Source organism: Punica granatum, chromosome 1 (assembly GCF_007655135.1).
Source record: "Punica granatum isolate Tunisia-2019 chromosome 1, ASM765513v2, whole genome shotgun sequence".
In the NCBI taxonomy this organism is placed as follows: Eukaryota; Viridiplantae; Streptophyta; class Magnoliopsida; order Myrtales; family Lythraceae; genus Punica; species Punica granatum.
Window position 1 is genome coordinate 495,780 of NC_045127.1, and position 107,644 is coordinate 603,423.

General features: G+C 38.1%; 18 protein-coding genes and 1 long non-coding RNA gene across 31 annotated transcripts; 11 read left to right on the forward strand and 8 right to left on the reverse strand.

Annotated features, from left to right (window-relative positions):
* Window positions 1-8,990: 8,990 nt before the first annotated feature.
* Window positions 8,991-14,276, forward strand: LOC116192043 (probable protein phosphatase 2C 60). 3 transcript variants are annotated; one of them, XM_031520443.1, is made up of 13 exons: window positions 9,018-9,120; window positions 9,242-9,270; window positions 9,659-9,818; window positions 9,940-10,063; window positions 10,412-10,475; window positions 10,919-11,027; window positions 11,426-11,579; window positions 11,768-11,893; window positions 12,845-12,968; window positions 13,037-13,113; window positions 13,268-13,320; window positions 13,612-13,666; window positions 13,774-14,276. In XM_031520443.1, the coding sequence occupies exons 4-13, from the start codon at window positions 9,947-9,949 to the stop codon at window positions 13,981-13,983; spliced, it is 1,089 nt and encodes a 362-aa protein (XP_031376303.1). In that variant the 5' UTR covers window positions 9,018-9,120; window positions 9,242-9,270; window positions 9,659-9,818; window positions 9,940-9,946; the 3' UTR covers window positions 13,984-14,276. The 3 variants fall into 3 exon arrangements, with proteins under 3 accessions (XP_031376304.1, XP_031376302.1, XP_031376303.1); XM_031520444.1 differs by lacking the exon at window positions 9,659-9,818 and having other exon boundaries at window positions 8,991-9,120; XM_031520442.1 differs by lacking the exons at window positions 9,242-9,270; window positions 9,659-9,818 and having other exon boundaries at window positions 8,993-9,120.
* Window positions 14,277-19,870: 5,594 nt separating this feature from the next.
* LOC116192695 (chaperone protein dnaJ 8, chloroplastic-like) lies at window positions 19,871-22,059 on the forward strand. Its single transcript, XM_031521305.1, has 3 exons — window positions 19,871-20,550; window positions 20,912-20,980; window positions 21,593-22,059. Exons 1-3 carry the CDS (start codon window positions 20,317-20,319, stop codon window positions 21,785-21,787), a joined length of 498 nt encoding a protein of 165 aa, XP_031377165.1. The 5' UTR covers window positions 19,871-20,316; the 3' UTR covers window positions 21,788-22,059.
* A 1,654-nt stretch (window positions 22,060-23,713) lies between these two features.
* On the forward strand, window positions 23,714-26,903 carry LOC116199787 (magnesium transporter MRS2-1-like). 2 transcript variants are annotated; one of them, XM_031530291.1, is made up of 6 exons: window positions 23,714-23,981; window positions 24,680-25,284; window positions 25,457-25,585; window positions 25,717-26,052; window positions 26,155-26,202; window positions 26,352-26,903. In XM_031530291.1, exons 2-6 carry the CDS (start codon window positions 24,703-24,705, stop codon window positions 26,580-26,582), a joined length of 1,326 nt encoding a protein of 441 aa, XP_031386151.1. In that variant the 5' UTR covers window positions 23,714-23,981; window positions 24,680-24,702; the 3' UTR covers window positions 26,583-26,903. The 2 variants fall into 2 exon arrangements, with proteins under 2 accessions (XP_031386151.1, XP_031386140.1); XM_031530280.1 differs by having other exon boundaries at window positions 23,718-23,971.
* Window positions 26,904-27,195: 292 nt separating this feature from the next.
* Window positions 27,196-28,972, reverse strand: LOC116199804. The gene is made up of 2 exons (XM_031530327.1): window positions 28,682-28,972; window positions 27,196-27,511 (listed from the first exon to the last, which is right to left on the reverse strand). Exons 1-2 carry the CDS (start codon window positions 28,833-28,835, stop codon window positions 27,435-27,437), a joined length of 231 nt encoding a protein of 76 aa, XP_031386187.1. The 5' UTR covers window positions 28,836-28,972; the 3' UTR covers window positions 27,196-27,434.
* Window positions 28,973-29,110: 138 nt separating this feature from the next.
* LOC116199768 (pentatricopeptide repeat-containing protein At1g80880, mitochondrial) lies at window positions 29,111-31,719 on the forward strand. Of its 4 annotated transcripts, none has more exons than XR_004155602.1 (4): window positions 29,111-29,921; window positions 30,063-31,165; window positions 31,381-31,488; window positions 31,588-31,719. XR_004155602.1 is itself a non-coding variant. In XM_031530265.1 (3 exons), the coding sequence occupies exons 1-2, from the start codon at window positions 29,356-29,358 to the stop codon at window positions 31,159-31,161; spliced, it is 1,665 nt and encodes a 554-aa protein (XP_031386125.1). In that variant the 5' UTR covers window positions 29,111-29,355; the 3' UTR covers window positions 31,162-31,165; window positions 31,381-31,719. The 4 variants fall into 4 exon arrangements, 2 of the variants coding, with proteins under 2 accessions (XP_031386125.1, XP_031386113.1); XR_004155601.1 differs by having other exon boundaries at window positions 31,398-31,488; XM_031530265.1 differs by having other exon boundaries at window positions 31,381-31,719.
* A 291-nt stretch (window positions 31,720-32,010) lies between these two features.
* On the reverse strand, window positions 32,011-33,551 carry LOC116199795. Of its 2 annotated transcripts, none has more exons than XM_031530303.1 (2): window positions 32,801-33,551; window positions 32,011-32,537 (listed from the first exon to the last, which is right to left on the reverse strand). In XM_031530303.1, exons 1-2 carry the CDS (start codon window positions 33,473-33,475, stop codon window positions 32,283-32,285), a joined length of 930 nt encoding a protein of 309 aa, XP_031386163.1. In that variant the 5' UTR covers window positions 33,476-33,551; the 3' UTR covers window positions 32,011-32,282. The 2 variants fall into 2 exon arrangements, with proteins under 2 accessions (XP_031386163.1, XP_031386172.1); XM_031530312.1 differs by having other exon boundaries at window positions 32,011-32,510; window positions 32,801-33,543.
* A 6,821-nt stretch (window positions 33,552-40,372) lies between these two features.
* LOC116214314 (CBL-interacting serine/threonine-protein kinase 25-like) lies at window positions 40,373-42,559 on the forward strand. Its single transcript, XM_031549731.1, has one exon. The coding sequence runs from the start codon at window positions 40,720-40,722 to the stop codon at window positions 42,067-42,069; it is 1,350 nt and encodes a 449-aa protein (XP_031405591.1). The 5' UTR covers window positions 40,373-40,719; the 3' UTR covers window positions 42,070-42,559.
* Window positions 42,560-50,958: 8,399 nt separating this feature from the next.
* Window positions 50,959-55,690, forward strand: LOC116196286 (metal transporter Nramp6-like). 2 transcript variants are annotated; one of them, XM_031525946.1, is made up of 14 exons: window positions 50,960-51,200; window positions 51,803-51,961; window positions 52,244-52,322; window positions 52,431-52,471; window positions 52,567-52,645; window positions 52,756-52,860; window positions 53,008-53,117; window positions 53,289-53,470; window positions 53,564-53,633; window positions 53,745-53,918; window positions 54,025-54,129; window positions 54,300-54,431; window positions 54,509-54,604; window positions 54,992-55,690. In XM_031525946.1, exons 2-14 carry the CDS (start codon window positions 51,854-51,856, stop codon window positions 55,337-55,339), a joined length of 1,629 nt encoding a protein of 542 aa, XP_031381806.1. In that variant the 5' UTR covers window positions 50,960-51,200; window positions 51,803-51,853; the 3' UTR covers window positions 55,340-55,690. The 2 variants fall into 2 exon arrangements, with proteins under 2 accessions (XP_031381798.1, XP_031381806.1); XM_031525938.1 differs by lacking the exon at window positions 51,803-51,961 and having other exon boundaries at window positions 50,959-51,200.
* Window positions 55,691-55,789: 99 nt separating this feature from the next.
* LOC116196298 (cinnamoyl-CoA reductase 1-like) lies at window positions 55,790-60,335 on the reverse strand. Its single transcript, XM_031525958.1, has 5 exons — window positions 59,948-60,335; window positions 59,319-59,473; window positions 58,540-58,725; window positions 58,077-58,429; window positions 55,790-56,233 (listed from the first exon to the last, which is right to left on the reverse strand). Exons 1-5 carry the CDS (start codon window positions 60,078-60,080, stop codon window positions 56,044-56,046), a joined length of 1,017 nt encoding a protein of 338 aa, XP_031381818.1. The 5' UTR covers window positions 60,081-60,335; the 3' UTR covers window positions 55,790-56,043.
* A 1,896-nt stretch (window positions 60,336-62,231) lies between these two features.
* Window positions 62,232-67,681, reverse strand: LOC116210200. 3 transcript variants are annotated; one of them, XM_031544050.1, is made up of 14 exons: window positions 66,999-67,636; window positions 66,463-66,633; window positions 66,139-66,342; window positions 65,566-65,747; window positions 65,166-65,292; window positions 64,818-65,015; window positions 63,713-64,255; window positions 63,498-63,602; window positions 63,347-63,420; window positions 63,208-63,259; window positions 62,967-63,053; window positions 62,840-62,877; window positions 62,679-62,750; window positions 62,232-62,590 (listed from the first exon to the last, which is right to left on the reverse strand). In XM_031544050.1, exons 3-14 carry the CDS (start codon window positions 66,271-66,273, stop codon window positions 62,491-62,493), a joined length of 1,713 nt encoding a protein of 570 aa, XP_031399910.1. In that variant the 5' UTR covers window positions 66,274-66,342; window positions 66,463-66,633; window positions 66,999-67,636; the 3' UTR covers window positions 62,232-62,490. The 3 variants fall into 3 exon arrangements, with proteins under 3 accessions (XP_031399910.1, XP_031399901.1, XP_031399893.1); XM_031544041.1 differs by lacking the exon at window positions 66,463-66,633 and having other exon boundaries at window positions 63,498-63,599; window positions 66,999-67,681; XM_031544033.1 differs by lacking the exon at window positions 66,463-66,633 and having other exon boundaries at window positions 66,999-67,652.
* A 1,563-nt stretch (window positions 67,682-69,244) lies between these two features.
* Window positions 69,245-70,478, reverse strand: LOC116210225. Its single transcript, XM_031544074.1, has one exon. The coding sequence runs from the start codon at window positions 70,288-70,290 to the stop codon at window positions 69,937-69,939; it is 354 nt and encodes a 117-aa protein (XP_031399934.1). The 5' UTR covers window positions 70,291-70,478; the 3' UTR covers window positions 69,245-69,936.
* A 161-nt stretch (window positions 70,479-70,639) lies between these two features.
* Window positions 70,640-72,535, reverse strand: LOC116210214 (60S ribosomal protein L7-2-like). Its single transcript, XM_031544062.1, has 5 exons — window positions 72,202-72,535; window positions 71,708-71,805; window positions 71,477-71,614; window positions 71,198-71,300; window positions 70,640-71,113 (listed from the first exon to the last, which is right to left on the reverse strand). The coding sequence occupies exons 1-5, from the start codon at window positions 72,385-72,387 to the stop codon at window positions 70,898-70,900; spliced, it is 741 nt and encodes a 246-aa protein (XP_031399922.1). The 5' UTR covers window positions 72,388-72,535; the 3' UTR covers window positions 70,640-70,897.
* A 3,976-nt stretch (window positions 72,536-76,511) lies between these two features.
* Window positions 76,512-80,036, forward strand: LOC116192801 (Golgi SNAP receptor complex member 1-1). 3 transcript variants are annotated; one of them, XM_031521449.1, is made up of 7 exons: window positions 76,512-76,767; window positions 76,917-77,014; window positions 77,382-77,621; window positions 77,959-78,123; window positions 78,578-78,691; window positions 78,945-79,054; window positions 79,654-80,036. In XM_031521449.1, the coding sequence occupies exons 3-7, from the start codon at window positions 77,415-77,417 to the stop codon at window positions 79,658-79,660; spliced, it is 603 nt and encodes a 200-aa protein (XP_031377309.1). In that variant the 5' UTR covers window positions 76,512-76,767; window positions 76,917-77,014; window positions 77,382-77,414; the 3' UTR covers window positions 79,661-80,036. The 3 variants fall into 3 exon arrangements, with proteins under 3 accessions (XP_031377309.1, XP_031377307.1, XP_031377308.1); XM_031521447.1 differs by lacking the exon at window positions 76,917-77,014 and having other exon boundaries at window positions 76,513-76,767; XM_031521448.1 differs by lacking the exons at window positions 76,917-77,014; window positions 79,654-80,036 and having other exon boundaries at window positions 76,514-76,767; window positions 78,945-79,324.
* A 4,712-nt stretch (window positions 80,037-84,748) lies between these two features.
* Window positions 84,749-86,612, forward strand: LOC116193198 (zinc finger protein 1-like). The gene has a single exon (XM_031521997.1). It carries the CDS (start codon window positions 85,711-85,713, stop codon window positions 86,419-86,421), a length of 711 nt encoding a protein of 236 aa, XP_031377857.1. The 5' UTR covers window positions 84,749-85,710; the 3' UTR covers window positions 86,422-86,612.
* A 1,698-nt stretch (window positions 86,613-88,310) lies between these two features.
* On the forward strand, window positions 88,311-92,932 carry LOC116202404 (protein RAE1). The gene is made up of 11 exons (XM_031533950.1): window positions 88,311-88,519; window positions 89,346-89,432; window positions 89,532-89,609; window positions 89,698-89,891; window positions 90,037-90,178; window positions 90,652-90,732; window positions 91,159-91,287; window positions 91,500-91,577; window positions 91,799-91,870; window positions 92,275-92,355; window positions 92,446-92,932. Exons 1-11 carry the CDS (start codon window positions 88,463-88,465, stop codon window positions 92,494-92,496), a joined length of 1,050 nt encoding a protein of 349 aa, XP_031389810.1. The 5' UTR covers window positions 88,311-88,462; the 3' UTR covers window positions 92,497-92,932.
* A 451-nt stretch (window positions 92,933-93,383) lies between these two features.
* Window positions 93,384-99,333, forward strand: LOC116202395 (ATPase 9, plasma membrane-type). The gene is made up of 15 exons (XM_031533942.1): window positions 93,384-93,706; window positions 94,462-94,581; window positions 94,716-94,814; window positions 94,931-95,068; window positions 95,182-95,496; window positions 95,644-95,970; window positions 96,092-96,211; window positions 96,578-96,700; window positions 96,806-96,910; window positions 96,999-97,308; window positions 97,391-97,905; window positions 98,030-98,203; window positions 98,328-98,510; window positions 98,651-98,832; window positions 98,956-99,333. Exons 1-15 carry the CDS (start codon window positions 93,674-93,676, stop codon window positions 99,050-99,052), a joined length of 2,841 nt encoding a protein of 946 aa, XP_031389802.1. The 5' UTR covers window positions 93,384-93,673; the 3' UTR covers window positions 99,053-99,333.
* On the reverse strand, window positions 94,565-95,304 carry LOC116202425. Its single transcript, XR_004156074.1, has 2 exons — window positions 95,168-95,304; window positions 94,565-94,865 (listed from the first exon to the last, which is right to left on the reverse strand). It is a non-coding gene; the product is annotated as an uncharacterized LOC116202425 (long non-coding RNA).
* Window positions 99,334-99,442: 109 nt separating the features above from the next.
* LOC116202413 (ribonuclease 3-like protein 1) lies at window positions 99,443-101,743 on the reverse strand. The gene is made up of 4 exons (XM_031533961.1): window positions 101,388-101,743; window positions 101,109-101,226; window positions 100,300-100,414; window positions 99,443-100,027 (listed from the first exon to the last, which is right to left on the reverse strand). The coding sequence occupies exons 1-4, from the start codon at window positions 101,538-101,540 to the stop codon at window positions 99,868-99,870; spliced, it is 546 nt and encodes a 181-aa protein (XP_031389821.1). The 5' UTR covers window positions 101,541-101,743; the 3' UTR covers window positions 99,443-99,867.
* Window positions 101,744-103,294: 1,551 nt separating this feature from the next.
* On the forward strand, window positions 103,295-104,263 carry LOC116193002 (pollen-specific leucine-rich repeat extensin-like protein 3). The gene has a single exon (XM_031521719.1). It carries the CDS (start codon window positions 103,295-103,297, stop codon window positions 104,261-104,263), a length of 969 nt encoding a protein of 322 aa, XP_031377579.1.
* The last annotated feature ends 3,381 nt before the right edge of the window (window positions 104,264-107,644 follow it).

Here is a 107,644-nt window from a genome sequence, read left to right on the forward strand (position 1 = left end):
AATTCATCATCATCATCATCATCATCATATATATATATATATATATATATATATGTTTTTATTTGCTTTTTGTTTCTCTTCTATTATTATTATTATTATTATTATTACTACTACTACTACTACTATATTAAAGAAGGAATCATTGATTTAAATTTAAGATTTTCAAAATACTCTCATCATTTATTTTATTTTATGTAAATTTTCTATCTATCTATCTATCTATCTATTTATCTATCTATCTATCTATATAACTAAAATTTACTTAGATGCATAATAAATGAGATTTGGTGTACAATAAATGCTTAGAAAAAAAGATAATAATTAAATATTAGAAAATGCAATTAATGTATCTAAATCTCTGGCTTACTATATAATAATTACAAGAAAATTAAATGAATATGGAAAAAATTAAAAAAAACAAAGATAACAATTAAAATTATTAATAAATGCAATTAAATGTATATAAATCCCTTACAAAATACAATTAAGAGAAAATTTTTGTTGTGATATTTTAATTATATATAAGTGATAAATGTATATAAACAATTAACTTACCGCGATATTATAAAAATTGAGCCTAACTTTAGAAATTGATATAAAAATTTTGATATTCTTTTGAAAATTAATGAAGCATATATATAATTTATCATAAAAACTAAACATGTATATATACAAGCTTATTGAAATGTAAAATTTTTAAAATATTGAAAAAGAAAATTATTGAACAAAGATAATAATTAAATATTTTTAGTAAATGCAATTAATATATCTATATCTCCAGTTCACAATATAATCATCAAAAGAAAATTAAAAGAATATTGAAAAAAATTTAAAACAAATATAATAATTAAAAGTATTTAATAAGTGCAATTAAATGTATATAAATCTCTTACTAAATACAATTGAGAGAAAAATTTTGTTATAATATTTTAATTATATATAAGTGATAAATGTATATAAATAGTTAACTTAACGCAATATTATAAAAATTGAACCTAGCTTATAGAAATTGATATGAAAATATTGATATTATTACGAAAATTAATGAAGCACATATATAATTTATTATAAAAACTAAACATATATACGTACAAGCATAATGAAAAGTAAAATTTAAAAAATATGGAAGAAGAAAATTAAAAAACAAAGATAATAATTAAATATTTTTAATAAATGCAATTAGTGTATCTAAATCTCTAGCTCACTATATAATAATTACAAGAAAATTAAAAGAATATGGAAAAAATTTAAAAACAAAGATAATAATTACAAGTATTTAATACATGCAATTAAATGTACATAAATCTCTTACTAAATACAATTGAGAGGAAATTTTTGTTGTAATCTTTTAGTTATATATAAGTGATAAATATATATAAACAGTTAATTTAATGTGGCATTATGAAAATTGAGTCTAGCTTAGAGAAATTGATTTAAAATTTTTGATATTCTTACGAAAAATATGGAAAAAGAAAATTTAAAAACAAAGATAATAATTAAATTTCTAATAAATGCAATTAGTGTATCTAAATTTCCGGCTCAATATATAATAACTATAAGATAATTAAAAGAATATGGAAAAGAATTTAAAAAATAAAGATAATAATTAAAAGTATTTAATACATGCAATTAAATGCACATAAATCTCTTACTAAATACAATTGAGAGAAAAAATTTGTTGTAATTTTTCATTATATATAAGTGATAAATGTATATAAACAGTTAATGTAACGCAACATTATAAAAATTGAGCGTAACTTATAAAAATTGATTTTAAAATTTTGATATTCTTTTGAAAATTAATGAAGCATATATATATAATTTACCATAAAAACTAAAGATGTATATGCACAAGCATATTGAAAAGTAAATTTTAACGTATTAAAAATAAGAATCGTGAATTATAGAAATTATCTTTTAATAAGTTCTAAAATAGTAAGAAATATATTAATAGTATATCTAAAAAATAGAGTTAATATACATATATATATAATATATATAATGTCTCATTATATATAGAACAATAACAATCCTTACCCACGAAAGAAGGTTATGTAAATTGAAAATATGATATTATATAGAAAAATTAAAATCTTTATCCGGAAAAAAGATTCCATAAATTTGAAAAGTAATATAAAGTAATAAATATATATATAAATTAAATAAATATATATATAACACAAACTAACATTGTGAAAGAAATTAAATAAATTCACAATACATAATAAGAACCTTGATTATAAAATTATAATTGTATCATTTAAAAGCATTCATGCAACTCTATTGAAAATTATTTTTGAAAATTGATTATTGAGAAATTTTATCTTCAATAATAATGATAATAATAATAAGTAAATTAATATCTCACACTGCAATAATTATTATTTGTAAAAAATATAAATATTTGAACACAAATCAGTGCAATGCACGGGATTGAGCACTAGTATATAAGTAAAAATTTACTTGAGCAATAAATGCTCTTGAATTAATGTTATTGAAAAATAGAAAAATAAAATTTTGATTTCTAAAATTTAAATAATACTTAAAGAGATATCACATATGTAAAATTGTCACATTTTAAAATTCAACAAATGTAACAATTATACTTAATTTGTTGAACAATAGATAATTTAATAAATAAATATTAAAATAGATATAGAATATTTATATGCAAAACTAATTAGTTAATCATATGTATAAATTATTATAAGGGCACTAATTATATAAATTTACTAGCACATTAAAAAATTTATCATGTGAAAATAAGGATTTTAATTGGGGTATTTCAAGAAAATGTGTCAACTAAAATTTATATATCTAAACACGATGTCTTCAATATATTTTGTATTATGTTAATAATATGCAACATTTGTTGAATAATATACTCAATTAGATTTAAGCACTAGATCCAAAAAATATTAATAGAGGACACTAATTCTACGACTGAGGGTCATATAAAAAGTAAAAATAAATTAATTAATGAAAGTAAGTAAGGATTTGACAATATATTATTTAAAAAAATTGTAAAATCAAGCTTGTATACTTGCACCTCATATTTATGGTGAATATGAATAATTAATGTTAACAATAGATAAATATGCAATGCAATCAGATAGGAGAATTAACAACAAACTTGCAATAAACTATTTAAAATTAGTCTAACATATTAGGTTTGTAATTCAAAGTGTTCCATTTTTCTTGAAAATAATAATTGCACCAATGGAATTTCCCATGACTTAGGAGTCATTTTTCTGCGTTTTCTTCCTTCCCTGAAGTTGAACAAATTCAAGGAAACTGATCAGAAGATTGAAATCAAGTTAGATTGTTTGAACGCGCGGAGATGAGAGCGTGATTGGACGATGATCAAATTGGAAATCGGAATTTCGAAATTATTTGAGTGCATTGCATACACCTGTCCTTTAGAAAAAGGCCCGTCAAAATGACTCTGTATGTTTTTGCTAACGAGAGCTAGAACTTATAGAACGTATATTTTACTCGTGTGTACAATGTACATAAACATTTATATTTTTATATATGAATGAAGCAGAGATATATATCGAATTCATGTATTATCCAGATCGATGAACCATGTGAGGGAAAGAAATTATACGTATACCAACCCGGCCGGTCGTTTCTGCATATCTTTAACTTTTCTCGTTTATAACTTGCATATCCGTGTCTCCATTTGTCGACAAACCAAAAGTTATTACATTAATAAAAATTATTAATGCTTCTCAACAAGAATTTTGGTTAGAAGATATGGTGCTGTCGGGTCCATGATCATTTATGCCTTAGCTATACGGTGCTTTTGGGCTGGAAGCACCATGCAATGAATATGGCTGGCATTTTATTAAGATTCGTCTATTTGATCAAAGTAGTTAATTAATTTCTTTGAATTATTAACAATGAATCATCACTCATCATCGCATTCACCTTACTGTACCGCTGGGCTTATTGTATATATTTGTCATGCAAATAAAGCGTTTGTTTCTTATTAAGCGCTTTGGACCCCAGACATGCTATGAATAATATATATATGTATATATATGGATATCAGGAATCACATTAGGGTTAGCATCGGTTTTTGCTATGATCGATATCGGCAGACAAGCTAGCTAGCTTCCATTGATGAGTTGCCAACTTTGCTGTCGCTGGACATCATAATGAGGCGGCTTTCTACTGTACATGTATAATGTATCCCCCCTCCCTACATCTTCCACCCACCCCCAGCTGCAAATTGCAAGGACGACACACATTTTTAGTGGAGGTGGGGGGGGGGGGGGGGGGAGCCATTATAATAAATAAAGAAATTAGCTAGACATACATCTGCTGTATAATATGAGTTTTTTTTATTAGAATAAGGGAAATAAGAAAATGAGATGGATCGCTACAAGCCATTGGTGCTAACGGAATGCTAACGGTTTCAAGATAATAAAGCTACAATTGTACGCGTTATTTTTTATTATTTTCTCCTATCTTCCTTTATAGTTTGTCTACGGATAAATTGTTTATTTCTGCTTTTGTAATTTCTGATTGGGCATTTTCCCTTTGTATTTGTTTTTGTTGTGGATTAATAAAGGATCCACTTAATTGCTTGAGCAAATAAAAAAAAGAAGGAAGAAGATATGGATCGATGTATCCAGTGGACCAATATTTATTAACCTCTCCAACAAGAAGAAGATGGATTAGTATATGCACGGGTAGAATCAATAATGAAAATAGACAAAAAACTTTTTTTTTTCTTTTTTTATTAATGGGAATACAAAACATATCCTTATAACTTATTTATTATCTGAAAATAACCTCAGCTCGAGAGAGTTGTATCCCCTATTTGGGTGGACATTTATTTAGTTTTAAGTACGATGATCGGGTGTAATGTCAGAGAAATATCAGAGTTTGTCCTTCCATTATGAACTGACTTTGGAATTGCACGAACTCGTTGGGAGACTAGTATATCATATATCATATGTATACATATACATACATATATATATATATATAAATATATATAACTTCGTTGTTTTCGGAGTACGATGGGGAGAACATGATTTCGATTTCCTATTCTCGCGACTGTGATTCATTTTCGTTTATTTTTATAATATTTTTAATAAATTAATTTTACTTACAATATATTATATTTGACTTTCGATAAATAAACGAACCAAAACAACAAATGCATTCACATTGCTATTTCATTTCATTAGCAAAATTAATTTATTAACAATTAAGTAAATAATGATATTATAAAATAATACAATAATAAATACGTTGTTTAACGATGATGTAAATAATAAAATTTTAAAATAAGATATTAATATATAAGTTTGCTTAACGACAATTCGAATTTCGTACTCTCGCAATCATTATTTATTATTTTATTATTTTATTGATAAATTGATTTTACTTATAATATATTATATTCGACTTTCAATGAATAAACGAACGAAAATAATAAGTATCTTTACATTGCTATTTCGTTTTATTAGGCAAATAAATTTCTTAACGATAAAGTAATTAATAATATTATAAAATAATACAATAACAAATACGTTGCTTAGCAATAAAGTAAATAGTAATATTATAAAATAATATATTAATATATACATTTATTTAATAATGAAGTAAATAATATATTAATATGTATGTTTATTTTTTATGAGTTTCACAACAAATTAATTTTCATGAATTTTGTCGTAAAACTGATTGCTAGCATATTCGATCAAGCGAGCGATTTTCTCACATACTACGGATCACATTCTACCCCTCCAGGGTAAGTGTTCGAATCTATTATGACATCCTATTTTAGGGTTTTAGGTAGTATGGTACTCAAGATTCTATACTACCTATACTTTCATTTTTTTTTATATATATTTCACAGGATAAAATAGTAAATTTTAATTGATTTTGTTACATTTACTTAGTTGAAAGTTAAGTAATGTAAATTTTTTACACAAATGTGTTTTGCTTTTCCTGTTTAGCAAACACATATTAACTCTAACACTATTCAAAGAGAGTGATTACCAGTTTCATTAATTGAGCTATTTTGTGCAATATCGGGGAAAGTACGAATTGAATTTCGTATTCGTATGATTGTGATTCATTTTAGTTTTTTTATTAATATATTTAATTATAATATATATTTTGTTCGATTTTCGATGAATAAACAAACGAAATAAATAAATGCATTCACATTATACTATAATTACATTTTCATTTATTTTTAGTATATTTTAATAAATTTATATTACTTATAATATCTTATATTCATCTTTATATGAATAAAGAAATGAAAAAATAAATGCAGTCACATTACTATTTCGTTTTATTATGCAAATTATAAGTTTTCATTTTACAATATATAATTAATAATTTTCGCCTAATTTTTTTATATAAATATATATATATTACTTAATAAGGAAATAAAAAAAAAATATAATAATATATGTGTTTACTTAATTGTGAAGTAAATGATATTAATATATACTTTCATTTTTCTCACAATCTTACCGTATAAAATAATACATTTTATTCGACTTTCCATGAATAAAGAAATGAAGAAATAAATGCACTCACATTGCTATTTCTTTTTATTATGAAAATATTTTTTATTTTAAAATATATAATTAATAATTTTTCCCTTAATTTTTTTATAACAAATATTTATATTACTTAACGAGAAAGTCAATGATAAAATATAAAATATTATATAATAATATATGTGTTTATTTAATTGTGACGTAAACAATATTAATACAAACGTTCATTTTTTTCTCAAAATGTTAAGTGTGAAATAATAAATTTGAATTAATTTCGTTGCATTTACTTAATTTATAGTTAAGTAATGCATAGAATTTAAATTACAAAGTGGAATAGAATATTTAATATTTAAAATAAATTTATCTACAAAGTGGACCGTCTTCTATGAATTGATACTTTAAATTATATCCGAGTTAGATATGTATTTTTCTTAACAAAATACACATGTCAATATGGATGAAGCTACTATCATACAACTAATTGTATATTGATATGTGGGTAGCCCGATTTTTTAATATGTATAATCTTTATCATTTTACACCTTTATATATAGGCCTCAGTACCACATATGCTTCATTCTTTCATGTTTTGTTATTGAGAAATTTTTTTCTTTACCCATTCTCATTATTTTTTTTTCATGACAACACAATTTTCTCTCACAGGCCATGAAGAACTGTGTTCCTTATGCAGAGAGATTTATGGAAAAAATCTATATGAGTTTGGAACAAACTACGATCGTATACAGAAAGGAAGTCGTGCAGCTCAAAAAATCATTACGACATGTCAACATCAAATGAGTAAAGTAAGTATTTATTTCTTTTTTTAAATATAAGATGTAATCACTATTTCAATGAATATATATCAATTATATGAATTTCTATATAAACGTTCAACACTCCACTGGCCCAATTCCAATATGAATGTTGAAGACTTAACACATAGGAATCATAAAAAGCTTTGTCCATGAAATGTACAAATTCCTTTCTTCCTTTGAGCAATCCAAAAATAAAAAAAAATAAATGATTTTTCTTCCTAAAAATTAGATAACCTAAGAAATGAATTATGCTCTTCCCCACCAACAAGCCTTTTATTATTCAAACTAAACCATATAAGCTGAAAATGCAACACAAACCCACATTCACATTTATTCAAACCCGAAAGAAAAATCCATCAGCATAGGCCAATCCATTAACAAGCTTGCTTTCGGTACGTGCTTTCACCACCCCGCTTATTTGTTCCTCGTGTGTGTCGGAATGTCAGGACTAAGATATGGTCCATTGATTGCAACGGATGTATATAGATGTTTCATGTTGAAATATTGTGTCGTATTCGTCAAAAGACACGCCTGAAAGATGTTCTAACATCAAACACTGTATGTATAATTGTGCAAGTTGAGAGGACCAACAAGCAAAGTCTCCTTTGGCTGGCAAAATAAAATTTTCGTTTAATTAAAAGTCATTTTAGTGATCAAAAGAGGGTGTAGTGCAGTGATACACACATTCTTCTATTGATTTAGAGGTCACATGTTCGATACTTAGTATTTATATAAAGTTGACTCCCCTTTTTCTCTTATTGTACTTTTCTATATTCCCATTGACTACTAAGTACTAATAATACAAGAACGAAACACTGAAGTCATGGGCCCGTGGGCCTTGTCAGTGTCCTCTCGGATTAATTTTAATCTTCCAAATTAGTCCATTGGATCGGGCTCGGCTAGCTATGCCACGGGCTATAGCTTGTCATGCCTTGACAAAAAAAGTCCATGCGGACCATATGGGCCATATAGTCCAGCGAGTATTTTTAAAGTTCACAAACCCCCCTTTTTTTTTGGATAAACATAATTCACAACTTTAATCGACGGCCACAAATTTTTTTTTTTTGGGCGGGGGAGGGGAGGAGGTTGACATCGGTAACAAATTAGGCATATAAGTTGAGTTCTAATAATGTTAAGAAAAATTACGAGAAAAAAGAAAAACGAAACAAGTTGAGTGCAAATGATAATTTAGGAAAATCTTTAGAGATAGGAAATACACATTTTCAATAATTGGTAATCAACCCAAAGAGCATTTCCCAAGAAACATGTCGATCCTTCCAAAGTTACTCGAATTAGTCGAAGTATTGGTTTATTATGCACCATAATAGCCCATTTATCCTCTTTTACTTATCAGAAGAAATAAAAAATTCCCAACAATGTAATAAAAATGATTAATTACAGGAAATATGTATTTTTATTATCTCATTAATCGTTGATATACAAATGTCCGAGGGCGTCCCGCATAATGTGAAAGTCTCACACGATGAATGATCAATAACATCGCTAGACATAATTATAAGATGCCAAAATGATCAATAACATAGACAGACATAATTATAAGATGCCAAAATGATTTTAAGAAAAGTAATTAAAGGCAGTTAATTAAATGAATTAAGGAAATTACGACAGGAAAAAACAACCAAAAAGAAAGAGTAAAGAAATCCAATCAACCCGATCGTAATAGTGAATTATTTAGAGCACTCCAGCTCTCTTCGTCTCTCTCTGTCTCTCTCGTTCTGCAACTGAACTGTCTCAACAAATCGAATCTGGTGAGTGAGTTCTTCCCTTCCTTTCCTTCTTTCCTCTCCTCTCCTCTCCTTCCTTGAAGAAGCCCTCACTTCACTCTCTGCTCTAATTTTGCATTCTATATATCTTCCTCTGCTTCAACAGATTCTTGCACCTGCGACACCTCATTCTGGGTATTGAATCGAATCGCTTTGCTCATTTCATTTCTTTTCATCACTTTGTTAGGTAACTGGATATATGTCGTTCTGCTCAGCTGATAGAAGTCGATCTTGCTCTATGAATTATTCAGTATTAGATTTGATTGGTTGCTCATTCCGTTAAAAGTGTTATGTTACCCAAATCTCTTAAAGTATGAGCACAATCTACTTCTTTCCTTTGTTTATTTATTTATTTATTATTATTTTTCTGGTACTTTTGCTGCAAAAAGGTTGTTATGTTTTGAATCTGTTTGATACCTGTCCTGGTATGGAAGCATCGAAGATGATGCAGACGTGTTTCTTTTATATAATGTTCAACTTTTTAGATTCTTATTATTCATTTCCAGCAAACTGTCTTCTGCAGCCTTCGAATTTATAGCTGATGGTTTTCCAGCATGTCCGTATTATGTTTGTTCGAAAGTAAGATTGCATTTCCCATGGCTACTTTCTCATGAGGTGTGAGGGCTATAACATCCGATTCACTCATTGGTCAAACGGGAGCTAATCAGTTGTCGTGTGTTGAGGTCCATCTTGGAAATCCTCTTCTACAGTGCTGACGTCTTTCATAGTAAATTGGTGTGCATGCCTTTTTCCCTGAAACATATGTTTAATCTCATGAAAGATTCTTTTTGGATGTTTTTGCAGCTGGAAAATGGGTATATACCTTAGTTCTCCAAAGACTGACAAGGTCTCGGAAGATGGCGAGAATGGTCGGCTTCGCTATGGGTTGTCTTCCATGCAGGGCTGGCGTGCAACCATGGAAGATGCGGTTGGTATCATCTCATTAATGTTTTTTCTATTTTGCTCTTTGTTAAAACATGAAACAAGACATCAAAGACGTTGCTGTAGCTGTGAGATTTCTGTTTCTCATTACTTTATTTTATAATATCAACTCGGCCAGGTTCTGGGTCTCCTCTAACGTATGAAACAACCGAATGTTCCAGTGGAGAGGAAAACTGTCCGCATCAATTTCTTCACTGCTTTAATTTTGTCATTAATCTGTTGGTACTTGTTTTATATACTAAAAATTGATGGAGAGAATTTTTTTGAACTCGTAACAACTTCTTAAGTAGTGTCCTTGACTATGTCAGTTTACTGAAAAAACAAAAATGTGCAGCATGCAGCTTATCCAGACTTGGATGATTCTACATCTTTCTTTGGCGTTTATGATGGCCATGGAGGTTATTCAGCCTCTCTCTCCCTCTACTTTGAATTTTTTTTAAATAGATATTTTTTTGGAGTTGATGAAATTAATCTTGTGTACTTTATTCTTTATGCTTAAATTTTTCTTGCTTAATATTTGCATTTTAGTTATAGCTAGTAACATAAATCTCCATATGATAAATGTCTTGGTTGCTCACTTCTATGAATGAGAATATTCTTAAGCCCTGAGCTCTCTTCCTAGCTTTGGTCATTTATGTGGCTGATGACTGAGATTAATTGTCAAAGGCCAAAATGTGAAAATAATGGATAACCTGGGTAGCATAGTGCCTATTGTGCATCATCTAATAGCTTGCCTCTTTTCAAAATTTAGGGTAAGAATCCTTAACCGGTGAAGAAAATATAACCAATACATCCAATTTATATTATGCTCTTATTGTCTGGTTTGTCCACCAATGTGCAGGTAAAGCAGTTGCCAAGTTCTGTGCAAAGTATCTTCATCAGCAGGTCCTGAAACATCAAGCTTATGCAGCTGGAGATTTGAGCACTTCTGTACAAAAAGCATTTCTTCGGTATCTATAATTTCTTATGATTATATCATCTGGACTATGGTAGGACTGATGTGATTGAATTCCTACAGGCCAGTAGAAAAGAGGCTTATTTGAGTCCTTGACCTTCTGCTTGTGATTTCCTGTCAGTTGGGGCATAATGTACTCCGTAATTTAGGGACTTTACAATATAGAAAGTGCTGCTTCAACTCGATTCATTTTCTAGAATAAGTAATTAGCAATGTATCTGATGTTTGGTTTGATCCTACATGTCCATTTCTGGATGCTAATTTTGGAAGGAATAAGTCTTAAGAAATGATTGAGGAATAATCCGCTATCCTGCCTGGCTACGATTGGTTTTTCTTTCCCCACTTTGCACCAGATTTCATGCTCAAGCTATGTCAATGTTCATTTCTTATCAGTATGGATGAAATGATGCGTGGACAAAGAGGATGGAGAGAATTAGCCATATTAGGAGATAAAATTGAGAAGTTCTCTGGGATGATTGAAGGACTTATATGGTCTCCTAGAAGTGGTGAGGCCCATGTTCAGACTAGTGATTGGCACTTGGAAGAGGTACTGATGTAGCGAGTCCTTTTTCTCCCCCTAAGTGAACCTCAGCCATATTCATACAAGCTGCTATGTGTTTTTAGGAACCAACCATTCTATAACTTGTTTCTATTTTATTCTGTTTTATTGTATTTTAGTTTTGTTTTTTGTACTTTCTTATCTTCCTGACATGAAGAATTTCAATGTTGAATTAGGGCCCTCACTCTGACTTTCAAGGACCAACTTGTGGCAGCACAGCTTGTGTTGCAATAATTCGCAACAGGCAACTGATTGTAGCTAATGCAGGTGATTCTCGGTGCGTGATATCTAGGAAGGGTCAGGTAATTCTCTTCTTATGATGCATGACTTGTTGAAGGCCTTCACCCAAGTTACAAGTAATTTGCCTGTCCCTTGTGGCAAGATGCATTCTGTTTCAGTGATAACCTAGCTGCCATGTTCCCCAGAGTTTTGGATTGAGATTATGTTATGTGCCAGTCATCTGAGTTTAAGTGATGGTGCATTTGGTACTTGTCAACACTAAAGCTGGAAGGGCCCGTAACCTCTAAATTATGGCATTTCAATAAGAAAAAATGATCTTTTTCCGTCTTCTTCATCTTTATAAAGAAGAAAACATCGGCAAAGAAAGACCTGACTTCCTTCAGTACTGCGGAGCCTTGTGCTTTAGTTTTTGCCAATTTTCTGATTACACCTCCCTTTCAATGTCATGAGATTGTGAAATGATATACTTCCATTGAATATATGACAGTGCTAGTGTTTGAAGCTAACTGAGACAGATTTTGATACCTCATATACAGCTTAAATTCGGGATCATTGTACTTTGGATATGTGGACTCTCTTGTAAATATTGATTTGAAGCGAATGAAGAACTCCACTTATCCCCCCCCCCCCCCAAAAAAAAAACACTTTGATCGGCCTGAAGTTGTAGGGGACAAACTGAAATTAATCCTGATTAATGTCCAAACTTATTCTGGGATATGCTATATGTACAATCCTGGCACCAACTGAAAAGAGTAAATGAGGGGAAGAAAAAGGAGAAGCATATATATGACATATCAAGGTGTAGATGCTCAACTGTCAAGGAGTCAATTTTCTACAGTAAAAGAGTTTCCATATCCGAAAAATTGCACTAACTTCGGGGGATAAAATTGAAGTAATTTAAAACTAGGGGGAGAATTTTAGAAATTGCATTTATGCTATAGGGGTAAGTTGAAATTGACCTATTAATTAAAGCATTTATTTGCTGCTTCACCCATGCTTCTATTTTTTGGTAGGCATTTGATTTATCTAAAGATCACAAGCCTGAACTTGAGGTGGAGCGGGATAGAATTCTGAAAGCTGGTGGTTTCATTCAAGTTGGGCGGGTTAATGGAAGCTTAAATCTGGCAAGAGCTATTGGTACTTTAAAAATCTCTCTCTCTCTCTTTTTCATTCCTTGTTCTGGTTTTGACATCTGCTTACTGCAGGAGATGCTGAGTTCAAGCAGAACGAGTCGTTACCTGCTGAAAAACAGATTGTAACTGCAAATCCCGATGTGAACATGGTATGCAATTTCTCCTTTGATTTGGATTTTAGAAAGATACAGTATTAGCATATACCAATTTATACATAAATTAACTTCGCTTATTGGTGTCACCTGAGGAATTGCCGCTGGTTTATTGTTTTTCTAATTGCTTGTCTTTCTTCCCCTTGAGTAGGTTGAGCTCTGCGATGATGATGAGTTCCTTGTTCTAGCATGTGATGGCATATGGTATTTTATCTATTCTTCATTTTATTTTTATTTCTTTAGGGGTATTGATTTTCTATTTTGTTGAGATTTTGGGGAACAATGTTTTATTTTCCAGTAAGGTCTGTAAGGAAATGGAGGTATTGTACTGTGAACTTTGCGCTTACTGAAAAGATGAGGTGGTTTTGAAAACTGAGAGTGACTACAATGCTTTAATCAAATAGAAAACCTATAATGGAATAATAATGGATGCTATTTGTGGTTCCATATTCTAAAACCGTGCATCTTGGACCTGCTGATATTCTTTGACACCAGGGACTGCATGTCAAGCCAACAACTGGTGGATTTCGTTGCGGGACACTTAAAGACTGTACGTTTCTCTTCAACTCCCTCCTGGAAATATGCAAAAAGAAAATCATATAATATATAGTCTGCGTGGCTCATCATAATGATGTCAAACGGCAACTACTTCTGCAGGAAACTAAACTTTCAGCAGTCTGTGAGAGAGTTTTTGAGAGATGCTTGGCACCGACTGCTGGTGGCGAAGGATGTGACAACATGACCATGATCATAGTTCAGTTGAATAAACCTTCCGGTCCCCGCGTTTCTGCCGGAGAGCAGCCTGCAGCTTCAGACCCACAATCTCAACCAGTGGAAAGCTCAGAGAAGACAGAAGTGACACTTTAGACATCTTTGCAATCGATTGGATCTTCACTCGGTCGAGTTTGAAACTCTTATGTTCAGGCCGGCAATCTAACTGTTATGCATTTGTAAATGAGAAATCATGCTCAACTCCGTTAGTTCAGATTTGGAGCTAGCTGCTCTGGTTATGTACAAGTTGGTGCGTGTCTGCTCGTGGGTTACTGTTCTGGGTCAGAGTCCTGACTGACTGCCCTCTATCATACATAGGATACACAATCATCAGTTGCAACTATAGAACGTAAGGAAAGCAGCCTCGGTATATGGCTGTTTTGTTTTGACCTTGTAGTATGCTGATACGATAATGTGTTCAAGGAGTCGTCTAGGATTGCTCTCGGATTAGGATACATCACCATGGCCTGGAACAGAAATATCTAACCTTTAAAATAGATAAGAGATATTATCATCTAACGGACTTATGAGTGTCGCACGGTATATATCCTAGCTATTTATAAGATTGAGACTGTAGTGATCAAATTTCAATGGTGGTAAAGAGGAATTCGGGTGTTGACAGGGATTGATTGATGGAAGGTAGTGCAAATATACTATTGATATGAGCGTCTCTGGGGCGTCTCTAACGCTGACATGGAGCCGAGGGAGACTCTGAGACCCCGCGCTAGGACCCCTGATTTTTATTTATTTATTTATTTATTTTCAGAAGAGCCGTTTGGCTCTTTGAAAAAGGTGCTGTAGGCTTTTTTTTTTTTTTTTTGGTATGCATGTGGACTCATGAAGAAATTTAAAAATTGAGACGATAATTGAGATACTGAGTATTTCTTTTTGTTGAGTGTATATCCAAATGATGTAGTAATTATGTGGCAATAATGATTCACTTTAAAGACTCGAATAAGAGATCGTGTATGGACGTAATCTTGGAATGGATCTTCTTTGAGAGTCCAATATTCCTTTGGTCGAGCCAAAAAAAAAAAAAACTTTGAACTTTCTCCTTCAAAGCAAAGGAAATCGGATAAGAACATCGACGTATCTTCCTTTCCTCTATCTCCGCCCTTATTTCTTCTTCATACATATAATAATATCTTCAGATTCAATATCTCGATATTCATAACCATACGATAATAAAGTCATCCACAGTGGTACATTAATGCTGAAAAAAAGGACAAAAAGAAGGGGAAAAAAAATATTGATGCAATATCTTAATAATTTATTGGAAAAGTTACAGGGAATGTCACGAAGACCAATGAAGAAATTAATTTAGAAATCTCATATATAAGTCCCACGTTGTAATCGCTTTTATTTTTTCTATAATGATTTGATATTCTCGTAAAACCCTACTCTTATCTGTTCTCCAATTTTACGGAACAAAAATAAAAAAGAAATAAAATTCTTAAAAATTCAATCACTTTCTTTCCATAAGAAAACTATTCACCTTATTTATTTAATTAGTTATAACTATTAGATAAAGACAAAAATAAATCATAATTTCTCTAAATCTAACAAAATTCTCATAAAAATCAAAATGAGATTGGATAAATTTAAGAAAACAATCGCGCCATAGACAAGATTGAAGAGGTATATAATGTCTTTTCCTTTTTTTCCCCTTAATTGTGAATATCATGAATTTGATGCGCTTTCCTTTTCTTTTCTTTATTCGTTTTTTTTTTTACTTTTTTTTTGTCTGGGTGAATTATTTTTTACTTTATATATATATGCATAATAATCTTCATTATAATGGTAAAGCTACAATATAATAATGCAGATTTATGGTTTACTCCTTTTTCTTCTCAAAGATTTATAGTTTATAGTGTAGTGTTGTACATCGGCATTGCATGCATTAATGGATTTTCTTTTCCTCTCCAAATTATGGGAAACTAGACCAAAAATTCCAAAATATAGACCCTGGCAAGTTGCCTTTATTGTCTTCATTGTTTTGCCAAGTAGATTGAGATAGTTCTTTATCTATTTATCTATTTATTTATTTATTTATTTTCCCGATAGTTTTTTATCAACCTTTTTATTTATTTTCCCTTTTTGGCTAGGGTGGATCGCAGTCGATAATTGATAGATATGATAGCCCATTCTAGATTAGCGAACTTCACAAGCCCATAAATTCGAGCTGAATCGGGGAGGATGGTGGGTCGGTTGGTAGTGTATGTGAAATTCCGTTACTGTGTTGACTGGCTCTTAAATATCGTGAAAAACGTTTTCTATGTATTCAATTGCGTGCCCATTATATTTTGAATATGGAAATTGTGCCTTATTTTGGCAACCACTCAATTAATTTCAAAATAGGGAAGGAAATATCGGGCGCTTCTCTGTGGAGGGAGGGAATGAAATTTTGATTTGCTGATTAATATTTACATGTATATTAGATAGAAGAGAAGAACTCAATTTCTAAGGCTAATTAGGGAGATAAAATTGAGTCTTTTTTTTTTTGTTGATTTGATGATTAGCTCTTTTTATTCACATTTGATTTGGCTAATGATTTTTTTTTTCTTCTTTTGCCCAAGATTTGCCTACTGATTATAGTCGCGCCAGAATTTTTTTTTTTTTCTAATTCCAAGAGACGCTTATATGGCGTAATATAATGAAATGAAAATTGTAATAACTTATATTAACTTGGGTTGGTTCAAGCGGTTCAACTGATGTTCCCCTTAAATAAGGTCTCGAGTTCGAATTCTTGTGAACGCATAAAATTCATGCCGAAAGAGTTTTACCCTTTAGTGAGTCGATCATGCTCGATTGTATTAATCGGGGTCCGATTGAGTTTTCGAATATCAAGATTCACACCGAAAAAATTATAATAGCTTATAAAGAAAAGCAAGTACTCCCTTTAACTTATGTCCAACTTGGAATTCCTTAATTCCCAAGCGAAATCTTACTCACTCGCCGCACAGCAAATTATTTTACGAGTGAAAGGAAACAACATATGAAAATACGTGTCAGCTCAATAGAGGGGGTTCTTGGTTCAGGTCGGCAACAAACGAAAAGGATACATCGAAGCCAAAGAGAGAAGAACAAAGAAAAGGTTAAAAAGTGGATCTATTGGTGGCGTGGCGAGACCGAGATGGGCTATTTCGGTCCTTTCAAACTAATCATGCATATCCTTCTCACGGTTTCGAACAGCCCGGGCAGGGTGTTTATTACGGCACGTGCCTTTATTTATAGCTCTCCATTTTATTTTATAGTCTTTAGTCCCGTTTATTTCACCAAAAAGGGAAAATTTTAATGACAAATGCTTTCGATTTCTCTCTTCCACTTTTCGGATTATGACACAAATTATTTTATTCATGTCAATAATGATTAGTTTTTCCTGTCGAGATTCTAAAAATTAATAGGTATAAATCAAATTCTCATTAGCTTGTAACATATATATATATATATATATCAATCAATCAATACTTAGATATAAGAGCGTCTCCTTTCAGGATCACGGGACTGGAGGAGCTCTTCCAAATTTTTACATATCTTGCAGCCATTGCATGGCCGCCACGTGGAAGGAGTCAAGGGTCCTCCTCGTCCTCCTCCTCCTCCTCCTCCTCCTCCTTATCCACTCCTCTGCACGCTCTCATCAAAACGCGACGTTTTCAGCTCGGAAAAATACTTTTTCCCCCTAATCGGAGGATGCCGAATCCCTCGTGAATATATATTGCCCCATTTTTGTTGGGAGATTTACAGACATGCCATTGTGTCTGAAGCACAATATTCCGGTAGATTTAGCATTGCGCGATATGCTATATACTAAAGATACATTGGTTGCTTGGGATTTACCTGATGTTGCTCCTGACTGTGAATTTTGCGGGCTTGAATTAGAGACTAGATAGCATATTTCTTTTTTTTTTTTTTTTTGTTAATACATACAAAGACTTTATGAAAGAGTTTGTTGAGTAGAATGGGAATCTGGAAGGATGTGCAGGACTGGCATTGGAAGCTTGCTTGGGTGAGCCTCTTTAGAGGAAAAAAGCTTGATTCTGTTGTGCTCCATTTGTTATGATCGTGTTAGGTTTGGAGAGAGAGGAATAGCCGAGTTTTTCAGAAGAGGAGGGCTGTAGCTATCTCAACACAAAAAGAAAACCACCCTCGATGTACATTCGAGAAAGAAGGATTGCTAATAAATTCATCTCCCGTCCTATAAATTATTCTTAGGTTGCAGTATAAATCGTCTTTTCCTACTCATTATTATTATTTGTTTTTCGATATGTTTTTTTTTTTTTTGTCTGTCGGTGTCAGTGGGTGAGCGTGTGATCGCAGTCGCCCGATAAGAATTATTGGCCACGTAAGAAGCACGTCATTTCATTTCAAGAAGTCCTCCTCCTGTATGCTGTCCCAGTTTTTGACTTTTCAATTGTCGTTCACTTCACAGACGGTTCCCCATTTGCAACTTCATTTCCATGACAGGAATTTCCAATATTTCGCGCACTACCTAATCTTCGTACATATCAAGCCATGCCTTGCATATAATTAATATATGACCAATAAAATCATTAGCATATCTATATCTATATATATATATATATATTATATTATATATGCTCGATACAGATACCATTTAGCTTTTTTTGTGATTGGACTACTTTTGGTGGTAATTGCATCGGTTGTATATGTATTCACAAACTTCTAAAGGCGAGTATATATTGAAGGTAGGTATCTTATTCTTGTCCAATATCATATCGTATTCTTGGGACTCCTTTTTTCTTGAATTAATTAATCACGATAAGAGGGACATGCATGTAAACGTTGATGTGCACTTAAGAACTTATAATTAAATTATTGACCGATCTATAGGCTGATTAGTGCGCGAGCATCTAATTAATGCTCATTAAATTAAATATATATAATATATATATATATATATAAAATATTAGGGCGATGAAAATATTTTATGTGGGAAGTCTGAAAGCGTTGAGCTTGACCAAACGGTGAGAAAGAACCTTGGCTCAGCTTGGCATGAAAGACAAATTCACGCGAATACAAGAACCATGTTATATGCATATATATTTGGGTTAAAAGATACAAAAACGGAATATTGATACAACGTTGGGTTTCAAATTATTTATAACTAGAAGGATCGGCCGTATTTTTATTAAATTTATTTATTTAATATATAAGTTTATACGAAAAGTGAAACCAGGGGGGGTTTTATTTTTTCAATCATATATTGACAAGGACATGAGAAGAGATTGGTTTAATAATTGTAGTGGGCCAATTCATTTGCCATGGGAAAAGGCTAAATTAGTGGTGGCAATGTCTTACAGGTTTTGAATGGATAGCCTAGCCACTATATATATATAGTCCTAGACAGAAAAAGCACACCCAAATTAGTCCGGTTAATTAGATTAGATTAGATTAAAATACGCGGTAAAAAAAAGATTAGCTTAGACTGGATTTACCTCGCTCGTTAGCTAGTATTGGCTTGCTATGACAATCTCATAGTCAGTTTTTTTTTTGCTGAATATCATAGTCAGTTGAACACAGTCGGTTGAGCATTTATATACGGATCGAAACTACAAACCTGTCAAGGATATTTCAGAATGTGATGAACGAAGATGTCACGGAAAATGAAAATGAATGAGAAAGTCGCATCCTGATTAAATCGACAAGACGGAATTATTTTTACCTTCATATATCAGATTCATTTTACAAGAGAATTAAGAATAAGAAGAGAATAAAAGGGTAAGGTGGGAAGGATACGCTACAAATATATGCTCGCCCCAAGTAATCGGCAGAAGAAGAGTCCTCAATTCTGACTTTTTTGACCCAAAACCAAAAGAAACCAGAGGGCGGATAAGGAAGAAGGAACTGGTCGTTAAAAATAGCACTTTACCACGTCAGACATTCACACATGTACAACCCTGTTTCAATTTCATTTATTATTCAGAATCAGATAAGGACTGACTCTCTTCTCTCTCTCTCTCTCTCTCTCTCTCTCTCTCTCTCATTCGATCAAATCTCCTTCCTTTCCCCTCTTTGTGTGCTTTTTATAAATAGTGAAGGAGAAGCAAGCCACTCCTCACCTCCGCTCCGCGGCTATTCTCATCTCAACAAACAATCTCTCCATCTACCACCGAAAATCACAGGCAGACAGCAAATCAAACGGCAAATAATTAACCAACGAAAATCCCAAATACCCAGCGGAGAGGAGGAGGAGAAGAAGAAGAAGAAGGGTGTCCTTAATCTTTTCCTTGCCCATCTATCCAATCCAATCTAATACCCGTAAAAGAGCCCCCTTTTTGGATCCCAAAAAAAAAAAAAAAGGAGAAGGAGAAGAAAAACGCCGACTTTTCGGTTTGTGGGTGCTTCAAAGTTTTGATCTTTCTTTGTGGGATTCGTCGTTTTTATTTCTCTGGGGAGACAGAGGAGACGATGGCGAGTGCTTGTGGGGTGATTGGGAAGAACGGGTCTTCGTGGGTTCAGCTCAGGGAGAGGAGCATGAGGAAGAAGAAGAAGTCCGGTAGCGGTGAGAGGAACAGCAGCAGGGTCAAGGTCTCCTGTTCTCTATACTCTCCGTCGGTCATGGATCCTTACAAGACGCTGAGGATCCAGCCCGGCGCTTCCGAGTCTGAGGTCAGGAAGGCCTTCAGGCAACTCGCCCTCCAGGTTGGTTGGTTTTTGCCTTTTCCCCCACCTCCTCTCCTCCCTCCCACCATTATTTTTATGTCCCTGCTGCCGCTTTTAGCTTAAGTGCTTCTGTAATGAAATCTTCATTTAGGAAGATAATCTGGTCCTAATAGATTTTGAGATTAATAATTAAGCTAGGAAATGGGTTGTGGTGGTTGCCTTTTTATTGCTTAGATATATATATATATATCTGTGTGTGTGTGTGTGTCGATTCAATTGGGATTAATTGCTCTGCTTTGTGTTTTTCCTTTTTTTCTCCCCTTCTGGGGAGGGGGTTGAATACTGTAAGTGTTCTTCTGCTGATAAATTTGGGTTTCTTTTTTATGTTTCTGCTTTTCAGTACCATCCAGATGTGTGCAGAGGAAGCAATTGTGGGACTCAATTTCATCTGATCAATGAAGCATACGATGTAAGCGGATTTTTCATTCATTCATTCAAACTATTCCCCCCTTTCATTCATTTTGTCAGAAAAAAGAAAAAAGAAAAAAAGCATTTCTTTTCTTGGTATTCGCTTGCTGGTGCTGGGTTTGGTTCTTTTATCAGTTTTATGTATCGGCGTATTGAAGAATCCATATCTCTTGTGTACAAACAAACACCTTTAACACCTTTAATCTATCGTCGTGATGACCGCCTAGCTGAATCATTGAATTGCAGTGAGTGAGGCTTTCATTTTGAGATCCGATGAGGGATCATCATTTACTGAGTGAAAAAGTGGATCAGGATTCCCCATCTCATTCAATAATAGAGGTTTTTGTTGGGGATAAGATCAAATTTGGTCTGCTAATAAAGAAAGTTTTGATCATAAGATAACCATTGATTGATGTGGAAAGCACTCCTTTATTTTTATTTTTATCATTTTCTCTGTTTGCGACTTCTTCTTCCGAAAGGTCCATGAGAACTACCGCTTGATATAAATATAAATATGCGATGTCTCTGTATTTTATTTATCAGTATCTTCTTCTATTTATCGGTATCTTCTTCTTGTAATAATATTGTTCCTTTCTGATGGACTTTGGTGCAGATTGTGATGAGTAACTTGAGGGGAGAACCAGATGACACATCTTCTCCACGGATGAGCGGATCATATTATGATCGAGGGATCGATGAGCCATGCTGGGGAATGAACGATCCCGATTGGGACGTGTGGGAGGAGTGGATGGGCTGGGAAGGAGCGGGGATCCGCGACTACTCGTCTCACATTAATCCTTACATATGAATATGAATTCCCCTTCCCTTATATATTTTAGAAAGGGAATAACTTTATTAATTTTTAATGTATATGTACGTAGTATTTCCGGACCGACCCACAGTTCCTAATCCTCATTCGACCAAAAGTGGTTGATTTCTTGTATATAGATTGAGGACGTTGGGGGGATTAAAGTCTTTGTTCAAATGTGTATGTATATATATATGGATGTATGTGTTAATATTAATAGTTGGGATGGTGATTATGATCCTTGCATTATGAAGTGGATCCCATGTTATTTACGAGTGTTGTCTTATCTTTTTTAATACATATATATATATATATATGTATGTATGTATGTATGTATACACAAATCGTTAATTTTTATGCGACTCGGATAAATATGAACAACTTAACTTTTAGCATGTATAGGAGTTAGTAGCGTTTATTAAAAAATTTGATAAATCAGGAGCAACAGTGTTCCATCCTAAAAACGCTAAGGATATTGAGATCTTTAGGAACATAAACGACTGGTCTATTACTTGTATGATATATTTATCTATTGAAATTTGTACAAAAATATTTTTGAAAGACAATTATATTAATTGAAGGGTTATTTTCTGGTAAATTCGTATTTTAGTTGCTTTGGTAAAAAAATAAATATTATATTATAAGCGTAATTCAATATCATAAATTAAAGTACAAAAAACACAATTATGGGTAAATTAGTTTTAGTTCTTTTATCAAGTAATTTAAATATATAGTCGATCAAAGTTCAAACAATGAAATATTTTTGTTCTTTTGGCAAAAAAAAAAGAGGTATATTCATTATGCATAATTAAACTAGTTATCATATAAATTTCTCGGCTTCAAATTTTAAAGTTAATATTTTAATAAATGATTAGATATATAAAATAAAATTTTCTAACATGTCTCTTCCGATCAATGTTACAATGAAATAATATTTAGAGATCCTACTATATATTATATAATAAAAATTACGGTTAGTATTTACATAATTCCTTATATATAAATTTATTGCTGGAAAATTGTTAATATTTTAAAATTTTCTATAAAGAAAGACAAAATAAAATAAAATATATTTCTTCATAATTACATTATAATGGAAAAACTTATATATATATATATATATGTATATGTATACACACATGCACACTTAAATTGCTGTGATTTTAGTAGGAGGAAAACTTACATGTAACATCTTTTTAAAAATTTTAGAGCAACTATTTCTATTACAAAGACTTTATATTTATTTGATATAGAAAATATTCGAAATTTTGTACACGAATCAATTGTTATATTAAGTATTATAGAATATAGATTGCCCTGATAAAGTATGCATATCCTAGGAATTGTTAAATAGTTCTTAAGACCAACCATCATCATTGCCCTTTTCCAAGATTTCCTCGCGAGTTCATTCTTGACCATTTGCGGGAGAAGAAAACATCAATCATCACTATTAAATTAAAATGTTATAACTCCATAGATTGGTAAGTCATTGAGGCAATCTGAATTACCCTTCATAAAATAAAAATAATAAAAGTAATAATTCATTGAGGCAAATCATATATTCATATTCATTTATTATTATATAAAAAAATTACTTTAATATATACATAGCATATTATTATAATATACAATGTGATTATTTAATAGTCAATTAAACTGATTAACAGAATCAAATCACATCTTTGTGAAGTAAGTAAGGTATATACGGGGGAAAGGAAAAGGAGCGAATTCGAAGTCCCAGTCGTCCCCCCGCATGCTAATGCGAATGCTATGCTCCTTTCTGGTATTAATTATTAATTAATTAATAATAATATAATATGTACTTGAATGTGCCGCATCCTTCGCGAGAAACCAACCGCGTTGGATTGCCGCTCCCCCCTTCAGATCCAACGGCGAAGAATCGAGAGGATTGCCCTGTCTGTCTTGGAAATTCGCCTTTCGCTACAACCCGACCGCCGTACGTGCATTTTGTCTCTGGGGCTCTGACACTATCTCTATCCCTCCCGAGTCCGATCAATCTCGGCATTCAAATTCTGGGTCCTGTTCCTCACCACCTAAAGATTGAATCTTCTGCCGTTTGGGTCCTCCTTTCTACGCCGATCGATTCGTTCGAACATCATCGTCGACGGCTCCGCTTCAGCTTCCTTCCCTGGCGGCGATAGCGATTTCTTCTCTTTGCCGGGGGTAGGTTAAGGTTTTTCTGCTGCCTGCCTCTGCGTGTATATATTGCTTTTACTCTTTTAGCTCAATGAAATTTCGTGCACCATATTTACTACTCATGTCTAATCGAACTTCTCGCTTCGAAAGCTTCTCTATTCTCGCATCACTCTATCCATTTCAATCTTTAAAAGTAAATACGAATTGGCTGGAGCTAGCTGCATCATGAATTGCTATGCTGGGTTAAGCTTTTGATTGGATGAACATGGAAGACTCTTTCCGTTTTTTGTATTATAATGTAGTAGTAGCCACTGCAGATTATGCTTCACGACAGACTAGTGACCAGGAACATTTTTGGGGTGAACTTCTCCCTTCGCATGGTGATGAAGTACTGCATTCTTGTTTGTGCATCTGAATTTCCTTTTTAATTAGCCAATCCTCCCTTGGGGTGAAATTCCATCTGAATGAAATTGCACAGAAATGCTACCGAGGAACTTGCAACAATTGTTGTACTTTCATTAGCGTCAATTTGAGGAGTGAATTTGGAGCCATTAATTTTCTGGAATCTGTCCATGCTGGGTAAAATAGATGTTCTTCGGTAATGTAATGTAGCCAATTCCTGTTTTTGTCAATCTTTATTTGCTCAGTGGTTCCCTGATTACTTTCTTTAATCACACTATCCATAGTGGCTTGTATTGACATATATACACTCTTGACCTGTGGCATATCTTGCAGGCTTGCAGGACCAACGCTGGCCAATGGCAGATCTGAAGGAGCGTCTCCTGCCCCCAAAACCTGCATCAGCCCTTAATCTTAGGGAGTCATCTACTCGAGGCCGGCCACCTTCTTTTCAAGGAGTGGATGTGCTGGGCCTGAAGAAGCGGGGCCAGGGCCTTCGATCTTGGATCCGAGTGGACACATCTGGTAACTCCGAGGTGATTGAGGTGGACAAGTTCACGATGATGCGCCGCTGTGATCTTCCGGCTCGAGACTTGCGCTTGCTCGATCCTCTCTTTGTGTACCCATCCACCATTCTTGGCAGAGAGAAGGCTATTGTCGTCAACTTGGAGCAGATAAGGTGCATAATAACAGCAGATGAGGTCCTTCTATTGAATTCCCTCGATAGCTATGTCTTGCAATATGTTGTGGAGCTTCAGCGTCGATTGGCCGCAGCTGGTGTTGGAGAGATGTGGAAGTCCGAGCATGCTGATTTGAACCGGAGGAGAGGAAGTAGAAGCTTTGATAATGTTTTTGGAAGTACATCCCCTGATTATTTGCCATTTGAGTTTCGGGCGTTAGAAGTTGCACTAGAAGCTGCCTGCACTTTTCTTGATTCCCAGGTTTGTAGAAGCAAAGAACAATTTTCACGGAAGCGGATCATATCCAATGCTTTCTTCTTAGTGATTGTAAATTTTTTGCCAAGTCAAGGATTTATTATCTATACGATTGTCTTTGATGCCTGAATCAATTTTGAGCTAACATCTGACTACCTATTTCTTCTTTTCTCTAAAGGCAGCGGAACTTGAAATTGAAGCTTATCCTCTACTGGATGAGCTCACATCAAAGATCAGTACTCTGAATCTGGAGCGAGTCCGTAGATTGAAAAGCCGACTTGTTGCATTGACCCGGAGAGTGCAGAAGGTACTAATTGAATAGATGTCATATTTGGCATAGATTCCTTTTTTATGGCTCCCCCCCCCCCCCCCCCCCCCCCCCAACCCCCCTTTTCCCTTCTTTCGTTCTTAATCTCTTCTTCAAGCTCTAATTTATAGGTCAGGGATGAGATAGAGCAGCTCATGGACGATGATGGGGACATGGCAGAGATGTATCTCACTGAAAAGAAGCGAAGGATGGAATCTTTATTTTACGGCGATCAGTCGGTGACGGGATTTAGATCGAATGATGGTGCCTTATCGATCTCGGCACCGGTTTCTCCAGTTTCTTCTCCCCCTGAGAGTAGGAAGCTTGAAAAGAGCCTGAGCATTGCAAGGAGCCGACACGAGAGCATGAGAAGCTCAGAAAGTGCCACGGAGAGCATTGAAGAGCTGGAGATGTTGCTGGAAGCTTACTTTGTGGTCATAGATAGCACTCTTAACAAGCTGACTTCGGTATGCACAACTCTTCATGTGTCTCTGGTCAATCTCCTTCGTTTTTAGTTTGTCGAGAAGAAAAAATTCATACTGACTTTTTTGTTTTGTTCCTTGTCTCAGTTGAAGGAGTACATTGATGACACAGAAGATTTCATCAACATTCAGTTGGTATTACTCTATTTCCGTTCTCGCTTGCCATACTTAAAAAACCATTTTCAGGATTTCCGGTCATGGGGAAAGCTTCTCATCATCGTTCTTTTTTTCTTCTAGTGAGTTGAGTTTTGATTGGCATATTTCTCACACTGAAATTTCTGCAGGATAATGTTCGAAACCAGCTTATCCAATTCGAGCTGCTATTGACGACTGCTACTTTCGTGGTTGCAATTTTCGGAGTCGTCGCGGGAATCTTTGGAATGAATTTCTCGATCCCATTATTTGATGATGAAGGGGCCTTTAAGTGGGTGCTTATAATTACTGGAGTGACCGGCCTTGCTATATTTTGCGCGTTCGTCTTGTTCTTCAAGTACCGAAGACTTATGCCCCTGTAGATATTCTCGTTGATACAGAAGATTTTGTGATTTGCATTGCCTTCATTCTTGATAGCTAAGTCAGGATTGTAGGTCGAACCAGAGATGGGGAACACTTCAGCTGGTGACTTAGTTCAGTAGACCATTCTTTGCAATTCCATTTCTCTGCTGTATGCAAGTCATATTCTCCACGTAAATATACTAATAACTCCCAGAAATGAGAAATGTATTTATTCTCCAGTCCTTTTGTGTATATACTGAACGAGAAGAGCATTACATCATGTTACTTCGATGAACTATTAAGGGGCCCTCTTAATAAAGTTCAAGGTTATGGAGGTTTAAGTTAGAGGTATAAAGACATCCAAAACTATATATATCCATATGGAGGTATAAACTGTTGTTTCGATAGAGTTCTAGCATGCATTTAGCAAGAATGTTAGCTTATCAAGGAAAAAAAGAAAAAAGAAAAAAGAAAAAGAAGAATGTTATCATTTTCCTTTTCGTGTTTTTGCATCCTTGTAGATTCATGCACAAAAGTGGAGGTTTAAGTACGTAACTGCATTTGCTATGGAAATGAGCTGCCTCCACCACAGGATAATTATCTAGCTGATAAAGACATGATGATTCTGTAAAATTTTCGCAACCTACAATGCAAGATTTTCTCGGCTCTCCATCAAAATTGGCCGCAATGCAACAGAACTAGAAACACACAATCTTAATCAAACCATTTGACAGAACAGTACAAGACATGAAGTCCCCCAATCGGTAATATGGACCTAAGGGTACAGCTGAAATTATTTCAGGGGAAAAGAAACTCTCTGCCATCAAATATATGTCAAAACTGGTTTTCTAAGAATGTCTTTCGGAGCCTTATCATTTTGAAGAAAGCCTCTCTCTTCGTGCTTTATCAGCTTTCTCCATGTAATCTTGATGAGATTGGTGCTTCGAACCTGAGTTACCACAGCAATCCAGTTAGAGCTAATTTTGTGCAGAGAGCAAACCAACTGTTCAACAGTGTCACCACTCTTCTCAGCAACAGCGGAAGCGGCAAAATAGACAGCATGTTCTAGAACCATGTAAGCTTTCAAACTCTCTTATGAACAAAATGTGGATCAAAAGCAAACACTAAAGTGCTGCCTCAACCCTCAAGCATGTAACCAAAGACTGTTCCAATTTCAATGTAGAAAACAGATGGAGGAGTATACATGTGCCGAAAACTTATGCAACCTCTCAGAGATAACAAGCACAAGAAATATGGCTCTCAAAATTTAAGCCTAATATCCTCCTCACACTGGCTATGGCAAGGGGTGTGTATTCAACCAAGAGAAATTTATTTCAAGTGAGTATTAGGAGGGTTTCCGTTTTTCTTAAATTTATCATCATCTCTGGAGGCCTAAATTTGGACTGTTAATACTAAAAATCTCACAGCCTAGATAGAATAGAACAATTCCATTGCTCACCACCAAGAGAAATGATAAGATGTATGAGTACCTTTTGATGTAAGGAATTTTGATCTACAGGCAACCTATAAATGCTGCACCCCAAACCAAAGGGGCACGAGTCAAGAGGTACTGTACTGGCAACATTATAAGACAATATAGGTAGTTTACCACTAAACCACTATGGAGAAGGAGACGTTAATGTAATTCTTTCTGTCTATTGTTCCGCACGTTTGGTCAAAACTAGTAGCAGAAGCTGTTACGCACACGACAACTCAATTCTCACTCAATGACATGTCCTCAACAATAAAAACTCCAAGGTGCTCAGAAAATGTAATTTCAACCCTGCGATCACCAGATACTTAACAGTACAGAGTCGCAGATAATTCAGTTATACGTAAATCTTCCAATATGCTCAGAGAATCAGCGTCATGATTAAAAGTCCTATAATTCAAGTATCGATATGTAAATCTTCCAAGAACCCTGTCGTTACACCCAGAAAGAAAATCTGCTAGCCTCAAGAATCATCAGCACCATCGAAATACAAAATCCCAAAGAACGAAAAAGACCCAATTTTTGTCAGCTGGGAAATTTCCCTTTCATTCAGCTGACAAACAGAGAGGAAAGCGGGAAAGAAACGAGATTTGGAGGAAGGGCGGAGGAAAGTGAGAGCAGCCGCACCTCTGCTCATGAGGAACCAGGGTGCACCGAAGAAGACGGTGATGATGGCAATCCCGGCAAAGACGTGTTTCTTGTCACCACTGTACAGATAATGCTCCATTCTAGCCCTGAACCCACCTGATGATCTTCCATTGCTCTTTGTTTCGCTCGCCATTCCCCCCGCCCGCGCTCTCTCTCTGTTTCAATCCCTCTTTAGCTCTCTAGGTTTCTTCTTCTTCTTCGTTCTCTCTCTGCCCGCTTGTGCTGGTTAGTGGTTTCTGCAGGAGCGAGTCGGAGCTTCTTTTCTCCTCCCTTGTGTATCGCTTATTATAAACTCAAGAACCGGGTCAATTACTCCTTGAAAGATCCGGATAGGATGTGCAACAGAAACAGAAACCACCGAACCGAACCGAACAGAACCAAACCGAACCAAACCAAACCGCTCTGCTGCAACTGGGCAGCAATCTAGGGTGATTTGGTCCGGTGGTTAAAGTACGCCTAAATTTGTATCCAATCCGGATTCGACTCCCCTTGGTACCACCGGAGCAGGGGTTCACAGTGCCCGGGATTACTCGGGGGCGAAGCTGGACACCCTGGAATAGGGAAAAAAAAAAAGAAAAAGAAAAGGAGGACAGGACTAGATAACGACCAGGAGAGGAGAGGAGAGGAGAGGAGGCAGTGGGCAATGAAACGAAATGCAGATGCAAGCTCTTGCAAGGAAGATGAGAAGATCATCACTTCTTGCTCAGCTTTTCCCTTTCCTTTCCTCAGTCAAACTCAAACCCCACATTTCTCCTCATTTCTACTCCGATAGCCCATCGCGTGCCTTTGCTCGCACATTTCATCGAGCACTTCTCGAGCACTGGCACCCCCACTTCTCTCCCCTCAAATCCTTCTGCTCTCACATTTATCATGGGGACCCAGTTGAGTCCCGAGAGCAGAAGCTCGTCCATCTGCTCAGGGCAGCAGCTAGCCTCCCCCTTTTGGAACCAGAGGCTATGGAGTCCCTGGAAAGTTCGGGGATTGACCCCGCTTTGGAATTGGTCTGCTCGTTGATCGAGAAACTCAAGGAAGAGTGGAGGCCCGCTCTGCTGGCATTCAAGTGGGGCCAGAAGCGGGGCTGCGTCAACGAAAAAGTTTGCTGCTTGATGATAAACGTATTAGGCTGTCATCAGAAGTTCAGCATTGCTTGGTGTTTGATTCGAGATTTTCATCGGATGAAGATGGACACAAGACGGGCTATGCTGGTAATGATTGACCGGTAAGAATTTAGCTCGTTTAAGGAACAAAAAATGATAGCTGATTTATAGATATGTGTGGTGATCAATCCAATTTGAGAAATAGTTTAGCTTGGATTGCTCGAGATATTGAAGTGACGTCTTTCCGGTCGAATGTTCATCAGGTATGCTGCTGCAAATAATCCATCCAAGGCAATCTGGACGTTCCAACTCATGGAGAAGTTCAGAATCGTCCCGGATGAAGAAGCATTTCACGCCCTCCTGAAAGCACTCTGCGAGCATGGAAACATCGAGGAAGCTGAAGAATTCATGCTTCTCAATAAAAAGCTATTCCCATTAGAGACAGAGGGCTTCAATATCATCCTCAATGGATGGTGCAGCATAAATGTTGACATAGCCGAAGCCAAGAGAGTTTGGAAAGAGATGTCAAAATGCTGTATTCTACCGAATGCAGCATCTTATACCCACATGATCTCCTGTTTCTCGAAGTTCAGGAATCTCTTTGACTCGCTGAGACTGTACGATGAGATGAAGAAACGTGGCTGGACACCGGGGCTCGATGTTTACAACTCTCTGATCTATGTATTGACTCAGGAGAGTTGCCTTCCTGAAGCATTGAAAATCTTGGGGAAAATCAAGGAGCTGGGTTTGAAGCCCAATCACACCACTTACGACTCCATGATCCGTCCTCTGTGCAAAACGGGCAAGCTGACAGAGGCAAGAGGGTTGTTATCCTCCATGTTAGAAGAGAAAATCGAGCCAACTGTCGAGACTTATCATGCATTTCTTGAATGCATGGCGTTTGAGGGGACATTGGAAGTTTTGGATCTCATGAGGAAAGCCGGGTTAGGTCCGAATGGAGATACATTCCTCTTGATTTTCGAGAAGTTTCTTAAACTGAATCAGGCTGAGAATGCATTGAAAGTTTGGGTCGAGATGAGGGAGTATGAGATGGAGCCGAGCGCGGAGCACTACAGAATTGTAGTGTGCGGTCTCGCAACATCTGGGTATTTGATTAAAGCTAATGAGATTTACTCTGAGATGATATCCAAAGGTTTTTCAGATGATCCAAAACTGAAGAAACTCTTGAAGAAACCTTCACGAGGGAGTAGGAGTAAAAGGAAATGGCATGTAGCCAAGAGAGAGAATCAGGTCAGTCTCAGGAAAGGAACTACAGTGACGTTTAGAAACCATCGGCAGAGGTCAAATGAGAGGAGGAGGAAGAAGAAATCAAATGGAGTTTCTACTTTGAATGCCTCCTGAAAAGGTAACCATTAGAAAACCATTGTTATGGGCAAGAGTTCTTGGTCGTGCCCAGCCTTCAAAGAAACGGCTGTGAGGCAGTTAGATGTGCTCTATCGAGGCTTGAGGATGCCTCATGTCAATTAATTGCGAGTTGTCAGTTGAAATATTTGTCAAGATTGTATATGCTTCCCTCTCCTTCATACCTTTCTCACAAGGCTGAATGAAATCTAAATCCAGATTTTTGATGCTGCCAGATCAACCTCAAGTTTCTAATGGAGTTTCACACTGCATATTCTCTGATTTACTGGGCTCCATCGCTCAGGCTTCTGGATAATACATCAGCAAGTAATCTCACACACGAGGAATCAAGAAATTTATATTACAAGTTAAACATGCTCATTTGGGCGATTCTGTGCAGCACTGACTTTAACATTAAAATTTCAGGCACAATGAATAAACCATTGTTATCGCGATCTCTTCTACACCAGGTCGTTGACAGGAGGGTTATGCTGTGAGACATCATTGTGGTGCGTTTGGTTTCAGAGTTAAAGTAATTTTGATTTTGATTGTGGAAAATGATAAATGATTGTGTAGTGTATTGAGTTAAAGTTAAAGTTAAAATTTTTAACTTGGCAAATGTGTATTTTTGTTGTGTAGTATGTTGAATTAAAGTTAAAAGTTAAAATTTTTGTGATTTTAACTGCGAAACCAAACGGAGCAAGAAACCCCAAAATCCCAGTTTATTACTGCAAGGAGTGTAGCTTTGCCAGTCAAAATTAGCTGTTGTATCTTTGAAGGAAGCTATCCAGCTTAATTTGCTTTCCTTGGCAATTATAGCAATACATGAAGGTAGAACACTGGGTGGCATAATTTCAGGATTTTAAACCAACTAGGTGTCACAATTGCATTTAACTTTCTCACAAGGTAAAATGCAGTACTCTTTGCTGAAATTCTGTTTCATTGGCTCGGCCATCAGCTTGCTGGCATTTTTCCACACAATAGCAAGTATAATCTCACAAAAACAATACCATAGAAACTTAAATTCAATGCTAATCTCTAATCGGTAATGACAAGAATGAGTGGGAATGGTTTCGGAGTAAACAAAAGAGTGCATCTATCTAAGAATGCAAGATACTTCATCACTTTCCACTTTGCACTCTTGATGCAACATATTTAGCATGCCTTCCCTCAGCCTTGTTCAATTCTTGGACTATTCTTTCCAGACACCACGTCAGACGTTCCTCATCTCGACGTAGTCTCGCAATCTTTTGCTTTATTTCGTGAACATGGCGAGGGTCTCCCTGTCGATTTGCCTGTCCACTTTGATATGTCCTGGCCTCCCATTCAGCAATAAGTGGGGGTGATACCTGAGCCAAGATGAAGAAGAGACGCATCTATAACAGGGACAACAACAGCAAGAAGATGCATCTGTAATTGATGTAATTGTGAAGATATAGTTTTCTGAGAATACGGCTGGCTTCTCTGTTCCAGCCAAACCAAGTTAAGGGCAGGCAATATTACAGAGATGGGAGCTCATTTTTCAAAAGAGTGCTGCTAATTGGGTAGCTGATGCAGAATAAAGCCGCTAATAAGTGTAGACATCACAGAATTGAGGATCAATAAACATGGACAGAATGACCATGGACAGTGCGTTTACCTGAGTCAACGCACAAGTCACATCCGATGTGAAGTTACAGTCCTCGCAGAGATATACAGGTATCTTTGGATCTCTCTCTTCTTCACAGGCATCACAGTAGCATCCTATGATATTGGGGTCGACGAAAGATTCTGTATAGGTGAGGGGATGCCAGTGGTTTGGATGCTTTATGGATTCAGGCAAAGGGAAAGGGACACACTGGACGTGGAAACATTCGGTACAGCGAGGCGACATGCATTTGAACATCATGGTGTTGCTGTGTTCGCCACAGGTGAGGCAGGTTCCGGGCATATTCTTGGACTCGACGAGGAAGAATGGATGCCCCTCAAGTTCGAATTTCCAAGGAGGGACTAGCCTGACGCAGTAGTTGCACAGGCGGAAATCACAGGAGTCGGAGCAGCCGTGACTGAGTATGGTCGAGACGCTGCAGATCTGGCAACCGTAAAGCCCCTCCTTAGGTATAAGCGGGTGCTGCGCATGAAGGGGATGATTCAACTTGCAGCAAGAGAAATGCATATAATGAGAACAATCCTCGCATCCAATTGCCGAGCTGCCCTCGATAAGACCATCACAAACTCGGCAAGCTACCACTACTTCACCATCAATCCCTGTCGCGGCCCCTAAGTTCTCGCATATACGCAAAGGATGCTCGTGGTAGGGATGTCGAAATTTCATGGTTCTCTCTTCTGTTCCAACTCTCAGATAAGAGAGAATTGGAGAGGAGGTAGGTCCCGAAGATAATATTTATACAGCCTAGCCTATCCATATCCATATCCATCATCAATGTAACAAACTTATTAAACTAATTTTTTTGAAAAGATAATATTATTAACCTCATTTCTATTATAAGATTAAAATCATCATAATATATAAACTTATAATAAAATAAGAAATAATATATGTCGTAAAATTTCATATTTTAAAAAATATGTAATCGAGTTTGCGTATATATATATATACATATATTTATGATAAATCTGGCTACTACACAAACAATTAAATAAATATAAATTGAATTATTCAAAATTAGTCTAATTTTATTAATTTATTATTGTACAAAATGGGAAATTAATTATTAAAATTATGTCAAGTTACGTTTCAATAGAATATAGTATAATATCCCGGTAGTCAGGGTCATCAAACACATACGGCTTCAATAGAATATAATATAATTTAATGCACGCAAGCATCACGTTAAGAATAATATATTACCTACCTGATAAAAAATAATGAATTATTCTTCTTCATACATGGATCTCATTTTCCCTGTAGTCGGAGTCATAAGACACATATAGTTTCAATAGAATATAGTATAATTTAATGCACGCAAGCAACACGTTAAGAATAATATATTACCTACCTGATAAAAAAAATATAATGAATTCTTCTTCTTCTTACATGGATCTCGTTTTCCCGGTAGTCAGAGTCATCAAACACATATAGTTTCAATAGAATATAGTATAATTTAATGCACGCAAGCAACACGTTAAGAATAATAATATATTACATACCTGATAAAAAATAATGAATTCTTCTTCTTCTTACATGGACCTCGCTTTCCGGTAGTCAGAGTCATCAACACACGTATTTTAAAGAAGGCAGAAGATTTGAATGTGGACTGGAGATGGAATGGAGGGGCATTACTTCCGCCAGCACTTATTGGCCACTGGGGTCTGTGCGAACTGTGCAGTAGCTAGCTGCCCATCATTTCTCTAGTCAGCATGTGTCTTTTATGTCCCCGAGTTCGGTGAAGGCATGCCTTTGCTGCAGATCTGTTGATAACCGGTCGGGATTTAACATCCCTCTCGACCCCACCCATATTAGGCATTGATCCTGGATGATGCCCGGTGATCGATAGTGTTATAGAGCTTGAGTGCCAAGCACGTGGGCATTCAAGTTAACTGAAGGTCCAATCTATGCCTGCAAATCTACTTCCAGTCCACAGGTCATGCACCCGGGATATCTTGCAGACTGTAGTGTAGAGCTAGCATGCACACCCACCACCCGCTGCACTCGCTGAGATTCGACAGTGAAAGGGGGAATCGTAACGTGTGTCTGTGCTGCTATTGCTTCTGCTACTTTGCATACCAATGCAAAGGGTGCCCTGCTATTACTCGCTGGCTTTGGTTTGCGCAAATGTGTGATTATGCTCTTCACATAAGATTAATGACCCTGAGCTCCCTGTCTATGTCAGCGAGGACTGCGAGTACACTGCTGGCTACCTGTTGGTCCTCTTGCTGACTTTCTGTGTCAAAGGATTATCCTGTTTCCCATCTATAAAGCCTAATGACACTGTTAGCAAGATCTACGGGAATCATGAATGGCAATGGCCAAGAAGCACAGACCCGCTGGCTAGAGAAATCGAGAGGTTAGTGTCAGCTATAACACCTGGCACTAGAGATGTAATGATCTGGTCCCCTAACGAGTCTGGTAAATTTACGTCTTCAAGTGTTCGGAAATGCCTCAGAGACAAAAAAGGTAAAGGTGCAGAGGGACAAAGCCATTAGGTTTGCATGCCATCTTAAATAGGGGATCACTTTTGTGTCTACCAACTGCGAATTCTGTGGAGATGAGACAGAGACTATGGGACCATTTATTTTTCAGCTGCAGAGTCACTCGAGGTTTGTGGCTCGGTGTCCTTAGCAGAGTACATATTGATAAACATGTGCAAGGATGGACTTTAGAATTCCAATGGATAACTGAGCCTGAAGGGACGAAAACTGGACATAATTGGATTGAAGCTGCTCTGGTCGGTCTACATATGCGTCATACAGGCTCGAGAGAAATGTGAGGATTTAACAAAAGGCGTCGAATCATGGTTCATTGATACGTAGGATTATAGATACTGTAAAATTTTGTCGTTGCCTGGTGTATCTTTTAAACCAGGCGGTTCTCAGTTTAGCAAAGGCTCTAGGCCTCCAATGGGTCTTGTTAATGAGTCTTATGACTCTGTATATTCTTCCCCTCGTACATATCCAGTTATATTGAATAAAGTCCACCACTTACAAAAAGAGAAAAAGAAAAAGAAAAGAAAAGAAAAAAGGCTCAATATGAAGCCTCTGAAGTATTACAATGATCATCGATCTTCCATCATCCTCTCTGAATGTTGGATCAACTTTCAGTGGTACGTTAAGTACAACAGTGCAATCAAGGAGTAATGGTGGGGCTGGAAAATGTCCCTCCCTCTCTCCCTCCCCGTTCCTTCAATCCAAATATAGGTTAATTCCTAGTAAAAATTGGAATGGTGACTCTTATAATATGGCCCGAAATTATTCTAGCATTCTGTATCAGTGTACGTACACGTATTATGACAAAATGCACGTCGGATTAAGAGAGTACATGTTACTGACCATGGAATAAAGATAGATGGATAGATATGTAGAAGGAGTAAACTAAAATACGAAAATAATGGGCCCAAGGCCCAGCACTGACATGGACCTTAATTAGGGCTCTGTCGTTATTACAAACAAGCGTTTGCGTGGAGAAACTGAAACCATGTCCAATGTCCATGGTAAAAAATAATTCCTCTTTTTCTATTTTCTTTTCTTTTCTTTTCTTTTCTTTTCCCACTTTTAAAGGGTTGGAGATGGATTTGATCGGTTGTTCATCTATTATTAAGACAAGGAAATTGCCCGATTGTATGAAAAAAAAAAATTACCAAAATTTACACAGGAATGCGATGCAATAGATGTCCCTTAATTTGATCAGAGGCCATATATGAATTTATTTATTCTCATTCCGTAGTCTATATATTTTAGATAATTAATCAAAAGGGGACAATATTTATTTTTTTTCCCCCAAATTATTTATATGAGGGAGCAGAAAAGTCTGGAGAAAGAATTGGCTCTTTGTGTCCGCTAAACTGGAGGACCGTGCAAGTGTGTATACTTGTCGTCCTGATGATGGCTACAGCAATCACGAGAACAGGGACTAGGACTTCTCAGCAACTATTCCAACTATACCTTAACGTACTCAAATATAAACCCCCTAGATGTGCCCATGCTTGGATTCACTTCACTTTTGTTATGGATCGAATATGTGGACTAACTAAAAGTCGTAGTTGGGTTTGATCGCCCCAATTAAGCACCGAACTAAATTTTCAGCATTTAATACGAGTTAGTTTGTTCGATAAACACACAAAAAAAAAAAAGAAACCTTAACTTAATAAACTTAAGTAAAAAAGTTTCATTAAGCGCCGAATTGAATTTTAACAGCTTGGGGCCCTTTCTTTGTCTACTGCACCGATGTCCTCAAAGTTTTTTCCATTTTTGCAAATCAATCCACACCCCTCAGCGACCTTGATAGTGAGAGAGGGGAACGAGATGCAGGTAGTGGTGGCTCGTTGGCCGGACCACCACCGCCCCCACCCTTATGAGATCGGATAATTTTATTTCTTTTTTTTTAGAAATTTAAAAATATTAATAATATATATAAAAAAAATGGTCAGAATATAAATAAGCAAAATATTGGGCTCCCTCATAAGCATCTTACCATTTTTGACTATTTATTTTACCAAACAATCTTTATTTAACTAATTACGCACTTTTTCTATTACATGATTACATTTTCAGCACTTAATTTTGAGTCCAAACAAATACATGTTTAATCTTGTGTCATCAACCATAGCTTTAATTTTACTACTCTAACATTAATATAGCCCCTAGCTCCCGAATTATTATGAGTTGGAAATAGGATGAACATTCAACCTCTTGCAATTGATTAGATACAGGAGACGACACGGAAGAACGAATCCGGTAAAAGGTGAAATTTATAAGTTTACCTCCCAGAATGCACCGCAGGGAACATGACATTTTTCAGCCGTTTGCCTCCAACTTCCGGCAGGAATACTTCCAGAGCTTCTTAGATAAGATATGGCACCAGAAATTTACGTGAGACTAATACTTCGTTAAAGTAACAAAGTTTAACTTAATTTATATACTGATTGATAATTTAAGTTAATTTACTCTTTTTTTCCATTTAACAATACAATCATTAATTTTTTTTATTTTTAATTATGTCTCATACTTTTTCTTATCTATTATCTAAATTAATTTTTTAATACTAAATTATTTCAACTATTCAACATCAATTTCAACACTTTTTCTTCAGTTCAACGAAACAATCATTACTTTTTTATTTTCTTCTTCTTCAGATTCTTTCACATACATTTTCTAACTACTTTTGTCTTTATTTATCTCTTCCAATCAAACTAAAATCAAATTAAATCAAACTTAATTTCGTTATTAAATTCAATGTAATTAATTGCTTTGCTAGATTAGAGATGCAGACCATATTCTTATACTACTGACTCCTTGAAGGTAATTACAATAAATATAATTTAATTAAAGTATCAATATATCGATATCGTCTCTAAAAATATGATTTTTAGATGGAATCTAACTTGAAGATTAATATATATATATATATATATATGTAAATTTCAATTAAATAATCGTTCGTGCATGTAATGATGCATGTATAATTTCATGAACTGTTGACAGAATCAAATTAAAGTCTATAAATATTATATAATTTCATAAAAAAATAAACTACGGGCGTTAAGTATCCCTAATAAATCCTATCAATATTCTAAAAATAAAGATGCTCCTAATAAATGTTATCATGATTCTAAATATTTGAAATTATTATATCGTGATATAATTATATTTTCAAAAACATGTATGTATATACTAATGAAACCTGTATTGCAAAATAATCATTTAATGATTTTAAATTAGCCTAATTTTGTTAAATGAATAAATATGTAATATAAGATAATTGGAATCAGTTTAATTATATTAAAAAATTAGTGTTGGAACTTGAAATTAATTATTGAACTTAAAGTCATGTATAAAATAAATATATCATTTAAAATAAGAATTTTTATAAACACTTTACTTAAATTAAATGATTAGTTACAAAATTATTATTGAATCATTTAAAATTATGCTATTTCAAACCAAACATTAATATAATTTTACTGAAAATGATTGTTTGAAATTTCATTTAATTATAAGAAATGATAACAAATATATGTTATAACCCATATAACACACGAGACAAACACACTAGTACATAGTATATTAGCTTGGTTCCTTTCCCTTGTTCCCTTTCCTTCCGTTTAAGCGGAGCAAGTCCTTAACACTTGGTTTCAGTATCATCTTATGAAAGGTTATGGAGTGGGTAGTAGCATGGGTTATGCAAGGATGGAGTCGTGTGGGTTATAGAGCGGCTTTTGAACTCTCTATAATCCTTGTTTGGATAAACTCAATTAAATGGTGGGGTGAAGGGTGAAAATGTTAATAAAGATCCGATAAACTATCGTTTTCATCACTAATATTTCGGTAAGCCATCAGTCTCATACCTAAAGTTGAAAAGCTATCGGTCAGGTGCTTACGAATTGAAAAACCCCATCAATCAGGTCCCTACTGAAAGGGCTAAATTAATGGGGTTTTGCAAATTATACGGACCCGATTGTTGGCTTTTCAACTCCAGGGACAAAACTGATTGCTGGTCGAAACAAAAGGGACAAAAAGACAGTTTACTCAAAAAATCTTGACACTTCATTGTTTTTTATTATGTTGTTTTGGTAGTTAATTTTCATAATCCGTCGTAAACTCACAAATTTAATGGAATAAAAAAGACGGAAGTTATATGGAATTATGGTGGTGTTTGTTATCCCTTTCTAGGGATGGATTTAAGGGGATTACACCGGGGCCTTCGCTCCCTTGGACTCGAGAAAATGATAAAACTCATAGTGCAATTTAATATATTTACATGAAATCATCACACTTTGTCGCCCTCGACTTTACAGTTTTACTATTTCTTCGTCTGCTCTTGATTTTCGACCTCTTGGATTAAACCATTAGATTCGCCCCTACCCTCCTTAACATTTTCTTGTTAGGAAAATTTTAACATGATCGTGTATCAGTTGACATGCGACCGTCACAACTATCAATTCGCGAGACTCACGTGGAGCCATTCGCGGAGAATGGTTGTGATCCGGGTGTCAGGTGACGTATGGTCACGCTAGATCTTCCGAATTTTTTAAAAGCCAAATATGAATGCTCCGTTTGATTTTGTAGTTAAAATCATAAAAATTTTAACTTTAACTTTAACTCGACACACTACACAATCATTTATTTTTTTTCACAATCAAAATTAAACTTATTTCAACTTTAAAACCAAACTTACCAGAATTATCAATAACTCTCGTGACTCATTCCGCGGTAATAATCTTTTATGACATTTATTTTATTTTAATCGAAATAAATTGTAGGAGATCCGGATTCCAAACCCCGGGAAGCAGGCGAGGAGTGGAGAGAGAGAGTCCAGAGGAGCCAATAAATGGGGTGGGGCCCCACTCCACTGGAGCGACCAAATCCCAAGAGGCCAAATATATAAAGATGATCGATCTCCAACCAAACTCCAAAGAAATAATTTTCTATTTTAATTAATTTAATTGCCCATAATTATGACTTTTTGTTTTTTTTTTTCAAAAATTTATTATTAGGAGATATTTCTGTGTGCTGTTGGAGACCCATAGACTTAAAAGGAAAAAGTAGAGTAAACCAGCCGTTGCCCTCCAATCGCTTCCCGACAACCCCACCACCACCGCCTTCACCTTCCTTTCCTCCCACTCTATTTCTACTCTCATTTCCTCTTCTCCTCCGTTCCCAGCGCTCAACTTTCCTGCCCGTGCCTTTTGTCTTCCAATTCTCTTCGAAATCTGACCCCCCAAAAACAAACATCGTTTTGTGACCTCTTTTGCCGGTGATCCAACTTTGAGATCCTCGTGCAGGGTGCTGCTGTCCTTTTTTCCTCTTCTCTTTCTGGTGTTTCGCTGTTGGTTCTTCTTCAATCGATGTTTCTTGGCCTAAATTGAGAAATATTGTTCCTCTCATCTTTCACCACCCGAGATGGGCGATGCGGTACAGCAACCTAATGGGCAACTGAGGGCTCCGAGAAATGTCCTGTTTGGCAAGTACGAGATGGGGAGGTTTCTGGGGCAGGGCACCTTCGCGAAGGTCTACTACGGGAAGAACATCGAGTCCCAAGAGAGCGTCGCCATTAAGGTCATCAACAAGGACCATGTCAAGAAGGAAGGCCTGATGGAGCAAATCAAGCGGGAGATCTCGGTCATGCGCCTCGTGAGGCACCCCAACGTCGTCGAGCTCAAGGAAGTCATGGCCACCAGAGGTAAAATCTTCTTTGTCATGGAGTACGTTAGGGGCGGGGAGCTGTTTGCTAAGGTCGCCAAGGGCAAACTTAAGGAGGATGCTGCTAGGAAGTACTTTCAGCAGTTAGTCAGTGCGGTTGACTTTTGCCACAGCAGGGGGGTCTCCCATAGAGACCTCAAGCCTGAGAATCTGCTGTTAGATGAGAATGAGGACCTTAAAGTTTCCGACTTTGGCCTCTCCGCCTTACCCGAGCAGCTTAGGATTGACGGGCTGCTGCACACGCAGTGTGGGACCCCCGCCTATGTTGCCCCTGAGGTGCTGAGGAAGAAAGGGTACGATGGGGCCAAGGCCGATACTTGGTCCTGCGGGGTGATCCTCTACGTCCTCCTCGCTGGCTACTTGCCGTTTCAAGATGAGAATCTCATGAAGATGTACAGGAAGGTGTTCAAGGCTGAGTACGAGTTTCCCCCTTGGTTCTCCACTGATGCCAAGCGGCTGATCTCGAAGCTCCTCGTGGCCGATCCCGAGAGGCGAATCACAATCCCTGCCATCATGCGGAGCCCCTGGTTCCAGAAAGGTTTCAGGAAGCCTGTCGCCTTCTCAATCCAAGAGAAGGAGGTCGACGAATTGAAGGAGCAGGAGGAGAGCTTCAGTGCGGAACGGGAGCTCGTGAGGTCGAACTCAAAGCCGCGATTTTATAATGCGTTCGAGTTCATATCCTCGATGTCTTCGGGGTTCGACCTCTCGAGCCTTTTCGAGAGCAAGAGGAAGTCGGCCTCAATGTTCGCTACCAAGTGCTCGGCCTCGGCCATCGTCGGGAAGCTCGAGGCAGTGGCGAAGAAGCTCAACTTCGGCTTGCTGAGTGTGAAGGACTACAAGGTGAAGCTGCAGGGGAGATCGGAGGGGAGGAAGGGGAAGTTGGCAGTGACAGCAGAGGTGTTCGAGGTGGCGCCAGAGGTGGTGCTGGTGGAGTTCTCCAAATGTTCCGGCGACACTCTCGAGTACAAGAGGTTTTGCGAGGATGAGGTGAGGCCCGCACTGAAGGATATTGTCTGGAGTTGGCAGGGGGAGAACAACTCTCACCAATAGACGCCGAAATTCTGACCCAAACAAGTGAATACTGATAATGCACGATAACCCTATGCAGGTTTTGATGGCAAAAGGATGCGATTCCTAGTGGCTCTGCGTATGTATTAGCCTTTTCATTCCGGATTCTGATTGATTATGCAGTGGGTTTTTCACTTGTTCATGTGAATATTTGGTGTGGTGTGGACTGCGGTGCCGGTTGCTGGGACCCGGGCCGGAGTGTGTATATACACAAGAATTTTGGGAAATCTGATAGATAGGCCTTAGGCAGTTTCAATTGTCTGAGTCTATTGTCTTGCTTGCTCCACGGCTTATGGAATTGTAGTGCAGTGGTGCACGTTCGAGGTCACAGGTTCGATACATACAGTGAGAATACCCGTGCTCTTTTATTAGTTATTTAGGATTTTTCTATTATTGTTCTAGGCTTCGATCTCTTCTGTTTTACGGCTTATGGGAAGGTCAAGGACAGGACTGCTGCTTTCTTCATTTTTCATTTCATGCCCGAGACATTATCCGTATCGTGTGGTGGGGTGGCGTGGCACGGCACGGCACGGAGTCCGCCTCTCTGTTCTTGGAGTTGAGATAATATTTGAAAAGTGACCCCTCAGTATCAACGAGAAATTCTGTTTTATGTTTTCTGAGAGACAAATATGCCGGAAGCGAAATGAGAAAACCATCTCATCGAGGAAATGGAATCCGAGGAAACGTTATTTTACAGGTCTGCTGCAATGCAGCGATGAGGATTGCTGGAACCCATCCAGATGATGCCAAGAAAATTGAGGTATGAAAACCATCTCATCGTCGAGGAAATGTTTTTGGACAAAAGACGGATGCAGATTACTCTGCAGGATGACCAAAAAAAAAAAAATCAGAAACAAAAAGAACAAGAGGAAGGAAGATCTAACGATTATTATTTGATTTTAGGAATCTGTGTGCAATGCAATTCGGTCGTTTTGAAGAACTACTTTCTGCTTGTTCCCACTTCAACCACAAACCCAGATAGATAAATAGAAACAGTGGGCAAATCAGAATTACGTACATTAATATTAAACCGAAAATTTGCTTTAAAAAAAAAAACTGCAGAGTTAAAATATATGTACATAATTTTTTTTAGGAAAAAAAAGAAGAAAAACTCTCTCCACACTAAAATTTATCTGGAATCATTATCGCGACAATCTTCGCATAGAGCATCATTGGCACAGACAGAAGGTGCTCAACACATGTGATTCAACACCTTACCAGACAACCCAAAAATAATAATAAAAATAAAAGAAACTCTTAATTTGGAAAACTAAAAGAATTGAGGTTGTTCATCATACTCCTTAACATTTCAGGAGTCATTTTCTGCAATAGCGTTCACGAAAGAGATCTGCAAATGTGCCATTTGTCTCGGCATCATTAGCACACGTCGCGTTAGGTGAAGGCGCTCTACTACTTCCTCTCCACAAGAATGATCGATGCATCATCTCCTTCAATTCCTGGAGAAAATTGGTATAATATATTATTAATTAATGATGGATTGGTTGTTTGTGCCTCTTCCATCTATATGCAGATTCATTATCTGACGCTGTCATTGCTCTCTCCCGGGAAAATGAATTCGCTGCTTCTACGCAGACTCCCATCTATAAGATTCAACGGCTGTGATCTAGAGTCGTTTTCTCCACAACGGATAGACCGACTGCTGCTGTCAATAGAATTTGAATTCTGTGGATCTTTATTTATTCAGTTAAATATCCGAAGGAAATACAAAAAGATTAAAGGAAAAAAAAAAAAAAAAAAAAAGAGGAAGAAGAAGAAGAAGAAGGAACGGTTATGAATGGTAGTTGTCTATCATTTTCTGTGGCAGCTTTACATATAAAATAGATATATAAACATAAATTAGTTGAGAAATTGTCTCTTATCCACGCTGTGTGGGTGTGCGTGGTGATGTCTATGGCGGGGAAGAATGAACTCTCTCCCATCCTTTCCTCAACCCCCACGCTTTTGAGTTTGGTCCATTAAGTAAGAGGCAGCACAAAAGTTTTTTTTTTTTATTGATTGCAATGACGACTGGGGCTACAGCTTCAGTCTCTCTCCTTTTTTCTTTTTTTTTTGTTTTGTTTTGGGTAATAGGCTTCAGCTTCGGTTGGGTCGTGTTGAATTTCGGCACTGTAAACATTGGAAGCACCAGTCTTCACCTAAACTGATCACATCTCTAATTAACACCTGTTGCTTCCCTCTAGAACCGCCATCCATCTAGCGGAAAGTTTAAAAATTTTAGTGGATTAATAATAATATATCTGCCTACTGGTCGAGATGATTTGATATGCGCCTATGACATTTTCCTGATTCTTCTGTTTGGGGCATAGTGCTTTATTTTTCAATTCGGATTTAGCTTCATTCACGCACCGTATTTGGTATGATTCAATAGTCCTCATCATTCCATTCTGCTACTATATTGTCACATGTTGTAGCATAATATAGTGCAGCATCGCGCTTTTAATTTCTTCTTCCACCTTGATGATGCATGGCAATGTGTAAAACCTCCATTTGATGGCCGAGAAAAGTTAATTATAAAATTGAAGCGAAACGTATATGTTTTAATTGGAAAAAAAAAATGTAATTAGGGGCCCTCTCCCAATAATTCCATTCCCTTTGGCTTTGGCAACGTGAAAATGTATCGAGGTGTCCGGCTTTCATTCGAGGAAACTATTGATGTGCTTATAATGACTTTAAATGTGTCCCTCCCATCATTGCAACCTTAAATAGAATAGAGATAGATTTGCAATAGTCAGGCTAAAGTAGGTTAAAAGAGCTATATGATAATAGTACGAAGACGGAAGACAATTCAACGGTCCTTTCCTTACATTGTTGGGCAAAGACCCACCGCAAATCTTGGAGAAAATACTACTAGTAGATCATCAAATGAAGGACGAGCCGCCAAGTGTCATATAAATATTATCTATTTGGAAATACATTCATTTTCTACATACATATATATATATATATAGATATGATATATGATTTAGATTTTCTATATATATGATAATAAAGTTAAAAATAGCCATCTCCCTCAGTCGAATCACACGAGGACCTTTGGCTATAAGAGATAGAGAGAGAGGGGTATATCCCTTATTGTCCGATGTGGGGACAAAGTAATTTCTTCTCGTCTTCCCATTGAGAATGTGAATCCAAAGGTTACACTTGGAATGAAATTGGCAGTAAAGTCCAACCAACCAACCATCCATCCATCCATCCATCCATCCATCTATTCATCTATCCCACTCCGCGTTCATCTTCTAGGACACTTCAGCAATCAGGATGCCCTATCACCATCTGACCCCGGCGCATTAATATTAGAAGAACCATGGCCCATTTGTTCTTTCATGGTTCTCGAAGAACCCTAAAGATAAAAGCAACATAAGCATTTCATTATTGTTCAATTGACTCGAGTGTGTAGTAAATACTAAACCATATAGGAGCCAATATTATGTTGCTCGGGAATTTCATGTTTTCACTACATAACATTCAAAAGGATATATGATTCTTTATATTAGATTTACGGATATTTTTTATAACTGGAAAAAAAGGAAAGATTTACTGTTTATTAATTAGCAAAAAAAGTTATGTTTTATCTGAATATCATAAAGCTCCGTGCTGCTGGTATTCTAGCAAATTATATACAATCGATAGACTAGCTTGTATGAGTGTATTGATTGTTAACAGGTTAATACATGTACATCTATATAGCTACTGAGATAGCAGCACATGCAATGCATGCGTTAACAGCGTATATATATTGGTTAGTTATTTGTCTATATTAATTGAACAAAAATATTGTGTGTTGTTCATGAGGAATGCTTGGGAGACAAGAAGAAAGAAATGTTTTGTTCATATTAATTGTTGATTCAATAGGATTTCGACTATTGCTGTCAACACAAATATTGGAGAGCAAGCGATGTAACCAACCACCATAGAACGAACAATAATATATATACTATAATTATGGACAGCACAATTATTAGCATGCATTATTGGATGATTAATATGGGCATACATATATATATATATATATATATATATATATATATATATATATATGGTGATAATAATAGAGCCAGGAGTCATCATCATTTTTTTTTAATTTGTGACAAAAGCAAATTATTAAAGCCTGTTTGAATTGTTAAACTGATTTTATAATCATAATTTTGATTTTAACTTAACACACTACACAACAAAAATACACGTTTCTCAAGTCAAATTTATAATACTATCTCATTTGTCTTTTTCCACAATCAAAATTAAAATCATAATTATAAAATTACACTAATAATTCAAACGCAGCCTAAGCCAGGACCAGGAGAGATTACCGACGAGATCTCAACTCATTGAAACCTAAATCTACAATATCATACATGTCATGAAGTGAAAATATCTCTGAGTGCAACAATGATACTACACCACTACTAAACTGAAGAATGCCTAGTCAGAGGCCGGACACGCTTTTCCCGATAACATGATATTCTGACTCGCAAAATTAACAGTTAATGGTGCATGAAAGTACAATTGTAGGTCGTCAATTTTCCAAATACTACCAAAAAGATAATGAAATTACGTGCCACATCTGCATTCGTTTAACTTCCCTGCTTCTCTTTTCCTTCCGGACTATCCCCAATCCAGATGTTCCCATCAACGAAGGAAATTGTTAGTTCCGGTGGTTGAATATTTAATCACTACGCCTCGTACGAAATATTTTTGTACTTGAAAAATAATATTTTGTATAAACTAGTCAGTAGTCTGCATGTATAAATCAGTCAACCGGTGCTTTGTACGAAATATTTTCGTACCTAGAGAATAATATTTTGTATGGAGAGAATTACATTTCATACAGTGACCCTTAGCTGAATATTCAGCTGCTGAATTCAAGAATTGCCCATCGAGGAAGGAAAATGCTTAATTCGATGAAAGACATGCAATATAATATAACGCCGCTGTGTTATATCTAGCTTAATTAATTTCCCTCTACATATAGTCAAGCAACTTTGTTGTCCGATGAAATTTCTTTTGCCGGTGTAACAAGTTTGAACATTCCCGAACAAATATCTCATTAAAAAAAATGAAAGATAATCATGTGAGACAATAGTACGTATCTATATATCTATGCTATAAAGATAAAGAAGAGCTAATTGCCAAGTTGTCCAATAAGGGCTTTTCGTTTTTTTTTCTTATAATTAATTTTCTCACTTTTGTTACAGCCCGATTCCTTAACTTCATTTCATTTTATTCCAACTGCACTAATTCTTTGTCCTAAACTTATTTTTGCTATTCCATTGTCTCTTTAATTACATATTGATAATAAACTTGTAGGTTTCTAATATACAAAGAATAAAAATCTAAATTAACACATCCAATGATAGAGTGACCAAGGTCCTCCTAATCTCCAAAATGTTAAATTATTTAAACACTAAGAATTATTTATGTAATTCTCTTTCGATGCAATTCAACAATATTTTATAGTTTTAGCATTAAAAACAATATAGTTTTTAATATAATTCTTCTCATCATTACACTTTAATAATTAACAAGAAAAATAAAATATGCATCATGGACTTGTATATATAGTTTGTAGGGTTTAGGTATAGTACCAAAAACAAGTCCTTCTATAAAGATATTATTATTATTATTATTGTTGTTGTTATTAATAATAATAGGGCGCGTATCCCTTGGTGAGGTTATCCACACCTGTAATGGCACACAAATTTATCTGGATTTATGGGTTTGTGAGATGTTGATAGGCCCAAAGAAAATAAACTCCTTATTATCAAATAATAATAATAATAATAATAATAATAATAATATGAACGATATAAAAGGAACTTTTACTTCATATAGTCTGAGCCATATCAAGCTTAATGGGCCTTTATTATAGGAAATGTTTCATGGGCTGACTGAGATAAAAGCCCATTGATTAGTCTTGTGGACCTCCCGCAGGCCCACATACCTAATATATAAATTATGTATGATAAACAAACGGCTTATAAATAAATTAAATTTAAAAGGAGATTCTGGTTTAAGTGGACGTCAATTTTTTTAGCCCAATTAAGGGTCGGAATAATCTTTCCTTTGTTATTTATTATTATTGCTACCCAGTCTCGTTCCTCTCTCCCGTTCCTTCCTTTATCTTCTTTTTGTTTTGTTTTTTTTTTTTTTCGAAACCAACTTAGCTCTTTATTGATAAAAGACGACCAAATAGAATCTAGCCCACAGTAGTAGGCCTCAGTCTAGTACAAGGCATTAAAGGCCAACGGGCGCGCATGCCCAAACAAAAGCCCCTAGAAGAGCCCTAAACGAAAGAAAGCACCAACGACTATCTGACAACACTCCAATCCCTCAAGAGCTTTTTCTGTGCCTCATTCCTTATCTTTTTCTCTAAGTCAGGAATGCCCCGAAGTCTTCCCTACCCGGTATTTCAAATAGAAATCCAAACCAACCGCAAAGAAATCGTTTTGCCTTCAAAAAGCCAATTGTTTCTAACCCTTCATACATGATAAACATATGAATTCCATGCAGTCTTGAGGAGCAACTTGTGAATTGCTTTGCCTTTGAGATTCATGACAGCCCAATTTAGCACGTAATACCAGCTTCCAACCTCTCTTGTGGCATACCCTCCTGTGAATGCCGCAACTTCTTGAGATTTCTTCTCGTATTTTCCCTGTGGCAGAACACGCAAAGAAAATATGATTTCTACACTCAATCTCTTTACCACAAAGAACACAAGTAGTGTCCACCCCATTATTCCAAACTGCTATTTTCTCTAGAGTGTTAAGTCTATTTTGAATGGTCAACCAGCTAATAAAGCAGTGCCTTGGAACATTACAGTAGAACCAAATGAGCTTAAACCGAGGGACTTTGTTGTGCTTCGCTCTCATGGCATTCCGAGCACTACCGAGGGAGAAGGAGCCTTTGTTATCTACTTTCTATATGACCTCATCCTCCTTTTCATCAATCAGTCTAACTGCAGCAAGAATTGACTAAGCTGCCTCTCAACATCTCTAAATCTTCTATTTTCCCAATCCTCCTTAGCAGCAGCTTGAGCAACACTTGCATTTAGAGGGATACCACGCCTGTCGTGTAGATGGACCAAAGGACTAGATGTGCTCCAGTTATCAAACCAATAGAATGTTGATTTACCACTACCCATACGATGATTGATAAGTGGATAGATTGTCCTCCTTAACTTTAAGAGCTTTCTCCAAGCATAAGAGCTATTACTTGGAGGTTTTAAACTCCAGAAACTTTTTACCTTTCGCAAGATATGCATTTACCCAAGCAATCCAAAGAGGGTCTGGTAAATGAGTTTCAAGGCACAAGCTTTATTCCATACCTCTAACTCCTTAATACCCAATCCTCCTTCCTCCTTTGGTAGATAGACTGAATCCCAATTGACCTTGGCCCATCTAGCATCTCCATTCTTCCCTTTCCACCAGAATGCTTTGTATCTTTGTGCCACAGCTTGAATCACCTTCTTGGGGGAGAACAAAAGCACTACACCAGAAATTCATGAGGGAATGGATACCATATTTGATTTAACTGAAGCCTCCCTGCATAAGAAAGTTTCTTTGTCGCCCAGCTATCTATCTTGCGGGTTATCTTCTCAATGAGCGGTTTACAATTCTTATCAGTGAGGCTCTCTGGATTGAGAGGGACTCCCAAGCATCTAACAGGTAATGATCCTCTCCTGAAGCCACTAAAGGTGATCATCTCTCTAACATCATCCTCACTAACCCCCTTGCACAGTAAAATTCTATTTTTGCAGGATTTAACGAAGTCCAGACATTAAGTAGAACACCCTGAATATATCCATTGCAACCTTCAGAGAATCAACTTCCTTATCTTCGAACAAAGTTGTTTCTAATTCTGGTCTACAGCACGCTAACAAGGCAAAATTCTCTGTCGCAACCAACCAACCAACCAAACTACTCCGGCCCCCAATTAACTCCACATTTCCTAATTCTGCCAGGCTTGGACATATCTTTACATTAATTTGCAAGTTGCGTGATAGTGCTTGAACGAGCAAATCCCTTTGCTTTAAATGATTCGGTTCTATTATGGCATGCTATATGGTACTTTTTTGGAGATTAGCTCCAGCAAAATAGAGCAGCTTGCCTCTTTTTCCGTTTGCGATGGCCGAGTTCCAACTACGACTCCGTTACTGGCCACTCACTAGTCATTCACATGTGGGCCTGTCATTAAACTGCACTGCGCGCGCACACACACACACACACACTAGTCCTAAATCTGATCTGATGTGGCAAAGTACAAATACAAAAAAAAAAAAAAGAAGAGTAGTGGAATAGTGGAGTAGTGTAGTAGGGTCCAATACTTTCTCCTTAAGAGACAAATTGGCTTGGCTAAGTACAAATCAAAGAAGGAAAAAGCTCTGATCTGACCGACCCGAGTAGAGCAGTCGGAAGATTTGCTTCGGTTTTGTGCCACCCATGTGTCTGTTTCCTCTGACCAGCGGGCCCATCCACAATCTTTTTTTGCTGACGTGGCATATTCCCATTGAGCGTACCGTGTTCTAGCGTAAAACAAATCAAGACCATCGGAATGGAGCAAATATTTTGTTAATATTATTCATCCATTTGAATATATAAAACCTATGTCTAAAAATAAAAAATTAATCTTACAATGCGTTTATAAATTCACACTAATAAATATTTTGATTAATTCTTACTTATTCAAATAAATGAGTAATACTCATTGAATATTTAATGATCGGAGTGGTGTGAACAGAATATGTGTTTTCGTCGCTCTAAAAAAAAGAAAAAGAGAGAATGGAATTGATTTCTCTTCCTGTTCTCTCCTCTCTCTCTCTCTCTCTCTCTCTATTATATTGCTCGCAATCGCATCGCAGCCTTCCTTTTATAAAGAAAGCCCCGTTTTCCGCCATCGTTAGAGCCAGGGGTGGGGTGAACTGTAGAGAGAGAGAGAGAGAGAGAGAGAGAGTGGGTGAAGAATCTCCTTCTCTTCTCTTCTCTTCTCTTCTCTCCTCCCGTCCTCTGTATTTGCGTGCGTGTGTGTGTATGTATATATATGACAGCTCGAGTGGAAGAAGTGTGGTCTCAAACTTGAGTGGTGGCGGCGAAACTGAGGTTCGCCCGTGAGCTCAATCTGTCGTGTCCCTTATTGCACTCGCATGTTCTTCGTCTGTTTCTTCTCTTCCGTCTAAACAGAAGCAAATTACATTTACTTGATGGGCGCCAAATCTGACCGCGTCAGCTCCGGCAGGCTGTTTTGCTGCGGTGTCCGATCGTTTCGCTCTTCCCCTCGAATTGGGTTTTGCATTTCGAAGCTAATTAAGCCGCATGACCTGCGCGAAAAAGAAAAACTCCATAAATTTGTCTTTTCCTCTCTTTCTTTTTCTCCCTCCACTCCGTTTTCTGTGGCGGCTGCCGTGTCAGAAATTGGACGAAGGGTCCCAATCTTCTTAAGAATTCTATCGAGGAATCTCTTTCCCTTTTCATTGAAATCAAACACGCGCCTTTTTTTTTTTTTTTGCTTTATCATTTTGCCCGGTGGCATTTCTTCAGCAATTCATTAGCTGCATGCCTTTTGTTGAGGCGGTATACCATACGACATGCATGTGCTTATATTATGTACTGAAGTTTGTACTAAATCTATTGATATCTATTGCCACATCACTGATGACTTCAATTGGTCAAATGTTTTTACTTTTTTTTTTTTTTTTTTGTAGATCTGATTGTGTGCAAAGTGACGCTAAACTAATTAGTAGAAGAGAAATTTGATGGGGTCAGAATCTCAGCGCCCGCAGTTCATCGAGAGCACCGGAAACCGGAGCTTTTCCCGCGCCCCACTGATTGAAAACCCTGATAATCAGATTGTTGTGCCCGATGTGCGTGTATATATATATATATAGATATTAATAATTCGTATTATATATTTGTCACATATTCTTCTAGCTAGTTTTCTCTGTTTGGCTTGCTAATAACACTATTAAATAATGTAACTAGGAATAAATGCGCATGTTCTTTTGGTAGTTGATTGGTGATTCTTCATTCAAGAGAACGAAGATTATGTGATTATTCATCCAAATAAATTATAGAATTAGTATTTTGGAAGGAGCGATGCTCTAACATCCGTTTTAATTGGTCTCTGAGCACATTTTGCCATACAGAAGAAGAGCTGGAAGAATTTATTTGCATATATAGGTCCTGGATTCCTCGTGTCTATTGCTTATATCGATCCTGGGAACTGTAAGATTACATTTCGATGTTTTTGTTCATGTATAGAGAAATCTGGTTCATTCCATATATATATATATATATATATCAAGTATGAACTCTGTATGTTTTATGGTGCAGTTGAGACAGATCTGCAGTCAGGTGCACAGTACAAATATGGGGTGTGAATATTATCTCTTGACTTTGCGTGTCAAGGAGCATAAAGCTTCTGGTGAAATTTCGGTTCTATTTCTTATGCGTTGTTCCCATCTGGCAGTTGCTGTGGATCATACTAGTGGCTTCATGTGCTGCTCTCGTTATCCAGTCTCTAGCAGCCAATCTCGGAGTTGTCACTGGTATGCTGCCTCATCAGGACCTTGAAGCAAGACATGCCCTTCAGGGACTGATCTGCTATCTTCTTATGTTTCTTATCATGATTCTTTTATATGATGCTCCGTGTACACAGAGAAGCATCTAGCGGAGCATTGCAAGATTGAATATCCAAAGGTGCCAAATTTCATTTTGTGGGTTCTAGCTGAGATCGCCGTCGTGGCATGTGATATTCCAGAAGGTTAGGTTTTGTTCGCTTTGTAGGGATGAAACTCACAGGATTTTTGTGCACAATCAGTTGTCGGCATAACTCTCAAGAAAAGATTTGTTTTCCGGCCTCCTCCTCTTAAGCCTAACTTTGGTGTCGGTTTTCCCCTCAAATTGCCAGTGATCGGGACTGCTTTTGCGCTGAATATGCTTTTTGGTATTCCAGTATGGTGTGGTGTTCTCTTGACCGGGTTCAGTACGTTGATTCTTCTAGCCTTACAGCAGTATGGGGTATTATCTTTGATCTTTTCTCCTCTTTTGGATTGTAATTGCTAAAGTTTTGTTATGCTATGCAGTTGCAATCAACCCCATCCAAGAACCCAAAAAATTGTGAAACAAGCTTAATGTATTCTCGTGAAATTAATGATGGTATGTAAAAGCCTCGAGTTATTCTATTTACAGGTCAGGAAACTTGAATTCTTGATTGCTTTCCTCGTGGCCATCATAGCAGCCTGTTTCTTTATGGAGCTTGGTTATGCAAAACCTGATGCTAAAGAAGTCCTCCATGGGCTGTTCGTTCCCCAACTCAAAGGAAATGGTGCCACTGGTCTTGCCATATCACTCTTTGGAGCTATGGTCATGCCGTAAGTTTTTAATGTTTTGGCATGGCAGTGCAACACGTCTCTATATATAAAAGTTTTATCTGATCTTTATGAGGTCCTTTCTTGCTTCTTTAGGCACAATTTGTATCTGCATTCAGCCCTAGTGCTCTCCAGGAAGATCCCACGGTCTGTTCGTGGCATCAAGGTCATTGAGTTGTCCATCATATTTCTTCATTTTCCTCATTGTTTATGCGATTATTACTTGTATTTCTAGAGATTAGATTAACAAGCAACATCAATGAAATCTTGTTGACAGGAGGCTTGCAGGTTTTATATGATCGAGAGCGCCTTTGCTCTGATGGTGGCCTTTCTCATCAACGTGTCAGTTATTTCCGTAAGTGGTGCAGTATGCCACTCTTCCAATTTGAATCAACATGATCAAGCTAGTTGCAGGGATTTGGACCTTAATGAAGCCTCGTTTCTGTTGAAAGTATGTAATTTCCTACCTCAAGTATTGGATTCATCCCATATCCGGTTCTCGTGTACTTTTCTTATTTTACTGGTAGTGTAATATCAGAAGATGTTCCATCTCACAGAATGTTCTGGGTAGTTGGAGCTCAAAGCTGTTCGCGGTTGCCCTATTGGCATCCGGTCAGAGTTCGACTATAACAGGAACATATGCGGGGCAGTATGTCATGCAGGTACTTTTGCCGGTTTCATGCTTTCTCAGCTTCTTGAACTGTTCTCTATAGCTTAAGCAATCTGTCTGGGTATTCTTCTTGCATGAGGAATCATTTCTTGCGCTGAAGTTCAACTACTCGTTTTGTTGGTGCCAAATTCAACTGGTAAGATAATTGTGTAACACTTTCAGGGATTTCTAGATTTACGACTGAAGACATGGATCCGGAACTTTCTGACTAGATGTTTGGCAATAGTCCCGAGTTTGATCGTGGCAATCATTGGTGGCTCTGCTGGGGCAGGAGAGCTTATCATCATTGCCTCGGTATATTAACTATTCAGTAGATTTCTATTACCTTGTGTAACCTTGTTCATTTGCTTATATAGACGGTACCTTTGCAGATGATTTTATCATTTGAGCTCCCGTTTGCTCTTATTCCGCTCCTCAAATTTACGAGCAGCAAGGCCAAGATGGGGGAATGTGTCAACTCAACCATGGTGAGGACTTAATAACTACGCCTTCTAGGTCTATGCTGTTTTAGAAGTTTTGTACTTATATGGGGCGAGAGCATCATATTCAGAGGCAAGATCACATCTGGTACAAAATAGTCGGACAGAAACAGACCATACAAAATGATACTCTCTATACATGGCAATGCAAATTTTAATCCTTCCGTTCCTATTGCTTTCAAACAAACGTGACCATTAACTAGCATGCGAGAACTGTTCGAGTGGTCCTGTCAATAGGCATGCGATTAGTGTAAATTGCCATGGAAGCATGTTTCCGCTGCTTCAATCAATTGTTTTTCTGCAGGTGCTGACAGCCTTTAATTCGGCATATTCTGAAATTTGTAGGCTCAACAAGTTGTCATTATACTTTTGCAGATTTCTGCTATCACTTGGATCATAGGTTCCCTGATAATGGGCATAAACATATACTATCTTGTGAGCGGCTACATTGGGCTGCTACTTCACAGCCACTTAAAGCTCGGTCTAAAGATCTTCTGCGGAATCCTTGGATTCTCTTGTATGGCTCTCTACATCTCCGGCATCGCATACCTCGTTTTGCGCAAAAACAAGGAAGTCTCCCACCTTCTAGCACTAACAACACCCGGAACCCATGAGATTGCGAGCGAGTCAGGTAACAACAACATCTCGTCGATGTTCTGTCTCCCCAGAGAAGACATCGCCAGCATGCAGTTGCCTCAGAGGAATCCAGGGGATCTCGATTAACTATAGTCTGCCGTAAGCAGTTTGCAGCTAGACCAGCTTCAGCCTTCTGTCCAACTCGGTCCTGACTTATGATGAAGCATGAAAAACGTTATATCCTTCTTAATTAACTATCTTGGTTTCTTGCTTCACTAACTTTGACGAAACAATAGTCTTCCTCGATAGAAGAGACGTAACAGTCATGACTGTTGAAATATCCAAGTTGTGGGAAAGCTTAGCTTAGACGCTTGCAGGTCCCCCCGAATCACATCATCCACCAACCCACTCAACGTCAGTCTAATAGTCTCCCTGTAAAACCAGAAGTTTCCTCCTCCCTCCATGGATGATTGATGATGGTTGGTTGAGCTGTGAACATCTTGACGCGTGTGATATTTGTTGTTTTTTTGCTTGGAAAAAAGAAGAAGAAAAAGTGATATTTATTGTCGTGAATTGAAAGCTGCTAAAACGTAAATCTGATGAGGAATTGGAGCCCCTTTTTAACATTATTTCCTTGACTTGTCAAAGGGAAGTAGTCGCCTATAGCATGAGTACACAGCAACATGATCTTCAAAGTCTTACATATATATGATACCAACTAAAATTGAGAGATCACATATATATTATTTTTATTGTCTTGCTACGTTATCCCTCGAACAGGATGATCCTGATCTGAAATAGTACCAGAATTTCCAACTTCCGAATACTTTTTTTTTTTTTATGTTACTTTGTCAAGCCTTAATACGAACAGAATTATCAGCTTCTTGTTGCGTCGGGAGAGGAAGATGACCCTTCTCCTGAAGGCTCTTGACAGTGTCGTACAGGCACTGCTTCACGGGAGTGAACTCCAATCCCAGGTCCTTGAGCTTCTGGTTCGAGAACTTGTATGGCTTTGCCCTCGGATTCACTTCATCGGAGCACCTGCAAAATTAATGAAATTTCTCATGCCATCACTCTTTATCACCAACGCATAATAATTATAATAATAATGTATACGACTTTATTATCTTCTGGTTTGATATTTATCTTCTTCTTTCTTTTTTTTTATATCTTATAGCTAGAATAATATGCATACAAATAAATACACGACCACATTTGTTGTTGTTGTTGTTATTATTATTATTAGTTTTTTTTTTTAGGGACAGTGGAGGGGGGTAGGTGAAGACCCCCCACATATAAGCAAGCAGGCAAAGGCCAAGTCGTGGGGGGTGGGGTGGGGGGGTTGGTGAAGATCCTCCTGTTCCACACATCCCTTGTCCCCAAGTCCCCCATTTCATTTCATCTCATTTGTTTTTGGCTTTTTGGGTTTATCTTCCCTCCCTCCCTCCCCTCCCCCCTTCCCCTTTTCTGTTTGTCCACTAAGTTTGCCTGATTAACTTAAATGTTATTGTTTCATTTTTATCTAAAAGACGACATTATTTATTGCTGATAAAATAAAAAGGTGCAACTGAAACCAAAGAAGCCTCAACAAATACATTTCTAAATTATATTATAGAGGAATTGGTTGAATTTGTAGGAAAATATTTCTATTGTTATTGAGGAGAAGTTATAGGTGAACCATATCTAAAAATTAAATTAAAATCCGATTATGTCTAGTCCAAAGTGGTTGCACTTGCACCCACATCTGCATGTTCCCTCCTCTTCAGGATAATAAACAATACACACACATATATATATATATAAAAGGTCTTTCTATCACGACTCAAAGTCACGGTAATACATATAAGTAATTTCAATTCAAATATTTCATTTAAAGTGTCTAATATTTTTACTATTTGTATTGAATTATACTAAATATTTAAACTGAAATATTAAATATTTGAACTGATGTACCATGCATGTCACCATACCTCAAATTCATGTTAGAAATTTCCATAAAAGATACAATCCAAAAGAAGGAGACAAGTCATTTTTATCCCATCTGACTAATCTAACAATGATTCTCATTCTTCTTTTTTTCTTTTGTGATTTTTCCAAAAGTTTTTTGTCTGGCAATATTCCCCTCATCACCACCTTCTGACTGAGTGCCAGTGCCATGTATTAAAATAATATTATTAAAAAGTTGTTCTCTTATGTCAGAATTACCTCAGCAGTATGTCATGTGTAATCTCAGTTACACCGCAAATATGAATAAATTTTGGAGAATATTTCTTTCACAAAATTCTGAAAGATGTGAAGTAAGTAACAGAAACCCCAAAACAAAGAAGAAAAATGCCCCAATAAGTCAGTAAAACTCATCATATATTTATAGAGAAAATGCTACCTTCCATGCAATAAAAGTTTTTTTTTCCTCGTAAAAGGTTCATAAGGAGGCACCAATAGCTGTTGGATTAACATTTTGATGTGGATCCCGTATAAATCCAATATTTTGGGCCAGAGGTTTTTAAGTAATTTAATTAGGGGAAAAAGGTGAAATATTTAAATGATTGATTGATATAGCTATATGATAGGAAAGAATTAATAAATTATATAATTTATAACAATAACTTGTAAATTAATAAAGCTCATTTATCCATCAATATTGGGGAGGATATGCATCATCTAACCTAAAATTCCAATCACATTTCCCCCAAAAAGGGGAAAAAAAATGAAATTACCATTAGATTCCTATTTCAAGATATACGTGGCAAAAGACAAGGTTTCATTAATTGGACGACCCAATCATATGCATATTTATCCTTTTGACCTCCCATAAATCACATAGCCAAAGCATGGTCTAAGCATTCAAAGCAAACCTAACATTAAGAAAGGAAAATAAACCTACTTGGTAGGGATGGGATATTCGGGGAAGAATTTGACAAGGATCTCAACCACCTCACCGCGATGCAGGACGCTCTCTGCACACAGGTAACGGCCTGAAGCCGACGGGTTCTCAAATACAAGGATGTGGGCAAGCGCGACGTCACGCACGTGCACATATGCTTGCACCGAGTTGGCATAGGTCTTGGCCGAGCCGGTCAGGTACTTGAGGATGTGTATGATACTGGCATTGACCGTCGTCTGAAGCAAGGGACCGAGGACCAAGACCGGGTTGACCACCACGAGGTCAACCCCTTTCTCCTTAGCCACCTCCCAAGCAGATTGCTCTGCCACCGCTTTCCCGTAGCAGTACCAATTCTACAATTTTAGTTGAAACAGCCATGGCCATCACATTCACATGGATACCCACTAAATTAAAAACTAAACTTGGCTTTAGGCACATTAAAATCAAGGCGACCATGACCCACCCTAGTATTCTTGCAAAACTCAAGGTCGCTCCAGCACGATTCGTCGACCACGACGTCTGGGCTCCTGCTAGGATCCATGTAGACGGCCCCAATGGATGAAGTGAACACGACACGTCGAACCTTGGCCTCCGACGCAGCGATGATCACATTCTTGGTGCCGTTCACGGAGGGCTCCACCATTTGCTCCTGGAATCAAGTAAGAAATTAGCAACAACCGACCAAATTCAATGTCAATGGATCAGAGGGGTGGCATAGTACGTAACATAACAAGTAGTACATCGGGTTTCTCTGTAGCGCCTAAATCATTAGTGAATGTTTTTTTTCCCTAGGAAGGAATCAAAGAAAGCAATGTGCATTCTATTGTCATGGCGGGGCCATCCCCATTTGTGGTGCAGCTGAGGAGTATAATCAATGAAGTTGCTTTTCATGCCGTGGACCCAACACCAACCCCCATCAACATGAACAACGATGATGTTGTTGTGTTCCTTTTTTTGTTCATAATTAGTTCATACATGCATATTTCCAGATAAATTAATAATATGTGAATCTCTCCTATGATGTCAATAATAAATAGCACAAAAGAAATAGAGCAGCAGCATCAGGAGGGATTATTGAGAGACATGGCATATATGCACCAATCAGTTCAGAAGAACTAGTACTAGTGAACACGCTTCCTCTAGGTCAACAGGTATGCCGCTGCACTACCCACTCTTTTGATGAAGAGTTAATTTTTAATGTGGAAATCACTAACTCAATCACTCACTCACTCACTCACTCACCGGATCGTCAGTGACGGGGGAGGCAGTGTGGAAGACGCCATCGCAGCCATTAATGGCTTCTCTCAAACTCTCAAAGTCGAGCAGATCGGATCTGTACAGTCTCAGCCTCTCCTCCGCCCCTTCCAATTCTCTCAGATGAGCATTCTTCGGGTCACCTGCAGAACAAGGGGAAAGCCCCACACGCTATACATACATAACGATTCGTATATATACACAATTCATCGTCTCCCAAAAAACCCAGGAGAGATTATAAATGGGCCCAATCAATCAGAGTCCAATTCGCCGGTAGCTGTGCATTATTAACCTTCTTCGGTTTCATTCATTCATTTTGAGCAGGAAAGGCGGGAAGCAAAACAAAATGAAATGTAAGCATGAGTAAGGTATATGTGTGTGTGTGTGTGTGTGTCGAGTTCGTTTTGTTTGGTAAAACCAGAGAAAGCTCAGATAACAGCAGTACGTCCATGTCGAGTTCCGAGACTGAAGAAAGCAGTTTTTTTTTTTGGCGAATCCAGGATTGGAGATCAGATCACAGTAGAGTATATATATTATACAGGAGAGGAGAGGAGAGGAAAGGACATATATATATATATATATATACATATAAGCAAGTATTTTCGAGCAGAACCGACCTGGGTTTCGGACGGTTCCTCGGACGTTGTAGCCTCGTTCAAGGAGGAGCTTGACGATCCAGGAAGCGATAAAGCCGCCAGCGCCAGTGACGCACACGGTCTGGCCGGAGCCCAATGAGCTGTCCACCGGCATTCTATCCTTCTCCGATTAGATTATGTATTCCAAGAAGACGACTACGTACAGTGTCTCTTCTTTGTTTCTCTGTTTTTGCTTTGCTTTATTTTCCTAATTAAAAGCAAAGCCTTGTTTGGTAGGTGGAGAGAAACAGACTGACAGACAGACAGGAAATGCCTGGAATGGGAGGAAGAGGAGAGAGAGAGAGAGAGAGGAATTGTTTGTGTTGGTGCTGGTGTTGGTGTTGGACAATACAATGGAGGAGTGAAAAGAGCAGCAGAAAGAAAGTATTTTTATAATGGAGGCTAGGGCTTCACCTCCACCTACCACACAGCCACCGGACTGGGCAGAAACTGCATCGTCGTCATCCTGCCATGCCATTCCTCTTAATTAATTTTCCATATGAAATTGGCAAATGCAAGTAGCAAATTTAGTGATTTAATAGTGTACTTATCATTTGTACTAGGTGCACGGGTCTTAACAAAAAAAAAACAGTAATTTACTTTGTATTTGTTCATGTTTAAGTAAATACTTGAATGCGTGTACGATACGATCCACTAACAATCCAATCCTCATTATTAATTTCTTGTCTATATATATATATATATATATATATATATATTCTGTGATCTGGAATTCAAGGTGCACGCCACATATAATAGGTTGAAGCCCACATATCAAATGGTTTCGGTTTCCGAATGTCATAGGTTAGAATATTTATCCATGTTCCACATATTTTGGTCCCTCAACTTGTGTATTCAGAGGGGGAAGAAAAAAAGGATTTCTCAACTCGTTTATAAGTTAACGCAACTGTCCTCATCAGTCATTACTGGGATGTGATTGGCAGGTTATACAGACTTGTCGTGGAGAACAGAAGTATTATAATTTCCACAAGAAAAGCCTATAATATATCTCGAATAATAAATGCGTTAATTAAAAAGTCGAAACATTTATTTAAAAACATTCCGGTAAAGAAATATTATATATATATATATATATATGCCAATTTCATTTCATGGGGTTTAACAGGAAGTCAATAAACGGACAATTTGTCTACGCACATATAATAAAACTACCTCCGTGAACTCCTCTAGTTAGTTAGGTCCAACAAGGTGGTGGTGAAGTAGAAGTCCTACTCAGTGGACATCGTTTAGACGCTAGCTGACCGACCGGCGCGCGCGCCCACACATATATATATATAAGTAAAAATTGGAGAAATTAAGAATGAGCAAAGTGGAGATCAATTCGTTGATTGTTTACCGATAAAAGTGTTAGGTGAGTGGTAAGCAGCTCAACCCGTAAGGAGAAGAACACAAATTCAATCTCGGAAGCGCATTTATTGGGAAGAAGAATAACCTTCGATTTTTCTACTAGATTAGTCGGATTCTATTGAACTCTAAATACCATGATATATATCGAAAAAAAATCGTTGATTATCTTAATTTGTGGTTGAAAACTCAAAACGAAATAGCTCGCATTAAACTGACACGTGTTTTGAAAGGATCATTGTCATTTTTTTCGGTAAGGAAAGGATCATTATCGTTACTAGTCATTATTGCTGACTTCATATATATAGGCCATATAAGAAGAAACGAGGTTTTAAGTTATCCTAATTATGGGATCTGTTTCCCTTATATATATATATATATATAATATAATATAATATAATATATTGTCTGTCTCTCTTAGGAAATGCATGCATCCCTAAAAGGCCCGGGGGATGGATTGGCAACCGGGAGACCGAGGTAGCGACCAGCTAGTATTGGGCATTTGCCCCTCAAATTTACTTAATTTGTTGAACACGTTTTTAATATCGAAGATTGGATTAATTCAACTGGTAAACGCATACGTTATCATGTTCACATCCATTACAACTGGTAATTAGGGTTCATGCAGGAGGAAGAAAGCCACATGTAGAAGCCACTTTTTTCAACTGGAAGAGTCGTTGATGACCCACAATGCACCGCTGATGTTATGGCGCAACAGAGAGTTCTATTCTTAGCTAAGTGATAATCAAGACACTTCACGTGCGGGCTGATCGAACAATTATCATAATCATTAACTACACTACACGTATCTTTTGTTTTGGTTTTCCACCAATATAATTAGCAGCTCTTTCTTCTCTGCCACGATTGGGCATATATATCAAGAGAGAGCAAGGCAAAGATGTACGGATTGGAAGCTGTATATATATATATTTGATGATGGTATTCATATGCAATCAAGAATCACGATTAAGCAAGCTCATAATTACACCATTACTGCTACTCTTATCTCTCACAAGGAGATGAAGACATATATCAACATCATAATAGGAACGTATACAAGGGCCAACAAAACTACCCCAACAAAAAAAAAAAGAAAAAAAAAAAAGTAATCCAGTTCCCTTCATTCCCGTATTAACAATAATCTGACAAAATTTTCCCAGCTAACGCATGTCACATAAATTATCATCAACTAAAACTGCTTCATCTTCATTTAACCCAGCCGAGGGTTCAGTCTTCATAAGACTTGATGAGGCTTCAGCCCTGTGAATGTAGAACTGCTGGCTTTAGTTTGCAAAACGAGCAGGAGAGAAAAGCTATATAACTAAAGTAGTGAGTATTGAAGCCGAACCTCTTTACTAGACGATAAGGGCTAGAGTCTTCAGTCAATTTTAATCTCCTTCTCTTCTTCCAAGTATGTAATCTGACCAAAAATTTCAAGAACAGGTCATCAGACACGGAAATCCATGACAGAGTTCTATGAAAGATGAAGATTAGCCAAATCACGCTTACAGCTCAGGTTGTTTATTATGTTCGGGATTGGCAGAGTCCTGCCAATTAACATCAAGAAATTTAAGAAAGGGCAAAATCGATAACAAAACGTCCAGACAGAAAAAAGATTATGAGGCAGAACACATACTTCATCTGGCAGATCATCATTCTCAATAAGTTTCCACCATTGCTTTTTCAGGTTTAGACGTTCTTCCACACCATCAGTGTAGACCACCTACGGACAAACAAATTTCAGACACAAATCTAATCACAACCAATATTAAAAGAAAATGTGCTAGTTTTAGAAGGATCTCTATTCTCTGCTGTTTAGCTCAAAATGTCAAGTCATTTATGAAAAAAGATACAGAGATCAGTCAAAGCCATCTCACCTGGTGCCTTTTCCTTTTCCGGTCATAAGAACGAACGACGCCATCATAGAACCTGCGATTGGAAAATAGATTACCAAAATGGAACTTGCACGGCTTAAAAAGAATTGAAAGAACAAGAATATAATGATCAAGAACGTACACTCTGTCCTGAGGCCACCAAACTTTTATTTTTTGGCCAACTACTTCCTCCCCAACATCTTGCTGGTGAAACTTCTGATCATCATTCATAATAGTTAGAACTTTCAACAGCAGATATTAGCCTAGCACAATTATAATTCCAATTTGCACACCTCTTCCTTTCTTGGGGCCCGTTTTCTTTTGAGACCTCTTCCAGTAGCCTTTTCTGAGCTACATCCATCTTTAGTCGATGATGTGCAAGCAGATAGGTCCACCTTCTTCACGATTGACAAGATGGAAGAAGTCAATTTTCGAAAAAGAAATGTAACAGAGGTCACACCAGAAAAATGAAAGACGGCAATGTCTCTTCACACTCATCGTGTCTAACCTTCTTTCCTGAAAATGCTGGTTTCTCCTTATCAGATGTCGCGCCACTTTTCTTCTTTTTACTACCTCTTCCATTTGATGAACTTGGCACTTCCCTATAGAGGGGTTCGCTTGGCCGTCTCTGTTCAGCACTGACTAGGAGCTCACCTTCCTCATCTGAAGCAGTTTCAGGTAAAGCAACCGAAGACCCCACGGCATTTCCTTTTTTTCTCGAGAATCTTCTCTTCCTTCCTTCTTCGGAAGTTGGAGGTTTTGGGCTTTCATGAGGCGTAATATGGTGACATTTTCCGTCTTGGAGGCCCCAGAAGTGTTCATACCCTTCTTCTGGGTTCATCAGAGAATTGGGTCTCCGGTCTCTTTTCCTTGGAACTTCAGACAGGGATGCAAGCTCTATTGGTCCATCAGCATCCAACAGGTTGAATGACTTCATCTTGCTTGAAGAATCTTCCTCTGCTGACATTGATTTAGTTCCTGGCACCGGAGCACCATCCAACCCTGACTTGGCACCCACTTCTGTCGAAGTAACAGCAAGAGCTTCACCCCTCTAAGGAACAGCAGAATATTCAAAATGATATCTTCAAATGGACAGTTTACAAGTAGAGAATTAACATCAACAGCAAAAAAAGGGAACAGAAAAAAAAAAAGGCGGTAATAGAGCACTTAGCTACTGCACGTTGAAAAAATCATTATAAGGAAATGAAATAAGCTCAGGATTCAAGGTTGCCTGTTTATAAGTCATTGAGCATCATATTATGAGGCTCACAGTTAACCTTGAGCCTAGCTTATATTCAAGCATGTTTGCTGCTCGCTATTCAGTCTGGAGTTCAACCAAGCCATTAAGGAAGGGCGACAATAAAGCAACGAAAAAATTCTCTAAAAGAATAAACAATATCTGCCATCCTACTCCAATCATCTGGTGACAATTAGAGTTTCAAACTTCATGAAAAGAATACTCTTTCAGAAATAAATTGTTCCTATATGTTACTATGACCAGCATTATTGGGGAGCTTCATTATATTCATATACTTTAGGTATATAAGATGGCATATAAGACTGAAACCATTCGAGTATAATCATATTCAAAAAGAAGTTCACAGCACACATACCCCTTGCTCTTGTGAACCATTAGCAAGAAGATGTTCTGTATTATCAGAAGAACTTCCACATATGGTCGCGATCACAGGAGCATATTGGTCCAAAACAATGCTTGCAGATTGCACTGCATCTTTGAGAATAGGTCTAAGCTTCTCTGCACAATTGGATAATACGTTCTCTCCCAACTTCCACGAGATGGGCGCCACGTTCTGAGATCATGTACAGGAACTGTATTAGAGCAAGCGAGAAACAATTATAAACATAAATCTGTTGAGGTAAATTTAATGCCAATTACAATAAGCTTTCAGATGGATTGGTCGCCATTTAACAGAAAGGGGCATTAGCCTGCACAGGATTACCTCATTCTCCTTCCGCACACTCGCTAGTAGTGGCTCCAAGAGGTCCATGGAGATATTTTCACTTTCCTCCAATACCATTGTCATGATTCTCTCCATCGCCCATAGCACATCATCTGTGTGGTTTGACCTTTAACGAAAAGAATCATCAGAGTTCAAATAGACATGACACAAAATGATTTAACGCGAAACACTAGAAGCAAAACAATTTCGAAAACATTTCAGTCATCAATTCAATAAGGAACCTTCAGAAAAAGAAAACAAATAAGGGATACTATTATCGGGAGCAGTCACAAAGTTAATTCGTGTTTAAACTATCAGAGAAAGGACATCTTTCCAGATTGTAGCATCTTAAAGAAGAAATGAAATTATAATAGACTGGTATAATAATTGAGAATTGTACCCAGTGGTCTTCAGGAAACGATGAAACATCTCAACTACCAGACCATCACATTCTAGGTCCAGCATCACCACACACGATCTGACCCGTGCAATGGTGTAGATTATTGAAGCTGCCTTCTCATAACATCTGGTGGAAGGTTGAGACAACTTCTCAAATGATGACACAGTTAGCTTAAATATCTCCTGCATTCAGAAAGAAACATTTAGGAGCTCAACAAAAAAAGTCTAAGCACTCAGAAGAAGACAATCCATGCCTCCACAGTAACCTAACAACTTTGATATTCAACCGTCTGAATACCTAATTTTCACTTACCCAGGTTATCATAGATGACGTATCAATTATTATGCATTGTAAACTACTGGGTCTAATAATCAGAACGTCAAGCTCATTCCGTTATGAAACAATGTCAGACTGTTCCATTTACTTGACAAAAATGGATATCTATGTACACGCACTCACTCAGGTATTGATATATCTGCCCTACCTATAGGAAAAAAACTCAACCCATCACTTTATCCTGCATCTTAAGATCTTTTCTTGCAGCACATAAAGAAAAGGGTTTATCGATATCACCTTCATTATCTCGTCGTCATAAGGCTCCAATGGCGCTGTTATCCTAGCAATTTCATGGATGCAGGATGCTACTGAAACTCTCACGATGGCTTCAGAGTGTTTCAGCATCGTGTCAGATTTCAGCGCCTTCATCATGGGGAGGAGAGCATCTTTGACTGAGGCAGGTGGTGCTTGGTCAACGTCGAAGAGCAGATCTTCTGCTTTCTGAAGTGCAAGTAAACCGCAGGGAACAAACAAAGACAAATTCAACTCAGATGGTTTCCGCAAACATATATTGAATCAGCAAATCTACATGGAAATCATGAACACAAGGCCAGGACTCACAGCAGCATAAGGTGAACGAACTCGGAAGTAAAGACTTAGAATACAGTGGATATAAGATGGCAACCATTAAGAATTGAGAACTACAAGAAGCTTCATCTTTTGTACAATTGATTCCCAGCAAGAACATTCTGCTCCTTTCACCATTAGAATGCTAGATCCTAGACCAGAAAACTTCCAGAACAAAATTCAGTTGGTGGTAAAACAACAGTGAAAATGTTATGTGCGGAAAATGATCATTCAATAAATAAATAAATAAAAGGCAGTAAGCTTCACTTCACGGCTAGTCATTCTCGTGGAAAAACCACACTTACTTAACAACAACACTAGCAGATGAGCAACTACAACAGAAGAAACAGCTCGGCGAGACTGATCAGATATTATCATCAGTGTTTCCTTTCCACAATCGCATATCCATGGAAAAGGACACTTTCTGAGCAAAAACAAAACCCACAGGGAGAAGGCCGCCAAAGAAAAATTCAGCTTCCCTAGGACCCGATAACAGGAAGGATTAGACTGAAAAGGTTGTCCGTACGTACATCAAGAAGAGGAAGCAGCTCCTCGACGGAGGAAGGTGAATGCAGGAGGCTAAACCCAGCCTCCTTGAGCTGCTCTGTCAAACTCAAAGGGGTGTTTGAGGTAGAGGCCATTTTTTTTTCCCCCCCTGAATCCACCACACGCAGTCCCTCTCAATCTCACTGCACTGAACTCAACAAGACAGACCGGAGAGGGCGCACGCACAGAAGGAGAGCTCACTGCATCTATTAAACCCCCAAATCAGTAACGCCAACTAAGGGCAGGAGCTGAAAAGAAAGCTTGAATCTATGGAGCTGATTTTTAGGGGTTTGAGTTTGAGGCAAGGTGGAGAGCATGCAGGGAGAATGAGAGGCCGGTCAACCGAAAGGGGTTCAAAATCTGGATTTGCCCATTGAATGAATTGAATCAGGAGGGAAATTTTGGGCACAACTCTGAATTGAATTGAATGTCGGGTTTTGCCGAACATTGTTTCTCTGCTTTTTTTCGTTTCTTTCCCTCGTTCTGCTGTAACAAAAGTGCCTGGCAGTATTGTAATTTTCATCAAAAGCATGGGCATTTGTTGCAGCTGAGACATTTGGAGGAATCTGAGTTTGGCTTTTTGGGAGGAAAAACTCTCTCGATGGAAAAGATGCTACTCTTCTCAAAGTGCGAAAGCATTAGATAAATGGCAAAATTGTAATTTTCATCAAAAGCATGAGCATTTCTATTGCAGCTGAGACATTCGGAGAGATCGGAGTTGGACTTCTAGGAGGTAAAAGCTTTCCTCAATGGTCTCTTGTCGTTTACCTTTCTGCCCCTACCCGAACTTTATTATATTTTCTTTTCATTTTTTATTCGAGTAAAATGTGACTTAACAATAATAAATTTCTCTTGGTAAAATTAATATTCGCACGAATAAGTTTCTCTTGGTAGTTGGTATGAAATCTTTCTCCAAAAAATATATATTCATGAATGGACATGATGTTCCCGTTTTGGAACTTTTCAATGGCATGTCAAATTAGAGGTCACAAAAATAATAGGATAAATGCAATAATATTCCCAATTCTTCAAGTAAATATTGTGACTTGGTAACATAGATTTTTTATTTTTATTTTTGTGTTATAAAAGAGACTTAAAACATAGTATAGTGAAAGAGAAATTCAAATAACTAATAAAAGAACACGGGTAGTTTTACTAAGCATCAAGCTAGCGATTTCCAAATCAATGGACGAGAGTGAGCGCTACTGCGCTACACCTCTTTTGATAATAACATGGAATTTTTAAATGTCGAACTTGCCCATCGGAGCAGAAAGATAAACCTAAAAATTGACGAAAGTGATTTTATCGAACGCATTTAAATGGGCTTTGATTGGAAAAGCCCATCTCAGCCCTTCTACCATTAGTCACCTTATCCTCCATATACTTCGGTTGCATTTGGTTTGAGAGTTGGATTTTAATTCTAATTGGTTGATTTTAATTTTAATTGGATTGTAATGATTGTGGTGTTGAATTATGAGAAAATGTGTAAAAAAGTAATGAATAGTTAGGAAAATTTAATATTAAAAATCGAATTGAGTATAATGGAGTTGTATGTGAATTTATGTATGGGACTCGCCTTTTATACTTTGAATAGTTGATTTTTATTGTGTAGCGAGTAGAATTAAAGTTAGAGTTAAAATCTTAAAATCAGATCCTGAAAACAAACGAAGAAGACATATTACAGAACAGGGCTGACTCCTTTTCGAGCCAGAACCATCAACAAGATGAAAGTTTATAATAATTACCTATGACAAACCTAAAGTTCAAACCAAAGAGCTTACCTTTGTCGGGTCTCGTTGAGATTCTGATCCTCCAAGAACTGTAGGATAAGGAATATAGTGTGCAACAAATTCATCAGCCTCAGTCATGCCTTAACAACATTTTTCAAATATGTTATGCCATATGTATCATTATTTCAATTGTTGCAGCTTAAGTTACATCTAAGCTTTCAATTACAACCCTGAAATACCCAACACCAGCAGCTAGAATTCATCTAAGGAAATTACCATACATGATCCAATTAATATATCGATAGCCGTCCATTTATAGCTTGTCAATCGTGAATAACTTTATCAAATCCGTATGCAGAGCTCAATAAAGCACATCATTGTATAGAGATTATTGCAAAATTCCAAAATCACGGAGAACATAGAATCTAAGCTCAAATTTATGAACATGTCCAGGAGAAAGAGTTCGAGCAGGCATCAGAGCATGAAGAGAAGCAGAGTCATTCGATCTAAATCAAGCAGATAAAAAAAGAAAGTCATAAAACAAGTCAAGCAGATCAAAATCAAGTCATGGCGGCTGAATATCTACAATTGCTCTCCTCTTGGCGAATCAAAATTCAATGCAGCAGCAATCACTGCTAACAGAGCACTCTCTCTCTCTCTCTCTATCAGTTGGTGTCAGCGTCCATGGAAGCCCAGCGAGTTGATCCGACCCCTTTTTTGACCCTTTCATTCACCACTTCCTGGACTTTATTGTATGACAAGCCCCCGAACTCCCGGCAGATTTCTCAAAATTATATGGAAGCACATTATCATGTTCACGCCCTTAATCAGTTGGGCACTTCAGTACTTTCAAGTTGTGCCATTTCATACGCATTATAGCAGATTGAACTGCAGACACTCCAATACACTTATTAATAAGTTGAAAAGAGAAGCACGTCTTTAGAAGTTTCTTTTTTTCCATTTTCACGTTTGCTTTCTGCATTTCTACAAATACAGTAACAATTCTTCGCTGAGAATGTACGAACATTGCAATCTCAACAATATGAAGAAAACAAAATTGAACTGTGGAGAAGATGAGGGAGTCTGATCTGATACCTGAATGAAATCAATGTTAAGAAATCTTCTTTCTTCCCTAATTTATCAACTCAATAATCATAATCACAAGGGAGAGAGGATTCCGGAAGATAATCATTTACACCATTGATACAGCTCGGGCTGGAACCGGAAGGGTATCCAATTCAGGCCGCTTCACCGGTTTGCAGCAAGCGAGCCCGCCGGCGGCAATGAGGACGCCGATCACATCAGCCACGGCGTCCTTGGCGGAGGCACCAGCAGAGGGGAAGATCCCGAACTGGTCGGCAGCCTCCTTGGCTGCGCCGGCGAGGAGAGAGGCGATGGATCCGAGCCGGATGGAGTGGCGGCGGAGGAAGGGATACCTGGTGCGGGAGGCGGCGAAGGAGAAGAGGAGAGTGAGGAAGAGGCAGAAGAGTACGTGATAGAGCTTGTCAGGGGCTATCCACGGATCCGAGCCGCTGCCGTTCTCCATGAGGAGGAAGACGAGGAAGAAAAGAAGTTCGTGAGCACGAGCATCTAGCTGAGTTGACTAGGCCGAGTCTGGCCGCTCGACGAACGAAGACAGTTGAAAAATGCGCAAAGAAATGGTGAAAACTTCATATTATTTCAATTTTCGTCAGAGCTTTTGAAAGGAAAAGGCCAACCCCCTCTATAAAGAGAGCCTCCGCCCAAACCTACAGCTGAAATGAGAACACTTCGTGATATTCAAAATAAAAATAAATCCAAATTTATTGTTTTTCTTCTCTCTAAAATTTCACCTTCAATTTCTTGCATTCTTCAGTATCTGGTTGAAACAAGCAAAGAACCCGAGAAAGTTTCTATTAATATGAATAAAATTGCTATATGTCATTTAGAATTGTGTGTTACATGAAGAAATTTGACTGGAGGAACAGTTTTCAACTGCAAATCACACTTATAGGCAGCGAGAGTTTACATCGTCATATGCATGATTCATTCATACATGTCAAAAAAGCGAAACCCAAACCAAAGACATAACTTCAAAAATTGAGAAAACTTATAATATATTAGTGCCGAGGCTAAGCCTAACTACGATTCCCAGGCCGGGCTCTTGTTCTCTGCTAGTTCATCTTGTCGATTAGCTCGTTGATGTGATCTTCCCGGTTACCAGTCTCTCCGCCATCTCTAAATAACCGTTTAGTCTTCTGCAGGCCTCCTTCGGGCTTGTTGAGTGCGAAGGGCCATAGAAAACGGGTAACCTCCTTAAAATGAGGACCCACACTGGCAACCTCATGAACAATATCTTCCATGCACAAAATCCCATGCTTCCCCAGTTCCTGTCAAGGAAATAAAAGGTCAGCTTACCACTCTCCAACAGTCGCGCCAGGAGAAACTAAAAAGCCATGGCAAAGATTGAAAACCTGTTCGATAATATTGTTGTCGGTCAATGGTACTCTCTGCTTGTCGATCCTTCCGTAGCCCTTCTTGTAGACCAGCTCCTTCACGTTCTTGAGGTTGGGGTACCTTCAGACAATGCCGTATATGATAAGCTTATGCAGTGAAAAATCGCTTGGCAGACAAGAAGCAGCATCAGGAAGAACGAAGAATGACAACAAAGTGTTCCTGAAATTTTTTTTATTTCTGCATTCCCCTACTTAATACTATAGAAAAGAGTGAAGAACAAGAATAAGCTGGCTCACCCATAAGTAACATAAGGCTCCACCTTCTGCAGCATGTCCATAACAGCAGCATTGGCAAGGATAAAAACGCCACTAAAGATCCTTTGAAGTCTGAGCTTGTTTAGAATCTTCTTAGTTGTAGGATGCATGTCATTCCTCCTGGAAAGAAGCAGAATGATCAGGATTGCTGTAGTATACAATGGAACATGAACCAAAAGGGAGCACATTGTAATGAAACAATGAGCAACCTACCCCTGGATGCGGACGACGAAGAGCAGCTTCGATCCTAATGCCGTTTGAGCTGGCCTGTGCATCTTCGTCCTCTGCTTCATCTTTATGAGATCGAGTTCCTAAAACAGAACAGTAAAACCATGTATGACAAGTTCCGAACTTTCCTATCAGAATACATAAGGAGACAATCAGAAGAAGAGTTCCCAGCAGAATTCAACAATTGAATATCTTGGGCCGAATCAATCCTTTCCCGTGAAGGATGCAACACGAGGTCTTCAAATGAATGGAGGCAGAACTCTTGGGCTTACAAATGCTTATATAATCGATAGGAAAGCTCAAATTCTCACGAGAAACCGAATATGACTCACATAGAAGAGTGAACCAGAAGGCTCTCAATTAAATTTTAAGCCCGGGATCGATTAACCCTAACAACATATGCATACAAACACTAAAAATCAATATACACAATGGCACATTTATAAGCAGTTGGTGTGGTGGTGGTGGTGGGTCCGTACCTTGTCTCTGTACTCTCTGATGAACTGCTCAGGCAATTTGAAGTCGTTCCCCTGAGACTGCTTCGCTCGCTTCTGCCTGAGCTCCAGCTGCGCCTTCCTCTTGAGCGCCCATTCCTCGTTGCTCTTCCTCTTCTTCAGTATCGTCTCCGGTATGTAAGCGAGCTCCTTCCCCTGCTCCTCCGCCATCAGCTTATCCGACGCGCCGGTGCACGATTCTCACCGCACCAAGTACGGCTGCTTGATTATGGAGGCTAGTGGAAGATTAACAAGATGGAGGGAATTTGGGGAGAAGACTAAGGCGGTCCCAATGGCAGAGGGAGCAGGACAAGAGGGGAGCTAGGGTTTAAGCCCGGTTCCACTTTCAATGCAAAAGGGAGTAGAGAGCCCGTTTGGGCCAACAGAGGCGAAATGACAATAGAGAGAGCCATCGAGCCCATTAATCGATAAGATGCGGCCCGTCTGAAAGGGAGGAGGGTAGAAAAGCCTATTAATCAAATCAAATCTGTAAGAAAGAGAGAGTAAATAGGCAATTAGGTACATGAGTTTAGAAGGTTGCATCACTTGAGCTTCTAACAAATTTTTTACATCAATCGAATCCTTAAAGTTTTCAGTTTGCATCAATATGATCATCGTTACATCATTTAGGTCCCTATGATTACAAAATTGCATCAATTTTTAGTCTTTGAGTTTATCAATTTAATCTCTTGTCACATCAAATGAGTCCTTTCTTATGCAAAATGCATGAAGAGATTATTTTTGGTACATCAATTAAGTAATGCCGTTATGACAGTATTAACTAAAGAGCATGTTATATCGTTTAGATCCTTTATTTTTTTTCCCTTCTTAATAAAATTGCAATCGTAGAGACCCGAATGATGTAACGAGGACTATATTGATGCAAATTGAAAAATTAGAGGACTCGATTGATGTAAAAATTTGTAAAGGACTAAAGTAATGCAATCTTCTAAAGTCAGGAACCAAATTGCATGTTTTTTCTCATGAAAGAAACCTTATAAATGTTGTATGTGTGTGTTAATCCATCACCCCCCGTCGTGGGGGCAAGCGGCCTTTCAAGATACATGCCTCGCAATTATTAGGCAATTATTTTTTGGTTAAGATTTTATTTGAAGAATGACTAGTTATCTAATTAGCGTGCTGCGTAAACTTTTTTGTGATTTTTATTTTATATTGCTATTATTATATTTACGAATTTTATAATAACAAAAAAATGGAATAAATAATCTCCTAAAAATATATAATATATAAATACATTGTGAAAATTTGAAAAAAAAATTAATTATAAAAATGTGAAAAAATCTACTTATGTATTAATCTATAAGAGATGCGAATGGTTGATAGTCTAGGATGTGATAGTTACGAATGAAAACTCCTCCTCAATCAAATGGAAAGCACTTGTGGAAGGAGTCTAAATTACATAATATATAGATAGATTATGTTCGTTGTACAAAATGTAGAGCAAGTTTATCTAACTCCTTACTTGTCGAGAACTAATTATCGCTTTTCTTTTCTACTTTTCTTTTCCTTTTCTAAATTTATTTATCTATTGAAAAATATAAAAATGCGTAGTTCATAGTAAATCAATTATTAATTTAGTATTAGGGATCAAATTTTGTGAAAATAAATTATGTTTAATAAATAAGAAATAAAAGTCATAAATTAAAAATTAGAAAAGGAAAAAATTAGCTAATGAAAATTAGAGAACTAGAAAAAGAATTTTTCTTATCTCTAACAGATTTGAATAGCAAAAAAGAAAAATTTTCCTAGAAAAATCATTTCAAATTTTTTTATTAATATGCCATTTTTTTAGTTCTCTACTTTTTGATGGACGGGTTTATTTTGAAAAGGAGTCGTATCTTTCAACAATATAAGAGTCCAATTTGAAAATTATGTACTTTCTCCAAACTTTGTATATTGGCCGCAATCCTTCTTTAAAATCTTCGCCAAAAAGTAATTGAGGATGTTGTACCTTGAAAGCCATTTGCTCCCATTCTCAAGGCGAGGAATTCACGTAGAACCATTAGATAATGAGAAAGTTTTAACGAGAGAAAAAAAGAATTTTCACTATAATTTTCAAATTAAACTCTTCAATACACTAATTTATATATCTATATATATAAGTAAAATCGACTCCCAAAAGCAATTAATAGGGTTATATTTATTAGGGTTAGAATCGTCAATTTATTTTATCAATAAATAATTTTTATAAAATTTCTAATGTCGTTATAAAATTTGAGAAAAATTCAATAAAGTTCATATTTCATTAGTTTAGCCACTGTGTTCGAAATAATATACGTCCGAGATATAATATATAATTTTAAAGTACTTATATAATTACAAATTTATATATTAATTATAGTATACATATGTCCACACTCCGTAAATAGTAAAATATACTATTTAATATGTATTAGAGCAAGCTCTTTCGAATTAATATAATTTAAAAAATTATTAATAAGCAATACTAAATATGGAAATTGATTATAGATAGAATAGTATATGTAGATGTATATAATTAGCTAAAAATCAATTTATATAAATGACAATGCATAATTTCATAAATATAACAAATTTTAATTAATGTTGTTCAAATTATCAACAAAAAATTAACTAAATGACTTTAAAGCAAGTTTGCTTTTTAAAGATCTAAATAAATTATATAACTTAGTGATAATGATAGGGCGTATTGCAATAGATAGCACGCTAAAAGAAGCAAAAATTGATGATTTATGTAATTTTTAAAAGAAAAAAGAATTTATTGCAAGTCACTAATTTAATGATACTGAGGTCATTTGAAAATATAATGAAACATAAATCGCTAATTTTATGAATTTATGGTCCATAAAAATTTAAGAAATATGACTAACATATGAAAATTAAAAGCCCACTTAACAATGTTTTTAGAGCAAAAATAGAATTGCAAATTAATAAATGCATAAACGGATTATCCATGATAAATCGTTGCAAAGTATTCATGATTTAATAGATATATAATTCATTCATATATATTGAATAAGACAATTAGTTTCAACATTATCATTGGATTATATATACCTAGTCTAATGTTATTGAAAATTATTGTTTTGAATTCCAATTAATCATTACTTTTATTAATAAGAAATATTTTGTTAAAAATGTGAGTAATTTCCATAAAAATGATAATAGGTTTACGATAACGAATCCGTGCAACGCACGGGATAGAAAACTAGTTAAAATGTAACTTTCACAAGATGAAATTACTTTAATTTATTTTAGAAGATTTTCATTAATGGCATGATCTTAAATACAAGTAAAACTCTTGCACATTATACCACATGGCACTCTCACATTTTTTCTTCTTTTTTTCTTTAATTTTTTTATTCCCAACGTATATGAGAAGAAATTGCGGTGATAAATTTGTCCTTTTTCTTTTTATCAAATAATAAATATTTTTTCTTTCTATTTTAAATTATTATTATTCTAAATTAACATTCGACGTGTTATGATTTTTCAGTGAGATGAAAGGGCACAATATTAATCTATGATTGAAACTAATTCTCATTTAAACAATCATTTTGCCATAACTATTAGAGGCTTTTAACAAGTTTCGAACCCTAAGCCATATGTAAAGTTCGTTGCTTCGAATATCTTTGCCACTTAAAATCTATTATAATGGTAAAAAGCAATGACACATTACTAGCTTATGATTGAGAAATTATTTATTTTAATATAAATTAATATTAAAAATGTCATACTTTTTCCAATGCTAATGCCAACACTAGCCTATGATTGAGTCATTCTCGCCTGGACAGTGCAACTAAAGTTCGTTACTTCAAATTAGCGAGGCCATTTATAAAGATTATTATATTGACATCATGCTTTTCTAATAAGAAATATTGAAAATTGAAATTGAAATTAGCAAGTCAAAAAGTAAGCTTAATAGCTTAAGAGAATAGTATAATCTAAAAAAATTGGATCATTATTAGCAATCAGGAGTTCATAATTTCTACATATAAATAATTTTATTGTTAGCTTCACTTATGCTCTATATTGATTATCATGACAAATTAAAAAATTGACCAAAAATTTTATCGATCACGACATCACGCGGATCCACACGCTAGTTAATAAATTAAAAGTGTTGTGTGCAACTTCAATCTCGTGTTGCTGCCATGGCCGGGCTAATTGCTAAACCAGATATGAAGACATGCAAGTCGTGTAAACTTCGGGATGCAATTTGACAGAAGTCCAAAGTTTGGGCCGCTAAAGAGAATTTCTCATGAACTGGATTAATTAAGATGCACGCGAATACGTCTAATTGCCGTTGAGATCTGGACGACTTGTCTTCGTCCGTCTCCAAACACCCTCCTAACCCAAATCAATTCTCATCTCCATCCACCGATTCCTTCGACGGGGCGGAGCAGAAGCTCCAAGGAAGGATTTCGTCGCTCCGCTCGGGGAATTTCGACCCTGCCTGTAGGTCTCCCCCCAGTTCTGCTCCATTTGGCGCACCTCCGAGCTGCCCGATCCATGGACGTGCCAAGCTCATGGGACGCCCTCCGCAAACAGGTCCTGCGATTTCGCCTTTCGAGTCCTTCTCCTACATATTAATCTTTCGCTTCATAGAGAATATTACTCTCAGTTGAATTATGGATTGAATAGCTGTCGATCTGATCTTGGTTGGTTTTTGTTTTTGGGGCTATCGTGGAGTTATGCAGGATCTGATAGAGTCCTTGTTAGTCTACTGGGTGGATCCATTTGATATGGTTGAATAGTCGGTTTAGCTTGGAACTTTCTTCTGTTAATAGGATCCCAGGTAAAGTTAGGCTTTTATCAATGGGAGATTTTGTGTTTGATTGATGGTTGAATGAGCCCTTAACATCCTCCAGGCGGGCCTTTGGTTTATGCTTGCGGTACAGAATTGAAGTTTAAGTTATCGATGTATCAATCTACCTGTTTTTTATTGATAATTTGTTGAGAGATAGTCAAATCTTAGGATCTTCTTTCGTGATTGCTCGATCATGTAATGCGCGAATTGTTACAAAAAAAAAGAAGAAAAAAAAAAGAAGAAATTTAAAATTGAGTGTTTATCGTGCCACTTCTTTGTCACGGGTCTTCATGCATTCAGCTGAATTATATGGATTATGGAGGAGGCTTTTCCTAACACAGACTTTTATTTTCAGGCGAGGAAACTCGAAGCTCAGTTGGATGAGAAGATGAATTCATTCAGAAAGCTGGTTTCTGCAAAGGCTTCTTCTAAATCCGATGCTTCAGAAAATGATCTAGAATCTGGGATAGATCGACTACTAAAACAACTCGAACAAGTTAATCTTCAGATGCAAGCGTGGGTGTCATCAGGAGGGACGGAGATGGTTTCTCATACCTTGACAAGGCATCAGGAAATCCTACAGGATCTTACACAGGTATCGCATACTCAGTAATGTGAACAAGCATTCTTTGATAAGCTTCATAAAGTCATGCTATGAGCTGCACTTGATATTAATACATGTGCAAGCCTTATACTTCAAATCCCCTGAGGTGCTGAAAGAATCTGTACATGATATTAATACATGTGCAAGCCTTATACTTCAAATCCCCTAAGGTGCTGAAAGAATCTGTATATTGCTCTTTTTTTTTTATAATCACTTTAAGTTGGAGCCCCTGAGATGTGGGGTCTCTGGCATAACTAAATTTTTTTTTTCTCCCGGCAGATGGGGCATGTCGAATTATAAAATGATGTTAGCCATGTATGAAGTGCAGGAGTTTTATCGTCTTTGTTCCAGCCTTAGAGCTAAGCGAGAACATGCTTCTCTCCTCGAGGACTTTCGAGAGTATGACCGGACTAGATTAGATCTGGAAGAAGGTGGTTCTCCAGAACAAGCTCTTCTCCGTGAGCATGCTTCCATTAGTAGAAGTACAGGACAGGTATTGCACCTGTTGTGTCGGCTAATTATAGTTTTACAGTTACATTTTCTGTGATCTGTTTTACAAATGTGCAAATAGTTGTTTTGCCTAATTGATCGAGTTTAATCCTTTCTGTGTCTGTTGGAAGTAATGTAGTACTAGAGGTGGGATCTATTTATGATTGAGATTCTAATTATTTAGTAATTGCTGAACTGTCAAATGAAATATATACTTGGGAAAATTGTGCGGTAGCAGCCCTTGTGGAAATCTCACAATGAATTTTGTTGTTTTGACTTTTGAGGAAATTATACAATTTTATGTCCCGGATTCTGAAATGACGCAAACTCTAGACAGCCCGTGCCAATGTTCTATCTGGATGCTGATCTGTTGTTTCATCTTTGTGTGATGAAGCAGTTGCCCTGAATTCTCTTATTCTCATTTGCCTGGCTTGATTAACAAATAAATGGCACTGCAGACGGATTCTGTGATTTCTCAAGCGCAAGCAACCCTTGGTGCACTTGTATTGCAACGGTCAACATTTGGGGGCATTGATTTGAAGATCAGCAATGTTAGCAGCCGCCTACCAACAGTAAGTGTTCATTTGCATTAGTGGAACATAAACAATGATAAATGGATAAATGAAAAGAGGATGGGCAAACTTTCTGATCACTGAAAGAAGATGGGTTCATGAAGCTATATTTTCTTGATGGAAAATCAAAGTACCTTGACGAAGGCCTTTGTATATAAATAACACAAAGTGCTGATTCCATGTGATTTCTGCATGTCAAGAGTTGGAAGTCTGTTGTGCTTGTGTTGTGAACTGCATTGATACACTGGTGCAGGTAAATAATATTCTCTCTGCCATAAAGAGGAGGAAGTCAATGGATACGATCATACTTTCCCTCGTTGCCTCCATGTGCACGTTCCTCATTTTCATATACTGGTTGACCAAGTAAGGATCCCAGTGCTTTAGCATTCATTTGGAGATGGGCATTTCGCTGGCAAATTTTGTTGTTACTATGTTGTATCTAGCATATATCCTCGCCTTGACTGCTAAATTGCAACTTGATTATTCTCCATTTCCATTCTTTTCCTTTTGTCTTTTTTACCTCGCTCCCTTCTCTTTCCCTCTTTCTATATATGTGTGTGTGTGTCTCAGTAGTTGGAGGATGATTGTATCTACAATGGCCATGTTAATGGATATAGTTTTTGTTTGCTGATATTACCCCGTTTGTTTAGTGCAACATCAGAAGAGGCAAAATTGTCTTTAGAAATTGCAGTTCTCAGGAGGATGAAATAATTGAAGTTTCTGCATTTTTCTAGTGTAAGGGTTAGGCTAGAGCTAGAATTGATACTGCTTGAAGTTTGAAGAGGCTAGAACTAGAATCGATACTGCTTGAAGTTTGAAAACTTACTAATATCTCGTCGCTCGTGCTATGCCTCAAAACTGTTGGATGTTGTGAAACACACGGGATTTGTCGACTTGGGTTTTATCCCGAGACCAAAGAACTTGTTTCTTGCTTAAAAACGTGATGTCTCCACATTCGTCAGGAGCTGATAGACGACCCCCCGGATTAGACTTTTCAAACACGAGAGAGTATCAATACCTTTCAGGAAAGTAAAGATCGATTACCGAATGAGCAGAGAGAGGCCAGGAGATGGGATGCGGCGGGGAGAGGGACAGGGTCCTTTTATTATTATTATTTATTTTATTTTTTTTTAAGGATAGAAGATGTGTCTATTAAATGAGGGCAAATGTTGTCCATGCAACTTTTAGAATAATGTAGAGGGGGGGAGGGCGCTTTCAACTTTGAAAATGATTTTCATGCAACTTGGTAGCTATTAGGGACATTCGGTTCCCACTAACTTCCTCGCTTTCCTTTTGTCTTTTGTCTTTGATTTAACTTATCTAATAAAGCGATCTCTTTATTACATGTTGGAAGCAGTAGTTCATTTAATCATGTAGGAGGGCCAGCGGAAAAGTAATAACTCATTCATATGTTAACCAGGGTTTTGCTTACATTAATTGCCCGATCTCTAGAGCTTGAGAGAGCTGATTCTTTGTGCCTTTGAACTATCGATGTCCAAACGAGATTAGAATCATGAGAAATCGAAAAATAACGGCACCAAATATACGTGATATAATCCTCAAAGAGGAGCAATGGCATCCATTAGATTAAAAAACCGAAGATTACAATGGAGATGTCACTTGTGTCTCCCAAGCCTCCTTACCGATCCGAATTTCATCGAGAAGAGTCTCCCTGACCTCTCACATTTCTCACTCTAAACCCTAAAGTTATAGAGAAAATAAATCCGAGATAATTTTCGAAAGATCCCAATCAACACTTACCGTCCCTCGCGACATTGTGCTCTTAAGTACGAGACTCGCTCTATATATATAGATACAAGACCCCCATATCTTAAATATATTATAAATCTCTCTAGAATAATATTTCATTTGAGATATAGATGTTTCTTTACTTAAATAATCTAAAAATATTCTAGAAATATTTTTAATATCTCCTATGAAATATTTCACTCTTTAAATATTTAAAAGATACAATAAAATCCCTATAAAATAAGAGATATATCGGTCATTCCTCTTTTCGACCAATCTCGTCGTCGCTTACCGGGTCTTCGATTATTCGAGTCCTTCGGGCTTAATGCAAGGCATCTCCAACAATTATGATACGGTGTAGAACGCTAGAAGAATATATGTATATGATTTGATTCTAGTTTGGATTCGAATGTTGAAAATCGTAATAGCAAATATATTTCTTGCTGGGTTAGGCTAAATATGACGTGGTTGGATACGATATTATCATGTTTTATATTGGATAGGGGATGGATTGCGACGTTCGACTTTTCTCTTCGAACTATTTGACACTCTCAATCTCATCATGCAAAGTCGACAGACAGAGAAATCTTTAAAAGATATCCAGGGTCCAATTTTCATTGGACAAAGCAAAGCATCTCGCATCATCACACGGACCGATCAGAACACAAGTGCTCTCACACCAAATTAAAACTATATAAAACTTTTCTGTCGGGGTCCACACAAATAACATATTACATTACTCCTTTACGAGCATGATGCGGCACAGAAAGCTGACCGTCGGTTTTACCATCGATTCCTGGCTCGACAAATTAAAGCAGATCATGCAGAAAAGCGTTCTCGTCCTCCCTCATTCATTGCGAACTAGCTAGATCACCGCTGAGTACAGGAATATCGGAATTATGTACGCTGAGCCCAGCCTTCGCTGGCACAAATATTCTTTCAGAACACGATACACCGAAGTTTTACGCCGACGTGCGACTGTTACCCTGGTTTGACAAAGTAGATCGTGCGGAGAGACTCGTACTTCTACCGCCTCATTTGCTTATAGTGAGATCAGTAGGAGCCGGGAGGGTGTTGGTCAAGTCCAACCTTTGACTGGCATATATATAGATCGGTTAGATAGATCTTAACGTAAACATGAGCCAATCAGAAGGCTAGTTGGTGCGTACGTGGATGCGGATCCCACCTCGTCCTTAATGTTGTGTGTATTTCTCTTCCTACCATGATACGATGATGACTAGAAACTATAAAATTAACCATACATGTTAGAGCCAGAGCTTTATCTAATCTAAAACTTTGTAAAAAGGAAGCTGAGCCTTTGCTGCTGCTGCTGCTGCTGCTGCTCTCTCTCTCTCTCTCTCTTTTTAAACTGTTTTGAGGGAAGTGACAATGATTCCATGTGAGTTTCTTTCTTGGACAATGCGTGTGGGACGGGACGGCAAATTTTGGGAACCATTTTTAATTTTAGGAAGGGGGAGGGGACTCTTTTTCATCTACTTGTCGGCCACTTCTCTTGCCCTCTGCAACACACACAATCTCCTTCTAGTTCCAGCTTTAGCTTCTGCATATGGCAACAAAAACCCGCACAAAACATCGTTGCATTTTCTTGCTCTTACGTTTAATAAATTCTCGACACATGTACAGTATTTTCGTACCAAAAAATCATTAATTTCAAGAGCTGATAAAAGTTCTGATCAAATCATAGTTTGTTATATATTCATACCTAAGAAATTTTCTCTTTTTTCTTTTTTTATTGAAATTTTGGTTTTTGAGGCATATGTTCCACAGAATTGTTAGCCTACGAAAGCGATTTTTGAAAATCTTTTTTTTTTTCCTTCTTTTTTAGTGAAATGCACATGCTTTTTTTTTTTTTTTTTTCCAACTAGATAGGGCCCGCGTTCATTTGGATCACAGGGACGGTTCCAAATGTTTGAAAAGTGTCCTAATTTGGGTGTTTTCTCTGTTCATTTGTGGGTCTCTCTTTCTTCTCCCCTCGTATGAAACAGATGGATGCACAGACAGATCGATCCAATTCCGATATACGCACGGTGAGTTTAGAATCTACTGAGGCAGGGACATAGAATGACAAGGGATGAGATAATCCTTCTTCTATCAGCCAAACTTTTTCCGGTTCATCGGAAACTGTTTGTTTCCAAGGCTCTACTCCCTTTATTTTTACCGTAATAGCAATCATCGATCTATCCGAATAAGCTGTATACACAACTATCAGATCGGTGGGACTCATGTCATGTGGCAGCTTCTTGCTCAAACTTAGGGGTAAAAGTTCCTCTCATGCATTGTTCACCACCACGCAACACAGCTAAAATTAAATGAGCGGGCTTCCAATTGCCTCCCTGACCAAATTACTTGTATTTCCAGCTGTCAAGTTATTGTATAGATATGAACCAAAGCTGCAAAAATGTTTTGGAGAATAAAATACAACGTACGGACACACTTACTTCTGTAAGCTATAAATTCTTGAAAAACACATCCTAACTACCTCAGCCTAAGGTCTTGAGTTGTGTGCTCTTAATTAGGTTGAGATTATCAATTTCTTGTTCTCATCAATTACTCAATAAATTAATCGATAAAGATAGAAAATCAAGACAAGTGTTTTGGAGTTTAATAATTGAGTGCGAAGCAAAGCACGATGCTTAAAGATCTTCAAATTCAGACCCACAAAGATCCTTTTCAAGCATGTTCCGCGCCCAATCTCCACCGGATTTTGTTAGATTTCTTTAGTCATTATATCGAAATAATATAATTCTAATAACATGCATGCTGCCGAACCAGGCTATTCCTAGCTAGCTAGAAAAATCTTTAACTCAAACACCACTCATTATCTGCGAATTTTGTCGATATAATTTCACATGAATAACAGAGGAATTTTTTAAAGTATGCGCACAAACTCACTTCTCTTACGTATTATGAAAGAGAGAGAGAGAGAGAGAGGGGGAATCCCGATCGATAAAATATGCTTTTATTATCGGATTGGAGGAAGGAACTGTTGTAATTTGTATTCCAATCGTGATCATTATAATAAGGTCATTATCGAAAACACGACTCTTGCTATTGTCAAGGAAACAAGCCAAATTTTGTCATATTCTTACAATCAATCAGTATCAATAAAGAGCTTCATTTTTTTATTCTAATTATTTTTTTAATGGCAATGTTATCCTCATCTGCAGGGCAAATGTCAATCGAATATATGGTCTGGGCTGGGGTTTCTATTGAACTATCATGTCTCAGCTTAGTTAGTCAGTCGAATTTTTAACAGACAGACGGATAGATGGATATATAGATTGATTGACAGATTCCTAGTAGACATGCACATTGCACGGAAAAGGATGTAAATTGCAGAAAATAAAGAAAGAAAGAAAGAAAGATAATAATAATAATAATTAAAATTCCCATTAGCCCAAGTCCTTTCAACTCAAGTCTTTGTGGAAGCTCACCTAACATTTGAACAGTTATTTATATCCTACTAAAGATCAAATATGCATATATCGTTTTCACTGTTTTAGGAAGCATATGTGCCCCGATGCGTCCGGTATAGGTTCCGTCGCCCCATCGAGTCGAAGGATCTCAGGCTATTATTAGATCGTGTCAAGACATACTTCCTGGTGTATTATATATAATCAATAATCCAAGTAACTAGAATTTTGACCGGGCAATATGCATGGAATTAATCAATAAATTAAGATTTGGATTTCGCTTCCGTTGGATTATTTTTACGCGTACATCGACGGAGAGTTACGGTCGGTAAAGATCACGTGCGCGTGGTCCTCCTCTACTCTGAAATGGAGATGTTGTAGTACATGAATGATGATTTTATGAAAACTGGGGGGTGGGTGTGGTTTCAAGGTTTACAGCCACTTCCAATTGGACGATGAAAAAGGAGGGAGGGGGGGGTATCAATCGATGATGCTCGCCGAATGAAGAAAACTTTATTCATTCAACTAAAGCAACTATGATTAAAGAAGTCCATAATGTTAATAACATGGACAGGAAAAGGTATGTATTTTGCTCCCGATTCGATTGCCCCTCAACCTAATTATAAACATATATATGTATTATTATATACTTTTTTTTTTTGTTTTTAAAAAAATGAAGAGGAAGTGCACGTCCATGTCCACTGTACACTACCGAAGATTTCTTAATCATCCATGCACTGACATATATTATAACTGATGAATTTGGAGGAGAAGAAAAGGAAGAGGAAGGGAAAGAGGAGAAAGAGAAGAACAGCAGATAAGGACAGAAGCATTTTCTGTGAAGATTTGCATATCCATTTTCATTTGTTCGGGGCATCAGACTTTTACTGAAACCACACCTTTTTCTTCTCTTCTATCTTATTATTATTATTATTATTATTATTCTTATCTGAGGTTATGTCCATTCCATGCCAACAGTTCCCTCCCACACATAATTCCAAATCCCTCCATTAAAAAGCCATCAAACATCCAATCCTCATCTCTCTCTCTCTTTTTTCTCTCTCTCTCTAGCCATTCATCATTCTTTGAAACTCAAACCCAGCCCCCCTTCTCTCACATACCTCTCCCTGTACAATTTACGGAAGAGTTGCAATATTTGCAGCTCAGAAGCAGTTTGCGCTGTCGTGCCAGTTTCGTTTTTAGATTTTTCAACGTAGTTGGACTTGGAATATCTTTCCGATTCGAAGTTGCCGAATCCTTTCGAGGCAAGTTCAGGATCGTTTACGCGATAGGCCAGTTCCCTTTTTTTTTTTTTTCCTTGGGTGGGAGTGTTTTTATTTATTTGTATGCTGGGTTTCGACCCTCAAAGTTAGTTTGAAGCACATGATTGCTAGCTCTGCCTCTCTCTCACTCTCTTTCCGTATTAATCCAGCGAGCGAGCGAGCGAGCAAACAGGGGGCCCGAGCAAAAAGCTTTTTGTTTCCTAGTCCCTTCCCATATTAAGACCGCTTTGTAACTCCCAAACAGAGTGAGTAATAAGCCTTCCTTTATATAGCTCGCAATCCCATTGATTGCTCTTACTAAAATTTCATCTTTCCTTCCTTTTCTTTTTTTGTTCTTCCCGTACCTTTCTGCTTGCCATTCATCCGACGCATAAACCCCCCAAATTATTAGTATCGCTTCTTGAATCCTTGGTCTTCCCGGCCATAACAGTCAGGAGTACTTTCAGTCTAATTCCCAGAGAGAGAGAGAGAAGAGCCAGCAGAATGATGTCAAATTAGCTTCTTAATTTCCTGCAATTCCAGACGCGGTCTTATTTCAGCTACTGAAGTTGAAATGGAAGGAGGACACAGTGGAATCCAATTACAGGAACAACAACTGGAAGGTCACCTGAGATTTCAGGGAGTAAATCCTCCCATTTTCTTGGACCTGAGCCTCTCCCGGGAACTGGACCCCGGTTCCGATGGAGGGTCGAAGCCCGAACTCAATCTCATTGACGGGTTCGAGCCCACAGACTCGGTTTCTCCTCCAAACTCGGAACAAACCCCTCAGGATAATGAAACAGAACAGCAGCAGCAGCAGCAGCAGCAGCACAGAGTCTTCTCTTGCAACTACTGCCAGAGGAAGTTCTACAGCTCGCAGGCTCTAGGGGGCCACCAGAACGCCCACAAACGGGAACGAACTCTTGCCAAAAGAGCAAGTTCTTCGAACGCTAACCGGTACCTAAGCATAGCTTCTCTTCCCTTACACGGGTCGTTCCACAGATCGCTCGGGATCCAAGCCCACTCGTCGATGGTCCACAAGCCGTGGCACAGGCAGGCCTTTGATCAGCAGCCCGGGATTGGGAGGCTCATCCAGGAGAGCTTTCGTTCGGCGCCAAATATTGGCTCACCCTCGGGCCTCGGGGCTGCAAGGTTCGATGGGCTTAGGTGGTTCCCAAACGCGTCCGAGGGAACGGGAGGGATGGTTTTGTGGGGTGGTGCGAGCCATATGATGAAGAGCAGGCCCGATGAGATTCAGAAGCTCGACTTGTCCCTGAAGCTCTGATTATTTGGTCCTTTTTTTTCTTTTTTTTTTTTTGGGTATTTTCTCCTGTGAATTTTTGATCTTCGATCTGAAGTTATTTCAGTTCTTAGCTGCAGCCTAGCTAGGTTACTTGTCAGCGGTAACACTTGTAAATGGTTCTCTCTTTATATCATTAATTTGCTTACTAGAACCCTTGAAATTGCCTTCTGGTAGCTGCTGGGTATATCCGATGATGTTCTCATCCGTAGCATGACATACAAGTGATTTTGAAAGCCGAATCTGACGAGGCACAGTTAAAAGCGGTCTTATTTTGTGCTTCCATCTTTTGATGAAACTTGCCCCGAACTTTGGACAGACACTGAATATATATCATGCCTGGTCCGAAATATACTCGATTTTAATATGCAACCGGGTACCTGAACTTTTTCCCTGTTTAGATTATGCAGAGATGTAAATAGCTGGAAAAACTTTATCAGACCCCTCAGATCTTATGCTCGATGGATTTCTTCCTCGTGTGGTTGAGATGGGATCCGTATGTAGGTCCATTTCCCATGTGGATGATTTGGATATCGATTTGTACGTTAGCTTTCCCGACGTCTTCTTGCACACAGACTGTCTGCCAAGGATACAAAACTGCATAATCTGGAACAGCAACGTGATTTGACCCACTTGCAGTTTGAAGTAATAGACAGTCCACTAGCAAACCCCACATGTACGAAGGCGAAACGAAAGGGAGAAAACAACTGGGAGACCCTTACATTTATCCAGGGGGGGGGGGGGGGGGGGCAAAAAAGAAGAAGAAGAAGAAGAAGAAGAAGAAGAGAAAAACAAACACGGTATGTGAGAGCAAACCATTAGCACATGGAGATACTCGAAAAAGATGAAGCATTATGTGACGGGGTTGGAGAGAGCAAAATCAAATGGAAAGGAAAGGAAAGGAAAGAACAGGGAGGACTGGAGATGAAGTAGAGTTCGGTGTGGTCATGCGATGAGCCATATATATAAATGGGCCTCCCACATCATTTTCCAGCATTAAATTCTTTTTTTCTCTTTATGTATAGAGAGGTAGGTCGTGAATCTTTGTGCCTTTGATTTCTCTCCTAAATAGATCTCTCTCCCTCTCAGGAGTGCTGGTGGGCCCAAAATGAACTTGATGTTCACAAACCAAATGTGGAATTTAGCAATGATGAAGCTTGAGATCGATGTTTCCTCTAATCAAGACCCGCCCAATCCTTTCTTTACCCAAAAAAAGATAAAACTAAAAATAAAATATCTTCCTGTATGATTGCCGTTCTAGTCTCGATAATTGATGAGATTCTGAGCCTCACTGAACACCTGATAATAACAACGTATGCTTGTGGTCACATGAACCGAGGGAGAACACCGGGGCTCGGACTGTGATAGCAGCCTGCAAACGGGGTGGGATTTTGCAGTATTCAAGATGTAGATTTGACTGATTATTTCAGAAGATGACCATTTCATTTGCGGTGGCACCTGATACGTTCATACATATTACTGTGTTGGGTTTTTGGTAGGACTCAATTGGGCTGTCCCATTTGGGTTGGACTCAATTGGACTATAGGTGATGGCGTAACCTATGACGGGCTACTAGAAACTGGACCGGTTAGATCCAGCCCACTGGCCCAAAATGCTACCTCGTTAATTAATTAAACAGCTTCCTCTAGTTGACGCAAATCAAAATTTCTCTCCCTTTGACAAAAGGGAAGTAGTGCAGTGACTAACACCTTCATCTGGTAATTTAGAGGTTTCGAATTCAATTCTTATCAGTGTTTTCTTTGTTTTGTTTTTTTTTTCCCTTAAAATTTTTTCCTAAAATAAAATTATAATTGACTTTGTTATGACGCAAATTTATTTAATTTACAGGCGATCGGCTTGAGATTAAAGCTACTACGCTACGCGCCAGCTCCACCCTCCCCTGCATAAAAAAGTCTCCGGCGCTCGCAATTTTTCTTCATTAATCAATACAGTTGTTTCGTGTTTTCCCTCCCCTTCCACTCCGCCATTCCCCTCTCTCTCTCTGCAGTTCGCATTCTCAGTGGTCATGGCGACTTTCGGAGCTGCTTCGACGGCGACTCACAATCCTAACAAATCCATCGAGGTACTGCGGCTTTGTTTGCCTTTAGTTTTCATTGTCACTGTGGCGCGGTGCGCTTCTATTCGAGTAATTAGGCAATGCGAGCTGCATTCTACTGATATTAGGCACTGCCGTCGAAGGTCTTCGGCGGCCCCCTTTTTTGTGTGTGTGTGTGTGTGTTTGTTTACTGCGATAAAGCTCGTCATTGACCACGTATCTGTTCGGTTCCAAACCTTCCGGAGAGTCTCACTTCTCTGTTGACGGAACGAACGGAACGGAAGAAATAAAAGATTTTTGCTCGCCAAATCACTTTACACAGTGGTGCCCTCGTAAAATTTGTTCTTGAGTCAATCTTCCCAGTTTTTATTTCCTCGAGGCTCTTTCTGGTGTTTTCCGAGCTCGAAACTTTGATTTGCTGCTCGTGTTTGTTATATTCCTGATAGACGTAAATTTTATTTGTGAGATCGATCGGCCTGAGTTTGCCTGTTGATGGTACTGCTGTCGTATAAAAGAGGCTGCAAACCTCTAAAACCTGCAAAATCTTCATTCCCTGATAGACCAGGTGGCTAGACTGACTCTAAAACCTTAACGGCATTTTAACTGTGGGAGTCAACAACTCTTATCCTCGATTGCGACAACGTTCTTATCCTTCGTAGTTTTGTAACTCGGTATGGGTAGTTTACAGTTCTTGGCAATAGTGCAATTCCAATATGTTATATATATATATATATATATATATTTTCTGGTTTTTTAAGATTAAACGCAATTTCATTTGCTCGCTTCATTTATGACCGCTTCAATGCATATGCGAAATTTGGTAACTTAATCCACCCTGCTTGTGTGGTTATAGGTGATTCAACCTCCCAGTGACTCTGTCTCAAGCCTCAGTTTCAGTCCAAAGGCCAACCTCCTTATTGCTACTTCATGGGATAATCAGGTTCATGCCATTTATTTTTCGTCCGCACAATAATAAATTGCACACAGATGATTATTCCTTTTTCCCCCCTTCAATCTAATGCTTTTATTGATCCCATAGGTAAGGTGCTGGGAACTAACCAGAAGTGGGACTACAGTAAACAGCGTGCCTAAGGCATCTGTTTCTCACGACCAACCGGTAACTTTTTCAAACTTGTAGGTATTGATGACAGACCAAGCAATTTGTATACAAGAACTTATATTAGATTCTTGGTGATTCTGAAAAGGTGCTGTGCTCAGCTTGGAAGGACGACGGAACAACTGTCTTTTCTGGTGGCTGTGATAAGCAAGTGAAGATGTGGCCGTTGCTGTCCGGTGGTCAACCAACAACAGTAGCCATGCATGATGCACCCATTAAGGAGGTTGCCTGGATCCCTGAGATGAATGTCTTAGTCACTGGAAGCTGGGACAAGACCTTGAAGTAAGATCTTCAAAATTTTCTCCTTTTTTATTTTAGTAAACTTGCTAGATTATGGGTTAAATAATGATTCCCTTTTGTATCTTTAACGAGTCTATGGCCTCAGCTTCTGTTGTTATTGATTTTCATGATGTTACTCACTGCTCAGGTATTGGGATTTAAGGCAGTCTACTCCAGTACATAGTCAATCACTTCCAGACCGCTGCTACTCATTCAGTGTCAGGCATCCTTTGATGGTTGTTGGAACTGCTGATAGAAATCTTATTGTCTATAATTTGCAAAATCCTCAGGTCAGATTATCTTTATCATTGATAATTGCACATTGTTGTCAAGATCTTTTAAACTTTGGTTATAGTTGCTGGGTAAAATGTGGTACATTCAAGCGCTTATTAGATTGGTAGTCTCTCTGTTGACTGATATGAGCTGCGTGCTTCCAATCATACTCATTTATCAGTTCACATTGATATTCTCTCAGATGCAAATCACAGCTATCATTTGCCCATGCTGTTTAATCTGAGAACTCTTTCCTTTTTAACTCATTGTGATGAATCATGAAAGCCAACTAGTTCTCATTCTCCTTATCTTGATGTAATTCTAAGATGTTTGCAAATATTCCAGATATATAAGTATATGAGTTTTAAGTTACTTCTATTTAGAGACCAGCATGTTTTGCGCTTAAACTCATTCATTGTTTTAGACTCATATCTTCTTTCTTCAATTGCGTTCCATGTCTCTAAGCTTTTGTCTTACTATGTGCCAACAGAGTGAGTTCAAGCGAATTACTTCTCCCCTCAAATATCAGACAAGATGTGTCGCAGCTTTTCCTGATCAGCAAGGTTTTCTGGTATGTGCTTGGTTCAACTAGAAAATTTCATCAGATTTTACTATTTTGTGTGTTCCTGAATGGATAATTTTCTTTCCCCTCCCCTCGTTCAAGTTGGCGCGCGTGCACACACACACACACACATATATATCATCATTTGTCATGAGCACCTCAAAATATTTATGTGTGTGTGTGTATATATATTATCTATCTATATCATTATAATCATGGCTAGGGACACCTCAAAAGCCTAGAAGAACGATAATGTTAGCCTTTTTGGTAAATGCACTTTGATGGCCGTTCTTCGTTCGACATCTTTGACCACTCAACCATCTGACATAGCTCACATTCTTCATTATAGAAAGATCATCTTTTTTCATAATTAAATATGTCAGAATCTGTCAACCATCTTCTTTTGGTTCCATGATTGTGTGTTTTCTATGGTAGGTTGGGTCAATCGAAGGGCGAGTTGGTGTTCATCACCTGGATGATTCCCTGCAAAGCAAAAATTTCACATTTAAGTGCCATCGAGAGGGCAGTGAGATATACTCCGTCAATGCTCTAAATTTTCATCCAGTAAGTTGCATCTCTTCATCACCCTTAGTAAGTTGTGTCAACAACTTTGTTTACTGAGCATGAAGTTGCTCAGTGCTGCTACATAGGCTACATCTAGAACGTTCTATCAGCTACCATGCGCTTGCTTCTCTTATCCTTTGACAGCATCTTTCGTACCCAGTGAGCTGTATTGGTAATTGAACTTAAACTTGTTAAATTTTCTATTTCTTCAGGTGCATCACACATTTGCAACTGCAGGATCTGATGGAACTTTCAATTTTTGGGACAAGGATAGCAAACAGAGACTCAAGGTCTGTTTCTATCTCCCCCTATGTAGTTGGTGCAGCTCTTGAATAGCATTCATATATAATTTCCTTTTTGCTTTTTCATTAGAATCCTTTCCCAGGTGAAGTTGGGAATCTTAGATTTACTCTATTATTTTTGGTTGATTATATCTGTGTCATCAGCCTCTAATGTTTCATGGAAGTGTTCATCAGCACTGATTATTTTTTTCCCCCCTCTTCAAATTTAGGCCATGTTAAAATGCGGCCAACCGATAACTTGCAGTGCCTTCAACAATGATGGCTCTATATATGCTTACTCTGTAAGTCTTACTACAAAGTGGCAGTTTGTTATTTTTGCACACAACTTTGATAATCCTACAAAAATTGCTACATACAAATTGGACTAAGCTTATATATCAGATCCTATTACTAATAATGCTGATGATTGAAGAAATGGATCCCTCGATTTCTTTTATATCAGTTTATCAATTAAGCGTTTTTTTTTTTTTTTCAAAGAGTAATTGTTGGCAACTGTTAGGATGGGCTTTGAAAGTTCAAAACCAGAAATCTAAAGTAGAAATCTCATTTTGTTGTAAAGAGTTCCAGTAATTCTCTTCTCCAGAACAATATGGCTTTCTTGATGAATTTAAACCATAATTGATGTATGTAGAACTTATTAAGTATGAAGAGTTATGCAAATGACATGCAATCAATTTCTTTCTAGGGATGTTATGACTGGAGCAAAGGAGCAGAAAATCATAATCCAGCTACAGCCAAGACCTATATCTTCCTGCACCTACCGGTGGTATGTTCTTCTCAACTGTTGCGCTTTGCTATTTTCATTCAAGGACTCGTATGAATACATGGAATAATGAGTTTGTCTCCCGGAATGCAGGATAGTGACGTTAAAGGCAGGCCGAGGACTAGTACAAATAACAGAAAGTGAGTGAAGATTATCATCAGTAGATTCAGGAAAGTCTCAAACACAAGCAGAAGAGAGGGCTGCCGGTGCAGAAGTTGCGGGACGATCTCTTTTGTTCTCCATTTTCCTCCCCATGTTGTTTGATATTTTTAGTGGGCATGATAGCATAGGCAGGTATCATTCATAGGTCGGGAAGAAGAGAAACAAGAAATATAGTCTAGGAATTGTCTGTCGCATTCTTGAGAGAGTGGAGGATTAGTCTTTGTTCGTCGACTTACTCAACATAAGTTGGAATTTCGTTCTGTAGGGGGTCTAAGTTGAATATTGTTTTCTATGCTTTAAGAGCGTCGAAGTATTTTTGACATGACATGATGATTCGGCAGATGTTTCCGCAATGTGGGATCATTCAAAATATTTATTGTTGGCGCCTAGTAGTAACAAATGGTATTTCGAACCTGCATTTCCGAATGATTCCTCTCAAATATTACCGGAGATAGGTGGTTGTTCGGTCTGGTATTTTTGAAGCCATTAATGTTACACTCACCGTGATTCACGGTTCGTCCTCCACGTGTCCGAGCAATGCTCTTTCTTGATTTTATAAAGATTTAGAAAGAAAATCTCGCAAGAATGTATGTGTGTGTGTATATTATTATTATTATAGCAATGTTGTATTATTAGCTAGATTAGATTGTTAAATCTTTGCGGTTAAGGGGGAAGGCTGGTCTGGTCTGTGCTATGCTGAAGTGGCTCTGTGAATGTATGACTACTGAGAGGGAGGAGGGAGGGAAAGAGTCTTTGGCGCCTCCTCCATTTGCTCACAATCACAATGTGTTCCAAATGTTACTCTTTCACGTGCAAGTGGTGCGAGCAAGAGTTTGTTATTAGAGAGAGAGAGAGAGAGAGAGAGAGAGAGAAATGCGAGTGAGCGAGAGAGAGAGAGAGAGAGAGAGAGTGACGAACGATGAAGGACAAAGTCTTGTCTGCCCACTCCCACTGCGGATTTGAGCTTCTCTGAGAGTGTTTCATTTCATTTCATTTGAAGACGCCGAAAAGAACAGGTTCTCTCCTCATCTATACACCCGATCATCTCCGCGAGAATGAGCAGCTCCCCGTGAATGAGTCGCGGCTTCTCCGTGAAATCTCGTATTAGTACTCGAGGAAGCTAAAACAGAGCTCTAGTTTTTTAGCTTTGCAGGCCGAAATGGAAGATATCAAGAACGAGAATGTCGACCTGGTGAGTTGACTTTCCTTGCTCTCTCCCTTCTCGTCTCTGAACTGATGCACTGTCAAAGCGGAAAATGAAACAACTCTGTTTTCCCGGATATCTTGTTATTGTACATGCACGACGGATAGTCTGGTCTGTCTCTGGTCTTGGCCTCTCCGAGTCCGAGGTGAATTGCAGACACGCATAAACACGCTGTACGAACGCATACATACTCATGCACGTACGCGCTTGCATGTCAGGGATCCAAAAACGAAAATATTGATGGTCAGTCGGGCTCATAAACACGATTTGCTGTAGAAGCGATTCTTCAGTTGTCAACATTGTAGCACGATCATCTTCAACATCTGCTAGATGATGATGATGAACAGCAGTTCTTCTTATTCATAAGAAATTTGTGATGATTGAGAAACTAGAAAATGGAAACTAGGATTATCGACATATCTCAACATGAAAGAGATCAGACCTTCAATCAAAAGCTGATTTGTCACGTAAATGACTTGTTTCTTTGTTTTCTAGTGTTGCTTTTGCAAGAAAAATAATATTACCTGCTGTTATCCTGCATCATGATCTAACATTCTTAAGCTATTTTGAATATCTTTGATGTACGTACATTAGACATATCCAAATACCATGATTAGATTACAGTGTTCTTGTTCCTAAAAATCCCTATGGAGCAGGGGAAGAGTTATTATTATTATTATTTTTTAAGATATTCTTATTTTTTGATAGGGTGGTTGATTACATCTTTGTTTCATAATTTGCAGGAGCACATACCAGTTGACGAAGTTTTTGAACATCTAAAATGCGCGAGAGAAGGTTTGACCGAAGAGGAAGCAAAGAAGAGACAGGAAGTATTTGGCCTCAATAAGCTGGAAGAGAAAAAGGCAGGCTTTTCACTATTCAATCAATCAATAAGCACAGTTTTCTTTCTTTCTTTCTTGCAGTGTATATATATATATAAATATATTGGACAATAAATAAAATTAATGCATCTAATCTAAATGATTACATTAAACAGGAAAACAAGATCCTGAAATTCTTGGGATTCATGTGGAACCCCCTCTCCTGGGTTATGGAGCTTGCTGCTCTCATGGCTATTGCTTTGGCCAACGGAGGGGTAAATTTTCTGACTCTCCTTTTCCTTATACCGCTTCGGCACGAGTTAGGTCTGCACCCACACATGTAGAAAATAAAAACAATAAACTTGCATGAATTTGTTTTGAACTTATGCAGGGCGAACCACCAGACTGGCAAGACTTTGTAGGTATAATAGCACTTCTTCTGATCAATTCCACTATAAGCTTTATTGAGGAGAACAATGCCGGCAATGCCGCAGCATCTCTTATGGCCGGTCTTGCTCCTAAGACAAAGGTACCTAGACTAATCAACATGACACACACACACATATACATATGACATGGTTGAGCATTAATGTACGTAAGTAAAGGGTCTGGGTGGGTTCTAACATACCTATTTTAATGCAGGTTCTAAGAGATGGAAGGTGGTCTGAGCAAGACGCTGCAGTTTTGGTTCCTGGAGATGTGATCAGTATCAAGCTAGGAGATATTATCCCAGCAGATGCTCGGCTTTTGGAGGGAGACCCCCTTAAGATTGATCAATCTGCCCTAACAGGTGAATCTCTGCCTGTGACAAAGAACCCTGGAGATGGGATATTCTCTGGGTCTACTTGCAAGCAGGGAGAGATTGAGGCTGTAGTAATTGCCACTGGGGTTCATACCTTCTTTGGAAAGGCTGCTCATCTTGTAGATAGCACCAACCAAGTAGGACACTTCCAAAAGGTACGAGCTAAGCTCCTAACCATTTTAAAGTGTGATATTTATGTAGTCACCACCTCCAAGTAAGGGAGGGGAGGGCAATTCTCCATTGTTTCCAAACACTACGCACATTATTGTAAATATATATTAAAAAGTGAAACATTGCGTCAGGTATTGACAGCAATTGGCAACTTCTGCATTTGCTCCATTGCCACCGGCATGATCGTGGAGCTCATAGTCATGTACCCAATTCAGCATCGCAAGTACAGAGATGGCATTAACAATCTCTTGGTGCTCCTTATTGGCGGCATTCCTATTGCCATGCCGACGGTCTTGTCCGTGACAATGGCTATCGGCTCCCATCGACTGTCACAGCAAGGTGCCATCACTAAGCGGATGACAGCAATTGAAGAGATGGCCGGAATGGACGTCCTCTGTAGCGATAAGACCGGAACTCTTACTCTTAACAAGCTCACAGTAGACAAGAACCTGATTGAGGTCAGAGCATTGTGCATATAAACAACTGAAATATAATAAAGTGGTAAAATTTGTCTGTGTCTGCTGACAAGAGTCTCCTTTAATATCTAACAATTTAGACTACTTGTCATCCATCTATCAGGTATTCGCAAAGGATGTGGACAAGGATACTGTTGTTTTGCTTGGCGCCAGGGCATCCAGGGTTGAGAACCAAGATGCGATTGATGCTTGTATTGTTGGAATGTTGGGTGACCCAAAGGAGGTTTGTCCTGTACTCATTGCATTCTTTTGCCTTCTTGTGCAATCCTGTGAAGGTACATAGATATTAAACAAAATAAAGCACAGATGTACTAGAGTAACGGAATCTCGTCAATGAGCAATTCTGAAGGTTTCGTGGATTTACTTTATTTTCTAGTCCCAGCAGCAGGTCATGCGAAATTTTGTCCTAGCCAGTAAGAAATCATAAAGGTATCCAAGGACCAAGTGTTGTTTCTACTTAACAATGTATGCATAATCAAGACCAAAGCTTTGGTATTGCCAGAGTTGCCAAAGACACACGTACTTTTGATCCCATTATGGCCATCTCATAAGATTGCCATCTAATAGCGACGTTCTAAGCATATTGCAGGCCAGAACCGGCATAACTGAGGTGCATTTCTTGCCCTTTAACCCTGTGGATAAACGAACAGCCATAACATATGTCGACTCCGACGGTAACTGGCACCGAGTTAGCAAAGGAGCACCAGAGCAAGTATAGTTCTTCCTAAATTACATATTTTTTTTGCTTCCGCTCTTCCTTTTCGAGGCTTTTCCTTCCTTTTATTGTTTTGTTTTCTGAGGGTCAAAATCCTGCCAGATTATTGATCTCTGCAAACTCCGAGAGGATGTTAGGAAGAAAGTTCATGCCATCATAGACAAGTTTGCGGAACGTGGTCTTCGCTCCTTGGCTGTTGCCAAACAGGTGACCTTCTCCTTTGTGTCCAAAGATTAGTTTGTAATTGGGGCACAATAAACAATCAACTTACTCTAGCAATATACTTTGCTTACAGACTGTACCCGATAAAACCAAAGAAAGTGAAGGAGGACCATGGCAATTTGTGGGTCTCTTACCACTTTTCGATCCTCCGAGGCATGATAGTGCAGAAACAATCAAACGCGCACTTAATCTTGGTGTAAATGTAAAGATGATCACTGGTGACCAGCTGGCAATAGGTAAAGAGACGGGTCGGAGATTGGGCATGGGAACTAATATGTACCCTTCATCTAGCCTCCTTGGGCAGCACAAGGATGAGTCCATCGCCACTCTCCCTGTCGATGAGCTCATAGAGAAGGCGGATGGCTTTGCTGGCGTTTTTCCCGGTATAAATATTTTCCCCTAAGACAATTTGCCAGTTTATTTTTATGCGCCTAGAATAATAATTTTGTGGCACAAAATTTGTAGAGCACAAGTACGAGATCGTGAAGAGGCTGCAAGACATGAAGCACATATGTGGAATGACAGGCGATGGTGTGAATGATGCCCCAGCTCTAAAGAAGGCTGACATTGGGATTGCTGTAGCTGACGCGACAGATGCTGCCCGGAGTGCATCTGACATAGTCCTGACAGAACCGGGTCTGAGCGTGATCATAAGTGCAGTCTTAACGAGCAGAGCCATCTTCCAGAGAATGAAAAACTACACCATCTATGCTGTTTCTATCACGATTAGAATCGTCTTGGGTTTTCTGCTACTTGCTCTCATATGGAAATATGATTTCTCACCTTTCATGGTCCTAATCATTGCCATACTCAATGATGGAACCATAATGACCATATCAAAAGACAGGGTGAAGCCATCTCCTGGTCCAGACTCGTGGAAGCTTCGGGAGATATTTGCCACTGGAATTGTGCTGGGGACCTACTTAGCTGTCATGACAGTTGTTTTCTTCTGGGCTGCTCATAAAACTGACTTCTTCTCGGTAATAATCTATAACAGACCCGATAAGATAACTTCCCAAGAATTCCAACGAGATGCAAAAGTTTCCTATATATATATATATATGCATCGTACTGTTGCAATTCTGACTGACTGTTATTTCTCAGGATAAATTTGGGGTGAGGTCAATCAGGAACAACAGAGATGAACTCACAGCGGCTGTCTACCTCCAAGTCAGTATTGTGAGCCAGGCACTCATCTTCGTCACTCGTTCCCGGAGCTGGTCATGCCTTGAGCGCCCGGGTCTCTTGCTCGTGACTGCCTTCATTGTTGCCCAACTGGTAAGGGGGAAAAGTCATTCCGCTCTTAACACTGATTTACTGCTGTCTTATTTTTCTGTTGTCCGAGAAAACATACCAATATTATTCTTAATCGGGTTTTTTTTATATTATTTCATACATTCAGATTGCAACTATCATTGCTGTCTATGCAAATTGGGGATTCGCCAAGATCCATGGGATTGGCTGGGGATGGGCTGGGGTTATATGGATCTATAGCATCATCTTTTACATCCCGCTGGATTTTCTCAAGTTCATCATCCGCTACGCATTGAGTGGGAGGGCTTGGGATAACCTTCTACAGAATAAGGTAACCATTTGGTACATTGACCTATGCCCAGTTTTAGTTACTTGGAATGGTTTCGGGAACATCTTAGGGGAACTTGCTATCGGCCCTTCTAGCAATTGTCGTCTCACTTACTGGGCTGAACCTTTTTGTCCATTTTCTAGACTGCTTTCACGTCAAAGAAGGATTACGGAAAGGGGGAGCGAGAGGCACAATGGGCTCGGGATCAGCGAACCCTCCACGGTCTCCAGCCACCTGACACCTCCGAACTCTTCAACGAGAAAAACAACTACCGAGAACTGTCTGAAATCGCAGAACAGGCTAAGAGGCGCGCAGAGGTTGCAAGGTGATGATCCGATAGGAAAACAACCATCTGACTTCCCTTCCATTAGTATTATTATCGATCAAATTCACCCTCTTCTTCTTCTTCTTCTTCTTCTTCTTATCTGTCATTTACTTGCGGTTAAAGGTTGAGAGAGCTTCATACGCTGAAGGGCCACGTCGAGTCAGTCGTGAAGCTCAAGGGACTTGACATTGAGACCATTCAACAGCACTACACCGTCTGAATGGTGGGGGGAAACCAGCACAAGCGTTGTACGGCTGTTTGGTGACTCGAACTTTTTTCATCGAGAAAACTGGCGGTAGAGATAAAAGACTCTGGCGACTGAAGTTGCTGCATTTGTTATTTACTTCTCCTTTGCTAGATATGCAACATGAGAATAATCCGACCAGTTTGGATTGTCGGAGACAAACCAACCATTGCTCTTAGACACGGGTACTTTTATCAGTTCCGAGTGTAATGGATTTCTTCTTTAATGATGATCTCTGTCCCTCCCAGTTTTGCGCCTCTACAGTTTCAATTTCCTCCTCCTTACCTATCTCTTTCCACAATGTCACGGATCTCATGATCCCTCCTCAAAGATCGACAATCGATATATCACTTCGGAGCCAATATCTGTTCTTAACTAATGTTTCATAGGTACATAAAGAACTGAACTGCAACAAATTAACTCCCAAACAGAAGAACCATAATTCTGTTACAGAGAGTTGGCAACATACAAGAGCATCTTTCCACCTTTGATCAAATAACTCAAGTTCACCCCAAATGAAAGGAACTTTTCACATGAGGAACTCGCATTATTTCTAATAATCAAACGAGAAACTCATCTTATTTCCTGATGCACTTCATCAGCGCCCAATGGTTATTTACAATAGAGTTACCCCTACATCTTCACTGAAAACCCAGAGAGAATAGGGAGAAGGAATTTTGATGTTATGCATTTCATGTGAGCTACCATCAGAAACTCAGGTACCTTCTTCATGTACATGTTTGGTGACCAAAACCAAAACGTGAATAAGATGAACCCGTCTTATCCCTTCCTCATTTTTTCTTGGGAACATAGCCAAGATGTTTAAGGTACCACAGAGCCCCTTCGGCTGCATGCTCTGCTGCTGATTTCTTACTCGATCTAGGTTCACTGAAGGCCTCCACGACTGTAGCCGCGTTTCCTCTAATTTCCACAACCGCCTTGAATATGAACCTATCACCATAAGAAAAAAAAGAGAAGGTGAAATACTTGAAATTTCCGGTTTTCATTCCTTCAGGACTCTGTCAGATTATACTCTTCCAGAACAAACTTCTTCCAAGAGTCACTTTCAAAGACAATCCTATCACCTCAAGAAGCAAGACTAGAAAACACAACTAATTATAAATTCGTGAATACTATCACAATCTCAAACAATCCAGTAAATCTTTCCAACATAAATATTCGTTTTTTAGAGTTGAGATGGTTTCGATTCACGCAAAACTCACTGTTTCAGGTGGCTTGGGCCTTCCTCTCTGTGGCAGTCAAACAATGGAGGCTTCCACTTGTAAGCGGCGCACAGCTCATATAGGAGCGCCTTCCTTGATGAATTCTTTGAAGCCCCTAAAGCACCAGTCAGAGTAAGCCATCATAAAATTGCACAGCAGTACTGATGGAACAGGGTGACAGAAAATATGAGATGACAGGCAAATCTTGACTCGGGAATGAATCCAAATTAGATACTACAAATTGCATGTGGCAAAACTTCAGCACACGAAATGCCGAAGCCCATTTCATCTACAAAATGAACGTCTGTCTGATGCAGGATATTGATCTCTAAACTTAGGAATGTTGAAGTTCTAGACACGCAACAGCTACATCAAAATGTTAAAAAGTCCTCATCCATGCAATGGTGATAATGACGAGCGAGTCGAAAGAAAATATGTTCAGCAACATTACATATGCCGAACACAAATTACCATTTGCCAGGACAGGAGAGCCATCTGAAAGCAAATTATTTACACGTGAAGTGAAATTTGCCATATCTCAAGTATAGGAGTTCTTATGCCGATTGTGTAATTAGACAGCAAGTGCAAGTAACACAACATGTTTCAACAAAATACGTCCAGTCCAGACCATAGTAAGCAAAGCATACAAAAGACAAAAGAATTTTGGAACATGTGTGAAATTAATGTCTATTTTAGTTAAGACATAAAATTCACGGAGACAACAAGATACCAGGCAACAAACAGCAAAGCTCTTGGCAACACATTTCACCTTCCGAGCGTGTAATCAGAAAATAACCGAGTTATATTACTTTCAGAGGGGGAATCATCATTATGATCAGCTGAATAATCTTCTTCACTTCTGGGTTTCCGGCTCGACTTCTCCGCCCTCTGGAATCTTGGCCTGTACACAGGCTTCCCCAAATTTACCTTGGAAAAAAAAAAAACCGAAATTTGTTCAGCAAATCAATATCAGATGAATCTTGGGTATCGATTTCAGATTGCGTTTGTCTTGCTCATCGATTGAATACGGGAAGTTAGAAGGAGGGGGGGGGGGGGGGGGGGGGGGGGGGGGGGGGGGGAGAGAGAACCTGATGATGAGAGTAATTAGAGTAATAAGGGGTCAAGTGGGAGTGGGGGGAGTGGGCAGGGTTTCTTCTGAGGTCGAAGGAGTAGTTGTGGGGGGATCGTTGGCATGGTGGGGGTGGTTGTGACGGTGAAGATGAGGAGCGCTTCCTCTCCATTTCCTCCTTCTGGACTCACATCACGGAGGGGACGGACGCAGCCCCACTGATCATTTGATTGATTGATACAACCAACCACCAACAGAACAAGAAAGGGATTTTGCTCAATTACTTGATGACGGCGATGATGATGATGACAAGGGGCAAAACCATTAAGAAGTAAAGCTTCAAGCTTGTACTGTACTGTACTGTACTGTACTCCACTCCGACAGCTCCACTTCCTTCTCTAACCTGACCTTCTTAAATCAAATTTCTACGTGGTAAGGTAGTGCATACTTAATTGAAGTCGAACTAAAATTCGCATAAAAAAAATATATATATATATATATATATATGTTGCCAGAAGAGCATTCTATGTATAGTCTAGTCTAGTGTGGTCTAATCCACAATATAGTCTAGCCTTGACAAATTTTGTTTCTGTCTAAGATAAGCCATTCCCTCTATATGGATTTAGATCTTATAATAGCCCTCACTTGGAGAGTCTTCGACCACCAGCTAGTGCCAGAAAGACGGTTTGAACTGCTAATGGACCTCTGCAAGCCCAATTACTTGGAGCATTCCGGCCCACCTCGATGGATCAGTGCATTGATGCAATGCAATGCAATGGGAAGATATCACATAAGTATTGTTTCGGTTCGCCATCGCAATTGATTTGGTTTGCCCAGATGAGATAAAGATCCTCCCGACATTGGAGTTAACGATGACTTCAAGTACCAGGTAAAGTTAGTTCTAAAGAAGGCAGCAGCAGCGCCAACATCATCATCATTTGAGAGTGTCACAGTGCTGAATTGGCATGGGACTTGCATGTCAATCTTCCAATATTCATCTAATTCTCCAAAACTGCGAAAAAGAGATGGCACATCAAAACAAGGCATCCACTAATACTTGTGTCTTTAACCTATTCACCCAAAAAAAAAAAAAGGGAAAAAAAGAAAAAGAAAAAGACATTTGCGTCTTTAATCTCATTTTGATACTTCTTCAACCACCCAGGCACATGTTCACCCCTAGCTCACTCCTCAGCCGAAAACAAATAAATGTTAGGGAATTGAGCCCATCAATTCAAAGAGAAGAAAAACACAAACAAAGGAAAGGGTCTTCAATCAATGACTCTAAATGGAAGCCTGATATAACTGCTCCACGCAGACAGAGGGAGTGAGGGAGGATAGAAGGGAAATAAATATATATCTATCCATTTGTATTGAAAATCGTTCCTTCGGTAGGTAGCTCTTCTGTTTTGTTCTGTTCCCAAGTCAAATGGCGCCTTCTCTCTTTTTATCGGTAAACTCAATTACGGGACACATTAGCCTCGTAATCTCGAGTAATTAAATTATTCATTTTTCAATAAGTACACTTTTCTAGATCCAAATTTATTTTCTATATTCTCCTAACTACTTACCACTCAGATAATACTTTTTAAATTAGTCTTAATTACTTCTACTCTCCCAATGAATGGTTGTTGTGGACAATTGTTTTGTTTTCCACGACACGCACATAGTTGCATGCAATGCAATCTCTCTCTCAGAAGTAGAATTTTCCTATTCCTAATAATATGTGTCGTAAAGTCAAAATCACTTTTCCTTTTTCATGAATGTGCACATATATATATATATATATATATATATATATCTGTGTCTGTATTGCAACAGAGCCACTATAAATATAGCTGAACTCTTTGCATGCATAAAATAAAACATAGAGTGTAGACCAAACAAAAGGCATAATGAAACTGTGACGAGAAGGTACGTACCCCGGCAATGGCTATGGGACCTCACATAGTGATCAAAGCGGTTCTAGTGCTCTTAGTCTTAACCTTATGGAGCGTCAAGGCCACCACAGTTGAGGCCGAAGTTGCCGAGGACAAAAGAAGTCGTGCAGGCAGTTGGGCACGGCGGGGATCCAGAAGAGGCCGTTGCAGAAGCAGTCCTCCAAGAACCGGAGCCGGAATCAACTGCGACCCTTTGTATGATTTCCTTTTCGATGTCTGCGGCCAATGGCCTTTTCCCACCGCGCCCGACTCCCCCGACAACCCATTCGCCTCATCATCCCGACAGATCCCACCACCACTGGTCCCCTCTCCTCCGCCGCTAGTACCCTCACCATACTTACTCATGCCTCCACCACCAGTTACTTACTCACCACCGCCATCACCTGTTGTCCCATCACCTCCGCCCCCCTCACCGCCTCCGCCACCCTCGCCGCCTCCGCCATCTCCTCCGCCCCCGCTTCTCCCATCACCGCCGCCTCCCTCACCCCCACCTCCTTCCATAGACTTCCGTCCGCCACCATTCCCGTTCATATTCCCACCGCCACTGGTTCCCTCTCCACCACCAATATTCCCATGGCTAATACCACCCCAATCTCCTGCCGAGACACCGCCGCTCATCCCACTATTCCCCCCGCCTCTCTTCCCTTTCCCAGAGCCGCCGGACCTTCTTCTCCCGCCACCACTAGTACCCTTGTTCTCGCCTCCACCAGCGCTCGGAACACCAATTCTCCCCCTCTTTCCTCCTGATGAACCAATAAATGATCAGCCCCCAGCTTTCAGTCTGCCGAATCCGCCGCCTCTTTTTCCCAGCATCCCTAACATTCCAGCGGAGCCATTCCCTTTGTGGTTACCGTCACCAGTGGCCGACAAGGAGTCGCCGCCCTCTCCGTCTTGGCCCGATCCATTTGGTCAGCTTCTTCCACCACCATGGTCTGATTCTCCACCGTCAAAGGAATGATATCTAGTACTGTTTTGTAAGGATGTGATATAAAAAAGTTACGTGATTATGGATGTTTACATCAATTACGCAGAGCTAATCATGTGTAGTGGCATGTGTTAAAAAAAAAATCCTGAATACGTAGGCCATGCAAAAGTTTAGTTTGGTTTAATTAATCTATTTTCATTACATTTGAATCTTTGAGAAACAACTTATGAATCTTTGAGAAACAACTTATGGAGGGCCACGCGTATTCATGGATTTGAGCCGTTAGAATCATGATTCTAGTGATAAAAGAATAGAGGATGAAAATAAGGAACGCATGCAAAAGTTCTACGGGTGAGAAATTAAACTTACAACCTCTTGATTCTAGATGAAAACAAGAAACATAACTTAAACTGACGATTGGTGAAGAATTTGTTCTTCTTTTCTCTTTTCGGTAGATAAACGGGATCTAAGCCCAAGAAAAAATCAAAACAATCTACCAATTGCATAAGGTAGGTGTGGAAACCCTAATGATATACCCAAAATGTAGCACTCCAAGTCCTGTTAGTGGATACTGATACTTTTGGAAAATATGATGCAAATGACAAACCGATAATAATTAACCCAAGAATAAATTCGGATTACCTCTAGGCGTTTTTATCGGGTATCCCAGGAAGTTGTCTCGTGGAGTTGATCACGTAACGATCCACCTGCAACAACGAAAACGAACAAAGCTCCATGATGGATCCTTACTACGTTATCGAGCGACAACCAATCACATTTTACAATACAAGTACCCTCTCACGCTGTCTCTAATAGGAGCAGGAACAACTTACACTACACCGTTTTCTCTCTCTAGTGCATCACCTGCCAAAACCTTTCTGCATACGCGCACAAACACGCACAGTGTGTAATGGCTCCACTACAACGTGCTGCCAATTGACCCATAAAACATGGATTAATGGCCGAGATAATGGCAAAGAGTTACTGAAATCAATTTCTATAGCCTCTACTTTGAATACCCATTACTCTACACTTTTTTTTTTTTCTGGTAAAGTCGAGGGCATAGCCCAAATTACGACGAAACAAGAATAAGGTGGGGCATGGTGGCCCCTACAATGTCGTCTAGCAGCAGCCGAAACACTCCATTAGGAATTGAGTGAATAATATGCGTGCCGAGCGGGTACTCCACGGCCATATTTGCAGCTTGTCCGCACAAGAATTGCCATCCTGATATGTGTGTTGCATCCAAACCTCCTAATCTCGACAACAAAGGTCAAGAATCCAACCTCTGAGAGTCTGTAGCCAAGGAGCAGCAGGACCGTCCCCTGAAATGATCCACAGGATATCTAATGAGTCCACTTCGAGAATTAACCTTCGGCATCCCGCGTTCCAAGCCATCTCCATCCCCGTGAGTACCCCCCAAAGCTCCACCATGGTGACCGTAGCGATGCCAATGTTTTAGGCAAATCCCACAACCCACCTACCATCTACATCGCGAAGGAGGCCACCAGTTCCGCCTGTCCCGGGATTGCCTCTTGAAGAGCCGTCCGTGTTAAGCTTGAAGAAGTCCTCAGGGGGCCGAATCCAACTGATGTCGTCCTAGTTAAAGAGCACGGTTCCTTATGGGCAGACCAAAGGTCCTTCAAATACACATGTTTCCCATATGTAGTTGAATAGCATTCGTCGCCAATTAATTTAGGCAGCGATTCCCTTCTTTCCCTGTACGTTTAAACGACCCGAATGGACCAATCTTTGGCTAACAGCCCTGGTCGGCATAACGAGCATCGTCAATGGGGTTTGCTATGCTCTTGACTGAAAATTAGTCGGCACCCCACCTCTGAGTCAACTTCCAGCATGATCCGTCTTCTGCCGGTCTCCCATGCCAGCTCCAGGCCCGTAAGAGCCATAGCTCAACCACTACATTCAAAGCAATACAACACGGGCAAAACCAATAACACCCACTGGCCATCCGTGTCCCTAATGAGTCATCCCGCACCTGCTTGCCTTGGATTTCCCTAGCTAGAAGGTCCATCCATGTTCATTTTAATCTATCCTTCAAGAGGTCGCGACCAGTTATTTTTCTTGCTTTGTTTTGTACAAACGTAAAATATATAGGTGTGTGTGTGTATTGATGATTGGGGACCAAAGCAAATGGCAAGACAAAACAAAAACCTATATGAGGAAGGGTCTTCACAGCATAGCACAGGGCGCTGCCCGAAACCAATAGGTTATGGGTTTGATTTTTATCAGTGGCCGAAATGGACGTAGCAAGGCCAATTTGAGTGGCCCTACTGAGGCCCAATATTTTGGACACTATGAAACCAATGCCAGAGTCCTCATTGCAGCTGCTGGGCCAAGCCCAACCAACTACTAAACACTTTTCCTCGGAGTTCACTTTTTTTTTTTTTTTTTCCTGAAGAAAATGGATGGGATGGACAGGGGACGCATACAAGGGAGGAAGGATCCATTCAATCCATCCCATAACTTCGAACTTTCTAGCGAGACAGCCAACCCACACGGAAAGAAAGCTCCTTTTTCTGTGACCATCCATCCAATTCCAGTCGGAGCTCTGCTCAGTCAGTCTACCTTCGGGCCCACGAATTCATTTTTTCTTGCTGTCAACGCCTCCCCTCTCTTCTTCTCTCCCTCTCTCATCTCTCTCTGCAATAAATATAATATATATATTATCCCACTTCTGCAATGTGAATCGAACATTTTCATAGTCTTCCCATCAGATCACAAAAATAGTATATTGCGGCTTAATTTTCTTTTTTCGATGTGTACCTAGATATTCAAAAATTCAACGGATATCAATTAATTTAATTTGAGCATTGTCCTTTTAAGGAGATAAAATTTTTTTATTATGAATTTTTTTCATTTATAAAACTTAAACTCGAGACCTTGTTTGATGGAAAAAAATGACAAACACTTTGAACTAATTCATATTAATCCTTAGCTTTCTTTTTTTTTGGATAGATGTCCTTTGCCTATCTTTAGTTTTAGGTGAATTCGCAATGTACTCTTACTATCTTATACTAATAAGAACAATTATACTATGTACATTTAAAGTAAACATATCCTATTTATGGAATCTAATCCAATATCTCCCCTCAATATTGCATTTTTCGTCTGAAAGACAAACTTCAAAATTTCATTGAGTACAAAATGGGACAGTCAAGGAAATAAATTACTCTTCTAAGATTTTAGTACATAAAAAGAATACCAGACTATCTACCCAAAAAAAAAGGGCACCAACTTCAACAGTTAATGACTTTCCAGGAACTTATCAAAAAAAAAAAAAAAAGAAGGACTTTCCTGGAAACTAGGACTAGGCTTCCTTTCCCCTACAAACTACAAGTATGAATCCAAACAAAGTCCACCCATGCCATGCATGTCAATCTCATTGCAGCCCTC

Coding starts and splice junctions, on each gene's coding strand:
- LOC116192043 (XM_031520444.1), top strand. CDS start 9,947: ATGGGTATATACCTTAGTTCTCCAAAGACTGACAAGGTCTCGGAAGAT. Junction 10,064..10,411: donor GTGCAACCATGGAAGATGCG/GTTGGTATCATC, acceptor AAAAATGTGCAG/CATGCAGCTTATCCAGACTT. Junction 11,894..12,844: donor TGATATCTAGGAAGGGTCAG/GTAATTCTCTTC, acceptor ATTTTTTGGTAG/GCATTTGATTTATCTAAAGA.
- LOC116192695 (XM_031521305.1), top strand. CDS start 20,317: ATGGCGAGTGCTTGTGGGGTGATTGGGAAGAACGGGTCTTCGTGGGTT. Junction 20,551..20,911: donor TCAGGCAACTCGCCCTCCAG/GTTGGTTGGTTT, acceptor TCTGCTTTTCAG/TACCATCCAGATGTGTGCAG. Junction 20,981..21,592: donor TGATCAATGAAGCATACGAT/GTAAGCGGATTT, acceptor ACTTTGGTGCAG/ATTGTGATGAGTAACTTGAG.
- LOC116199787 (XM_031530291.1), top strand. CDS start 24,703: ATGGCAGATCTGAAGGAGCGTCTCCTGCCCCCAAAACCTGCATCAGCC. Junction 25,586..25,716: donor TGACCCGGAGAGTGCAGAAG/GTACTAATTGAA, acceptor TCTAATTTATAG/GTCAGGGATGAGATAGAGCA. Junction 26,203..26,351: donor ATTTCATCAACATTCAGTTG/GTATTACTCTAT, acceptor AAATTTCTGCAG/GATAATGTTCGAAACCAGCT.
- LOC116199804 (XM_031530327.1), bottom strand. CDS start 28,835: ATGGCGAGCGAAACAAAGAGCAATGGAAGATCATCAGGTGGGTTCAGG. Junction 27,512..28,681: donor CTGGTTCCTCATGAGCAGAG/GTGCGGCTGCTC, acceptor GTGGTAACTCAG/GTTCGAAGCACCAATCTCAT.
- LOC116199768 (XM_031530265.1), top strand. CDS start 29,356: ATGCAGATGCAAGCTCTTGCAAGGAAGATGAGAAGATCATCACTTCTT. Junction 29,922..30,062: donor ATGCTGGTAATGATTGACCG/GTAAGAATTTAG, acceptor AATGTTCATCAG/GTATGCTGCTGCAAATAATC.
- LOC116199795 (XM_031530303.1), bottom strand. CDS start 33,475: ATGAAATTTCGACATCCCTACCACGAGCATCCTTTGCGTATATGCGAG. Junction 32,538..32,800: donor TGACTTGTGCGTTGACTCAG/GTAAACGCACTG, acceptor TCCCTGTTATAG/ATGCGTCTCTTCTTCATCTT.
- LOC116214314 (XM_031549731.1), top strand. CDS start 40,720: ATGGGCGATGCGGTACAGCAACCTAATGGGCAACTGAGGGCTCCGAGA.
- LOC116196286 (XM_031525946.1), top strand. CDS start 51,854: ATGGGGTCAGAATCTCAGCGCCCGCAGTTCATCGAGAGCACCGGAAAC. Junction 52,472..52,566: donor GTGCACAGTACAAATATGGG/GTGTGAATATTA, acceptor CCCATCTGGCAG/TTGCTGTGGATCATACTAGT. Junction 52,646..52,755: donor CAATCTCGGAGTTGTCACTG/GTATGCTGCCTC, acceptor CCGTGTACACAG/AGAAGCATCTAGCGGAGCAT.
- LOC116196298 (XM_031525958.1), bottom strand. CDS start 60,080: ATGCCGGTGGACAGCTCATTGGGCTCCGGCCAGACCGTGTGCGTCACT. Junction 58,430..58,539: donor AGTTTTGCAAGAATACTAGG/GTGGGTCATGGT, acceptor CTAAAATTGTAG/AATTGGTACTGCTACGGGAA. Junction 56,234..58,076: donor GAATATCCCATCCCTACCAA/GTAGGTTTATTT, acceptor TTAATTTTGCAG/GTGCTCCGATGAAGTGAATC.
- LOC116210200 (XM_031544033.1), bottom strand. CDS start 67,109: ATGGCCTCTACCTCAAACACCCCTTTGAGTTTGACAGAGCAGCTCAAG. Junction 65,016..65,165: donor GTGTGCGGAAGGAGAATGAG/GTAATCCTGTGC, acceptor ACATGATCTCAG/AACGTGGCGCCCATCTCGTG. Junction 62,878..62,966: donor ATGATGATCTGCCAGATGAA/GTATGTGTTCTG, acceptor GTTAATTGGCAG/GACTCTGCCAATCCCGAACA.
- LOC116210225 (XM_031544074.1), bottom strand. CDS start 70,290: ATGGAGAACGGCAGCGGCTCGGATCCGTGGATAGCCCCTGACAAGCTC.
- LOC116210214 (XM_031544062.1), bottom strand. CDS start 72,387: ATGGCGGAGGAGCAGGGGAAGGAGCTCGCTTACATACCGGAGACGATA. Junction 71,806..72,201: donor TCAGAGAGTACAGAGACAAG/GTACGGACCCAC, acceptor GTTCTGTTTTAG/GAACTCGATCTCATAAAGAT. Junction 71,615..71,707: donor TTCGTCGTCCGCATCCAGGG/GTAGGTTGCTCA, acceptor GCTTCTTTCCAG/GAGGAATGACATGCATCCTA.
- LOC116192801 (XM_031521447.1), top strand. CDS start 76,729: ATGGACGTGCCAAGCTCATGGGACGCCCTCCGCAAACAG. Junction 76,768..77,381: donor GGGACGCCCTCCGCAAACAG/GTCCTGCGATTT, acceptor TTTTATTTTCAG/GCGAGGAAACTCGAAGCTCA. Junction 78,124..78,577: donor TTAGTAGAAGTACAGGACAG/GTATTGCACCTG, acceptor ATGGCACTGCAG/ACGGATTCTGTGATTTCTCA.
- LOC116193198 (XM_031521997.1), top strand. CDS start 85,711: ATGGAAGGAGGACACAGTGGAATCCAATTACAGGAACAACAACTGGAA.
- LOC116202404 (XM_031533950.1), top strand. CDS start 88,463: ATGGCGACTTTCGGAGCTGCTTCGACGGCGACTCACAATCCTAACAAA. Junction 91,578..91,798: donor ATAGCAAACAGAGACTCAAG/GTCTGTTTCTAT, acceptor CTTCAAATTTAG/GCCATGTTAAAATGCGGCCA. Junction 92,356..92,445: donor TCTTCCTGCACCTACCGGTG/GTATGTTCTTCT, acceptor CCCGGAATGCAG/GATAGTGACGTTAAAGGCAG.
- LOC116202395 (XM_031533942.1), top strand. CDS start 93,674: ATGGAAGATATCAAGAACGAGAATGTCGACCTG. Junction 94,582..94,715: donor ATAAGCTGGAAGAGAAAAAG/GCAGGCTTTTCA, acceptor TACATTAAACAG/GAAAACAAGATCCTGAAATT. Junction 95,971..96,091: donor TAGACAAGAACCTGATTGAG/GTCAGAGCATTG, acceptor TCCATCTATCAG/GTATTCGCAAAGGATGTGGA.
- LOC116202413 (XM_031533961.1), bottom strand. CDS start 101,540: ATGGAGAGGAAGCGCTCCTCATCTTCACCGTCACAACCACCCCCACCA. Junction 101,227..101,387: donor CTAATTACTCTCATCATCAG/GTTCTCTCTCCC, acceptor TTTTTTTCCAAG/GTAAATTTGGGGAAGCCTGT. Junction 100,415..101,108: donor TGATGATTCCCCCTCTGAAA/GTAATATAACTC, acceptor CTGGTGCTTTAG/GGGCTTCAAAGAATTCATCA.
- LOC116193002 (XM_031521719.1), top strand. CDS start 103,295: ATGGCTATGGGACCTCACATAGTGATCAAAGCGGTTCTAGTGCTCTTA.